Source organism: Gopherus evgoodei, chromosome 4, assembly GCF_007399415.2.
Source record: "Gopherus evgoodei ecotype Sinaloan lineage chromosome 4, rGopEvg1_v1.p, whole genome shotgun sequence".
Taxonomy (NCBI): Eukaryota; Metazoa; Chordata; order Testudines; family Testudinidae; genus Gopherus; species Gopherus evgoodei.
Window position 1 is genome coordinate 30,565,869 of NC_044325.1, and position 103,099 is coordinate 30,668,967.

At 43.0% G+C, this 103,099-nt stretch overlaps 5 protein-coding genes across 8 annotated transcripts; all 5 read left to right on the forward strand.

The window, feature by feature from the left end:
* Nucleotides 1-9,922: 9,922 nt before the first annotated feature.
* On the forward strand, nucleotides 9,923-15,441 carry LOC115650068 (alpha-1-antiproteinase-like). Its single transcript, XM_030559436.1, has 5 exons — nucleotides 9,923-9,945; nucleotides 10,686-11,341; nucleotides 12,788-13,058; nucleotides 13,803-13,950; nucleotides 15,247-15,441. The coding sequence occupies exons 1-5, from the start codon at nucleotides 9,923-9,925 to the stop codon at nucleotides 15,439-15,441; spliced, it is 1,293 nt and encodes a 430-aa protein (XP_030415296.1).
* Nucleotides 15,442-33,246: 17,805 nt separating this feature from the next.
* Nucleotides 33,247-48,087, forward strand: LOC115649812 (alpha-1-antitrypsin-like protein GS55-MS). 4 transcript variants are annotated; one of them, XM_030558842.1, is made up of 6 exons: nucleotides 33,287-33,507; nucleotides 34,783-35,472; nucleotides 35,987-36,257; nucleotides 38,434-38,581; nucleotides 41,528-41,607; nucleotides 47,923-48,087. In XM_030558842.1, the coding sequence occupies exons 2-6, from the start codon at nucleotides 34,800-34,802 to the stop codon at nucleotides 48,005-48,007; spliced, it is 1,257 nt and encodes a 418-aa protein (XP_030414702.1). In that variant the 5' UTR covers nucleotides 33,287-33,507; nucleotides 34,783-34,799; the 3' UTR covers nucleotides 48,008-48,087. The 4 variants fall into 4 exon arrangements, with proteins under 4 accessions (XP_030414701.1, XP_030414702.1, XP_030414700.1 ...); XM_030558841.1 differs by lacking the exon at nucleotides 47,923-48,087 and having other exon boundaries at nucleotides 33,247-33,333; nucleotides 41,528-43,253; XM_030558840.1 differs by lacking the exon at nucleotides 47,923-48,087 and having other exon boundaries at nucleotides 41,528-43,253.
* A 128-nt stretch (nucleotides 48,088-48,215) lies between these two features.
* On the forward strand, nucleotides 48,216-56,332 carry LOC115650080 (alpha-1-antiproteinase-like). The gene is made up of 5 exons (XM_030559470.1): nucleotides 48,216-48,603; nucleotides 51,392-51,642; nucleotides 53,326-53,428; nucleotides 54,002-54,111; nucleotides 56,321-56,332. The coding sequence occupies exons 1-5, from the start codon at nucleotides 48,216-48,218 to the stop codon at nucleotides 56,330-56,332; spliced, it is 864 nt and encodes a 287-aa protein (XP_030415330.1).
* LOC115649813 (alpha-1-antitrypsin-like) lies at nucleotides 54,008-85,303 on the forward strand. The gene is given in 8 exon segments (XM_030558844.1): nucleotides 54,008-54,111; nucleotides 68,196-68,907; nucleotides 75,271-75,287; nucleotides 79,531-79,554; nucleotides 80,478-80,542; nucleotides 80,545-80,647; nucleotides 80,649-80,706; nucleotides 84,988-85,303. Coding segments are annotated over 7 exon segments (1,164 nt in total). The 5' UTR covers nucleotides 54,008-54,111; nucleotides 68,196-68,214; the 3' UTR covers nucleotides 85,192-85,303.
* Nucleotides 85,304-93,525: 8,222 nt separating this feature from the next.
* On the forward strand, nucleotides 93,526-100,971 carry LOC115649814 (alpha-1-antitrypsin-like). The gene is made up of 4 exons (XM_030558845.1): nucleotides 93,526-94,201; nucleotides 96,021-96,291; nucleotides 97,747-97,894; nucleotides 100,677-100,971. Exons 1-4 carry the CDS (start codon nucleotides 93,529-93,531, stop codon nucleotides 100,878-100,880), a joined length of 1,296 nt encoding a protein of 431 aa, XP_030414705.1. The 5' UTR covers nucleotides 93,526-93,528; the 3' UTR covers nucleotides 100,881-100,971.
* Nucleotides 100,972-103,099: the final 2,128 nt, after the last annotated feature.

Genomic DNA, 103,099 nt, shown 5'->3' on the forward strand with positions numbered 1-103,099 from the left:
AAAAAATGAGACTGGGGTTGGGGGGTAGTAGGTATCTATATAAGAAAAAGTCCCAACAAATGGGACTGTCCCTTTAAAAACAGGACATCTGGTCCCCCTAGGCCTAATTTTATATGAAATTACATTCCAAATATTGTTTTGGAGCAATAGAGTGAAATTCACATACATCCCTGTTTGGAGTCAGCCAATCATCCCTAGGGGATTAGCTCAAATATGCTTTAAAAATGCAAACACATGAATTAACATGAGATAACTTATTTTTGATAAATAATTCCAGACTCAACTCAATTCAGACATGAATTAACAGTAACTCAGAGGGCCACTGGAAGCCATTCCTGCAGTGAATAGGACCAAATTCATTGGTGCAGTACAGGTGTAAATGAGAGCACAATTTGGTCCATTAAATCTACATACCTTGACAAAGATAATTCTCTGAATCACAACTCAGTGACTTGAATGGAAGTAATTAAAAGGGAAAACTTGGTTAACTGCTCTTCCAATTAGAGGCATTTTTTATAATAAGGAGTAACATATGTTTTTTTATAATTTTTGGAGGTCTCATTGTTTTTATTACTTATGTGATTGGAGATGATAATTATTAGGTTATAGAAATATTTTTTCCATATTTTTTGTAAGTACAGATAGTATAATTTTTGTAATATCAGACTATTATCCAATAGAATAGCATATAGCAAATGTAAACCAATCTATTTTTCAATAATATTTTTTGTTTCTTCCTATGGAAAGTTATTCCAATGGAGCTCACTGCCAGGAAGTTTTCCCTGATATTCATCCCAAATTTTTCCTATTTTTAATTTCATGTTATTACTCATCATTAAAACCCATTGTAGCAATCCTAAATAATTCTTCTCCTTCTTTGGTTTCATCTCTCAAATATTTATGAAATGTATGTCTTCTCCCTGTATTTAAAAAAGAATCCCAAGCAACCTGAACAGTGCATGTAATGGGTACATGTAACAACTACCATCTTGCTTATCATTCAGGACCTCCACATGAAGCCTAAATCTCGAACTAATAGAATTTAGTGCCTGATCCAAAGCCTTTTTGTAGGGGACTGTGAAAAACTGTGTCACGGCCTAGCTAGGGTATTTCCGCTTTCTCGGCGGCCTTGTGGAAAGCCTCTGCTTGCTAAGCAGCCAATCATTGTAAAACACGGCATGCCAGTTATAACTTGCTTTCAACTGGTTGAAACCAGTTTGCATGGCCTTAGGCCAAAGGGCGTACACCGCCCGTAAAAAGTCCCTGGCCTTTGGCCAAGGGGCAAACATAGCCTATAAAAAGTCCCTTTTTGCATATGTATAAGTTGCTTTTGTATTGTGTATATATAGCTATATGCTCCTGGTCCCGCTCTTAGACTCTGACCCAGGCCGAGCTAAGCTTCAGTGTGCTGGGTTCCCTGCCTCCGTGACAGCAACGCCCAAAGTCCTCGTTGCGGGTGTGTCACTTTGCCTTCATTAAAGCCAATAACTCACAGTGTGTGTGGGCCTCGTTCTTGCAAAGCACCCTGGGTAGGCCCGTAGTCTCCCACGAATGTTACACCTTTGTTAATGTGTCTTTTCATTGGCTTCAATAGGCTTTGGATTGGGCCCAAAGCCCCCTACTTGACAGCTGTAGCAGGGTTGCCAACCCTCGGATTGTCCTGGAGTCTCCAGAAATTAATGATTAATGTGTAATTAAAGACTCTGTGGTATGATGAAATCTCCAGGAATGTGGCCAACCAAAATTAACAATATTAAGCAGAATTATATCCTATGAGGATTATAATGGCCAAAATAATGGAAATTCTGTCCCCAGACAAAATCTGAGATTTGACATTTCATTTAATTCCAAATCAGGATGAAAAGTCAAAATCTCAAAATTTTTCATTTTGTTTTATCCCTATCTAAATGTTTATGCAAAACATTGAAATATAATGTTTTGACATATATTATACAAAAATCTAAACAATAAAGTTGAAATGGAATAGTTTGAAAATTTTCTCTTGAAAATTTTAACATTTAGATATTGTCAAATCAACCTTTTCCAACAGAAAATTGCTCCACTGGAAAATTTGATCAGCTTTTCTGAGGAGGAAGCCAGCACCGGCTGGGATCTGCAGGGTCCTCAACTGCCACAGGTGGCAGGTGGACCCTCCGCAGCTCCCAGCCACCACAGGCGTCAGAGAGGATCCCTGGAGATCCTGGCCACTGTGGGCATCAGGGGAGACTCCTGCCACTCCCGGCCACCCCAGGTGGCAGGGGAGACCCCTGCCGCTCCTGGCCACCATGGGCAGCAGGAGGAATTCCCAGAGCTCTGAGACACCAGCAGAAGAGGACCCTGGAGCTCTGAGCCCCTGGGGCAATGGGGGCTCTGGAGCTCCCAGTCCCCCCATAGCTGCCCAAGCTCCCTATTTTGTCATGGATATTTTTAGTAAAGCTCAGGGACAGGTCACAGGTTTCCGTGAACTTTTCATTATTGCCCATGACCTGTCCGTGACTTTTGCTAATAATAGCCGTGACAAAATCTTAGCCTTACTTATTAGTCAGTTAGCCAACAAATATGTATTTAACAATCGTAATCTTTCTTTGTAAGTCCCTCCAAACCCTACTTAATTTTCTTATCTGAACTTTCTCCAATTTATAAATATATTTCTAGTAGCAAACTGTATGCAGCATTCCAGATACAGTAATATCAAAGCCATGCCATCATTACCTTCCTATTTCATGATGTGCTAATGCCTGCAGATATGAAGCCAAAAATTCCACCAGCCATTGCATACCCATGAATAATTTGCTGCCTACCAGCCCCCTTACATTTGTCTATGTTTGTTACTTGCTGGGCTACATGTGGTTGGTCATCGTCATCCCCAGCCTGGTCCCCTCAAAGGCCATGATCATCGTGAAGATACCAGTCACACTGAAGGTGATGCCCAGATTGAAAGAGATAATGTGCATGGTGACATGGTCTTCTCAAAAGAGCTCCTGATAATGCTGACTTTGCATTTAGATTCTACAAGCAGGTTTCTGCAAATGCATCAGACAAAAATATTTTTTTCTTTCTTGTAATCATCTCTGCTGCCTTTGCAATGCTGATGATAAATCTGCCATTCTTGTGTACACTACCGCTTAAGTTGACGTAATTTACATCACTGAGGGGTGTGAAAAGGCCACCCCCGAGTGACGTGAGTTACATCAAGTTAAAGTGGTGTCTACACCGCACTATGTCAGTTGGAGACACTCTCCTGTTGACATAGCGCGTCTTCACCAGACGCACTACATCGGCGCAGCTGCAGCTGTTGCAGCTGTGCTGATATAGCATGGTAGTGAAGACAAGCCCCAAAGCAGATTCTGGAAGGACTCACCTCTAAGCTGACAGATATTCAAAGAAGGAGATGCTGAAGGTTTTCCTCTCTTACATATGCTAAAAGATCCCGACAGCGAGCTCCAGCTGATGATGGGAAATGCCCTTTTTGTAGTGCAGCAACTGCAGCCACTAAGGAGTTTATTAGATGATGACAAAAGCTTTTAGGAATAATAATGATGATAATATCTAGCTCTCATATAGCACTTTTCATCAATAGCTCTCAAAGCACTTGACAAATTCAGTATCATTTCCCCCATTTTACCGATGGAGAAACCAAGCCATGGAAAGGTGAAGCGACTTGCTCAAGGTCTCTCCGCAGATTTCTGGCCAAGAATAGAACCCATGTCTCCTTTATTCTAATGACATCAAGAATCCCCACAAGCTGAGCAATAGATCAGTAATCACCCAGAGAAAAAAAGCCATGGAAAAATAGTGAGTTAATTGAGGATCTTGAGCCACTCACTGTCATGGTGCTTGTTAACTATGCATGCATGTTATCCACACACACATTTTATAGCAATTACAAGTTTTGGATTCCTGACTGAGACCTAGGGGGAAGGACGCTGTCATTTGTCTCTTAATAAAAGAGTGTAATTAGAGTGCAGGATGGTCCTATAATTAAGGCACCGCATTGGGATACAGGAGACCTGGGTTTGGTTCCTAGCTGTGCCAGTCTCTCTGTATAAGTTGGGCAAGTCACTTAATCTCTCTGTGTGTCTCAGATCCATAGCTGTGCAATGAGGATAATAATCCTTCCTTTATCTGTTGTGCCTATTTAGGCTGTAAATTCCTCAGCATAGGAACTTTCTTTTATGATTTGTATGGATAGCATCTTGCATAATGGCGTCCCAGTCTTGCCTGAGACCTCTAAGGGTATATCTGCACAGCAACTAGACACACAGGGCTGGCCCAGGGCAGCCAACATAGGCTCATGGGGCTCAGGCTGCAGGGCTGTTTCATTGCTGTTTAGGTTTCCAGGCACAGGCTGGAGTCTTGGCTTTAGGACCCTGGAAGTAGGAGGGTCCCAGAGCTTGGGCTGGCACCCAAGCCCAGAAGTCTACACCGCAATGAAACAGCCCCACTCCAAGCCCCGGAGCCCCACTCGGTTGGCATGGGCTAGCCACAGATGTCTAGTTGCTGTGTTAGTGCTAGCATAATACAAACAATAAGAGGTTTGGCCTATGAGATCATCTAATTTGAGACTGATCCCATCTGGCAAGTCTTTCCGTAAGGATAGCGCATGTTTATTTTGACTCTTCCTCTATACAGCAAAAAAGAGATGAAAGATCAGATAACCAAGTGTGTATCTATTTCACCAACACTAAACTTCATGGCCAGACTGTCACATTGCCCTGCTAGTGTTCCATGTTGCAACCAACTTGGGATGGGAAATATGGTCTTGTGACTTGAAGCATGGGGTGGTCCAGTTGTATCACAGAGCTCCATTGTGACCTTGGGAATGTCCCCAAAGTTTGTCCTGTGCTTCTGTATTCTTATCTGTAAAATGGAGATAACAATATTTACCTTGTTCATTGAAACAAGGTAAAGCACAGAGGGGCTGTGCAAAGGATTTTTTAAAATGGGCTCCGTTTTCCTTCCTTAGTAAGTATAATGAAGGCATGAAGGTTTTTTTTGTTTAACAATTTGCCTTTTAAAGTTCTTTTTCTAGTATGCCTTTTACATTACAAATTCAGGCTTTTCCTGTTATGCAAGGCTACGGACAACTGAAGAACCACTAATTTTATGAGATCTGAAATACCGAAGAAGCGAGACTGACTGATCAAGGGCAGGTAGGTGAGGTCCTTACGAGTGGACCTTGCTGAACAGACATTGCAGCATTGCAAAGGATTCTGCAGCGTGCCTGCTACTCCCATGGCCCCTGGAGATCAGGGATCATTTCTGCCTCAGAGATGCACAATGTCTCTCCAAGAGTTCCTCTACACCAGTGCAGTTCGATACTACCCCACCCTAGGTCCGTGCCTATTAGCTCCTCATGATGGGAAGCAAGAAGAAAATGTTTGCTTTATTAACGACTATATGTTTGTAGTTACCATCATGAGATTCGTAGCAGATTTGGCATCTCCAATTTAATAGCAGTATAAATATTTAATAAAGGGCATTTGCTTCACTCAAAATAATAGTTTTAGAGAAAGCAGATGATATTTGTTCATTTGACGTTTCATTGTAACTCAGAAAGATTTATACAGAATCCCAGTGCATCAGAGATGTTGCTGCCAATAGGCTGGCTACTATGTTGCAGATAAAAAAATCCCCTTGTGAAAATTAGCTTTGAGTTCATTTAAACCTCCAACGATGGGCTTAGTTCGATTTATACTAATAACTCCCTTTCCCACGAGCATTCGATAGCCTTTTCTTCCTTTTTATCAGAAACCCACTGGGAAAAATCATTTCATACAAATTTGACAAAAGAAGAGGGTTTGTGGTGGTTGGTTGGTTGGTTAATGGGAATACATCTGTTAAAGTGAAATAGGGTGGTATGAAGATCACTATGATGAGAAATTGCCTTGCTGGTGGATACAAATACATTTAAAGGGAAATGCTGCTGCATTATTCTCTCTGCTTGAAGAAGGAAGAAGGAAGTCAGTGGAGGGTGCTCTGTTGAAGGAAACTGCTCAAATGGGAGAAGTCACTCAGAAGGAGGAATCTTTTGTCTGAAGTTGATAGTTGTATGTCTGTAGATTGAGGGAGAAGGCTTGATCAAGACAAACATTAAAATATGTTATTCCAATTTATAACATATTGTCCACATACATCATCCTGGGTGCTTATCCCACTGGTTGAAACACAGAAAATCCTACAAAAGGCTTTCTCATGACTATAACCCCCACCCCTCCCAAACCTTTGCTTCCTTCCTCCTGCGTACATTGAGAAGAATGGAAGTGTAACATGCATGCATCACATCTTTAATGAAGGAGATGATATGTTGAGCCCACACTTATATCAGAACATTGTACTTTGTCTGGCCACCGTAACACCAGAAAGATATTAATAAAGGTGGATAATTTTTTTTGGATGAATAGTTTATTTGCTGAAAAATGCAGTTGCAGCCTACCCAAAACTATTTATGAATTTTACACACCTTCACCTAATAGGTTTGAGGATTTTTTTTCCAGGCTGGATTCACAAGGGGACTTTGGTGTAAGGGAGTGGGATATAGGTAGTCTTGCCTAATGATCACTGCTGAGCTGGTGTCCACAAGTCAAGGACAGCCATGAGCCAATAGTCAGTGAGCAAGGATTGGTGTAATCACCAGGATCGATAAGCATGTGTCAGGGTCAGCACATAAGGCCAGGGTCAGAGACTGGAGATCAGAGCCACAATCAGACTGGAATCAGGGGCCAGAGTCAGGCTGGGGTCAGAAGACAGAGATTGGAAAGCAAGGTGCAGTCTGAAGTCACAGCAAGTCAAAAGTGCATATGCCTGCCCAGGCAGCTTTCTTGGGCACCCTTCAGGGTTAAATAGTGCACATGGGCCAATCAGAGGGTCACAGGGTGCTGTATCTCTGGACCCTTTGGGTGGTACTTCCTATGGCACCTAATCTCCACATTGCTCCATGGATGTTGCTTTGCATGGCCTCCTTCTGGTGTGGGAACAACTGTCCCCAGGCTCTTAAGATCCAGGTTCTAGTGCCTTACATTTGGTGTCATTCATGTTTCACAAAGCAGCCAGAAGAGAAATAGTCCTTCCCCTTATAACTTTTACCCCAGTGATTCGGGCACTCACCCAGGTTCAGTCCCCTTACAGGCCATTAGTATTTACCCTGTGCCCTCATTGATCATTTTTATTTAACTTGTTTAATGCGTAATAGTGGAAATACATCTGAGTACTGCTTAGCAATATAAATAGTGATGCAAGGAGCAATCCAGCTCAGATGAACACAGCAGGAGCCCTTTGACTATGTAAGTACAGTTCTGTATTCATTTTTCCTTAGAGACTTTGAATTGATGTTATTTATGTTTTTTGCCATTTTGGTGCTAGGATTATATCATTCACATATTTGTGACTTTGTTCCCTGTAGCCATTAGAACTGAGTCATTACTCTGAAATGGGACTGAAACAAACATCCAAGGTAACAGCAAACCTTGCTGTTGTAGAGGAAGTGTACTCAGACTAAAATTAGGGCCTGTCTTCACTATAGGCATAAGTCATCCTAAGTTACACTACCCCAGCTACGTGAATAACATAGCTGCAGTCGATGTAGCTTAGATCAACTTACCCCAGTGTCTTCACAGCGCTGAGTCCATGTGAGACACTTCAGCAAGTCTTCACTAGACCGACTAAATCGATCTCTGCTCCCCATGTCCTTTGAAGCCATGAGGAGCCTTTAAAGTGCCCAATCAACTAGGAAGCTGTTGAGGTGCCCCTTTGTGCTAGGTCACCCTTTCTGTGTCTTTCACAATGGCATAGTCTACCAAGACACATTCATTGGAGGGAGATGAATGCATGTTGGGAAATGGGAAAAAACATTTAAAATGCAGTACATTGCTATGTTTTCCTGGTGAGTAAACTCAAAATGGCCTAGAACAGATAACTTAATGTCTAGTTGCAGACCCTACTATTAGAATTTGGGAGTAGAGAGGAGGGAAGAAAAATGCCATTGTTTCTGGATTTAGTTTCTCTTTTTACTCCCATAGACAACCCAATATCAGGAAACAAAGTCTAGCACCAGTTTAATTTCTGGAGTCAGATCTTGGGCTTAAAGATGCCATCCCAGCTTTTCCAAGGGAAAAGGTCATTGCTGTGGCTATTGTATAAATGTTGCTAGGTAGTATAACACACCTTTTTGATCTCTTCAGTTTAGACATTTTGCCCACCCTGTTAAAAAAAAAGAAAGCCTAATAAAAAAGGTGCTGGCCAAAATGTTTCCAATGTCAAAATTTTGACAAAAATACAAATTAAAAATTTCTATGAGAAAAGTAAATGGAAATTGATGACATCTTTGCAGTACAACAGAAATAGAAACCGGGGTCTTCAGCCCTGCCTGGTATAAATTTGCTATCGGCATCATATATTCTGTAGTTAACAAGCTTTCTAAAACACTGGATTAAACTTTGCTCAGATATAGAAAGTAGATGGGGAGGTTGTTGACTCAGGCAGACAAAAGAAAAAATGCTTCTGGAACTACTGGAGCCAGTTTGCTACCTCTCAGATACACCTCTACCCTGATATAACATGAGCTGATATAACACGAATTTGGATATAATGTGGTAAAGCAGTGCTCTGGGGAGACAGGGCTGCACACTCCAGTGGATCAAAGCAAGTTCGATATAACACGGTTTCACCTATAACACAGTAAGATTTTTTGGTTCCCGAGGACAGTGTTATATCAAGGTTGAAGTGTAATTAGAAAAATGCAGGTTAAAATGCTGGCCATGACCTATCCCCTCCAAGTTAAATACAATAAGTGAGAGCTGTTCTTCTATGCTGCCAGGGTTGTAGTTATTAGAGTATGTAATTGCATCACTGATTGAGTTGATTAAAGATTATGCATTGGGTGATGGAAGGGAATATGAAACAACAAATATTTTAAAAAACTGAGATCAACCTCCCTTTACACTTGGAAGTTATTTGGTGTATCCCCAAACACACAGGGGTGTGATTACATAGGGAATCTGACTTTCTGCTGGGCTGAAAATGGGGTTCCATTTAAAATAAATAAACAAGGTGGGGTAAATCACCACTCAAGGCCATGCTCTGACTTTTGGCTTTAGAACATTTACAATTTAACCCTTGGTCACCTTTAATGGCAGTTACCTTCCCCTCCGGCAAGCAGCTCGCAGTCTGGTAAACTTAGGAACACAACCAAATTTTATGTAGGGTACACAAATAACCAAATGACAAGACCAACAAGGTATTAAAGTAATAGGGAATTGGGTTGGTGGTCAAGACTCTTAGAACTGTGGCTCCCAGCAGAAACTCCACCTGGGCTTCCCTTGCAAATCCAGGCCATCCCCCACCTCAGTCAAGGGGGGTGCAGGGGTTCCTCTCAGCTGGGGACTTGCTTTGGCCTCCAAGTTTCCCACCAGTTGTTGCTGCTGGTGTCATTGCACTGCTCAGCTCAGTCCTCACTCCTAGGTCCTATTAAAGCCCCAGTGGACTCAAAAGAAACCCCCTTTCTCTAAGGTAAGACTCTGTGTTCCTCTTGCCCATCTGGGCATGGTTACCCAATCTGGACCCATTGCCCAGCTAAGAGTGGCCTAGAGGATATCTCCACTTCCCCATGTTTTCACACTTACCTCCTTTTTCATATACACCTCTACCTCGATATACCACGACCCAATATAACACGAATTTGGATATAACGCAGTAAAGCGGCGCTCAGAGGGGCGGGTCTGTGCACTCCGGCAGATCAAAGCAAGTTCGATATAATGCAATTTCACCTATAATGTGGTAAGATTTTTTTGGCTCCAAGGACAGCGTTATATCAAGGTAGAGGTGTACCTGCAATTACCCAGCACATTTATCACAGACTATATGTGTGGCACCAGGGAAACCCCAGGTTGTGCAGCTTTTGGCACTTCATGGAACGCCTGACATGATGCAAATTATACCTGCTAACAGGTAGGGAGCCCGCTCAGTTTTCCTATAGGGTTGTGACCGCTCAGGATGTCATGAGGTTATTACTTAGGGGGTCGCGAGATGTCAGCCTCCACCCCAAACCCTGCTTCACCTCAAGTAATTATAGTAGTGTTAAATATTGTTAAAGTGTTTTTAATTTATAAGGTGGGGGGTCGCACTCAGAGGCTTGCTGTGTGAAAGGTGTCACCAGAACATAAGTTTGAGAACCACTACTATAGGGGGAGTCAGAGTGGTATATGCAAATTAGTCAGGCAGCAGAATCCCTCAATTCTCCCACTTCACCACTAGACGGAGCTAAAGAGCTGCTGCTCCAACTCCTCCTAGGCCTCAAACTTTCTAATTGTGTACAGTGAATAGTGAGACATAGTTTTGGTGGAAAAAATGACATCACTGTTGCTCCTGACAACTACACACACTAGCTCCAGAATTTTGCTGGAGAAGAACACATCACATATGCTAAACAGCCGAGGCATGTTGCAATCTTTATTATAACTGACATATTAGTAAACTAAACCAAATTATTCCTTAGTGGGATTTATAATCATGTATAGTCATGTTAGATATGCCATGTTCCTTTGTTTTTTGCATTACTTTATATACATTTTATTAATAATTGTTATGACAACCAATGCAAATGACTAGCCATTAATTGCTACCAAAGTCACTATTAATTTTGCCCCTCTAATGGTTTGATTCTATTTTGTGACAGAATAATTTGAAAGGAAAATGAATTCCGCCCTTTCTGTGTGTTTGTTACTTGCTGCTCTTTGTGCTCTTGCCCATTGCCATCACTTTCCTCATCACCCCACCTGTGAGGATGACCATAAAGATCCAAATCACATGGAAGAGTATGCGCTGCTGAACCAGGCCTGTGTCAAACAAGGTACCAGCTATGCGGACTTTACATTTAGATTCTATAAGCAGGCTGTATTAGCAGAAGCAGACAAGAATGTGTTCTTCTCTCCCATAAGCATTGCCACTGCCTTTGCCATGCTGGCAATGGGCGCTAAATCAGCCACTCGGACTCAGATTTTTGAAGGAATGGGCTTTAGCCTGACAGAGGTTCAGGAGGAGGACATACATGAAAGTTTCCATCATCACATCCACATGATGAATTGTCCTAACAATAAGATCCAGACAAGTATGGGAAATGCCCTTTTCATAGCAACCAAGTTTAAAGCACTAGAGAAGTTTTTACAAGACGTCAAAACCTTTTATGAAACAGAATATTTTCCTACCGATTTCCATAATTCAAAAGAGGCTGAGAAAAAGATCAACGGTTATGTAAAGAAGAAAACCCATGGGAAAATTCCAGAACTAGTCAGCTATCTTGATCCAAACACTGTAATGGTTCTTGTTAACTACATTTATTTCAAAGGTAAGGCATGGAGCCCAGATGGGTATTTATTTAAATTATAATCTTTAAATGGCTGATTTTGATCTAAAGCAAAGAAAATGTTTTTGCTGCTTTTTCTATAAATTAAGAGAAACTGTCATAATACAACAGAGCACAACTCTAGACCTGGACTAAATTGTGCAGGGCCCTGAAGATAAGGACAAAAAACATTTATTTGATATACCGTAAAAGAGGGATCCAATAGTTTAAAATTCCTTTAAGATTCTTAGTTGGGAGGGACTCTGGAAGGATAGAAAAGAAATAACAAAAACCAATGGGCAGAAATCAAAGCAAGACATATTCAAATTAGAAATAATTTTTAACAATGAGGGTGATTAACCAGTATCACAAACTACCAAGGGAAATGGTGGATTCTCCATCTCTTAGGTCTTCTAATCAAGAACGGATGCAATACGGGGTAACCAGATGATATTCCAAATTTGTACAGGAGGTCAGACTAGATGATCAAATGGTCCCTTCTGGCCTTCAACTCTGTCCGAGCAGTCATGTTCATTTATTGTGTTTTATGTACCTACTGGGTATAAAACATGTACAAGAAATCATTTTAATAGCTGGTTTATTTGAGGCACCTGCTAGGTAAATTCTTCCTTATAAAGAATTAAATCAAGAAGTGACTTGATTCTGATTTCCAGTCCACTGCTAAACCTTGATGTAAACATTGTTCTGCAAGGGGGTGGAATATTTTATTTGTCATTATTTTATTTGTTATTCTCAGGTCAGTTTCTACTGCATGTATGAAACAATATGTGCATTTCCCTCACTCCTAGCAATATGGGAAGCCCAAGGGCTGCTGCCTCTTTGCATCACTAGTGGAACACAAGCCAGCTGAGTGGAGCAGGCTATGGCTTTTCTCTGCTCCTCACCAGTCAGCTATGGGAGGGGCATTGCTGGTTGTGGAGAGGGGAGCCCATTTTCCATTCTCAGGAATGATGCCGAATACACTCGTGCTCTTGGTCCGTGGAGCTGCAAGTGGGATTGTGCCTTTGCCCAGTGTGGTTCTGTGCCTGTTGGCTCCTAGGGGTAAGAAGCATAAAGACAATATTTGGTTTGACATCTCTAGGTAGCAACAGTTTGATTTGGTATAGTCTGGGGGGGCCCCCGCATTACATCAGAATAAATATTTAAGGGACCTATTCTTCTCTCCACAATAATGCTTTAAAGAAAACCAACAACATTTGTTCACTTCACTTAGTGGTCTTCATCTTGACTAATAACCCATTTACCCCAAACTCCAGCACTCAATGATGCTGCTGCCGCTTGCCTGCAAAACAGACATCGCTTCTCAATAATAAACTTGGAGTTATCCCCACCTATGAGCTTCTTCCCTTTGAATTAGTCCAATTTCTGCCAACAAATTCCTCTCTCCCTCCACTATTAAATTGTATTCTCTTTGCTTTTGATAATAAGCCTCCTGGGAAAATCCTTTCGATCCTTTCCACACCCTCGAGGAGGATTTTTTGGTGGATGAGAAAACCTCTGTTAAAGTCAGTATGATGCGCCGGGATACCGACTATGAAAGCCACTATGATGACCAGCTGTCGTGCTGGCTGGTGCAGATACCATACAATGGAAATGCCAAAGCGCTATTTATTCTGCCTGACGAAGGGAAGATGAAGCAGTTGGAGGCTGCTCTCTTGAAAGAAACTGTGTGTAAATGGGAGAAATTACTTCAAAAAAGGTAACCCTTTGCCCACCATTGTGCGGATAGATGGTTGATGGTAATTTAGGAGAGAATTCCAGAGCAAGGCAAAATATTAACACAGGTATCACAGTTCAGTATTCTCTATGTTCAGTAAGTAGAGTTCTCAAATGAGCCCCCAGCTACCTTAGAGGAGAGTGTCACAGAATGTACAGCTCCACCTCTTCTGATAGCACAAGCTGCAGCATCCCAACCGCTGGTCCGTTAGGACTCTGGCCAGGCCACTGATCTGAACACATCTGGCAGGTCCTAGGACTACAGCAGGAACTGATCTTGTTGCCAGTTGAATGTTTGAAAGTCCCTACTTCTTTCACGTTGCTAATGAGATTTATTAACTGCCTGGTGCCACTGACTCCAACCTCCTTACCCTAATCTCTGTCCCACTCCACAATCTCCTTGTCCCTCCAACCACTCCTGTTCCCACAGAAGTCTGTTGGAAGGTACAGGGCTCTGAAATGAAGTTATGGACTCATGAGAAGTTCATTTGTTCAATGGTCCAACTACATCTGTTCAGGAGCATCCAGGCATGTACAAAAGGCTCACCTAGACCTTCCTAGGTGCTCATTCCTCATTCAGACACACAAATCACACAGAGAATGCAAACGCCACCAGCAGATACCTCAGGAATCAAAAAAGCACCGTGCAGTGTCACTAAATTGCAGGTACTCGATAGTGTTATCTGAGTGCAATGTTTCACCATCATGTTGTGTTCTTTGTTGACAGGACTCTTAATCTGTACATTCCAAAGTTTTCTATTTCGGGGTCCTATGATGTGAAACTCCTGTTTGAGAAAATGGGTATTACTGATGTGTTCTCTAGCCACGCTGATCTGTCTGGAATCGCTGGGACATCCGACCTGCATGTTTCACAGGTAAGTTAGTGAACAAATGGTTTTGTTAACAGGATTTGTCTGCACCTGTGATTATAAAGTTTACATCCGAGACTATTTACGGGCTCGTTTCTGTTCCCACTGAAGCCACTGGCACAACTCCCACTGACCTCAGTGGCTGCAGGCACTCAATCAGTTTTCTCTAGACTAGGGCACAAACAGGCTCATTACAGAGAGCTCAAGGCTTCCCCTGTAGTTTCTGAAGGTTGTTATAAAAGGAAATGGTCCTAGGGAGCAGCAAGTACATTAAGAATGGGCTCAAGTACAAAAAAATGGCTTTAACTATTCCTTGCCCCTGGCCTAGAATGGCTCAATAGCAGCCGTGACAATCACTTCCAAATCCAGGGCTAGGTTGTGATATCCTTATTCACCTCTTTTCCTCAAGCATTGCCTCAGATTCCAATGAGAAGATGGGTGAAATCCTGGCCCCACTGAAGTCAGTGAGAATGATGCTCTTGACTTCAGTGGAGCCAGGATTTAATTGTGGGCAATAGGTTACAACTCAAAAGAAGTAAGGTCATCAGAATCTGACCCTAGCTTAGCATTGAGATAATATTAACTAAGTCACATTAGGGACAATAAGGACATTCTGAGTGGGGTTCCACACCACCTCTGTAAAGAACCTAGTTAGGGTTTGGAGTAACTAAGGTTCTGCAGTATCAATGCACAGTATGATACAAAAGCTTCACTGAAAAAAAGAATTCTGGGGCTTGGGGCCATGGATTCTTGTCATTATTCACCTTGAGATTTCTGCTGGAACATGGCTTTGTACTATCTAAATGTACTGACTGTTTGTGATGCTAGGGAGGAATTGATGGTAGTAATCATTGATAGAAAAAAAACACCTCTCTTTTGCAGAGAAGGGCAGCTGACTTGATCCATGCAGGCCTGTCTTTCTTCTCAGTGGAACTGCAATTGAGAAATAACTGCAACAGCCTCTTAATATTGTTGGGTCTGATCCTGGAGTCCGGACTAGGGTGACCAGATGTCCCGATTTTATAGGGACAGTCCTGATTCTGGGTCTTTTTCTTATATAGGCTCCTATTACCCTTCACTCCTGTCCCAGTTTTTCACATTTGCTGTCTGGACACCCTAGTCTGGACATAGGGAAAACTCCTCTTGAAGTCCAGGGGAGATTTGCCACTCAGTGGAGTTGGGTTCATTGGGCTGTACCAGTCCTGTTTGTATTCTTCCCATTCCCTAACACAGCAAGTTCAATTTCAGCTGCTGTTCACGGTCCTGTACTCATGCTATAACATTTGCCTCATTTCCTTGCAGGCTATTCACAAGGCCGTGTTGAATGTTCATGAGAATGGCACCGAGGCAGCAGGAGCCACCGCAATAGTAGTTACCAAACTTCTTCGTCCTTCAACTACCATTAAATTCAACAGGCCCTTCGTGGTGATGATTGTTGATAAAGCCACCCTCAGCACAATGTTCATGGGGAAAATTGTCAACCCTACTATAAAATAACTAAGATGTGGCTGGAGACATCTGTGCTTACAGTGGGCCACCGCAGGCTCCCCCAAGTGTCAGTGACTATCCCTGAACTTTAATTGACCTACATTCACAAGCAAATCAAATATATATGGGAAGTTTTAGCCTATAAGCAATTGAGATTTCTTCTCAAACAAAATAGCTAATGATGTCTGCATAAGAAGGCCTATCATCTCTTTGCCCCAGTTTGGTAATTCAGATCATACTAATACATTATCTGAGTCCCTAGGAAAGCTGTCTTTATAAAAGGCTTCTACTAGATCCTCGTGTAAGATGTAAAGTTTTCCAGCTGAGCAAGGATGTCCTGAATGCCTTCAGTTCTAGGTTATTCACTGGCAGCTTTATCATCCTGGAATCCTGGTAATGATCACTGCTCTGCCAGTCTGTCTCTGGATAGCCATGGCCTTGGGGTCCAAGAAATTAGCAATCCCTTCCCTTATTGCTTCCCATGGCCTGGCTGTTAGTCAACATGCTGCCAAGCCAGTCTCATCACAGCTCTCTCTCTCCAATAGGTTCTCTCAGTTATTTCTCCTTCAGTCATCTTGCCTTCACCACATGTTCCAGCTTTTATCTGGGATGTCCCAAAAAGCCAGAGGCTGCTCCAAAACATTTAGAATTGCTCTTCTGTAGCACACACTAGGTGCCATGTTACTTCCACAGTGACTGGCAAACAACTTTTAAAGGCACAGTAATGAAACAGGCACAGAAATTTACATTGTCAATTACAAATTTTTGCAGTTAATGGCGAAAATTAATGTTAGTACCTAAAATTTTCACTCGTGCTGACTTTTAGAGACTCTTCACTCTCTTGCCGTTATGTTTTATACATCTTTTAAAGCCAGTTAAGCCTTTCAATGATGGTGACACCACATTAACATAGCAGCATCTCTGGAAAGGGTCTGGGTTTTTAAAAAAGAAATTGTGAGCGAGCAGAACTTTTCTCAGATGGAGAAGGAAGAACAAGTTTTTACTTGCTGAATTCTTTTCTTTCTCTCATTTCCCCTCCACCCACTCCCCCCATGAACTTGTATTTATTAAGTTTACATATGTTGTCAACAAATATTTAGAAAGCATCCAAAATATTGTGTTTGCAGATCATAAACTTTTACTGTAAAAGAACCTTAAGGCCCATGATAAAGTTATTCAGCAATTTTTGCATTAATAAAATGCCCTTGCAAATTTTTTATTGTGCACTTGGTATCTTATGGAGACAACATAAATATAATTTTTTTTTTGATTTTTTCACACCAGGATCAGAATCTGGTATGATTACTCATGGTGTGATAACTTAGACAAAGTTAATGAGCATTCAGGTCTGTTTTCATGTTTGTTGAGTTTTCCTATTAGGAAATCTAAAATCATTGTAGCCAATTATTTCATTTTATCATCCATTTATCATTCTATTACATGATGCTATGGTCTACTCTTATGCTATTTCATATATAATCACTGTATGCTAAATAGATTTAAATTGTAGGATTAGAAAAGTATAGGATTGACAAGCATTTAGGAGTGATGAGTGTGTGTTAGATAAAGCGTGGCTGAAACTCAAGGCCTACAGGATGAGACCTGTAAGGTTTTTAGCTTAGCCAAACTAGGCCATAGGCTTAAGAATGCTTAACATGAGTGAGTGACTTAGGAATAACCCTCTGCCTGTAAAGTCACAAGGTTATTGCATAAGATGTGCCACTAGGTGATGTTACGGAAAAATGAATTGCAATAGACTGCAATGTATTGTCCAAAACCGCAAGACACCTGATTGTAACATCTTTAAATGTCTGTCTGACCACAGGGTACATGTGCCTAAATGGTAATAAGAATAAGAGGAACTATGACCAACCTATAAAAAATGGGGCACTCCCATGGGGTGTGGAAGTATAGAGCATGGCCTGGGACCCCCATTGGTGCTTGGGAGGAGGGGAAGGTTGGCGAGATTGGAAGGCTCCCTACCTAGCTCCGTGCAGCTCCCCAGAAAAGGCCAGTATGTCCCTGCAGCTCCTAGGGGGAGGGAAGGCAAGAGGGGCTCCATCCACTGCTCCCGCCATTAGCACCGGCACCACAGCTCCCATTGGCTGGGAACCACAGCCAATGGGAGCTGCGGGGGCGGTGCCTGCAGGCAAGGGCAGCACAAAGAGCCTCCTTGCCCCTCCACCTAGGAGCATCAAGGACATGCCGGATGCTTCCAGTGAGTCCCCCTCGAGGTAAGCACTGCCCCATACCTCAACCCTCTTCCCCAGCCTTGAGCCCTCACCCACACCCAAATTGCTGCTGGCCCAGGGGCTGCCTGAGTGCTTAGGCAGCCCAAGAGCCAGCCGCACCAGCCGTTGCAGAAGTCATGGAGGTCACAGAAAGTCATGGATTCCGTGACATCTGTGACAGATATGCAGCCTTACCCATAACCCCTTGCATTAGCTGAAGTAAACTTTGGCTTAAGCAGACAGGAAAACTGTCAGGCTCAAGATACGAGTGTTCTGCCCTGCTACCTGCCTAGGAGGTGCCTTTGTGCCCTTGGTACCTGGAATACATGTTTTCAGAACAAAGAACTACGGAGTTCACCACTGGTACCAGAAAACAAGATAAAGAGTCCTTGCCTAGCCTCAGATGATGCATACAGTACCTTTTGACTTGTAAACAAGCTGGGTATAAAAAGGATAGTTTTGGAGGTGTGACTTGGGGAGCACAGCTTCTGGGTAAAGTGCCTTTAACAGCACAGCACAAGATGGCTTCCCAGAAATTGGTATCATATTGAACCTTTCCTTCCTGTACTATACATCATTGACGTTTAGCAATAAACCTGACTGATACTGGTTATTTCATGCTTGAGTATATTTCATTACTAACCAAAGTGTGGTCAAGCAATTGACTATGACAGGGGTAGGCAACCTATGGCACCAGTGCCGAAGGCGGCACGCGAGCTGATTTTCTATGTCACTTACACTGCCTGGGTCCTGGCCACTGGTCTGGGGGGATGGGAGGAAGACTCTGCATTTTAATTTAATTTTAAATGAAGCTTCTTAAACATTTTAAAAACCTTATTTACTTTACATACAACAATAGTTTAGTTATATATTATAGACTTACAAAGAGAGACCTTCTAAAAACATTAAAATGTATTACTGGCACACGAAACCTTAAATTAAAGTGAATAAATGAACACTTGGCACAGCACTTCTGAAAGGTTGCCGACCCCTGGACTATGAAATGTACTGACACACTGGTGAACATTTTAGCAGGAGATTAGTTAGCAATACAGCTTAAACTGGCCAGTTGTCTCAAAGAGCTGTATGAGTGACAGAATGGGATGAACAGAAGACACTTTCCTCCTCTAACAGTTCAGTCCCATCATAGAACACCTGTTCTCATTCTGGCTTGCTACAGACATTCCTCCTTTATTATGACGTCTACCCATTCCCTTTAGCCCTGTCGTTCACAGCGGGGGAACACATCAAGACAGTCCCCAGCTGCAAATCTTCCTCCAGTCATCTAGTGTCCAGCAGGTAGAGAATTTCATTCTATTTGTTTAGCTAAGACTTTTCTCTACCCGCACTGTTTCTCCTACTGCATGGGGAATGCATGCTGCACTCTTCCAAACAGGAGCAGAGCTACTGCTCAGGTATGAATGCTGCAGAGTCCCAGAGGGAATTCCACCACATGCTCCCATGGCCATGTCAGTCCCTCCTTGTCCAACACACCCCACCACGTGGCAAAATACTTGATCTGGCCCTAGAAAGACAATGAGTCTCATTTAATATGAAGAAAGGCACATGCAGGACATCCACAGACAGCAGTGATTCGATCCAGCACATCTTTTTCCAAGGCCCTCTCTCCCCCTGGAGCAGGGTGGATCCCATACCATGGTAGCAGTTCCTCTCCCACCATAGCTGCATGCTCTGGTTCACTCCACTGGGAGTTAATGCTGGATGGACATTTTTACCACTGGATTTTAGTCCCGGTCTCAGGGATGCTGCTGCTCCTGACGGTATGCTCCTTGTTCCACTGGGTCACTTATAACATGCTGTTTGCATAGAGTGGGTAATGCAGGCCTCAGGTCAACAAACAAGCAAGCCACCTTTGCCACCTACACAGCCCTCTGTTTCCCTGGGCAGAGGCTCCATTTTGCAATAAGGCAGTGTAGTGCGGGACTCTAACGCTATCTATCCAGTGTAACCTTACTGCCAGGCACTGTTGGCAATAACAAGGGAGGGTTCAATATCTAGTTCGACATTACAAAACACAACCAACTTGAGCCTCCATTCAGCAATTGGGCTCGCTGAATATATCCCCTGGGCACCCTTCATGGCAACACCACTCACGGCACTGAGTCCGTGTCTCAAACGAAGACAACGTCTAGTGAGGAGAGAGGGACCAGCGTTAGTTTGGGAAAACACAACAACAAGGAAGCGACAGTGTGTGAATAATAAGTTAAACGCCCACTCCCATGATTACTTTGCCGTAGTCTCCCCACTTGTGGGTGGGAATGTCTAGTGACTGAATTAAACACACCACATTCCCCGGCCGGCCACTACACTCTACTCCCAGTTTGTTGTTGTGGGTTGGTGACATTCCAGAACCCAAGGGTGTCACCCTTCGCCCTGTCTCTGCCTGTAGCTGCAATGCTGCCTTTGAACCATGTTACTGCTCTATCTGTCATGTCTGGTCTGATAACATGGTGCCATGACTACCTAGGAGCTCTTAGTGATTACAGCTCTGGGATTGTTGGGCTGAGGGCTGCAACATCATCTCTCACCATTCCGTCTGTCTTCATAGCCCAGCTCTTAGTGATGTCACTGGGTTGTGGGAAGAAGCTCACTGCTCCCACCACCGCTGCATTGTCATGGAATCATAGAATCATAGACTATTAGAATTGGAAGAGACCTCAGGAGGCCATCTAGTCCAACCCCTTGCTCAAAGCAGGGCCAGAACAGACTAAATCATCCCAGCCAGGGCTTTGTCAAGCTGGGCCTTAAAAACCTCTAAGGATGGAGATTCCACCAGCTCCCTAGGCAACCCATTCCAGTGCTTCACCACCTTCCTAGTTAAATAGTGTTTCCTAATATCTAACCTTGACCTCCCCCACTGCAAATTGAGACCATTGCTTCTTGTTCTGTCATCTGCCACCACTGAGAACAGCTGAGCTCCATCCTTTTTGGAACCCCCTTTCAGGTAGTTGACGGCTGATCTCAAATCCCCCCTCACTCTTCTCTTCTGCAGACTAAATAACCCCAGTTCCCTCATCCTCTCCTTGTAAGTCATGTGTCTAAGCCCCCTGATCATCTTCGCTGCCCTTCACTGGACTCTCTCCAATTTGTCCGCATCCCTTCTGTAGTGAGGGGACCAAAACGGGACACAATACTCCAGGTGTGGCCTAACCAGTGCCAAATAAAGGGGAATAATTGCTTCCCTTGATCTGCTGGAAATGGTCCTACTAATACAGCCCAATATGCCATTGGCCTTCTTGGCAACAAGGGCACACTGCTGACTCATATCCAGCGTATCATCCACTGTAATCCCCAGGTCCTTTTCTGCAGAACTGCTGCTTAGACAATCGGTCCCCAGCCTGTAATGGTGCATGAGACTCTTCCGTTCTAAGTGCAGGACTCTGCACTTGTCCTTGTTGAACCTCATCAGAATTCTTTTGGCCCAGTCCTCCAATTGGTCTAGGTCACTCTGGACCCTATCTCTACCCTTCAGCATATCTACCTCTCCCCCTAGTTTAGTGTCATCTGCAAACTTGCTGAGGGTGATATTAATCCCATCATCCAGATAATTAATAAAGATGTTGAACAAAACCAGCCCCAGGACCCACCCCTGGGGCACTCCGCTTGATACCGGCTGCCAACTAGACATCGAGCTGTTAAGCACTACCCATTGAGTCTGACAATCTAGCCAGATTTCTATCCACCTTATTGTCCATTCATCCAATCCATACTTCTGTTTTGTGCTCTGCATTCTCTTGGATGATTTCAAATTGTTCTATTTAATAGAGATAATTACACTTAATACTATTTAGTAACATTAAGGATACATCTACATGGGAGAGTGATTCCTAATTCACATGGAGCTACCCACACTAGCACTCTTTCAGCTAGTTCACTAAAAAGCACTCTAACTCTACCCATATGAACCCTAACCCTCACTCCAAGTCCTCTACCCCAACTATTGGCTGGGAAGCCCTACCCATAGGCACCCTAATGCTAGGGCAGGGATCCCAAACAATAGGCACCATTGCCCTAGCTCAAAAAACTCTACCCATGGGACCCCCCTTCCCATAACAACCCTAACCCTAGGGCTGGAATCCCTATCCCTTGGCCCCCTAACCCTAGCACCAAGTACACTACCCCAGGAACCCTAACTCTAGTGTGGAGAGTCATAGCGATAGGAATCCTAAACCTAGTGCAGGGAGGCCTACCCATGGGAACCCTAACCCTAGCACCAAGTATCCTACCCCTAGGATCCTTAACTATAGCTCATAGTATCCTACCCATAGGAACCCTAACCTTAGGGCAGGGAGCATTACCTATATGAACACTAGCCTGAGCTCTGAGTACTCTTCCCATAGGAAGCCTAGCCCTAGGTCCAAGAGCTGTATACATAGGACCCCTAACCCTAGGCTTGGGCGCCCAACACATATGATCCCTAATCTAGAGAGGTGACACCAATTCACAGGAACCCTAGCCCTAATTAAAATTACGCATAAGAACCCTAACCCTAAGGTGGGAAGCCATACTCATAGGAACCCTAACTCTAGTTCTAATTACCTAAACACAGGAATCCTAATCATAGGAATCCTAACACTAGCTTCAAGTACTCTTCTCCTTGGATCCCTAACACTTGCTCCAAGAACCCTAACACTAGAGTAGGGAGCTCTAGCCATAAGAATGCTAATCCTAATGCCACAGGCCCTAATCATAGGAACTTTAATCCTAGGGTGGGTCACCATATCCATAGGAACCTCGAACCTAAGGCGGGGAGCCCTAACCTTATAAATGCTCCAAATATCCTAACTATAGGAACGCTAACCCTAGTGTCAACTGCAGTAGGTATAAGACTCCTAACCCTAGGGCAGAGAGCCAGACCCATAGGAACCCTAATCCTAGATTGGGCAGCCCTACTTACAGGAACCTAACAAAAGCTGCAAATACCCTTACCACAGGCAACCTAACCCTAGCTCCTACTATGCTAGCCATAGCAACATTAACCTTGGCTCCAAGTACCCAAACAATAGAACCCTAATCCAAAGACAGGGAGACCTATCCATAGGAACCCTAACCTTGCAGCATAGTGCCTTACCCATATGAACCCTAAAGTTAAATCCACCTAACTTAACCATAGGAACCCTATGGCAAACAATCTTACCTGGAGAAACCTTAACCCTGGCTCCAATACTCTCACCATAGAAACTCTGACCCTAGTACGGAGATTTGTGCCCATAGGCATCACAAACCTACTGTGCAGAGCACTACCCATGGGAACTCTAACCATAGCCCCAAGTATCGTGCCCCTAGCATCCCTAACTATGGCACCAAGTACCCTAATTATAGGAGCCCTAACCTTAGGGCAGGGAGCCCTACCCATAGGAACTCTAAGGCGGAGAGCCCTGCTTGTAGCCATCCTAGCTCTAGTTTCAAGTACTCTAACCACAGGAGCCCTAACCCAAGTGCAGGGAACTCGCTCTATAGGAACTCTGACTGGGGTGGAGAGCCCTACCCATGTGAACCCTTACAAAGGCTTCAAATACTCTAACCAGAGGCATGCCAACCCTAGTTCCAACTACCCTACCTTACCCTATTCAGGGAACCCTACACATGGGAGCCCTAACACTAGGCACCTTACCCATAGGAACCCTAACCCTAGGGCAAGAATCCAAGTACCCTAACCCACGAGCCACTATCTTAACCATGGGAACACTAATCCTAGTGTGGTGATTCATACCCATAGGAATCCTAAACCCCAGTGTGGAGAAGCTTAACCCTACCCCAGGATCCCTAACTATAGCACCAAGTACCCAAATCATCTAACATTAATCTTAGGGGAGCCCTATTCACAGGAAAACCTATTCCTAGTGAGAGGTGCATGACCCATATGAGCCCTACCTGAGCTCCAAGTACCTGGCCCACAGGAACCCTAATCCTAGGGTGTGGAGCTCTAAATACAGGAAATCTCCTCCCCCTCCCGGCCCCAACCAGAGCTCCAAGTATCCTGCCCATAGGAGCCCTAAGGCAGGGAGCTGTACCAACAGGAACCCTAAACCTAGGGTGGGAAGCCCTACCCATAGGAACCCTAACAAAGGCTTCAAATATCCAAACTATAGGGACCCTAACTCTAACTCCAACTATGTCAGGTGTAGAAATCCTAACCCTAGGGCAGGGAGCCCCAGCCATAGGAACCCTAACTGTAATTCCCAGTACTCTAACCTCAGTAACCTTATGCCTAGGATGGCTGACCCTAGGTGGGGAGCCCTTCCTTTACGAACCCTAACAAAACCTCCAACTAATATTACCATAGGAACCCGCAGTCCAGCTCCAAGTACCCTAACCCTAGGGCAGGGAGCCTCACACATAGGAACCTACCCACTGGGTGCGGAACCATCTCCACAGTAATCCTGATCCTAGGGTGGGGAGCCCTAACCCTAACTAAAGCTGCAAATACTCTTATCACAGGAACCCTAGCCCCTGAATCAACTACCTTAGCCACAGGAACCCTAATCCTAGGGTCTTCTTCGTGTGCTTGCTCATGTCCATTCAGCTCAGGTTTGTGTGCTCCCACATGCACGGGTGCCAGAAGTTTTTTTCCCTCAACAGTATCCATAGGGCACTGGCTCCGGTGCCCCCTGGACTGGCATGCAGATACCGTGGTATATAGGGTGCCGACAGCCACGCCATCCCCCCCCAGTTTCTTCTTGCCCCCAGTGACGGTGCTGGAACTGTTGCTGCTTCAATTAGCACTGTTGCTTTCTCATTCATAGTTTTCTGTTAGTGTTAGTAAATCCCTTAGTTATAGTTAGTGACTTTGTAGGGCCCAAACAGGACTTTACCTTGGAACAGGGCACGCCCTGGTCCCCAGGCTTTAAGCCTTGTGATCGCTGCAAGAAGCATATGCTCATTAGTGATCCACACAGCAGCTGTCTGCTTTGCTTGCACAAAAAGCACATTAGTGAAAAGTGCAAAATTTGCAAGTCCTTCAAGCCAAGGACTAAGAAGGAGCGCGATAATCGTTTAAGAGCGCTCCTTATGGAGTCAGTCCTCCTCCCAGCACTGAGTACCATGACTTCGGTATGCAATGCCCTACTGGGACAATTCACTGGCTGGCACTGGTCCCCATCTGGCTCTGACCAAGAAGCCCAAGAAGACGGTGCGAGGTCGGTCTACATCCTTCTGCAAGGGAAAGGTTAAGACAGTCCACCTCAGAGGCCCTGCAGGTGACACAGGAGCTCATGTTCCTACCGTGCTACCCACACTGGCTCCTGTGGTTCCCCGGTCATGGGGTAAACCCACGTTCTGCCCTCCATGGTCCCCACCTCAGTGGCACCATGCCCTATCGCGGAGGATGTGCCATCAGCGCTCACCCTCCCATAGCTGCCATGCCTCTGACAGTGAAAGGCAGATGCAGCACAGACCCATTCGGTCCCTGGACCTTGGGCTTGGGAAGAGAGGCTCGAGGTGCAGCTTGATGGCAGCCGGGTGCAGATGACTGGAGGCACGCGCCCCCTGGCAGGAGTACCTGTTCCGGCACTCGGTATCTCCAAGACCACGGTACCACTCGAGGGATCAATGCTATCATTCCTTGGACCATCACTGATCCTCTAGGAGGACATCACCGCATGTGGGCGCTTCCCAGCTCCAGGCCCGTTCTAACTCCCAGTCCCACTCCTCATCCCGGTACTGTTTGTCAAGAGTGAGACGTAGTTCGCTGGCTCCAGGCTGTCATGGATCCATCGAGCTCCACCAGCGCCCAAGACCCCATTCCAGATCAGATTCCAGGTGGAGTGATTGGCAATGGGCGGGGAAGAGCCACCGTTTCACTCCAGCCTGGTTGACTGGGAGTGACCACTTGGAATCCAGCCCTGGTTCAGAGTGAGGTTCCCTGACAGTGAGACAAGCTCCAGTATCAGCAATGCCAGCTACATTGTCAGCACCAAAACCAGCCCCGGGGCCTCAGGCACAATGGCCAGGGCCATGGTACCCATGGAACCCATGGGGGTTCACCCAGCCCTCCAAGGCCCACCCACCCACTCAATGTCAAAAGCCGCAGAGAGACCGGCTGCCTCTCTCTCCCACCCTCTTCTGGTGCATAAAGCCTTGGGCACAAAGACCCCACAGGTCCAAGAGAGAGTAGGAGAGCAAGCCACTGGGCCACCAATGGTTGTGGAGGATGCTACAGCACAGGCATCCTCCTCGTCGTCACCAGATGAGGCTGTAACTGGGCACCTTCCCCTGGTTCCTCCAGATGAGGCTAAAGTGCACCAGGAACTACTGAAGAGGTTCACTGTCAACTTGGGTCTTCAGGCAGAGGAGTTAGAGGGGCCCTTGGACTCTCTCTTTGATGTACTCTGCTCCACAGCACCAGCCAGGGTGACTTTTCCTCTTCATGAAGGGAGTCTAAAAGGTTCTAATGCCTTGTGGCAAACTCCATCCTCCTTGCACCCCATCTCCAAGAGGGCTGAGCGCAAGTTCTTTGTGCCATCCAAAGGCCACGAGTACCTGTAGACCCATCCTGCTCCCAACTCCCTAGGTAGAGACAATTAATCAAAATGAGTGACCGGGTCAGCCTGGGGCTACCCCTAAGAATAAAGATTTCAAGAGACTAGACTTGTTTGAGCATAAGGCTTATTCCTTCTCTAGTCTCCAGTTGAGGGTGACCAACCATCAGGCCCTCCTGGGATGCTATGACTTTAATACGTGGAAAGCCATGGCCAAGTTTGAGGGCTCCCTTCCTGAGGCTTCTAGGAAGGCATTCCGGGAAATCATGGAGGAGGGCAACGCTATGTGCCGGACATCCTGGCTGCTTCTCTCTGGCTTGTCCATGGAGGCTCAGCAGTTGACGCAAGACCTTCCCTTCGATGGGCAAGCCCTATTTTCAGAACAGATGGACAATAAGTTCCATGGCCTAAAGGACTCATGCCCGACCCTTAAAACATTGGGCCTGTATGTTCCCAGCCCTGCCTGCAAGCGGTTCAGGCCACAGCAGCCTCAGGGCCAGGGGAGCCACCCTCGCCAGGAGCCTGCCCATAAGAAATCCAGAGGCTACAAGCAGCATCCCAACTACCAGCCTTCGCAGGCTTCTCAGCCAAGCACAGCCTGCAATAAGCAGGCAGGCAAGCGCTCATTTTGACAGTATGCCTGAGGGCAACCTACCAGACTGTTCCTTGATCCTTCCTCTCCTATTTTTGCCAACCACCATTCTCCTTTTCCCTGTGTGGGCATCTATAACATTGGACCGATGGGTCCTGAGTACGGTGGTGTGAGGTTACATCCTTCAGTTGCTTTCCACCCCCTCCTTCCCACCCCTCTCTTCAGGGACCCTTCTAACGAGAGTCTCCTTGAACAGGAAGTAGAGGGGTTACTGCAGCTAGGTGCACTGGGGGGTGTTCCTTCAGAGTACAGGGACAAGGGCTTCTATTCCCATTACTTTTTAGTTCCAAAAGCCAAGGGCAGTCTGCAACTAGTCCTGGACCTGTGAGAGTTGAACTGCTTCTTAGTGAAGTTAATGTTGTTCTGAGTAGAGTGCTTGGATCTAGAGTTAGGGTTCCTATGGGTAGAGATACATACAAGACTGTTACCTTTTTCCATAACTGATGTTCTTTGAGATGTGTTGTGCATGTCCATTCCATAACCCACCCTCCTTCCCCATGGTCGAAGTTTCCAGCAAGAAGGAACAGAGGGTGGGGGGAGCTGGCAGCGCCCTATATACTGCGCCATATGCACACCACTCTAGGGGGTGCCAGAGCCAGTCCCCTACAGCTACTGCTGAGGGAAAAAACTTCCGGCACTGGTGCATGTGGCAAGCACACACATTTAAGTTGCATGGACGTGAGCAACACATCTCACAGAACATCCGTTATGGAAAAAGGTAACTGCTCTGTGTGCATCCTAACCCTAGGGCAGAGAGCTGTATCCATAGGAACCCTAACCCTCCAAGTCCCCTACCCCTAAGAACCCTAACTCTGGCTCCAATACCCTAACCACAGGAGTCCTAGCCCTGGTGCAGAGATTTGTACCCACAGGAATCATAATCCTATTGCGGGGAGACCAACTTATAAGAACCTAAGCCTAGCTACAAGCATCCTACCCCTACACTCCCTAACTATAGCTCCAAATACCCTAACTATAGGAACTGTTACCCCAGGATGGGGAGGCCTATCCAGAGGAATCCTAACTCCAAGTACCCTAATGATAGGAACTCTAACCTTAGCATAAAGATCCCTGCCCATAGGAACCCTAACCCTTGCTCCAAGGACTCATAGGACTCCCCAACCTTAGGATGGGGAGCCCTATGCATATGAACCCTAAAGCTAACTGCATCTTCCTTGACCTGTATTTATTCTGTTCAGATTGCTGAAATGATTGCTCTTCCTGGCAGGATTGGTGCATGTCTGCCTGCATACATAGACTATAATGAACTAGCTATAGGAGTTAATTATACTCTAATACTTTTCTTGTTTCATTCACTTTTTTATGAATTGGGGAGGGGCTGATAATTTTCTAAAATAATTTTTTCAGAAGAGTACACAAAACTTAATTTCAATTTTATGGAGAAAAATCTCACTTTCTCTCACTTTTCTGCTCCCCTCACCCCTACACACAGGAAAAAAAACATTGGCAAAAAGTTTACCAAAAAAAAATGAAATGGGAGTAAAAAAAATATTGGAAAAAATTCAAAACTTTTAATTGAAACATATACAACTTCTACCAAACTGACATGTCTCCATGAAACATTTCCATTTCTTTGAAGTGTCATTCTTTTGAATATTTTTATTTTTATTACTTATTGGCTTATGGCCTGATCTAGCAAAGACTGAAAAACAGGTTTATCTTTAAGCACATAAATACTCAGTATTACTCACATGCTTAAAATTCAGTAGATGTGTAACTCCTTGCAGGACTGGAGCTTACATTTTTATCTGTGGTGGTTCCTGACTACTTGGAGTGGTGCTGCAGGCTGTAGTATTTTATATAATCAGAAGGCCCAGTGTTAGAGTTTTGGTGTAAAGGGAAGTGTTAAAATCCCAGTTCAAATCACATTAAGAGGTTGACTGTCATGTCTAAAATGGACAAGATGCAGGATATGCATAAACAGGAATTTAGGATCTCGATCCCACTTTCCTATGTAAAAACACGTGGAAGGGGCAAATAGCTCTTGTGGAACAAGGTTCAGTGTGGTGCATCTCCATCGACTCCTCATTGGGTGGATATTGATATCTAGAGATGAGAGAATGGGGATGAGGATTGCAGTGCGAGATGGCCGCCGAGCCCCAGTAATGTGGCTCTCCAATCAGATGTCTTTATCGATTCCAGGGAACAGTTTCCTCTCATCAGCATGGCACACTCCCATGCTATTGGCTCCCTCTCTCCCAACACAGAACCTACCAATCCTATCTTCTGGAAGATAACGCTCATCTGAGCAATAGTAACCTGTGTGGCTTTTTGGAAATGAAGCTTAGTGCCTGTCCAAGGGAACCATAGTGTTCGGGGAGCTGCTTGTGGGCATGGGTTCCTCATTTCAGTGAAGCTCTAATTACTCATATACAAACCGAAAAGCTGGGGAACAGCAAGCAGCTTAGTCACTGCTTCCGTCTATATGATGGCCAGATCCCTTCCTTCCCTTAGCAGTGGCTCCATTCTGTACTGGACAGTGGGCATCTCGTTTTAGGTGTTCAGAAAAATGAACTGCCTTATTGTTTACCCTATATTCTTTCTGCTATTTTTTACTTGATCAGAATTGTATTCACTATAAGACACTATGTTTAATGCTGTTTAGTAGTAAATAATACAGCAAAGAGAAGTGCAGATCAGCTGGGCATGGCAGGATCCTTTTGAATTACTGTAAGTACTGCATTAATTTTTCCTGACATTTTGAATTCATGTTATATGCAGTTTAGTTTATGGGTGAATTTGTAGCAAACAGAGAAAACAGTCATGGCTACTCTAAACGCTTATGGCTGCACAACCTTTTTTTTTTTTTTTGAACAGCGAAATAATCAGTATAGGACAAAATGTTCCATTTCTGGTACCTATGATAAAAAAGAAATATCTGAGGAAATGGGCGTGACAGAGGTTCATTGACCACATTAGTCTGTCTGGAATCATTCCAGAGCCAGACAGCTGAAGGTTTCAAAAGTAAGTTGGTAATTTCTGTTTGAAAGAAGTGGATTTTTCTGTAGCTGTGATTATATTTTGTCGTATGAAAGGGTCTGCTCCTACTGCCATTGCAAATATTGGAATTGCTCCTTCTGCATTTCAGGGAGCTCCAAGAGACATTGTGCCTCCATATATAGGTACAATACCTCCTAGCAGGTCTGTTGGAGTTGTACAAATTCACACCACGCCCTACTCAGGACACGTTATATTTGTCTGCTATGTTTCTTATCCTGCGCTGTTCCCTGTAGTATGAGTATAGTATCTTTTTCCTAAGTGCAATTGCAATTGTAAAAGTAACTGACATTGTCATGCCTGATTCTGCAGTCCTGGTGTAGAGTGTGTGTGCATGTATGGAGTGGGGGAAAGAGACTGTTTTGGGGGACAGAGAGTGTGTCAGCATGCTGTCTTTTAAGTTCAGACAGCGGCAGGAAGCAACCAGTCCTGAGGCAGAGGGAGGGGGAAACCCTGACATCAACTCCTGACTCCCTCCCTGGGCTCTCTACACAGCAATCTCTCTCTCTCTCACACATAGGCACACACACACACCCTCTGCCTCTGTGTTTAACAGCATGAGCATTCCGCATTAATGGTTTGCTTTGTGTCCCGGAGCAGATCAGTACAGCAAGCAATGGCTGTTAAAAATGGTGCTTTGAAAGGGGAGGCTTAATTTCTCCTCAGTTTTATATTTTGGAAAATTTTGGAGTCAACAAATATGTTACCCAAACTTCACTGGAAACTGATTCCTGATAAGGTTTCTGGAGGGTAGTGGTTTAAATTGCAAAGTTTCTCCGTTTACTTGTGCTGTCCTCAACTACTAAATTTGGGGTTATTTTGTATTTACTTTATCAGCCCATTCAACATACCAATGACTGTTGCCAGGTAGGTCCTGCCAATCTGCCTCTTGATATTCCCAAGTACTGTCCACTCCCCATACTTCTGGCTAGGCACCTGCTGCTGGTCTGGCATTGCAGACTGAGCTAGGCTATCAAGCTAGTTTCTTTCAAGTTCTATCTCTCCAGCAGGTTCTTTCAAACATTTGCTATTTTTTTCTACTAATAGTTCGCCTCCATTTTCTGCATGCTCCAGCTTTCTGCTGGTCCCTCCCATAAAACAAAAGAAGTTTCAAAAAAACACAAAGGAAGTTCCAGAAAAGCTCTCCCCCAGCACAAGTGGACTGGGGGAATGGTAAACAACAGCTGAGGTCACAAACTTCTAAAATATACCTACTGGGAATTGCTTCATCAGGATGTTAGCTGTGAGTGACAGCTACTGTTATTGAATAAAGAAACATTGCAACCATTCACCAGCTAATATGTTCTGTTCCCATTTTAAATACATGGTGCCAAAGAACATAGGTATGGAATATATATAGCAGCAGTCAGAGAATAGCTGGCCCTACCTGAAATCCTGAAAATGTTATCAAAGCTTCGATATATCATAAATGTATTTATCTGTCACCTGAAGCCTGGCCTAAGATAAGAAGAGGGATCAATTACTTTATAAGTCATTGACCTTCTGCTCTGTGTTTTGATCTGGATCCCACACCATGTCCTTAGTAACCACTGAATTGCCACTGCTTTACACAAGCAGAATCCCCTGGAATTGGGACACATGCACAATGCCAGAACTAAGGTTGCCCATGTAACCTTAATTCAGCCCCACTGTGAGTATGCATTATGCCACAGATTTTAATTATGTGATTGCTAACTGTTTTCATACTCATTCCTCATCCTCATTCAGTCTCAGTTATTGTCCCTTCTCTGGTCCCTTGCTCTAGTCTTCTTGTCCAGCCAGTCCAAGTTCTCCCCAACCCCAGATCCTGGTCCTCTTCCCACTGCCAGTGGTTCTTAGCCCCAAACTCCTCCTCCCCACCAGGTCCTCATCAAATCTCATTGCCCCTCTCCTAGCCAACTGGCTTCCAGTCCCCCCATTTTCCTCACAGATTCCTAATCTTGGTGTAGGGGGAGGGATAGCTCAGTGGTTTGAGCACTAGCCTGCTAAAACCAGGGTTATGAGTTCAATCCCTAAGGGGGCTGCTTAGGGCTGTGGGGCAAAATCAGTACTTGGTCCTGCTTAGGGATGTGGGGCAAAATCAGTACTTGGTCCTGCTAGTGAAAGCAGGGGGCTGGACACAATGACCTTTTGGGGTCCCCTTCCAGTTCTATGAGATCAGTCTCTCTCCATATATTAGTTCCAGGCTCCTTGTCTTTCCTGCATTTAATGAGCCTTCTCAAACTTCATTGCACTGCAACCTCCTTTACAACAAAACCCCTGTAGGTGGGACTGAAGCCCTGCTTCCTAGGACAGGGCCCAAGGGCTTCGGCCCCAGGCAGAGGCCTGTAACATGAGCCCTGGTACCCAGAGCTACAGCCCTCAGTCTTCAGCTTTGGCCCTGGGCAGTGGGGCTTGGGCTGAAGCTTTGACCCCGGGTCCCAGCAAGCCCAATGCCAGCCCTGACACCCCTATTAAAAGAGAGTCGTGACCCACTTTGGGGGCCCAACCTACAGTTTGAGAACTGCCAAGCCAGACAAAACTTTCTATTCTTTATCCTCATTTGTCCACACATCTGGGCAGAGTTTCATTCACAGGCATTTTCTGACTCCTTAACTCCTTCATAGAGCAATGGACATTGTCTGCAGTTCTCTGGTTGGTGTTTCATATCGGCACTGTTTCATTATACATTTAGCCCAACTCTCCAGCCTTCCACCTTTGCTTGCTGTCTTCCACTTCCCTTGTTGCCCCTAACCTCCATTTGAGGAAGGGAACATTGTTATTCCCCTGCAGCAATTTGGCTGTGTGAGGTGCCACTGAGCACTTCTGATAATCTCACCCTGGTGAGCAGTTAGGACCTGGCACATGCTTGCCCACTAGCACACAATCCTCTTAGAAAATGAGTCTCCAGAGAGTTATTTTAAAATAAATATGTGGGCAATGCAAACTCCCAAACTGGCCATAGAAAACCATTGGAAAATTCTGACACTGGTGTAATCCTACCAGTAATCCTAGTTCTAATCACACTGGCCATAGCTTTGCGCTCATGTCTAATGTGAACAGGGTTCCATGCAGAAAATGCATGAACAGCAAAATCTGTGGAAGGGAGAAAAGAAATCACTTGTGAAAAGGAATAAAAAAGGGCCAGACTGGGAGTTAGGCACCTAAATATCTTTGAGGATCTTCGCCAAAATGACCTATCTTACATTTATTGTTTCCCCTACTGTGTGAGAATGGGGGATACATTAAAAGAGGTGAAGGATGCAGCTTGTGGTGCCACTGGGAAATTTGTCCCCAATCCCTAAGTGGCTCCCATGACCTGCTGTCACTGAATTCCTCAGGATATTGTGAAGAGTGGCCACTCCTGGGCAAAAACACTTCAGTTCCAGTGGAGATCCAATCACATACTGCTTGCATAGGGAGGCTTCTGCAGGCAAGCGGGGGGCAGCAAGAAACACTGCCCCTTCTGCGCTCCGCCATCTCTGACTGGTAGCTCGAATCTGTACTGCATGGGCAAAAGGTGGGCAAAATGTCCCAGAAAAACAAGCTTCATCATTGTTTGCTATGCATCCTCTCTCGTAATTTTTATCTGATCTGATTAATGATTAATGGAGGACACTGCTGTTCAGCAGTAATTAATAGAGCAAGGAGCAGTCCAGATCAGATGAACATAGAGGATCCTTTGTAATGTACTGTGAGTACTGTCTTAATTTTTCCATGGATTCTTTGATTTCTAATTAGCTGTATTATATGTACTTTATGGAATTATTTAGTTTACATGTGGGTGACTTTGTAACAGGTAGAGAGAACACCCTATTCTGATTTAAAAAAACAAAAATGCACAAAACACTCAAGGGGCCATTATAAACTAGTGTTCTGGTGAAGGAGGGAGCTAGGACAAAGTAACTGCAACTGATATTTTAAATGATGGGATACTGTCAATATTTTGACTAAAATGGCAGAAAAACATGCTAGGAAGCCATATAGATCTTTTTCATGTGTCTCTGCAGAGAGATTATTGCCAGAGAGCCATTAATGACCCTTCCATTTTATTTGCCTTTTAGGAAACTTGTACCAAAAATAATCATTGGTAGTAGAAACCCAAAGCATGAATTCTGTGCGGAACACTGTACTTTGTGTTTTATAGAACATTTTTATTTAATTAGCAGATTTTAATGACCTGGTAAACTGTGGAAGGTAAACATAGCACAAACAGCAATCCCAAAGTGTAGATTATAAAAGTAAATGTTTGCAATCCTATTTTTACTGGGAAAAGGTGTTCTGAAAGTTTTCAGTCTTTTGCAAGTTTATATGAACCTTAATAAGATCTACACTATCTCATTTGAGAGAGTATGTGATCACAACAAAGAGTTTATCAGGAGGCATATATTTCTTCTGAGAACAGGGGCAGCTCTGGGCCCCAGCACGCCAAACGCATGTTTGGGGTGGCAAGCCGCGGGGGCGCTCTGCCAGTTGCCGCGAGGGCGGCAGGCATGCTGCCTTCGACGGCTTGCCTGAGGGAGGTCTGCCAAAGCCGTGGGACCAGCGGACCCTCCGCAAGCAAGCCACCGAAGGCAGCCTGCCTGCCGTGCTTGGGGCGGCAAAATCCCTAGAGCCGTCCCTATCTGAGAGTTATTGGCATCTGAAATGTGAAATCTTGAAATTGAGCTTTTTACATTTTTGAGGAAGGAATTTCACTTTGTTTCAAGCTCCATGCCATGCTGTCATTAGTTCTGGCTCGTTGTGACTGATTAAAAAGGCCACATGCAAACTTTTGTGTCTTGGAAAGATGAGTTCTATAACAGTAGCCTGGAATGTGATATCAATGGGACAAATTCATCCATAGTGTAGCTCCAATGGATTCCACAACAGGTGTTAATCGCTGAACAGTAAGCAACAGTTCTCATAGTACACAGGAAAAAAGGAATAATTTTCTTAACTAACTTCTGTAAATCTAAATATTCTACAGAATAAAGCCAAAGGAAAATGAAGCCCACCCTCTCTGTGTGTTTGTTACTGACTGGACTTCAAGCAATCAGTCATTGTCATCGTCAGCCTGATCATCGCAATGACTGGGGTGGTCATAAAAATGCATCCACCAGGGAACAAAATTGCCCCATTGAAGGAGTTTATCCATGTGAAAGCAAGGTCTACTTCAAACTGGTGCCCAGCAATATTGACTTCGCATTTAGATTTTACAAGCAAGTAATATCAGAGGCAGCTGACAAAAATATTTTCTTCTCTCCCATAAGCATCTCTACTGCCTTTTCAATGCTGGCACTTGGGGCTAAATCAGCTACTCTGAATCAGATTCACAAAGGACTCACCTTTGACCTGAACAGGACTCAGGAAAAGGAAATACATGAAGGCTTTTGCTATCTCATCTGTGCGCTAAACCGTCCAGACAGGAAGATCCAGCTGAATATGGGCAATGCCCTTTTCCTAGAAGAGACACTGAAACCACAGAAAAAGTTTTTAGAAGATGTTAAAAACTTTTATAAATCAGAAGTTTTTTCTAGTGACTTTAACAATTCTACCAATGCTGTGAAACAGATCAACAATTACGTTGAGAAGAAAACCCATGGGGAAATTGTTGATTTAGTCCAGGATCTTGATCCACTCACTGTAATGATTCTTATTAACTATGTTTTCTTTAAAGGTAAGAATTGTTATAATGTGGGCGTTTATTGCAAGCATGAGCTTTTGAAGGTTGACTAAAATCTAGGACAATGAAACTTAAATTTATATTTTAAATGAAGGGACCCTGTCATCACTGCTGGGCCTGTGAGATGCTCTATCTGGGAAATAGTCCAATCTGGAAAGTCATTCTGTAAGACTGCAAATGTGTTTTTTCCCCACTTAAGAGTGGAAGGAACTGATTTTGAAGCAAATACCAAGTTTCTATGCAATATGTATTAATCTGATGTATATATACAGGCTCAGTTTAGATATGATGTTCACAACTCTATCAGTTAATAGTGGCCTTTAAATATCTAAGAGAATAGCACTAAAGCCAAGCTTCATAAAATCGAAAACTTATAAAACACATTTGCTATAAATGAAGTTGCAGGATCAGATCCTGTTGGCTTAGTGCACTTGAATTAGTTTTATTCATACTAATATTTCCTCTTTGCAGTATATTCAATTGCATTCTCCTTCTTTTTTGTCATAAGCCCATTGGGAAAACCCCTTTAATTCTTTTTACACAAAAGAAGAGGATTTTTTTGTGGATGGAAAAACCTCTATTAAAGTTGATATGATGTACCGCAAAGGCAGTTACAAACATCACTATGATAAGGAACTGTCTTGCTGGCTGGTGCAAATACCTTACAGTGGAAATGCTGTAGCATTGTTTATTCTGCCTGATGAAGAAAAAATGAAGGAAGTGGAAAAAGCTCTCTTGAAAAAAACTTTGTCTAAATGGAAAAAGGCCTTCAAAGAAAGGTAATCTTTTAGCTACAGCTGCATTGAGAAATGTTGTACCTCAAATTAGGACAGAATCTCACATGAAAACAAACTATTAAGGACTGATAGTTCAACTGAAATCTGCACACAGAGGGCCCCTTAAAGAACAGGCCTCCCTTTCCTTTCACGAGAAGGGGCAGATGGGAAGGGTGATTTAGTGAACAGGACCTTGAACTAGGACTCAGGAGACCTGCATTCAGTTCCTGGCTCAGCCACAGATTTCCTTGGGCAAGTCACTTTGTCTGATGTTTGCCCAGGTTCCTCATCTGTAACATGAAGATAATACTTCCTTACCTCACAGGGGAACGGTGAAAATAACATTTATTCATTAATTGTGAGGCACTCACTTAGCATAGTGATGAAGGCCAGGCACAGTCTGTTGCTTCTGTGGCAGAATTAGGGTCTGCATAGGGACTAGGTGAGTTCTCAACAGGTGAGAAGCAGAATACAATGCTCTCCCAATGATCCTGTGAGGATTATATTGCAAATGAACTAGAACATGGGCATTCTGTGATGGGCAGGGTATGGAACCCTAGTCCATACTTACCCTCTAGGGATATGTCTACAGTGCAGTAAAAACCCATGTCAGTGACTTAGGCTCGTGGGGCTAAGGCAGAGCTGGAGTGTGGACTGTGGCTGGAGTCCAGACTCTGAGACCCAACACCTTGCAGAGTCTCAGAGCTAACATACTTGCCTGAGTGTTTACTTGGGCCAGCTGCAGCCATACTGTGGGTCTTTTATTGCAGCGTAGACATACTCTTAGGTTACTTCTATGTGTTTTACTGGAGGGAAAGGTGACCCAGGTCTAAGTTACACACACCAAGTTGCCATTCTGTGTACTGACTGCAGAGGCAGTGTGGTCCAGTGGAAAGGCACTGAGTGGGGAGTCAGGTGACTGGGGTTCTTTGCTTTGCTTTGCTATGCATCTGCTGTGTGACCATCTCTCTGTGCCTCAGGCTAGGTCTACACTTAAAACTTACTGTAGGTCTCCATAGCTATGGTGCTGACAGGTATGAAAATTCCACAAGGTGCTGTAGCTATGCCAACCTAACCCTCTTTGTAGACACAGCTAGGTCAAGGGAAAAATCCTCCATCAACCTAGCTACCATCACTTTGTGCAGTGGAGTTCCTACAATGGTTTACAAAGTCCTTCTGGCTCTGTAGTCTAACTACTGGGTTATAGAGCCATCGATATAGTGCCATAGCTACTCTGCTGTAGCACCCATAGTGTAGACATGGCCTCAGTTTCTTCATCTGTAAAATGGGGCTAATGCTACTGCTACTGAGAGACTTACCAATGAATTCCCTGGTAGTGGGGAGTAGCCATATGGCACTGGCACCTTTGCCACCACACCTTGCCACATATTTCCTTATGCCCCTGGCACAAGGGATATGTTGAGACTGGTATCTGACATGACCCGAACACTACTCCACTCTGGCAATCGCCAGGTGGCAGCAGGGCCGCCCAGAGGGGAGGGCAAGTGGGGCAATTTGCCCCAGGCCCTGGGCTCCACAGGGGCCTCCACGAGAGTTTTTCAGTGCCCCTGGAGTGGGGTTCTTCACTCGCCCTGGGGGCCCCGGAAAACTCTTGTGGGGCTGGGGCCCCCGGAGCTTCTTCCTCTCCGGGTCTTCGGCGGTAATTCAGCAGCAGGGGCAGGGGGGCCTGCCATGGGTCTTTGGGGCACTTCAGCGGTGGGTCCCAGAGCGGAAGGACCCACCGCAGCCGAATTACCGCCAAAGCGGGGGCCCCCCGCCACCGAAGACCCCAGGGCCCCTGAATCCTCTGGGCAGCCGTGGGTGGCAGATGGCCTATTAGAGCACCTTAGCCTACAGTACTAAATTAGAATACTACCAAAGCTGCTTTTATCTACACTAGGCCCAGGGCCATCATAAAATAGCCACAGAATCAGTGAACTACAACGGACTCTTGCATAAAGGGTTATAGTTGAGAATATAGGCTTTTGATAAGGAACTGTCTTCCATAGATACTCAGTCCTTACTCAAACACACTGTTCAAACCTGCCGGTCAAATACAGCGCACAGACTCTTTAACAGTTCGATAGGTAAATAAAAGTGTCACCAACTTGACCCTATTCTGCAGTGGGCTCTGAATTAGATGATTTGCCAGAAATTTTCTGTATCTCTTTTTTAACAGAACAATATATCTGCACATTCCAAAATTTTCTGTTTCTGATACCTATGACATAAAAGAAGTATTCCAGAAAATGGGTGTGACTGATGTGTTCACTGACCAAGCTGATCTGTCTGGAATCACTGAAAAGTCTCAGCTAAGGGTTTCAAAAGTAAGTTTGTAAACAAAGATGGTAAGAAATAGATTTGTCTGTTCCTACAAATGTTACATTCATATTTTATAACATTGAAGGGTTTGATCCTGCTCTCACTGAACTCATTGGCAAAACTCCCTCTGAGACCAGTAGATACAGTTTGGGTACAAAGAAAAGGAGGCAAAGAGAGTCTGTCTTTGCTAAAATTGAGAATTAACATGCTTAGAAGGGATTACGCATTATATGTACAGAGGCTGGAGGCCATCGGGAAAAGACACAAATATAAAATAAAGTAATATTTTGGCCATTATATGTAATTATTAAAAGAACAAATTGGACTTGGCAAAATAGTCTCTAAATCTCATTAAAGATAGTTAGGCTTGGAAGTAGAGTCCTGCACGGATACAAATTTATATCTGTGGATGCAGATATCCACGGACAGAAAGCCCTATCCGTGGAACCACAGGGCTCTCCTGGGAACTGCAGCAGCGAAAAGGAGCAGAATGTGGGGACGCTGTTTCCAGGAGCCCGTTCCCTGCATCAGCAGTTCCTCCAGCACAGTTGTACAGCCTGCAACCCCGCTCCCATCTCTTCCACACAGCTGTCTGCATATCCTATCTGGGGGCATGCGTGTCACTTGAATACAAGAGCACGACCAGGGACAGCTGCCGGTCAGTCTGGTGCCCACCCCAGTGAGCGGGACTGGGGATAGTACGGCCACACCGGAGGAGCTGTTGGTCAAGGTACTGGCTCCTGGGAGCGGCAGCCCCATGTTCTACTCCTTTCACCGCTGCAGTTCCTGGGAGAGCCCTGCAGTTTTGCAGATATCAATTTATAGCCGCGGATATGCACATCCATGGATATAAATTTGTATCCGTGCATAGCTCTACTTGGAAGGACTACATTTTTATCGATAAATGTTGATTTAACCATAGCCACACAAACCAATGAAAAAAATATTTCCATCAATGCTAATCTAAATTTATGGAGAGGCAAAGTGAAAAAAATGTTCCTTGAGACTGTATTAGAGGATGATTTAAGGATATTTACTTTGTATGTTTGGACATGTGATGTTGACAATTTGTGTTTCAATGGTTATAAAGGGATAACTTTTTGAGTCTCAACATCTACTGTCACTAAATAATTATTATCGGCCCCTATCCCATAAATTCCTGCAACTGTGAAAATGTAAATCACTAAAAAGAAAAAAGTGTAGAAACCAATAATTTTGCACAACTATGAACATTTCAATAAAGAAATATAGACAAATGCTTAATCAATATTATCCAGCAAAATTATTTTTTTTAAATCTTGAATTCTGCCAACTATCAACATAGTGCCTCATCAACCTATGAGACTTCTTTGGTGGGGGGCTCAACACACACGTACGCAAAGGTCATCCAGTGGGTATAGTGTACTTTGACTTTCAGAAAACCTTTGACAAGGTCCATCACAAAAGGCTCTTTAACAATGGGATAAAAGGGAAGATACTTTCATGGCTCAGTAACTGGTTAAAAGGAAAAAAAAGAGTAGGACTAAATCATCAGTTTTCAGAATGGAGAGAGGTCCCAAGAATCTGCACTGGAATCAGTGCTGTTCAATATATTCATAAATGATCTGGAAAAAGGGGTAAACAGAAGGAGTTTTTCTGCCAGCACACTAACACTGCCTCAATGTTAGCTAAGCCAACAGAAGCACTTTTTTATCAGCTTAGCTACCTCTACACTGGGGGTTTTTGCTAGCATTGCTATATCGGCTAGGAGGTGTGAGTTTTTCACATGTGCGGCCAACCTAGCTATTCTGACAACACTTTGCAGTGTAGACTTGGCCATACCCTACTTGCTTCTTAATAGCTGTGTCATAAACAGATAAGTAAGAGTTAATAGAACAGAAGTACTTCATATCTCTTTTGCCTGGAAAGGGTTAACAAGATCAGTGAGCCTGGCTGTCACCTGACCAGAGGACCAATCAGGGGACAGGATACTTTCAAATCTTGAGGGAGGGAAGTTTTTGTGTGTGCTGTTAGAATTTGGTGGTTGTTCTCTCTGGGTTCTCAGCTGGACCAGACGTGCAACCAGGTTTCTCTCCAATCTCTCTGATACAGGCTCTTATGTGCTCAGAATTGTAAGTACTAGGTAGATAAAGCGAGTTAGACTTATGTTTGTATTCTTTATTTGCAAATGTGTAGTTGGCTGGAAGGAGTTCAAATGTGTATTTGGCTGGGAGGATTTTACTTTGCACTTGTATACTTAGGCTGGGAGGGTATTCCCAGTGTCTATAGCTGAAAGACCCTGTAACATATTCCATCTTAAATTTACAAAGATAATTTTTACTGTTTTTTTCTTTCCTTAATTAAAAGCTTTTCTTGTTTAAGAACCTGATTGTTTTTTTATTCTGGTGAGACCCCAGGGGACTGGGTCTGGATCCACCAGGGAATTGGTGGGGAGAAAGGAGGGAAGGAGGAGAGAAAGGTTAATTTTCTCTCTGTGTTAGGATTATTTTCTCTCTCAGGGAGAGTCTGGGAGGGGGAGAGAGAAGGAGGGCGGAAGGTGAATTTTCTTCTCTGTTTTAAGATTTAAGGAGTTTGAATCACAGTGATCTTCCAGGGTAACCCAGGGAGGAGAAGTCTGGGAGAGGCAATGGGGGAAAGGGTTTACTTTCCTTGTGTTAAGATCCAGAGGGTCTGGGTCTTGGAGGTCCCCAGGCAAGGTTTTGGGGGGACCAGAGTGTACCAGGCACTGGAATTCCTGGTTGGTGGCAGCGCTACAAGTACTAAGCTGGTAATTGAGCTTAGAGGAATTCATGCTGGTACCCCATCTTTTGGACGCTAAGATTCAAAGTGGGGAATTATACCATGACAAGCTGATTTTCTAAAAAATGGTGTTTTAAAAATAAACAAGTTTAGCTCTTGCTATTGTTCAGGGCTCAATAGCCAATATAATGCTTTGCTTGATTTCCTTGCAGGTCATTCACAAGGCTGTATTGAACATTCATGAGAATGGCACTGAGGCTGCAGGAGTCTCTGTCGTGGAGATTACATGGAGGTCTGGTCAAATTTTTGCCCCTCCTCGAATTAAATTCAACAGGCCCTTCTTGGTTATGATTTTTGATAGGCATACCCGCAGCATCCTCTTCCTGGGGAAAATCATAAATCCTAGCAGAAAATAATTGCTCAGCTGCTGGACATGTTTGTAATGCTTCCACGTAGTGCTGGCAAAATGCAGGTGATTCAGCAAAGGACATGCACAGTGCTAGGGACTATATTTAGACCATTAACATACATTCCTAAACTCATAAAACATTAATGTAACATTTCCTTGCCTATAAACAGCTGGTATTTCTTCCTTGCTGTGTACAGCTTACATCATAACAAATCACCAATAATCTAAATATGTCTGATTTCACCTTTCCCCTGTTTTGTAAGTAGTCCTTACTGAAAGGCTCCTGTGGGGGCTTTGTTTAAGATACAAAAAGCTTGACTGCATAAATAATTAGACCATGGCAAGCTGGGGTGTGAATCTACCCTGCACTAGCCTGCTGTGGACTTACTGTCAGTGTGCCGCCTGCTGCCATGCATTAACAGTTGGTTAATGTGCTTTGAGCTTGTTCCAAAGGGAGCTAGATCAGAATGCTCTAATGCAGTGTTGACACGTGTGCAGGGTGTACATGGATAGTTAGACCACATCAAGGTAGGGCAGGATAGATTAGCACCCTACTTTGCCATGGGCTAATTGTTTGTGTAGACAAGACTAAAGTCTCTCAAATGAGTTGATCTTTCCTGTACTCCTTAATTTTTGTGGAGACTGGTACATTTTATCAACGTGATTAACTGACTGGTGATGATTGTTCCCAGCCTCCTGTTCTTTGCAAGGAATTCCTGGTCTAGTCTCTTCTCTTTTACTGTGGGTCCAGGTGCTGATCTGAAATTGCAGATACTGGGTTAATTTTCTTTTGGGGCTTGTCTACACAGGGAAAAAGTCCACAGTAGCTGATGTACACAAGGTAATGCACGCTGCACTAATTCCCCGTGTATAGACTCTTCTTGTGGACCAAGATCAGGTCTACACTACAGACTTATGTCATTTGTAACTACGTGGCCCAGGGATATGAAAAATCCGTGCCCCTGAGCGACATAGTTATACTGACCTAACTCCCTATGTAGATGGCACTATGTTGATGAAACAGCTTCTCCTGTAGACACAGCAACCACCTCTCAGGGATGTGGATTAGCTATACCAACAGGAGAGCTCTGTCCTGTCAGTGTAGGAGCTTTTTCACTTAAGCACTACAGCAGCACAGCTGTGTCGATGCAGCATTTTAAGTGTAGACCTGCACAAGAAAGGGTTTGTCGGTATAGTAGCTATTACTGGCATTTCCACATATGCAAACCTTCACCCTCACTGGAGACAGAGTATGCAGACAAAAGAGGTTGTTGGGTTTTTTTTGCCAGAATAGCTTATGCTCGTTCCCCAAATGAAATAAGCTGTGTCCACACGAGGGCTTTTTGCTGGTATGTTATAAAATCTTATAAAAATTCACACCTTTAAAGGATATTATTATACCGCCAAAAATTTCTACTGTTGACCTGCCTTATTCTCTCCAACAGTTCTTGTTTTGCCTACCAACAGTTCATCTCTGTTGTCACATATTCTAGCTCTTTCCTACAAGGGTGAAAGTAACTGAGGACACTTACCGGTACAGGGGGTGGGGGAGGGAAGGGGCAGGACCTTGGGTGGAAGGGACAGGGCTGGGGGGGTAAACATCCCCCTTCCAGGCTGCCTGGCCCACTCCACCCAGGGCTCTCGTGTTGATTTAAAGGGCCTGGAGCTCTGCTGCAGTGGGCTGGGTATGGACCAGTGTGGGTTCTTACTGGTAAGCAGTACCAGCCTGTACTGGCTCACATTCACCCCGATTTCCTCTAAAACAGAGGAGGGTGGAGACAAATTATAACTCCACAACACCTGTTCTTGTGCAGCACACTGAGGCCATGGAACTTTCTTAGGGACTTCTAAACTACTTTTAAACTCACAGAATTAACACAGACACACATACAAAATGCAGATACTGTCTGAGGAGCTGCCTTTCCAAATATTAACTGCATTATTGTTACTGTTACTGAATAAAGGAACATTGGGACCTGAAATTTTGAGTCTGGAACCTGCCTGAGTCTAATATTTTTTTCTTTTCTGTTGTATTGTTTTTCAGTAACTTTCAACCAATTAATGCCATTTTAAGATATTAGCAACATTAAAATTTTCAGTGTCAAAGCCTCTTTGAGGTTCTCATTATTCTAAAGCAATAAATTAATACTGCTATTAATGAACTATAGAGTCTGCTGATAAGGTGAGTCCAGAAATTTTGTACAGCAAACAAGGACTAAACATCCTCAGTGATAATTTTCTTTAAACTTTGAACAGAATCAATATGGACATAGATGAACACAATTTGTTGAGGAAGAGTCAGCATGGCTTTTGTAAAGGGAATCCATGTCTTACTAATCTATTAAAATTCTTTGAGGAGATCAACAAACGTGGACATGGGTGATCCAGTAGGTATGGTGTACTTGGACTTTCAGAAAGCTTTTGACAAGGCCCCTCTCCAAAGGCTCTTAAGCAAAGTAAGTGGTCATGGAAGAAGAGGGAAGGCCCTCTGATGGATCAATAACTGGTTAAAAGACAGGAAACAAAGGGTTGGAATAAATGGATAGTTTTCACACTGGAGAGAGGTAAATAGTGGTGCCCTCCAGGCAGGGCCGTCGCTTGCCATTTTGGTACCCTACGCAGCCCCCTTGCCAGAGGGGCAGCATCAGGCCTCTGCCAGGGGGGCAGGAGCAGGGCTGGAGGGGCAGGGGGAACTGCTCTCCAGCACTCACCAGCGGAGAGGAGTGGGTTGGGGCTGGGTCGCTCCATTTCCTGATGCGTGGTGAGTCCTGGGCAGACCCGACCCCGCAATCATGAGGCTGTGGAAAGTGGAGTGACCAAAACCCAGCCTGCTCTGATCTACTCCCCTGGCTCCCAGCCCTGGAACTTGGGGGGCATGGGGAACTTGGGGGGCAGCTTTACCATGTGATTATTAACAATATTGTTTTTCCACAAGGGGTATTTTTATCATCTATGTAAATGAGAAAAGGGTGGAGTTAGCATTAAGGAGGTGGGGTTATTAGGTTTATGTACTTTTTTTGGCAAGCATTCAGCAAATAATCTTGTGTATTCAGTATACAGGGCAGCATCTCGCTCATACGCTTTATCATACTCAAAGTTGGAGCTGGTTAAAAATGCCATTTCCTTAAAAGCCAAAATGGTTTGCAAAAATATATGGAGTTAGGCTTTTCCTTCAAGATGTCTCAGTTTCGGGATGAATTTCTAGTCACAGTATGATGACAGCAGCACATCCCAACCTAGACCAGTGATTAGGGTACTTGCCTGGAATATGGGAGAGCCAAGTTTAAGTTCCTGTTCCAATCCATTTGTGGTAACTACCCTGGGCTGGTGGCTATTATAGAGTGTTTGCTTTTTGTGAATTTTTTTTAAAATATCTAATTTTTGTTCTGCATGAACAAAACCAAATGTAAAAATCTCTCTCTCTTTTTTTTTTTTACAACACAGAATATTGTTTTCTAGCCAGCCCTACTCAGGGTACATTTTCTTATGCATTCTTGTATAGCTAAAACACTCTTGCAAGTTTTGTATTGTCCATAAGGTAACCTGTGAGGATATTTAACTAACACATCTGAGAAGCACATGCAAAGAAATCAGTCCATGTGAAACCTCACCAGGTTGAGGGTGGTGTTTCTTCTCTGCATCCTCCTTTCAGCTGCCGACTTAGGTGGAGAGAAGTGCAGGGAGTGGTATGTGGTCCCAGTGTAAGACTGGGGATGCACAGGAAAGTCTGGCTTCAGCCATGTAGGTCTCCAATCAGCCATACAGAAAAGTCCCTTGGTCCAGATTCCAGAATCCCTGAAAGAGTGGCTGACGACTGTGCTGTCATTGGCTTCCCCAACACAGTTGTACACTCTGACCCCTGCTGGTTTAAACACAGTAATGAGCTTTATGGCTTTTGTGCTTTGGAAGTACATCCTGGGGTACTTGCCTCCAACTTGTGTTTGCACAGGGGGGCTTACAGGCACGTAGAAACAGCATAACTACAACTACCCTCTAGCTGGACTGCATGACCCTTGGCTGTAGTCTGTTCTACGTGCATAGGTGGTGGGTCCATGATGTCCAGAGAAACTAGCTTCATCAGCATTTTGTCTGACCTCATTGATAATTTTACTTTGATCTATGTAATATTTAACAAGAGGGCAAGGTGCTTAATGCTGTTCAGCAGTATAAATAATGGAGCAAGGAGCAGTGCAGATCAGATAGACACAGCTGGGGCCTTCTGAATATACTGTGAGTACTGTGTTCATTTTTCCTTAAAGACAATGAGTTCATGTTATAAGGAGTTTAGTTTATAGGATCATTTCATTCTCCTGTGGGTGATTCCATAATGGCCATAGAGAACAATCTGCTCTGAAGCTTGGCCTGTCTTATGCAGTCTCTCAGAGGAACAATAGAAATTGATACCCTTGTGAGGTTGTGCTTTGACTTAAAGTCAAACACTATTTAATGGCAAATGTTGAAGAATAGTTCAATGCAGTCCCAAAAGTGTGGCTGTACTCTGAATAGTAACTGTAAAAAGACATTATAGGGCTGCACGTTTAGCCAGGCACTAGCTCCAGATCAAATGTGCTCAGTTTACAAGGAATGTTTTTTTCCTTGTAAACTGCTAGCCCTGTAAAATCATACAGGATGGAGAGCCAGGCTGAAACTGGTCCCTGCTAGGGCTCTCTGTCATGCAAGCCACCCCAGACTGGGGAGGGAGGTTTGGGAAGGATCTTGCTGCACAGATAAAGCACGTTCTGAACCCCAAGAAGGGGCACAGCTGTGAGTTACTCTCCATGTACATCTTGGAGTTCATCTTGGATAACTGATCAGGGTACTGAGGTTCAGGGGTGGGACGGGGTAACTGCTTCAACCTCTGAGCTGTGAGAGTGGCCAGGGAGTGACTTTGCCCCCTGTGGGGAGGATTCCTCCACCATTATTTCCACAGAGCTCCCCAGTACTAGTTACCAGTTTGTGTGCTTGCATGGTAGATGTGGCCCTATAGACTAAGTCAGGTGGAGAGGCCTTTGCAACTACTGCTTGTGAATTTTAGAACTGGGGCCTTTTTTCCCCCTTGAAAGAAACCTAGGAAGTTATGGGCCTGTTTTCAAAAACATTTCACAGAATCTGTGTGAGACTGCTACGTATGCTCACAGTTACTGTGCTTTGGTTTGCAGATCAGGTGCTTGAGAAAAACATTGAGCATTCATATTAGTTTAGCCTCCCTGTTTCCATCAGGAAAAAAAAAGAGAATGAGAAAAAAAATCAAAACATTTTATTTCAATGTTTTCTAAGCAAAACATTTAGATTTTTCAGTTTATAACAGTTTTGTTTCAAAATTTATTTTAATTTTATTATTCAAATATTTAAAATGCTCAAAATCAAACCAGAACATCTTGACCGGGAGCCATTTTTTACAATTTTCACTTGCTGAAAATTAAAAAAATATATATTTTGGGTTTGAATTACCAGTGAAGCAAAAAAAAAAATCTGTTTATGCAGATGCAGTTGTGGGGGTCACTCTCCACTATTCCAGTGTGACACTGGTATGAGATAGAGTAGCAGCTGGGCTACTCTAACCCATATCTGGGCCAAGGAGCTGTAACCGTTTGCTTCATATGTCACAAGTGGGGCTCAGGAGTAGGGGAGAATTGAGCCCAGTATGTTTTTGATTGTTACAGAATCATTTGAAAAGGTTTTGATATAGCTGTGCTGTTATAGAAAGGCAAGCATCATTTGATATGCATCTTTTTACAAACCTATTAATACTAATAAACATGATGGTTCTTAAAGACAGGGGTGGGTGAACTGTTTCAGAGGAAATAAACTGTTCCAAACATGGTCCCTCTCTGTCCACTCTATTCAGATTCAGATAAAATATCCTGTCTACCCCGCACTTGTTCCCTTTCTCTGACTCCGAAGTTGGACGTAGCTGACTCACATCTGATTGTCTAATAAGTCCAATCCCCTTTCCTTTCCATAAGTCTTCAGTATCTCGAAGGCTTACTGTCTGGAAGGGAGATGGGGAGAAATATCTGAGAATTGCAAGGAAACCAAGGTGAAGGAGTATCTCCAAATGCATCAGTAATAGCAGAGTGGGACAACAGGAAACTCTAATATCTGGAAAATAATCACTAGGTCTAGTTTTACATGGAAAAAGAACAATTTTCATTACACTGTTCCATAGATATAATGACTTTCATTCTTTCTTCATAGAGTTTTTCCAAAGGAAAATGAAGCCAACCCTCTATCTGTGTTTGTTACTTGTTGGACTTCTTGCTGTTGTCCATTGTCATCATGACTCTGACCACCACGATGACCATGATGATACAAAGCCCCAGGAACATTATCCCAGTGTTAAAGGAAATCCTAAAAGCAAAACACCGGCTTATTCCAAAATAGCTCCCAGCAATGCTGACTTTGCATTTGCATTCTACAAGCAGGTTACATCAGATGCAGTTGAGAAAAATATTTTCTTCTCTCCTTTGAGCATCTCCACTGCTTTATCCATGGTGGCTCTAGGTGCTAAATCAACCACTCTGACTCAGATTCTGGAAGGACTCACCTTTAACCTGACAGAGATTGAGGAGAAGGAGATACATGAAGGTTTTCGTGATCTCATTCACTGGCTAAACAATCCTGACAGTGAGGTCCAGCTGAATCTGGGAAATGCCCTTTTTGTTGATGAGAAGCTGATATTGCTGCAGAAGTTTTTGGAAGACATCAAAAGCTTGTATGAAGCAGAAGCTTTTCATAGTAACTTCCAGAATTCTCCAGAGACTGAGAAACAGATCAATGATTATATAAAGAAGAAAACCCATGGGAAAATTGCCAACTTGGTCCAGGGTCTTGATCCATTCGCTCTAATGGTTCTTGTCAACTATGTTTACTTTAAAGGTGAGACGTAATACCAATGGCTACTTATTGCCAATATAAACTTTCAGTATCTGATTTGTAATCTAAAACAAAACACAAAAATCCCCAATCATTTTTAAATTGATTTAACAGGTAGTTAGGCCTATGAGATCAACTACATTGAAAATAATTATGTCTGGAAAACTTTTCCAGGAAGATTATATGAAAAAAATGTCAAGATTTGGTGTCTGAAATTAGGCCTCTTACATCATAATTAGGCACCTAAATGTAAGTGGTGACATTATTAGACCTACCAGAATCTCGTTGAAGTCACTGGGGGCTACAGTGCTCAGGATATCGAAGACCAGCTCAGTTGTGACTGGCTTTATGTATTCATGTTTGAAAAATGTGTTCTTCCCTTCATTTCATGATACAATATGAAATATGCAGCAAAATTAATGGCTAAGTCTCCGTGAATTATCACATGCATATAGTCTCATTCTGGTAGGAGATGGTGGCTGTATATCTATTGGATTACGGTGACTTCTTGTGCTGTTATATAAGGAGAGAAAACAGCACCTATCCATTCTTTGCAAAGAGTAGGGACATTTTCTTGAAAATTGTGCAGTATCTGGAATCCAAATTGATTTTGTATTTGATAAACAACTTTACACAGTGATTTGTCAGATATGTTGAGCAAATGGTATACAGAGAACATGAAAAGGTGATTTTTAAGGCCTGGAAACCAACCTGTTGAAATGGAATGGTATTCAGCTGAACAGTAACTACCTCCTAAACCTTGTTAAAGTTGTGTAAAAAAACTGGTATGTTAGTTAATCCTATCAAAGGTGGAGTGATTCTGTTCTCAGGGCTGGTCTACACTACGGGGGGAAATCGATCTTAGATACACAACTTCAGCTACGTGAATAACGTAGCTGAAGTCGAATATCTAAGATCGGATTACTCACCCGTCCTCACCGCACGGGATCGATGTCTGCGGCTCCCCCTGTCGATTCCGCAACTCCGTTGGGGTTGGTGGAGTTCCGGAATTGATATAAGCGCGCTCGGGGATCGATATATCGCGTCTAGAAATGACGCGATATATCAATCCCCGAGCAATCGATTTTAACCCGTCCGATACGGCGGGTAGTCTAGACGTAGCCTGAGTGTAGCAATGATTGAGTCATGATAATGATTTAAAAGGAAATTAGAAAACAGTGTAACCATTATCATTTATGCAAGACCAGACTTCACTAGATGTCTGCACTGCCCTGACCATAGAATATTAGTGTTAGAAGGGACTTCAGCAGGTCATCTAGTCCAACCCCCTGCTCAAACCAGGACTAATCCCCAGACAGATTTTTGCCCCAGATCCCTCAATGGCCCCCTTAGGAAGTGAATTCACAACTCTGGGTTTAGCAGGCCAATGCACAAACCATTGAGCTATCCCTCCCGCAATAATGTATAGCAGAGGGAAAGAATGGTGCTATGGCTAAAACATGCATTCTGATTCCACCTCTGTCACAGACTCGCTATGCAACCTTAGGCATGTCACATAAGCTCACTGTACCTTGGTTTCTCCATCTGTACTGTGGCGATAGTAATGCCTCCTTCACAGGGGTACTCTGAAGCTTAGCTCCTTAATATTTGTATAGCTCTTTCAGAGCCTTTGAGCTACAGAAATGCAAAAAATTGTCTATTTAATTTGTGAGATTTAGTGCAAAACTACTTGTTCTAGAAATCACTAGAGAGAAATCATGTTAACAGCAGCTCTATTTATGGAGACACTTGTGCGACCAAAGGAAAAATATTTTCCCTTTTTCTCTTCAAGAACCTAAATAATGATGCACTGCAGCACCTAAATTCCCCTTGTGAATCTAGCTCTAAAAGTTTAAAACTCATGGAAAAAAACTTAATTCATTAATTCCCTGTAAACTGTCAGAAAGCAGCCTCATGTGGAACTGCCTCAAAAATATAGCTTAAAAGAAAAAAAAATGGGATTACTTAATTTCAGTTCATGGTTTTCATCAGGACTTTTAACAGCTCATACAAAGCCTCAACACATTAGAGATTCCCAGGGCCGAACGGGGGAAGGGGGACTGGGAAGCCAGTACAAATTACCGGGGCCTGACGGTCCGGAAGAGGGCCCAGGGTCCAGCTTCCCCAGCTTTGTCGGCCCTGTTTAGCCAGTCCACCCTTGCTGGGGGGCCCAACATTTTTTTTTTTCACCAGGGCCCAAACCCACTCTCGGCGGCCTTGGAGATGCCCATTATACTATTGAAAGAGTGTTACCGAAATGTCAGGTCCACCTAGCTGAGAGCCAGTGACAGCCAGACAGGGATAAGGAAAGGTTGCTTTATTCTGCAGAAGAAAGGAGAGTTCTGCACCTTAGTACAAAAAACTCTACTCCATACAAAAACCAAGAATCTTTTATACACACTCACACACAGGTTTCGGTCGTGTTAGCATTTGATTGGTGGTTAGCAAACCCTGCATTTCTGCAATCTGCTCAGCAAAAACCAGCTTAGGACCAGCTCCAAGTGCCTCAAGACTGATAAGGAAAGAGAGTTCAAAAGTTCAGGCTACTGTGTCCATGAGATATCCAATTTCTCCTAATGGTTGCCAGCTATTATAAGGCTACTAACTGTTAGGGGGTCACTGCTAATTGTCACAAGAGTCTTACTAACATGTTGGGAAACAAAAAATCCCCTTAGGAAAATTGGCTTTGAGCTCCCTTGAATCTATAAATATAGGTTTATTATACTTGATTTAGTGTGGTTTATACTAATAAATCCTCTTTCACACTATAGTCAATTGCATTCTTTCACAGCCTACTGGGAAAATCCTTTCAGTGATTTGCTCACCCATGAAGCAGACTTTTTTGTGGATGGGAAAACATCAGTTAAAGTAAATATGATGACCCGAGATGGATTTTATAACACTCACTATGATAAGGAGTTGTCTTGTCAGCTGGTGGAAATACCTTACAATGGAAATGCTACAGCATTATTTATCCTGCCCGATGAAGGAAAAATGAAGCAAGTGGAGGATGCTCTATTGAAAGAAACTGTGTCTAAATGGGTAAAATCACTTAAACAAAGGTAACGCTTATTTTCTGCTTTGGTGTTTTACTGTAAATATAGAATAGAATCCAAATTGTAGACAAAATTAAACTAGGTGCCATAGTTCCTTGGGTACCACTATATTGACTCATTGGAGGTTTCAGTGATGCAATGGCCATTAAGAACTAAACCAAAATAAAGCTGTGATGCTTTTAACTTTCAACAAGTAGGAACTGCAGTAGGAATCAGGAGGGTTTTGTGGTTAAGGGACAGGACTGAGAGTCAAGAGATCTAGTAGCTATTCCCATTTCTGCCAGAGATTTTCTACTTATTCTTGAGCCCTTATCTTTACACTGCCACAATTACGCCATCCTTAAAAAGGTGAATGATGACATTTACCTGCCATTGTAAGACTTAATTCACTGATGTTTGTAAAACACTTTGACACCTTGGATGGGACTCAAGCTTTTGTATCAAATGACAAGATAAAAACCAGGGTACGCCTAATTCTGATCTCACACCAATTTTACACTGGTGTCACTCCACTGACTTCAGTGAGTTATTCCTGATTCTCACTGATGTAAGTGAGAGCAGAATCAGGCCCAGGGACTGTTAATATACTATCTGCCTAGAGTTCAGCAGACTATTCCACACAAAAACTTGATCTGGAAAAATGTAAACTAATGCAGCAGGAAAAAATAATCCAAGATACAGATGTTCAAAGGGAGGGAGGTAGCTGGAAATCAGTATTGCTGAAACAATGTAGGTGAGAGCAGAAAGAAATGAGAAATGAATTTGCAATGTGAAGTGACAGCAAAAGTAAATCGATGTAATATTGGGATGCATACACAGAGATTCCAGGTGCTATAGAGTACTGCTGAGATTGCACGTACGGCGAAACATAATTCAGTCCTCGGCATCTTAATACCAGAAATATGTCAATGAGTCTTGGGAAATCAGAGAAGTCAGAAAAAATAAACAGGGATTGAACAGATGAATTTTAAGAGGAAATGTATAAATGTGCACAATGTAGCCAACTGATGACTAAGGCTGATAGAACTTGTGAATTTATTGGACCAGATACAAATTCTACTTGTTCACCATTTATCATGATGCTGATGGTGACATTTTACTTGCACACCCCAAATTTCATTGCTCTAGGCAAGCAGAGAAATAGCATTTTGTAAACCTGGCATGCAATTATTTGGAGAGTGTAAACATCAAGCAGAGACAGGAATTGCTTAGTGATACAGGATCTGGTCCTGCATTATTAAAATCAATGGGATTCCTGCCATTTATTCAGTACCTGGAGCAGCAAGTAGGCCATAATTAGGAGTGGTAAGCAAAGGAAAATAGTTAGGAGTGAAATCAAGCAAAAGGAAAATATAATCCAAATATCATAAAACATAACTTAATGTGGACGGGTCTCCGTAAAGACATGACAGAATTAAAAAAAAAAAAAAGAACTGGACGGGAAAAGAACTCAAATGCATATTGTTAGGCAGAAACCTGCATTGTCAGGAAGCAGGGCAGGGAGAATAGACAAGATGGCCAAAATGGGTGTTTTTCATCTCCAACTTCTTTGATTCATTGCCATGAATGGTAATAGTCTGTTGAATAAAGATATTGACACAGCTTTATGGAACCAAAAGGATGTTTTGGAAAGTATGGAGAAGTTTCTCATGTGTTCCTCACTGTCCAGAAGAATGAACAGAGGGATTATGAGAAGGCTTATCTTTTCAAGAGATACATGATCCTCATGTACTATTCCAAAGACAGAAAACCAGAGACTAGTATCAGTCTGTGTAACATGTCTAGAGGCTGACCAGATAGGAAGGGGACAGGTGATTAGAACATTCCTCCTTTCCCGCATTGGGTTGTAGAATAGCTGCAGAGCTGCTCCATAAAAACATCTTTCAGATGCAAGCTTAGTAAGCTCTTGGGTGCCCCTCCCCCCCAAGGGTAAGAAATAGGAGAATCCATGCTGTGGCAAATCCCTCCATCCCAGATGCTGCACCTCAGGAGGAACACAATCCTCTGTGTACTGCTGTCAATGGAATTTGCACTGAACAGGGTTACTTACTATATAGAGGCATCACATCCCTACATGGCCCTCCCAATTCAGCCTCACATGTCACAGAAAAACGGTGCCAGTTGTGTTGACAAGGGTTTCTCTACAGCCAGAGAGCTAGGGACTGGATTTTCTCCCAAAAGAATGCAAAAAATCCAAGTGGACTTCTTGGTATCCCAAGAACTATTTCAGGCATCACTATCTATCAGCTACACCACAGTGTTATCTGAATGCAATATTTTATCATCATCTTGTATTGCCTTCAACAGAAGAATAGAACTGTACATTCCAAAATTTTCTATTTCAGGCTCCTATGATGTCAAAGAGATATTCAAGAGATTGGGTGTGATCGATGTATTCGAGAACCATGCCGATCTATCTGGAATCACTGAGAATTCCAAGCTGAAGGTTTCAAAAGTAAGTTTGAAAACAGAGGTAGTACTAAATGGATTTGTCTGTACCTAATCACCCTCACCCTGGGCAGCGCCTAAGCTATGTTCAGTACAGCTTGGCATACGGTCATCATCATGCTATCTTTAAACACCCATAACTATGGGGTTGGTAGATAGGTCATAAATATGGATACAATTTTGTCACAGTAAAATTATGCATAATTCACAGCACAATCATAATAATAAAAAAAAAGATAATTTTGCCCTATGGTCACAGCAACAGAGTGGACCCTGCTGATGCACAATAATAGTTTGTTAGTTCATTTTGATCTAATCCACTTTGAAATGGGACTAGGTCAAAGCAAACTAACAAACCCTTAACCCAAAGCAGTTGATCAAAGTGAATTAACCAACTGTTTGTGTGGACCTTGCTGCTGGACATTGACAATTGGCTAAATTTATTTTGATCAGCAACTGTAACATCAACAGTTCATTAGGTCACATTTATCTATCCCTATTTCAAAGAGGACTAGATCCAGGGCTGGCACTTCCCTTTAGGTGACCTAGACGGTCGCCTAGGGTGCCAGAATTTGGGGGGAGGGCGGCATTTTGCCACCCTTGGCGGAAATCCAGAGGCAGAGGGGTCCTTCTGCGCTCCAGGTCTTCGGCGGCAATTCTGCTGCTGGTCCTTCACTCACTCTGGGACCCACTGCCGAAGTGCCCCGAAGACCTAGAGCGCGGAAGGACCCCTCGCTGCAGAATTGCCGCCAACGACCGGGAGTGTGGAAGGACCCCCGCCTAGGGCACCAAAAACTCTGGCGCCGCTCCTGACTAGATCAAACTGAACTAATAAACTGTACTGCTTGGCAGCAGGGTCCATATAAATGTTAATATTCAAGGGACCATGAAAGGTGATCACTGTCCTGGAAAAGTTGAAATAAATGGCAGAACTCAGAGGTTCCTTGACAGTGGTGACATAATCATGTCCTTAGTCATAAACTAGAGCAGCCTGATAGTTGTTTAAATTAAGGCTGTCTATTGAGAGGCCCTCAAAGGCCCTTCCAATGTCAATGATCACTGGGCATAGAGGAACCTTAGCCATGCCTCCTATCCCCCAGACTTGCACCTTATAACACAGGCTGGGAAGACCATCCTGAGATTCCTCTGTGCAAGTGGAATCATCCATCATCTGGTTATGACTGTTTCGCACCACCAGAGTTGCATAGGATTTGGCTCATTGTTTTAAAATGTATATAGTTTATAAATGACCTGATCTTGCTCCCACAGAGGTCACTGGCAAGACCCCCAGTGCCATCAATGTAGGCAGAATTGGACTGGAGAAAAGCTGTCTTTCCTAGAAAGAAGCAATAACTTGCTCATCACAGATAATGTTCGCTCGTTACATCTAACACCGTGGTAAATTTTGATATTTCCAGACACTACAAAGACACGTGAGTTCACACAGAAAAAGAGTATAACCCATAATAATCTTCAATTTAAACTAACATTGGCAAAGAATATACTTTAGGTCACATTAGACACAATACAGAGAGTTCCAAATACAGAACTTTTTACAAAGAAATCAGTCAATATTTGGACTTAGAAATGTGAATTGATACCTGGAGCTTAGCTAGCTGGTTCCTTTCCCTCTGATGTCATCATTCCTCTTGAATCTGGTCCAGTTTTCTGTTGCAAACTAATTCTTCACTAGACATTTATTTCAAATTCTGAGACTATTCTTCTGTGGTGAGGAGTAGTGAATAGGAGAGTCCTTTTGTGGTGATTTGATTCTTCCAGCTCAGTCTTTTAATATTAATGTGCCTAACCCAGCAATACTTACTTACACAGACAAAGCTCCTAATAAACGCATTGGGAATGCTGTCTGTATTATTAATTAATGGAGATATCCTATCTCCTAGAACTGGAAGGGGCCTTGAGAAGTTATTGAGTCCAGCCCCCTGCCATCACCAGCAGGACTAAGTACTGATTTTGCCCCAGATTCCTAAGTGGGCCCCTCAAGGATTGAACTCACAACCTGATGTTTAGCAGGCTGATGCTCAAACCACTGAGCTATCCCTCCCTTCCATTATGCTCCGTCAATCCTGTTCTTATTGGGCCCATGTCTTACCAGCTGATTTTTCAAAGAACTCTGGTTTCAAAGTGAGCATGTTCACTTTCAGCCACTGCCCACCATTCTGTATTTAGACTGTAATGTTTACTTCATTTCCTTGCAGGCTGTTCACTAGGCCCTGCTGAATGTTCATGAGAACAGTGTTATACCAATTATATTAGACCAGTAAAAACCAGCAGGATCTTATTAAAAGGGACAAGGCAAAGATGCCACATTTATTATGATAACAATTTATGACTAATAACTAATATCTTAATTCTTATACACACACATTATACCTATTACCTATACACACACACACACACACACATTCACATTATACCTAATACCTATACACACACACACACATTCACACACACACATCCACATTCATCAGGTCTTCTGCAGCTGCTGCATAGTTACCAGTCCTGAAGATAGCTTAAGTTCATGGCTTGATTTTGTAGCTTGAGTTCGTAGCTTGTGGCAGCTAACTGGCCAGGAAAGCCGGGCACAAGGACAAGCTGGATCTCTGTTGGGCAGGCACTGATGTCCTTCCATGTTGGCAGCAGAATGTTACCCAGAGTCTCTCATCTCACCCTTCTTTTTTATAGGCTTTTAGTTTGGATTCAAAGTCTATAGGTCTTGCTGTGTTACGCTGCCTCTGGGTTTAGACTGATCACCCATCAATTGCAGGCGTGACTTTCAGCCTTGGACCTGGCTTTGATCTTCCTTCTGTTGTTCTGTTGTCCTTTTCTTTTTAGGGTGGATGCTTCTTACTTTGTTTAGGGCTGTTGTCTAGGTCTTCAACCGTTGGTATTTGAACTTTATCTCATCAAGACAGGCTGGGGCTGGAGGTTGATTCCATCATTCATACATACCTATTCACACATCTAAACTAAACTATTAAGATGACAGCAGGGTTTGCAAAAATGAAGGTTGGAGGAAGCTTTTACAAAATGGAGTGAGTGTTTTAAAATGGGGTTTGAATTACAATATGGAACAGAAGTTACAGTATAGGCAAGTGTAGTGAATGGTGAACAGAAGTTACATTAATAAAGTGAACAATTAAAAACAATTTCATTTATCAGTTCTACAACGGCACTGAAGCAGCAGCAGTCACTGTCGTTGAAATGGTTCTTACATCTCTTCCTCCAGTCATTGCAATCAACAAGCCCTTTCTGATAATGATTTTTGATCGAAGCGCCAACAGCTTGCTCTTCCTAGGGAAAATTGTAAACCCTACTGAAAAATAATTCGTCACTGCTGTACATGTCATACCCCTTGTACTTAGTGCTGGTAAATTCTGATGTGCTTATGTACACCACCTGGTACTCATAACTTTATAAAAATTGTGATTAACATATATTCCCAAACAAATAAAGCAGGAGTGTGATAACTCCTTGCCTACAAAAAAGTCTGGTATATCGTCATCCACTAGGAAGTGATCTGTGCAAAAAGTTACACTGTTGCCAACCCCAAAGTCTTCATTGGTTTAGAATTAAGTCTTTTTTTTAAACTGCTAAGCCCACCTGCATCCTGGAAAAACAAGGTAAACATCCAATTGAGGGAACCATATTTTAATACTTTACACAAATTAATTCCATAGTCCACCTGTGGTTTGACTCTAAGCAGGAGAGCTAAGAACATAATTCATTCTGACCAGGTGTACTCTGGCAAGCAATGACTCCGAAAAGGACTTTGGGGGTCATGGATAACCAAGTGAATATGAGCTCCCACTGTGACTAAAATGGCTAATGTGATCTCTGGGTGTGTCAGGAGGGGAGCAGGAGCAGGGAGGTAATATGATCTCTGAATATGTCATTGATGAGACCACTTCTGGAACTGTGTCCTGTTTTGGTGTCCACACTTTAGAAAATATACTGAAAAACTGGAAAGGGCTCAGAAAAAGAGATTCAGGAATGATTTGAGGTCTGGAAAACATGTTTTATGATATGAAACTTCAGTCTCCAATGTCCATCCACGATCCCTGTTATATTTAGAGAGGTCAAAAGAAGGGGGAGACTGATAGCTTGAAGCAGGGGCAGAAGTCCAGCCACCAACTCAGCTCCTCTAGCAGCTGCCTCAACCTTTAAATCTTTTGAGGCTGATGAATCATAGCTTGTTCTTCAGACTGGGACTTGCAGGCTGATGGCCAGAAGCTCAGCATGTGAGCTGGAGCCAGTAGGGTTACGAGAAGCTGGAGGTACATTTCTGGGGAATAGCAATAACAGGGCTATGAATGTTTGGGACAGAGATGGCCATGGCACTTGCTCCCCACATAGGTGTTCATCCCCCAGATATCCTCCCCTCTGGCTTTCTTACTCTCAGTGACTTCTTCCTTCCCTTCTTAGAAGTGCCCCATCAAAACACTCATATTTAGCGCACCACAATACTATCACCTGCTCTGAGCTGAGACAGGAGCCCCAAACTGGCTACCCTCTATTCCATCCCACACCCACTTCTCTGCAGCCCAACTCCACCTCTCTCACTGGTTCCCTACACCTTCTCTGTTAGTCAGTACAGCTCCCTGGCTTTGACAGCTCTGTGCTGACATAGTGAAACTGTGTATAGCTCCGGAGGATGGAAGTAGCCTCAGTAAATTATATTTCCACTGACTTTCCATTCCTGAAAAGTAAACTGCTGTTCAGACTCAGTTGCACTTAATTATCAGTTACAATATGTCTATGGAGATCACAAATGCTTGGCAAAGACACAGCTAATCATTATACGTGTTCATATGTAGCTCAACATAGATCTGTGACTATATGTGATATATCAGTGGTTCTCAAACTTTTGTATTGGTGATCCCTTTCACATAGCAAGCTTCTGAATGCAACCCCCCTTATAAATTAAAAACACTTGTTTATACTTTAACACTATTATAAATGCTGGAGGAGAGTGGGGTTGGGGGTGGAGGCTGACAGCTCGCAACCCTCCCAGGTAATAACCTCATGACCCATTGAGGGGTCCTGACCCCCAGTTTGATAACCCCTGTGATATACGGATCACACCGTTTTAGCATATCAGAACTCTGGCACCAGAATAAAGACCTTTTCTTGCATTGCTAAAAAATGCTGGCAAGATTTCTGTAGTCCATTAGGTACTTTATGTAAAGTAACATAAACTCAAGTTTAACCATAAGTTAAAAAAAAAAGCATAAGTACTTTACTGCATGTCCCAGACAGACTCTTGCATATTTTGTTGCAGCAGCAGTTGGAATACAGTGGCTATATCCCGTCCTCTTGATTGCAAGATTTTGCAGTTTAAAAATAATAGTAACTTCCAAACTGGTGTGCAGTGCAAATTATCCCACCTATCTTCCCAGCCATACTTGACTAGTGCAGGCATGCACACACTTACAGAGCAGACACTAGGAGCTTACCCTTAGGCTGTACATTTGTTGTGTCCTAATAAGCACACTTTTGAAATCTCTATGAAAATATACACAGAGCTCACTCCTATAGAAGGGGGTCAATAGCTTATTGTGGGAAAAGAAAGAAGTAAAATACAGAAAACAAAATAGAAAAGTTTAGCTCTTCAAACAATAAGAAGTTGAGGGCTGGAAAGCTTGCCTTACCGCAAGAGACTAAAGAAGCACAATCTTTTTAGCTTAGCAAAGAGAAAGTTATGTGATGACTTGATCATAAGTACTTACATGGAAAGATGATTTCCTATAGTAGCGGGCTATTTAATCTAGTGCACAAGGTATAATTAGTTCTAATGACTTGAAACTGAAGCTAGGCAACTTCAGACTAAAACTAAGTGTGACAGAGCTTCCTCTCCGCCTCGGTGGGTCCCACGCTTCCCTTTAGAGGTGGACTGGGCTACTTCTCTTTTCCCTTAGGATTTTCCCCACAACCCTGGGTGGAAGAGGGAGGGGCAGGGAAGCCTCTCAGTCTCTGGTAGCCCCTCTGGACCTGGTGGCAACAGACCAGACACCCAGTTCAGTCTCTCCCCTCTGGCACGGTCTCTTCCCTCACACCTCCGGGGCCTGGAAGGGCCGTACGTACTTTTGGACAGGGATTCTCCCACCCTTTGCCTCTGTACCTGTGTAGCTTCTCTCCAAATGCTTGTCAGTATCTGCACTGCCCAGATCTCCAGGAGCTCAACTTCCTCCCTAAGCTCCTATTGCTGGGGCTTCTCTGGCTGGAGGGGAGGCTTTTAACAGGATCTGGAAGACCATTGATCGGCCCCAGGTGTCCTAATTAACCTAGAGTAACCCCTGTTCAGCTACCAAGGGAAAAGGGACCTGCTTATCCTGGGGCTAATATATCTGCCTTCAGTACTTTCCTGTAGCTGTCTGGCCTGACCCCATCACATATCTCTCCCCTCACTCAACACTATGAGGTTGGGCAACTTGGGTCATCAGACAGTGTACCCATGACAAGCCATTTGCATTGCTGTGGCGGCTTCCAGCCCTGTGTGGAATGCTGAAGTGGAACAGTTGGAGAAACAAGAACCACTTGGTGACCATTGCATTCTTTTCTTTGCTCCATTGCATCCATTGGAGGGGGGCATGGTTGGTCACGAGGACAAATCACCAGCCTAGCAGGTAATATCATAGAGTTTCCAAGGCCCACTTGATGGCGAAGCACTCCTTCTCTACTACTGCATATTTTTGTTCTTTCGGAAGGAGTTTTCTGCTAAGATGAAGGATTGGATATTTGTCCTCTCCGACCATCTGTGACAGGACAGCCCCCAACACCACTTTGGATGCATCCGTCTGTAAAATGAATTCTTTATTAAAGTCCGGGGCTATGAGCACAGGGTTACTGCAGAGGGCTGTCCGCAGGTCTGTGAACGCCCCCTCCACTGCGTTGGTCCATCTCACCGTGTCAGGGCCCCAGGCCTTTACCAGGTCTTTCAGGGGACTTGCCCTGGTGGCGAAGTGGGGGATAAATCACCAGTAGTACCCTGCTACACCTAGGAACACTCAGACTTGTTTTTTCCAGTTTGGCCAAGGCCAATTGTGGATAGCCTCCAGCTTATTTAGTTGGGGCTTTACTATGCCTCTTCCTGTGATGTATCCAAAGTAGTTGGCTTCCGCTAGCCCTATGCCACACTTGGCCAGATTGGCTGTGAGGCTGGCCTGCCTTAGGGTGTTCAGCACCGCGTCCACCTTTCCCAGGTGAGTCTCCCAGTCTGGGGTATAGATGATCACATTGTCCAGGTATGTGGTGGTGTAACTGGCATGGGGGCACAACAGCTTGTTCGTGAGGCCCTGGAAGGTGGCTGGGGAGCCATGCAGCCCAAAGGGGAGAACAGTGTACAGAAATGGCCCTCTTGGTGTGGAGAAAGCAGTCTTTTCTTTTGATTCTTTGGCTAGAGGGATCTGCCAATACCCCTTTGTCAAATCCAGAGTGGTCAGGAATCAGGCACTGCCCAGTAGGTCAACTAACTCATCTATGCAGGGTATAGGATATGCATCAAAGTGGGATACCTTGTTCAGTCGGTGAAAGTCATTGGAGAACATTGTGTTGCCATCGGGTTTGGGCACCAGCATGATCGGGCTGAACTACTGACTCTGTGATCCCTCAATGACCCCTAATTCTAACAGTCTCTTCACTTTGGCTTTGATTTCCTCCCTTTTGGCGGCTGGGACCCAGTAGGGCCTTATCAGCACTGTGGCCCCGGGGCTCTGGGATCTAGTGCAGAACTTTGAGGCACCCACTGTTAATCTTTAGCAGTGATTGAAGTTAACCATTCATCCCACTCTTTGATTTCTGTCACCTAGGCAGTTTTTGATCAATGACAATGTTTTGCCTCTCACCCCAGGATTACTTAGCTTCTTTCAAAACCTCACATGCAGGAGTTCAAAGCCTTGTTGAAGGCCTTTGGGAATCTAAACACTTTTTGTCAGCCTCTTTTATTCCACTATTTTATTGACATGTTCAAAGAAGTTTTAAGAGACGAGACAAGATTTCCTTTGCAGAAACGAAGCCACTTATATCTTATCATATCTTGATCTTCCAGAAAGTTTATTATGCTATTTTTAGTTATCGTTTCAACCAATTTGCCATGCTTCCCTACTGGGGAAAAGACAAAGCTCTTGCTTTGCCAGAATTCTGTGGACACAGGAACAGCAAACAACCTTCCACGTGGACCCACCCAGGACTATTTCCCTACCTTGGCTCCAGTGGCCACTGCCCGGATGGGCAGCAGGTATAGATGTTGTGTCCTTAGATGTTCACACAAATAGCTTTCTCAGTGTTTGCATTGCAGTCTCGCAAGTGATTCTTATTTGATTTGTTTAATCTTTAATAGTGGACATTGAACTTGATACTGTTCAGTATTAAGGGCAAGCAGCAGTGCTGATAAGATGGACATAGCGGGACTCACATGAATGTATAGTAAGTGCTATAGTAAGTTGTCATAGGAGACTTTGAACTCATATTATCTATGTTATGCTCACTTTATTGTATGGGATTATTTCAGTCATGTCAAAGTTACCTTTTAGCACTACAGGTGACAGCCTTTTCTGTATACTGATTTTGGAAGCTTGTTTTAAATGCCAAAAACAAAATTAAGGCAATGATTAAGCTCCCATATCTGACAATGATATGACTGAGAGATATACAGGTAGTTAAGCATTCAGAAGTCACCAAAAGTGGAATGTACATCCCCATCTGCACTGCCTGCATGAAAAAGTCATGTTATTTCAGAATCTGAATAAACATAACTGTAGTAATAATTGTATCATAATGTATTCTGAGAGAAAATATATTAAGATCTGTCATAGGGTTCACTCACCACTGATGGCGCCTCCTGCTGGCCATCCTGGATTAAATCAGCCATTTTGTAATCCCTCTTCAGCAGTGTCTTCTCCTGCCTCGTCTTGCTCTGAAGCCCTGCTCTCTCCAGGATCTGCAGTGTCCTCTTCATGGCTTGGCCCTCTGGCCACGTCACTAAAGTCCTCCCCTTCCAGGGAATTCACAGTCTTTCCAGAGCAGCTGTCTGGCTGACCTCTCCAATGCTCTGTGCCACTCCGCAGGGAATCCAGGCCTGTCCTTTACACCCAGTTCCAGCCCAGAGACCCTGTAATAAGTAGTCACAGTCCTTGTACAGTCCTACCTCTCTGCTGCTGTTTCCCTGGGTTTCTTCTTAGATATATGGCTTCCTCCCTCTCTGGGTTCCACTTCAACTCCTTCCACTCAGAGACTGACCGCAGCCTTTCTCCCAGCAGTTTTCCCCAGCAACAGCAACAGCAACCTCCCTACACTGCAGCCACCATGGGGACACTTAAGTTGTGCAACGAAAATACTGGCTTTATTAATTAAGTGTAAATTGTCAAGAAACAACCATCTGCTCTGGAACTTTAACAGATACATGGGTTTTAGTTAAACAGCACAAACAACTTGAAGAGCTTGGTAACGTTACTTTGTTTAAAGATACAGATTTAAAGAAAACCTCAATATCCATTTATTTATTTGCTGTCAGGGTCTGTTACCTGCACAAATTCTTTATTACTCAGACACTCAAGGGCACCCACCCTTTCCCAGTTCCTAGGGCGAAAAGCACCTAACTTTACCAGCCCCCGTAGGCTCCAGCAAACACCCTTTCCCTGTGGACTCAGGGATTAATCTTTTGCGGGTCTATGGGGTCTTTTACCAGTGAAAGAGCCTTACACAGTAATATACTACATAACCTTTGTTTACTAACAATTACCAAAAACTGAGAGCACCTGCTACACATATAGTGCTCACCACTCCCAATAAAACAGATGAACTTTTCTTGATTGCCACTCAGGATCAGGTCCATTAGGGGGTGTTGCATGCCTGGATGCTCTGCAAGGACGAGGCCCACACACACAGGTGAATTAATTGGCTTTAATGAAGGTTAAGTGACACACCCGCAACGGGAACTCCACGCGTTGCTGCCACTGGCTTGGGGAGTCCAACATCTGAACAGCTCGGTCAGGTGCGAAGTTCGATGCGCAAGCTCTAGCCCTTAGCAATTATAGCATCATGCTAATAGCATGCAAACTAGCCTTTACATATGCAATAAGGGACTTTCCATCAGCAATGACCGCCTCCCCTGGCCTCGAGCCAGGGACTTTCTGCAGACTTTCTGCAGTTCCCCAAAACACCGAGGCTTCCCACACAGGGCAGTTTTAACGGGTTAGAAGCAGCAGCTGCTAGCAACTTCTGTCCGCTAATAACCTTTCCTTGAGAAAGCGTAGGCCCTAGCTTAAACAGTAACAATGTCTTCCGGGGTCCCCTACAGGGGGACTCCAGTTTCTGCCCGGTGTCATTGGCAGAGTGTTGAGGTCTGGCAGTTCTGATCTTTGGGGCTGTGTCCTGGAGTTGGTTCGCAAATAACTTCCTTTTGGACCCCAGTTTATATAGTGAAATTTGAGTCTTGTTTAGCTATACTTTAACCAATTATCGTACTAAAATTTTACTAACCAATCCTAACATAGTGTAACAAAAATCTTTAACCAATTATATCCCACTACCCTAATTAACTTACACCTAGCAACATTAATTATACAGCAGACAGAAACAATTAAAGAACCAAACAGAGACTACACAGGCAAACAATAGGGAATTAGGGGCCATAATGACAAAACAATAAATCGATGAGGGTTTCACAACCACAATTATTGATAAATGTCAGAGGGATAGCCGTGTTAGTCTGGATCTGTAAAAGCAGCAGAGAGTCCTGTGGCACTTTATAGACTAACAGAGGTATTGGAGCATGAGCTTTCATGGGTGAATACCCACTTCGTCAGATGCATTAACACTATTACCTTTATCAACCAAACTTGTAATCTCATCAACAAAAGATATCAAGTTAGTTTGACATGATCTATTGTCCATAAAGCCATGCTAATTAGCATTAATTGTATTACCTTCCTTTAATCTTTATTAGTCAAACCATGTATTAGCCTGTCCGTTATCATGCCTGGGATTAATGTCAGATTGAAAGGCTATTATTAACCAGGTCATCCCATTTATGACTTTTAAATACTGGCACATTAGCTTTCTACTGGTCTTCTGGAACTTCCCCACTGGTTTAAGACTCATTGATATTCAACATTAATGGTCCAGGAAGCTCCTCAGATAGCTCTTTTAAAATTCTTAGATACACGGTACTGGACCTACAGATTTAAAATTTTATAATTTTAGTAGCTGCTGTCTAACATCCTCCTGAAAAACTAATGGAGTGGAAAGAGTGTTATCATCATCATATGACATAACTACATCATTTGCTTCCCCATGACCCACATACAGAACAGAAGTATTTATTGAAGACATCTGCCTTTTCTGCATTTTACTGGTAAATTCTACCGTTTCCATCTACAAATGGACAAATACCATTCTCAGGTTTCTTTCTGTTCCAAATATACTTAAATTCTTTCTGATCCTCCTTAACTATGCTGGCCACAGATTTCTCCTTGTGTCCTTTGGCTTCCTTTCTAAACTTATTTTTTACAATTCCAAGCCTCTGATTTGTATTCATTACTATTAATTTCCCCTGGTCCATGGTTGATTTGATTTTCCTTCCTTCATTCCATGGCCCATTTTTTGCCTCTAGAATCATAGACATTTCCAGTGCTGCACTGTCATTGGCTTCCCACCATGACTGTACTTTCTGATCCTCTCTGCTGGGAGTTAATGCTGATCCAAACAGCAGTGTAACTGTGGGGTTTTGCTAGCGTTAGTCTCTCTCCAAGAGACACATTGTGTACATCAGCTCTTCCTAGGCACACATGTCCTCTTTCTATTTGCTCTAATCATGTAGTCTTTCTATATAGAGATTTCCACAGGTTTGGAGGGGTGAGGCAAACAAACAGCACAGTAACCAGTACCCTCCATGTGGCCCCCTGCTACCTCCTGCCATAGGTTTTGGCTCTATTCTCCACCATGTGGGTGGACAGTGGGCATTTGACCCTCCATGCCAGAAAAGCAGTTTAATCACTGTTTGCTCTGCATCCTTGCTAATAAATTCTGTTTGCTCTGTTTAATGTTTAATAGTGGACACTCAGCCTAATAATGTTAAGTCAATATAAACAAAAGGCAAGGAGCTGTGCAGATTAGATGCATCCAGCAGGATCCTTCTGATTGTACTCTAAGTACTGCCATAATTTTTCAAAAGAGGCTTTGAACTCATATTCACTGTGTGAAATGCAGTTGATTGTATAGAATTTCATTCAAGTATGGGTGACTTTGTTCACTATACCTATTACATTTATCCTGTGAGTGGAGCCTTTCTTAAGACCCCAGTGAGCCAGCAGAAATTGGTGCGCTAGTGGAAACAGTCTTTGAATGAAGGCATTTAAAAAAAATTGTTGGGAACATTTGGGACTAGATTAATCTAGTGTGTTAAGATATGGCCTGAGTACACCAAAAATGTGTGGGATTTCCTAAAATGCATTAGCCGACACTAGAGCTGTGGAAACTAGGATTTTCCCTTCTGCAGAAAATTCTGACATTAAAAAAAAAATGGTTCTGAATCGGAACAAAAAGTCAAAAGTTTAAATTTTCCAATGAAACAAAGTTTTGCTCCCCACAAAAAAATTATTTTTGGTCATCTGAAATGTTTCATTTTGATAAAATTAAAAGATTTTGTTTCCATTTTGACTTTTTGGAATTAGTTTCTTTTACATTGTTTTTATTTTAACTTATATTGTTTTATAAAAGAATATGAACATAAAATAAAATACAAAACAATCTTACAAGCATAAAAGAAATGAAAACAATGCAAAATATAAATATAGAATAGAAATTTTAAAAACACTTTTGATTTGTTTTCTCAGTGAAACTTCTTTTCTAAATGAAATATAATCCTTTGGAACATTTCTATTTTGATGAATCAGCATTTTCTAGTGGAAAAATGTTCCACCCGAAAACTTTCAACCAGCTCTAGCAAACACATTTTAACATGGTTTAAAACTCTAGCATTAGCGAAGCAAGTTGGTCTTTAGCATATGCTAGCTGGTTGAGTTGAAGCCTAACAGGAAACCTGTTACCTAGGGACAGTTAGAAACAGAAAAAAGAAGGGACAGCATAAAAAACAAAAAAGGGCACATCCCTAAGGCCTCGTCCAGACTAGGGGAGGAAAATCGATCTTAGATACGCAACTTCAGCTACGTGAATAACGTAGCTGAAGTCGAATATCTAAGATCGAATTACTCACCCGTCCAGATGGCACGGGATCGATGTCCGCGGCTCTCCGTGTTGATTCCAGAACTCCGTTCGGGTTGATGGAGTTCCGGAATCGATGTAAGCGCGCTCGGGGATCGATATATCGCGTCTAGACTAGACGCAATATATCGATCCCCGAGCAATCGATTTTAACCCACCGATACGGCGGGGTAGTCTGGACGTGGGCTTAGTTTTGATGTGTCAGACAGGGCCCTTCCCTATAAACTTTTTCCAGCTTTAGATAGCGGGCCATATTGCCATTTGGATCCAGATTCTACTGCAACACGTTGAAGTGTGTGCATGTGTCGTGGAGTTGGGGGGACTATCAAGGAACTGGTTCCAGTTCCTGATTGTTGCTGTCAAGCCCCAGCAGAAGTTATACCTGCAAAAAGTGCAGCTCCAATTTGTTCCATGGACATAAGGTCCTTCATTCATCTTACAGCAGCAGAGGAACATCATAGTGGATCTTGATTCTGCTAACATCTCTCCCAGCCTGCTCTCATCCCACCATCTTTTATAACTTCCTCCCTCAACAAAACACTTCTACTCTAAGGTGGGGGATCTCTGAGTGGCATAAAGAGGATAGTGCTAACTGGAGAATCCAGCCCAGAGTCTTCTTCTACCAGCTCTTCCTTTTTCCTTCCTCTGATTCCCAACATGGCCTGGTCTCCCAACCCCTGTGACTCTCTGGTCAGCCCCACTCCCTTTCCCCCCATAATGTCCCAGTTGGCTGGAGGGAGGTGGACTTGCCTTGAGGAGAGAGAGAAAAATAACCATTGGATCACAAATAGCACAGGGAAGTTGGGAACATTTCCATGACTAATGACTATTCCATTCTTTTGTTTTTTCAAGGGAAAAGTTCCAAAGGAAAATGGAGTCTATCCTCTGTCTGTGTGTGTTACTTGTTGGGCTTTATGCTGTTGTCCAGCCTCATCACATACCTGACCACCACAATGACCAGGATGGTCAGACAGATATTAATCCCCCACAGCAGCTTACCTCAGTTGGAGGCAATGTCGTAACTGAAAACACGACCTTTCTCAAACTAGCTCCTAGCAATGCTGACTTTGCATTTAGATTCTACAAGCAGATTAAATCAGAAGCAGCTGACAAGGATATTTTCTTCTCTCCTCTAAGCATCTCCACTGCCTTTGCAATGCTGACATTAGGTGCCAAGTCAACCACTCTAAGTCAAATTCACAAAGGACTCTTCTTTAACCCGACAGAGATTGAGGAGAGGGATACACATGAAGGTTTTCATCATCTCATCCACATGTTAAACCGTCCTGACAGTGAGATCCAGCTGAATATGGGAAATGCCCTTTTTGTAGATGATCGACTGACACTACTAGAGAAGTTTTTGGCTGAAGTCAAAAGTCTGTATGAGTCTGAAACTTTTCCTAGTAACTTCCAGAATTTTGCAGTAGCTGAGAAACAGATCAATGATTACATAGAGAAGAAAACCCATTGGAAAATTGACAACTTGGTCAAGTATCTTGATTCGCCCACTGTAATGGTTCTTGTCAACTATATTTTCTTTAAAGGCAAGATGTTCTACAAATGGGTACATGACACACATACAGGCTATGAAATGCTGATTGGGATCAAAGACAAAAAACTCTGCTTTTTTTAAATTAAAGGACACTGTCAAGGTGGTTAGGTCTATGAGATCACCCAGGTTGATACTAGTCCCTTGTTAACGATGATAAAACTTTCCATGAAAGTTATAGCCAAAATGTCCAATTTGTGTAGTTGAAGTTGGGCACCATATTTAGTCAGTTGAATAAAAGTGGCCTCATTAGCAGGCCATTTTCTGAGCACTTGCTTATTTCTACACAGTCAATAGGAGCTATAAGTGTTCACCACCTCTCTAACACAGGTCACTTTAATTTTACCATCTAAATAAGGAGTTAAAGAAGGACAGCATATTGCACAATTCTGTGCATGGTCTTAGGAGTACAAATTTTTTTTCTTTGACATTTTACAGTACCCGAGACACTCAGTTAATGGATAACAGCTGATCTGCTTTACATATTTAGTTGCCTGATACTCATTCAAGTCTTCCAATTGAATGCTCTATAAATGATATCTGGGAACTCTGAAAGGGTCTGTTTCAGACCTGGAAATTATCTTGATGAATGGAAAGTTGATGAACTGAGCAGGAAGTTGTCATGTGGGACACTGATGAGGTAGCTTACACAAAAGGAAATAGGCCTTATTCCAGCACCAGAGAAGTTAATGGAAGATTTAGAATTTCTTTCAATGGGAACTGGATCAAGCCTATAATGCAGAGGCTGATGGACAAATATGGTGAGCCTTACACTGCAGATATTGAGCAGGAGAAACTTAAGTTGTGTGAGGAAAATACTGGATTTAATTAAGCATAAATTGTCAAGGAGTGGTAGATAGGCTGGAGGGTAGGGATAGGATACAGAGGGACCTAGATAAATTGGAGGACTGTGCCAAAAGAAATCTGATGAGGTTCAACAAGGACAAGTGCAGAGTCCTGCACTTACAACAGAAGAATCCCATGCACTGCTACAGATGAGGGACCGAGCAGCTAGGCAGCAATTCTGCAGAAAAGGACCCAGTGGTTACAGTGAATGAGAAGCTGGACATGAGTCAACAGTGTGCCCTTGTTGCGAAGAAGGGTAATGGCATTTCAGGCTGTATAGGTAGGAGCATTGCCAGCAGATCAAGGAACATGATCATTCCCCTCTATTCAGCATTGGTGAGTACTGTGTCCAATTTTGGGCCTCACGCTACAAGAAAGATGTGGAAAACTTGGAAAAAGTCCAGTGGAGGGCAACAAAAATGATTAAGGGGCTGGAGTACATGATTTATGAGGAGAGGCTGAGGGAATTGGGATTATTTAGTCACCGGAAGAGAAGAAGGGGTGAGGAGGGATTTGAGGGGTGAGGATGGATCTAGACTGTTCTCAGTGGTACCAGATGACAGAACAAGGAGTAATGGTCTCAAGTTGCAGTGGGGGAGGTTTAGGTTGGATATTAGGAAAAACTTTTTCACTAGGAGGATGCTATAGCACTGGAATGGGTTACCTAGGGAGGTGGAGGAATCTCCTTTTTTAGAGGTTTTTAAAGTCAGGCTTGACAAAGCCCTGGCTGGGATGATTTAGTTGGGGATTGATCCTGCTTTGAGCAGGGGGTTGGACTAGATGATCTCCTGAGGTCCCTTCCAACCTTGATATTCTATGATTCTAAGAAGCAACAATCTGCTCTGGAACTTTAACAGATACAACAGTTTTTAAGAAAAAGTTGGGACACCTGCAGGAGAGCTTAAATACAGAACTGTCCCTTTAAAAACAGGATGTCTTGTCACTTTAGAGTACTTCTAATGGTCCGCACAAGGTACGCAAACCCTTGCTTTTCCTGGATTCCCCCAAGCAGCCATGTTAGAGGTAGGGACAATCCAACCTAAATAAAATAACATGGTTTACTTTTCTCTATACTAGAGTAAATAATCCATCCTATTGTTTTCTAAAACTCGCAGACAGTCCATATGTAGCTAAACAAAAATAAAACTCTGGAATTGTAAATTCTTGGTGCCTCTGATATTCCACCTGTAAAATGGGTCAATAATATTTACCTAGCAGATGGTGGCATTGTGAAGCAAATTCACTGATATTTGAGATGCTCAAATAGAATATGTTATAAAACTGCAAATCTTTAAGTGTCCAGAAATTTGACAGCATTTTAACAGAGTTTTGTGCTTCTTTTTGAGCAGAGAAATCAACCTGTACTTTTCAGCATTCTCTGTATCTGGTACCTCTGATGTGAAAGATCTGTTTGAGAAAATGAGTGTGATCGATGTATTCACTGACGAAGCTGATTTGTCTGGAATCACAGAGAAAGCTAAACTGAAGGTGTCGAAAGTAAGTTTGTAAAATAGAGATGGTGCTAAACCAGTTTGTCTACTCTTATGACTTATATTTTAATCTTTGTAAATGACCCAGTCCTGCTTCCAAAGATGTAATTGCAAAGAGACTCACTGCCAGCAACATAGAGAGGACAAGCCACGAATTAGTGTATATTCTAGAATTAAGCATTAATTTGCCTATTACAGTTATAGAGAGGTACTCTGAGCACACTTCATCTTCTAGGACATTGATGTAGAAGTAAATACCATCCAGGAGGTGTACAGAGAAAAGCATAGGAGTTCTTGTGGCACCTTAAAAACTAACACATTTATTTGAGCATAAGCTTTCGTGGGCTACAGCCCACTTCATCGGATGCATAGAATGGAACATGTAGTAAGGAGATATATATATACACATACAGAGAACATAAAAAGGTGAGAGTTGTTCTCCCAACTCTAAAAGGCTAATTAATTAAGAGAAAAAACTTTTGTAGTGATAATCAAGATAGCCCATTACAGACAGTTTGACAAGAGGTGTGAGAATACTTAACATGGGGAAATAGATTCAGTGTGTGTAATGGTTCAGCCGTTCCCAGTCTCTATTCAAGCCTAAGTTGATGGTGTCTAATCTGCATATTAATTCAGGTTCAGCAGTTTCGCATTGGAGTCTGTTTTTGAAGCTTTTCTGTTGCAAAATTGCCACCTTTAAGTCTGTTACTGAGTGGTTAGAGAGGTTGAAGTGTTCTACTGTTTTTTGAATGTTATGATTCCTGATGTCAGATTTGTGTCCATTTATTTTTTTGTGTAGAGACTGTCCGGTTTGGCCAATGTACATGGCAGAGGGGGACTGCTGGCACATGATGGCATATATCACATTGGTAGATGTGCGGGTGAACGATTCCCTGATGGCATGGCTGATGTGATTAGGTCCTATGAGGATGTCACTTGAATAGATATGTGGACAGAGTTGGCATCGGGCTTTGTTGCAAGGATAGGTTCCTGGGTTAGTGTTTTTGTTCTGTGGTCTGTGGTTGGTGGTGAGTATTTGCTTCAGGTTGGGTGGCTGTCTGTAAGCGAGGACAGGTCTGTCTCCCAAGATCTGTGAGAGTGAGGGATCATCTTTCAGGATAGGTTGTAAAACTTTGATGATACACTGGAGAAGTTTTAGTTGGGAGCTGAAGGTGACGGCTAGAGGTGTTCTATTATTTTCTTTGTTGGGTCTGTCCTGTAGTAGGTGACTTCTGGGTACTCTTCTGGCTCTGTCAATCTGTTTTTTCATTTCAGCAAGTGGGTATTGTAGTTTTAAGAATGCTTGATAGAGATCCTGTAGGTGCTTGTCTCTGTCTGAGGGATTGGAGCAAATGCGGTTGTATCTTTGAGCTTGGCTGTAGACAATGGATCATGTGGTGTGTCCTGGATGGAAGCTGGAGGCATGTAGGTCAGTAAAGTGGTCAGCACGTTTCTGGTATAGGGTGATGTTTATGTGACCATCACGTATTAACACAGTGGTGTCCAGGAAATGGATCGCTTGCGTGGATTGGTCTAGGCTGAGGTTTATGGTGGGATGGAAATTGTTGAAATTATGGTGGAATTCTTCAACGGCTTCCTCTCCATGGGTCCAGATGACGATGTCATCAATGTAGCACAAGTAGAGTAAAGGCATTAGGGATCGAAAGCTAAGAAAGTGTTGTTCTAAGTTGGCCTTAAAAATGTTGGCATACTGAGGGGCCATGCAGGTGTCCATAGCAGTCCCACTGACTTGAAGGTATATATTGTCCCCAAATGTGGAATAGTTGTGGGTGAGGACAAAGTCACAAAGTTCAGCCACCAGGTTAGCTGTGGCATTATCCGGGATACTGTTTCTGATGGCTTGTAGTCCATCCTGGTGTGGGATGTTGGCAGGAGCGGCGCCAGGGTCTCTGACGCCCTAGGCGGACGGCCATTTCACTACCCCCCCGCAGCCCCGATGGACCTACCGCAGTCATGCTGGTGGACAGTTCGCTGCTGGAAAGGCTCCGGTGGAGCTGCTGCAGTGATGCCGGCAGGTGGTCCGCTGGTCTAAAGGCTCCAATGGACCTGCCGCCGGCATGACCTCAGTAGGTCCACCGGACCCGCGTGCCGCCCCCCCAGCAAAATAGCACCCCCCTAAAATTCTGGCGCCCTAGGCCATTGCCTAGGTTGCCTAAATGGTAGCGCAGGCCCTGGATGTTGGTGTAGAGGGCTTCTACATCCGTAGTGGCCAGGATGGTGTTTTCTGGAAGATCACCGATGGATTGTAGCTTCCTCAGGAAGTCAGTGGTGTCTCGAAGATAGCTGGGAGTGCTGGTAGCGTAGGGCCTAAGGAGAGAATCCACATAGCCAGACAATCCTGCTGTTAGGGTGCCAATGCCTGAGATGATGGAGCATCCAGGATTTCCAGGTTTATGGATCTTGGTTAGCAAATACCCCTGGTCAGGGTTCTAGGTATGTGTCTGTACAGATCTGTTCCTGTGCTTTTTCAGGGTTTTTTTTGAACAGATGGTGTAGTTTCTCTTGGTAATCCTCAGTGGGATCGGAGGATAATGGCCTGTAGAATGTGATGTTAGAGAGCTGTCTAGCAGCCTCTTGTTCATATTCCAACTTATTCATGATGACAGCACTTCCTTTGTCAGCCTGCCACACACACAAGTGAAATGTCAACTATTGCTAACATAAAATAATTCATGAGTAAAGACATATGATGGTAGTTTGCAAACAGGGACCACAAACAGGACTGCATTAAGGTGAACTGGGAACCTTTTAGCTCCTGTCTGTAGCCTCCACATGGGGGAGTTACACCACAGCACTTTGGTGCACACTCTATTCACACCACAGTAGTTTGACCTGCGAGACAGTATAGAGAAGCCCCAAGTGAATCGCCCAAGGTCACAGAAAAGATTTGTGGCACTATCCTTCCTCAACACCGTTCCTGATACCTTTCCTCCCATTAAGTAATACTTTATTCCATGAGTAGCCACAGGGACCCTGGATTGTGGTGCCACTCAAAGTAAGAGTAGCAAAATCTCACGCTGAGATAGTAAAAGGAAAAAATCCTTTGTGTTTCACTGGGGACAAGGAAGAAAGAGTTCTTAGTGTATTTCAAAAGTCTGAAGTGAAAGGAACAAATTAACATTTGGACTATGAAATACCCATTCATACTACCCAATATAAAAAATATATTAGGCAAAACCACACAAGAGGTTCAATTACCTGGCTCCTTTCTCTCCTATATCATTTGTCACCAGTCATCTTGAACTGTCTTCAGGTTTCTTCTGAAAACTAATTTTTTGCTGCATAATACTATTGATTATTTGGGAGCAGGGATAGATAAACATTTTCAACAGAAACTTTTGGCAAAAATATAGATTTGGAAACACTGAAACATTTTGCAAATTTGTGTTAATTTTGCCAAACTATTCATTTTGGGGGAGGGAATTCTTATAAAAATCAAAACATTTTGTTAACTTTTTTTCTAAACCAAACCCTTTGGTTTGGGTTTTTGTTTGTTTGTAACAAGTTTTTGTTTCAAAATTTCCTTTACTTTTAGCTTACAAAATATTCAGAATAATTTTTTTAAATGGTCAAAATCAGAAAAGAAATTTTGATTTTCCTAAACAAAATGTTTTGTTCAACAAAAAATAATTATTTTCAACATTTTGATTTTGCCAAAAAAATTGAATATTTCTATTTAGTCCAGTCCAAAATTAAACACTTTCAACATTTTGATTTTGCCAAAAAAACAAAACATAAGAACATAATCACAGCCATACTAGATCAGACCAATGGTCTTCCAACAGTGGTCAGTGCCAGGTATTTTAGAAGGAAAGAACAGAAAGGCAATCATCAAGTAATCCATCCCCTGTCATCCACTCCAAGCTTCTGGCAGTCAGAGGCTAGGGATGTCCAGAGCATAGGATTGCATCACTGACCATTTTGTCTAGCAGTCACTGATGAACCTATCCTCCATGAACTTGTCTATTCTTCACCCAGCTCTGTTTGTGATTATGAGAAAACTCTTTTCTTGTGTTCTAAGGGAGCCCCCTTCAAGAGGTCAGAGAACAAGAGGTGAGATTCGTTCAGTTCCATCTGTAAAAATTAGTTGGACCTAACCCTTCCAAATATACATAGAAAAAACACCCATTGAACTCAGTCTTGTAGTTATTCTGGTTTTGTTTCAATAGTTTATTTTCTTGAGATTTGGTTTAAAAGTTCATCCCCATATGTTGCTCCATGTTCTATACTCACATTGTGATCTTTGCTTCATTTTCTTGTAGGTTGTTCACAAGACCCTGATGGATGTTCATGAGAATGGTACTGAGGCTGCAGCAATCACTGTGATGGAGATTATACAACTGTCTGATACATTTCCTCCTCCTCCTCCCATTAAATTCAACAGGCCCTTCCTGATGATGATTCTTGAAAAACCCACCCAAAGCATCCTCTTTATGGGGAGAATCATAAACCCTACTGAAAAATAACTGTCCAGCCACTCTACATGCCCCAGTGATTTGAATGAGTGGTGTGCAAATTCTTATGAGCATGTGCATGTACAACAGACAAATTGGTGCTAGTGACCGTAACTGAATTGTAATTGATATAAATTCCATACAAACAAAACATGACTGTGCTGTCTTGATGTCTACAGACAGCCCAGTACTGTGTAGTGGACATGTATTATAAGTTGGGGGAGATGGGATAGTGAGGTAAGAGCAGGGGAGATCACAGGAAAGTTGTTTGAAAGCGGTAAGAAAGGTTGGTGGAGACATAAGAGGAAAAAGTGCTGCTTGGTCCCCTCTTCCACCCCATCCCCCTTTACAGAATAAAGAACTGGGGCACTTCGCAGGATGGGAGAAGATTTAATTATCCTTCTGTGGCCCCTACATGGTTCTCTCCTAGTCCCAAACTCTCCACCTCCAATCCAGATTTCCTCCCATCATCTCCACTACATCATGCCATCTCCCCCCAAAATAATTCATTCCATTCTCCCTTAGACTCAACCTTGCCAGCCTAGGCCATCCCACTCCTGGGCTCTCTGCAACTCCCTCTAGCTCAGCCCTCGGCTTTGGAACACCCATTTTCAGGCTGAGAACACCTCTTCCCCCTGTTGAACCCCTCCCATGATCACAGCAATGCCTCTCAGCTCTGAAACCCTCTCCCACCACAAGCTCCAGGGCTGAGAACACAAATATACGCAAGCCCCAGAGTAACTTTTCCTGGGGGTCATAACTCTTCCCCTTCCAACCTGACAGCCACCACCAGGCTTAAAATCTCCTTTCCCTCAAAGCTCAGATATCCCCACATCAACTTCCCCTTTTTGGTGGACTTAGGGAAGCAGGACCAGAGACCTCAAGGTGTCCTATACTCTGAAGAAGCCTCCCAGAAGCCTAGAATCCCTGATCTGTTCTCCTTCCTCACTACAATCAGCTCATGTGCTGTAGGAAATCCACAGGCTGGAGATTGTGGGGAGAACAGCAGAGCCCCATAGACACTAATGTAAAATAGACCTAAAACAGACTGCATATGCTTGACCCTTGCCACCTCTATTTCCACTTGCTGACAGGACCAGGAGACTCTAGGAGTCAGGGCAGCTAAGTGAACCTGAAGCCTCACAGATTTGAGGCAGTTTCAATGCCACCAAGAGTCCCTGTGACTGCAAGTGATACTGCTTCCTGCAATATGTCAGCCACTCCATCCACTGGGCCTCCACCATCAAGTGGACCAAGTCTGACACACTGTGAAGACACCATCTAATGAGGTAACCTTTTACCTAGTAATACAAAAGCCAAGTGATCCCAGTGTCACAGGCAGGTGATGAGATGCAGTCAGACTATTTCCAGTGCAGTTCCCCCTTAGTCTGTAATGAAAACAGCTGGAATGGTTTAAACAGGATATTGTGTCTTGTCAGTTACGAAAACATGATAATTAACTCAAAGTAGACATTTGAATGCTGTGTATTATTTGCACTGCAGCTTCTCTTTTGAAACCCAGCATTGGCATCTTCTTCATACTTCTTTATTGTCTGCTTTCCTGGAAACTGTCTTCCTTGGTAAATTGTTTCAACAGATAATTACTACTCTCATCATTACAAAATTATGTTCCAGTCTGAACTTGCCTAGCTTCAACTTCCAACCATTGGACTGTGTCATACTTTTCTTACTAGACCATTATCAAATATTGTTCCCCTTGTGGCTATTTATAAATTGCGATCAAATCACTCCTTAACCTTCTCTTTGTTAAGCAAAATAGATTGCGCTCTTTGAGTCCATCACTATAAGGCATATGTTCTAATTTTGTCTAATCCTCTAATTCAATATCCTTCTTGAATTATGGACACCAGAACCAGATACAGCATTCCAGTTGCAGTCGCACCAGTACCTAATAAAAAAATTAATTGACCGCTCTAGTTCTACTTGAGATTCTTTATATGAATTCATCTTTTTACATATATATGTAGCCCTTTTGTTCACAGCATCCCAATGGGAGTTCAGGTTCAGCTGATTGTCCACCATGACCCTCAGATCTTTTTCAGAGTCACTGTCTCCCAGGACAGAGTCCTCCATCCTCTCGATATGGCCTACACTCCTTGTTCCTACATATTTACATTTACATTTATCTGTATTAAAATGAATATCGTTGGCTTCAGCCCAGTTTACCTAGTGATCAAGATTACTCTCTATTTCTGAACTCTCCTCTTTATTATTCACCATTCCCCCAATTTTTGTGTCATCTCCAAACTTTATTAGTGATGATTTTATGTTTTCTTCCAGGTCATTGATAAAAATGTTATCTATCTTAGGGCCAAGAACCAATTCCCCTAGGAACACACTTGCTCTGTGATGATTCCCCATTTCCAAATTACATTTTGAGACCTGTTAGTTAGCCAGTTTATAATCCAGCCCCTAAAGCCTCTGCATTAATCCAGCCCTGATCACCAGGCTCACAATCCTCTTTTCTCCACAACTCTAACTCCTATCCCCATTCCCAGATCCTCCACAGTCAACTTACACTTGTTGCTGGATACAGAAAAGCAGGAGCAGAGGCAGCAGGGAGGGACTGTGGCTGTAGGGATCCCTATACACCCGTAAAACATCAGAGAAGCTGGAAATCCTCCTCTGTTTTTCTCCCTTTATTGCTTGCAGTCCGGGTGCTGCAGGAATGCTAGGAGCTGGAGACTGCTAGAAGCATTGCAGAGACCACTTAGATAAATGGCAGCCTAGACACTAGTGGCAGCTATGTGAGTCCAGCCTCACAGATTTTGAGCAGTTTCAGCTGCACCAGGAATCCCTGTGACTGCAAGTGATACTGCTTCCTGCAGTGCATCAGCCACACAACACAATGTAGCTCATAGCTGTGCCATTACTGATGGAGTCTGGCTCCTTTAGCCGCTCATGTCCACTTTCATTTTTTCTCAATGTTCTAATTAAGTCAACTCATAAATCACCCAAACTCCCCTGGAACAGAACATTCCAAAAGGCTTCTATGAGATTTTTGCTTAAGATGCAAAGTGTCTCATTGGAGTTGTTCTGACCTAGACTCTTTACATAGGTTGTGACTAGGGGGCAGGGAGGGAGGCATAGGTGGTATATCTCCTGGAGCTTATGTTCCAGGCAGCCACACAAACTCATTGTCTTTGTGCACTCCTGCAGCTTCCCTTTTCAGACCCGGCTTTCTCACTGGCCAGCTGTGGTTTCTTCTTGATTCTCCTTCATTGTCTGCCTTTCCTGAGAATTTTCTTGCTTGCTCCTATCCAAAGCCACTGTCTTCAGATCCCTCAAAGGCTTCACAAACATAGGTTTAGTTTATTGTCTCTGCCAGCAACCATACTAGGAGATAATTGTCTTCCTGGATCTCCAAATTACCTACCTCCAAATGAGCACTGAACATTGGGCTTACAATTCTCCACTCCACTTATATCTCTGATTGATGGGGAAGGTAACAGATCTCTTCCTCCAATACTGGCTAATGGAATATCTCATTTTACTGCCCAAACTGGTCTCCTAAGCCAGTGGTTTTAATCTGGGGTACAGTCAACAAAGGTCTTCCAGGGAGTACAACTCATCTAGATATTTGTCTAGTTTTACAAAAGGCTTCATAAAAAGCACTAGCAAAGTCACTGCAAACTAAAATTGCATACAATGACTTGTTTATACTGCTCTATATACTCTACAGTGAAATGCAAGTACAATATTTATATTCGAATTGATAAAAGTGGTGTTATAGAGATAGCTGGGAGTGCTGGTGGCGTAGGATCTGAGTGGGGAGTCCACATATCCAGATAGTCCTTCAGGGAGAGTGCCCATTCCAGAGATGATGGAGCGTCCAGGATTTCCAGGTTTGTGGATCTTGGGTAGTAGATAGAATAACCCTGGTCAGGGCTCAAGGGTATGTTGATTTGTTTCCGGATGCTAGTGTAGGGAGGTCCGAGTAGAGGATGAAGTTTCTTAATAGTCTTCCTCAGTGGGATCTGAAGGAAAGTGGTCTGTAGAATTTGGTATTGGAATAGTTGTGTCCTGACAGTCTCCTTTGGTAGTCACACCCTGTTCATTGATGACACAGCACCTCCTTATGCAGCCTCTTTGATTATAATGTTAGGTTGTTTCTGAGGCTCTGGATGGCATTGCATTCTGTACGACTTAGGTTTTGTGGCAAGCGATGTTGTTTTTCCACAATTTCTGCCTGTACATGTCAGCAGAAGCATTCTATGTATAGGTCCAGACTGTCATTTCGACCCTCAGGAGGAGTCCATGTGGAGTTCTTCTTCTTGTGTTGTTGGTGGGAGGGTATCTGTGTATCAGTGCACTGTTCAGTGTTATCTTGAAAGTATTCTTTGAATCGGAGAAGGCAAAAGTAGATTTTCAGATCACCGCACAACTGTATCTTCAGGACCAGACTTCAAAGAGAAACTGCTGCACTTCAGTTCATTTGCAAATTTGACACCATCAGCTCAGGATTAAACAAAGACTGTGAATGGCTAGCCAACTACAAAAGCAGTTTCTCCTTCTTTGGTGTTCACATCTCAACTGATAGAAGTTGAAATTGATTGGCTAACCAGCCTCAAGGCAAATGTCCTATTTTTCAAACGAGCTTGCAGGTGACTTAACTTCAAATATAAACTTGTTACATTTAAATTAGTCTGATCTATGTTAGAAATGTCTCTTTCCCAGTATATTCAATGGCATTCTTTCTTTTTGTCATCAGCTTATTGGGAAAATCCTTCAGTAGTTGTTGACCAAGGAAGAGCGACTTTTTTGTGGATGCAAAAACATCTGTCAAAGTTAATATGATGAACAGTGACAAAACATATAACACCATACCAGTGACGAGGAGCTGTCTTGCTGGGTGGTTGAAATCCCATACAAAGGAAATGCTGCTGCGCTATTTATTCTGCCTGATGAAGGAAAATGGAGCAGGTGGAGGAGCTCTGTTGAAGGAAACTATGTGTAAATGGACCAAAATCACTTCAACAAAGGTAACCATTTTACTGCTACTATGCCTATGTATGTTTAATTCAGGGCTAGGCTGTGCCTGTAAGTACAGCCTTGAGTTACTGGGAAGTGCATGCATGCTGCTCTAAGGGAGAGCACTGGGACAATTAGTGCCTCAGACACACACCTCTCAAACATAATGCCATCCCCAGAATACCCATCTGCTTCAGCTCTTTGGCTAGAGATTTGGCTGGAACATAGGGGTGCAAAGCCATTCCTGTGCCCTTTCAGCACCCCTCTGTGATGAATGCACCCATTCACATCCCATACACTATTGTAATAATCTTTGTACAAAACATGCCTTGAAGTATCATTTGAAAACTAATGGCTTTCTGTAAGTTATATCACCGTTAAATCTAGGTAGCAAGATTCTATGTAAAATTATTAATTCCCCCAAATGACATTGGTAGCACATTTTGAAACCCACATAGCCCCTATCAGGTGGGAGTGGTTAAGCAGGTCTATCTTGAATAAAGGAATGTGGGTTTATCTCAATTTACATATAACTAGTACATAAGATCCTTGAGACAGCAAGAGAGAGACAAGGCAAACCTGCATTTCAGCATACACATGGGAGAAGGAAGAGCATGGGGCCACCTTCAGCCCCCCAGACTCCCATGGCTTTCTTTACTGCTTAAATAAACTTTGCGGTGAGCGGTAAGCCTCAGAAGAATCCACTTCAAAGACAGACTGCACTATAAAAGTGAAGGGCAAAAACCAGGGATTCTTTCTCTTTCCCTTTTCACCTGTCACTCTTTCACATAAGGAGACAAAAGAAACCAGCCCTTTGGACTTTGGGGGCAGATCCTGACTTAAGTGTTCAGTTAGCGATGTTGCTGGGAAAATGTGGCAAGAATTTTACCTTGAACCAAGTCTAGTTTGTTAAGTTTAGTTACTAGAAAGCAAAAAGAACAGGAGTACTTGTGGCACCTTAGAGACTAACAAATTTATTTGAACATAAGCTTCCATGGGCTACAGCCCACTTCATCAGATGCATAGAATGGAACATATAGTAAGAAGATATTTATACACACAGAGAACATGAAAAGGTGGGAGTGGCCATACCAACTGTAAGAGGCTAATTAATTAAGTGTTTTCTCTTTATTTCTCTTGTAATCATTTCTGACTTTAATGCCTTATTCGTGTACTCACTTCAAATCTCCCTTTGTAGTTAAAAATAAAGTGGTTTCATTCTTTAATCAAAACTAACCCAGTGTTGCATTCAAACTGAATTCTTTGGGTAACTCCATTTAGAGAGCAAACTGTTGGAGATTGTTCCCTTATAGCAGCAACAGACCTAATACATCTGAACTGTCCAGGAGGGGGGTGCACAGTGCAGAACACACATTTTTGGTGGAAAATGTAGGACTACTAGCGTGTGTCACTCTGCAAGTAGTAACCTAGGCTGATGGAAGCCAGAGCGTCTCTGGTGTGCTGCTGACAGGCTGCTGGACCAGGCTGTGGCTCTACACAGACACTCCGAGTGTGACCTACACACTGGTATAATGACTGTGAGAGACCCCAGTTGGAAGCTACAAAAGCAAACCATTGTGAATCTCCCAAGGTGGCAGGGCAGGGGTAACAGAACCCCTCACTGGTCTGACTTGCACCCCAGAATATGCTGCTCTCCTAGTCCAATTGCTTCAGGGAGCCAGGGGGAAGAATCTCCAACGTAGCCCATGCAATCCCCTGGGAACTCTGATGGGAGCACCCCTGCTATGCCACACAAGGTGGGGATATCCCTACTTCTCCTGCATTCACCCATGTTAGAGGAAAGGACAATCCAGCCCTAAATAAGATAATGCACTTTATTAGTCTCTATATTGGATCAAATAATCCAAACAATAGTTTTCTAAAACTAGCACAGTGGCCACATGTAAGTAAACAAAAATAAAACTAAGGGGATAGTAATTTTGCACAATCCTCTTTCCCCACCTTGACTCAGTTAAGGGCTACTGCTAGTCACCATCTAGCTCCCGCTCACTGGGGCAGTCTGGAGTGTTTGTAAAAGCCACTCATCATAGGCGGGGGGGGGGGGGGGGTTTGGACCTGCTGCCTCTGCCTACCCGTGGGCTGCCCCCTGCAACCTCAGTACCTAATTGGCCTTCCAGTAGGCCGCAGCTGGGGCGGGGAGCGTGTTTCCAGGCCGGAGCTCTCCAGCTACCTTGGCCTTCCCCCAGCCCTGCTCCACTCCAGGCAGGGGCGGCTCCAGGCACCAGCATGCCAAGTGCGTGCTTGGGGCAACAAGCCACTGGGGGCACTCTGTCGGTCGCCGCGAGGGCAGTAGGCAGGCTGCCTTCGGTGGCATGCCTGTGGAGGATCCACTGGCCCTGTGGCTTCGGCGGACCCTCCGCAGGCATGCCACCAAAGGCAGCATGCCTGCCGTGCTTGGGACAGCAAAATGCCTAGAGCCGCCCCTGACTCCAGGTACCTTCTCTCAACTCCCTGCAGCCAGGTCCCTTGTTCTCAAAGCTAGAGAGAGTCTCTCCCAGCTCCTGGCTCAATGACCTTTTATAGGGCCAGCAGTGCCCTGATTGGGGCATGGCCCAGCTGAGGCTGCTTCCCCAATCAGCCTATTAGCTGGTTTCTCCCAGCCACAGCCCTCCCCAGGGCTACTTTTAACCCCTGTTCCTCAACCAGGTGTGTTAGAATTTGTTGTAATGAGCCAGGTATACCACATGTTGTGATAGATGTGTGTAGGACCCATGGACCTTGAAATGATAAAAGACCAAAACAACTTATCACTGGTGTGCAAACACTTTTCACAAAGTGATCTCTCCATAACTGTCCCACCTTGTATTTAGCTGTGACACTCTGGTTACCTTCTCCAGACCTGACAATGAGCTGTGTGAAGCTTTACAGCTGGCCCCTTCCATGAGCAGAAGTTGGTTCAATAAATGCTATTGCCTCACTTGCCTGATCTTTCTCATATCCTGGGACGAACACAGTTACAACAAAACAGCAATGTAAGGAAATAGTCATTTGAGTTGCATTAAGGACAACAAAGTAAGAGTTAGTCCTTACCGTAGCACCAAGGAATAAAAGAAATAGGTTCGCATTTGCACTATGAAATACCAATTCACTCACTGTACCCAAGATAGAAATTTATTAGCCAAAGGCACTCCAGAGGGGTCAGCTACCTAGTTTCTTTCCCTCCTATGTTGCTTGTCACCATTCATCTTGAATTGTCTTCTATTTCTGCAGCAAACTAACTCTGATGCATAAATATGGTGGAGATTTTTTATTTGTGATGACGAGACAATTCTTCTGTATTGTTAAATAATGAATTAAGGGAGTCCTCCTCTTTGTGGTGAACAAGGGATTTGATACATGCAATTTAATCTATTAATAAAGTCAGGGCCAATGCAACCATTTAGGCAAACTAGGCGGCCGCCTAGGGCGCCTAGTGGTTGGGGGAGCCTAAAAGTCCCCTCAGGCGAGGAGGTGGAGTGGAGGTGAGCTGGGTGGGGCGGTGCGCGGGGAGGGCTGCCCGCAGTATCGGGGGAGGGGAGGCTCACAGGGGAACAGCTCCTCGCCCCAGCTTACCTCCACTCTGCCTCCTCCGCTGAGCACACAGCCCTCTAAATCTCCTCCAATCAGTGCCACAAGCCTGGGCAAGGAGGAGAATTAGAGCAGCGCCGGCGTGCTCAGTGGAGGAGGCGGACCGAGGTGAGCAGGGGCGGGCTACCCAGGCAGGGTTAGCTGCCATGGCAGGGCAGGAAAAGGGGGGAAGTCTCCTCAGGCAAGGTTAACTGTCGTGGTGGCGGGGAGGGGGGAAGTCTTCCCAGGCAGGGTTAGCTGCCGTGGCGGACGGGGGGAAGTCTCCCTGGGCGGGGTTAGTTGCCGTGGGGGGACGGGGGGGAGGGGTTAGCTGTTGTGGTGGGAGGGGGTAGCTGCTGCGGGGGGGTCCCCGAGTCGGGGGCTGAGTTAGCTGCCGTGGGGGAGGGCGGGGTTAGCTGGGTGGGGGGTGCAAGGTGGAAATTTCGCCTAGGGCACGAAACTTCCTTGCACCAGCACTGAATAGAGTTGTACCTGAAGCTTCCAGATATTCATAGGCAAAACTCCTATCAAAATCAGAGATAGCTTTGCCTGGGTTGGGAATGTAGGGCTGGGTTATGTTTTGTCTTGTCCATCCTGTATTTATTCTGTTCTTTCTTTGAAAGTTTATTTTCTTAATAGCTGTGGTTAAATATGAGCAAGTTCATCTCCAGTGCTTGCTCCCTGTTTTATGCTCACACTGTGATCTTTACTTTGTTTCATTGTAGGCTCTTCACAAGGCCGTGGTGGATGTTCATGAGAATGGTATTGAGGCTGCAGCAGTCACTATCATGGAAATCAAATTCATGTCTGCTCCCTTCCCTGATCCTCCTACCATTAAGTTTAACCGGCCTTTCCTGATGCTGATTATTGATAAAAACACCCACAGTATCCTCTTCATGGGGAAAATCGTAAATCCTATAGAAAAATAAGTGTACAGTTACTGTACATGTCCCAGTGCTTCAAAGGAGTTGTTTTTAAATGCCCAGGAGTATGTGCATGTACCACAGAGCACTTGGTGCCAGTGACTGTAACTAAATTGCAATTGACATAAATTCTAAACAAATAAAACATGAGTGTGGTAACTCCTTGCCCACAAACAAATAGCCTGGTATTTCTGTGAATTGGGCATGCATTAGTAAACATCTCAGGTAAATGTGAAAGAAAGTTCTTGTAACTAGGTGACCAGATAGCAAGTATGGAAAATTGGAATGGGGATGCTGGTAATAGGTTCCTATATAAGAACAAGCCCCCAAAATTGGGAAGGTCCCTATAAAATCAAAACATCTGGTCACCCTACTTGTAGATGATGCTGATAATAATTAATGGGGGCTTCAGAGCACAGGGTAGCCTCCCCCCAGCCTCCTACATTCCATCTTTCTCTGTGCATTAATCATATTTTCTAACTGACAAAAGGGACACTGAGGTGGGTACAGGGGAGGTCACAGGGAGCTGGTTTGGAAGCATAAGAGAGGTTGGTGGAGATGTCAGAAGTAAAACAAGCTCTTGATCACCTTTGCTGTCCTCCTCTCCCTTTCAGAATGAAAAACTGAGGCATTTCACAGCTAAAGGGTGGGATGGAAAAAGATTGAATTTCTCTGTGTATGATCTGAACCATATCCCCAAAGCTGCAGATTTAACTGAAAACGGCTTAGCAAGTGCTCCTGTCTCTAGCACCCAGACACCCAGCTCCCAATGAGATCCACACCCCCAAATAAATCTGTTTTACTCTGTATAAAGCTTATACAGGGTAAACTTACAAATTGTCTGCCCTCTATAACACTGATAGAGAGATGTGCATAGCCATTTGCGTCCCCAGGTATTAATTTTACTTACTCTTGGTTAATTAATAAAAAAAGTGATTTTAAGTATAAAAATTAGGATTTAAGTGGTTTTAAGTAATAACAGACAGAACAAAGTAAATTACCAAACAAAATAAAACAAAACACACAAGTCTAAGCCTAATACAGCAAGAAACAGAATACAGTAAATCTTACCCTCAGAAATGTCCCAATAAGCTTCTTTCACAGACTAGACTCCTTCCTAGTCTGGGCCCAATCCTCTTCAGACCAACGTTGTGGTGTATGGCCTGGGTCCAGCAATCACTCGCACCCCCGTAGTTACAGTCCTTTGTTCTAGTTTCTTTCAGCCATCTCTTTGGAGTGGAGAGGCCATCTCTTGAGCCAGTTGAAAACAAAATAGAGAGGCTTCCAGGGCCTTTTATACTTTCTCTCCTGTGGGTGGAAACCCCTTTGTTATCCTGTGCAAAGTCACAGCAACAGGAAGGAGTTTGTAGCCACCCGGGCAGGTCATGTGTCCAGGAATGATTCAGCTTTTTGCATGCCGATGCCATTGTTTACAGGTTAGATAGAATGTTCCCAGGAAAGCTCAGATGGGGACGGGTGTCTCCTAAAGTCCATTGTCTGTTAAGTGTTTCTTGATTAGACACTTAATGAAAATAATCCTTTTTCAAGAAGCTGACCAAATGCTTCAGGCTACTTAGAATCAAACACATTGAGATATGGTATTCACCCACGAAAGCTCATGCTCCAAAACGTCTGTTAGTCTATAAGGTGCCACAAGACTCTTTGCTGCTTTTAGTAAATAGCCAATATTCATAACTTCAAATACAAAAACGATACACACATACAGACAGCATAATCATAACCAGCAACTTACAACCTTTCTATAGACACCTTACTTGACTTCCTTTGTACAAGATTTGGTGCACCTATAGGACCTTGGTTGCAACAATGATCTATATGGTCACAGTATGTTAATAATGTCACACCCTTCATGGTTCTCTCCTAGTCCCAAATTCTACCTCCAATCCAGCCTTCCTTCCATCACCTCCTACTACATCGTGCCCACCTCCCCCAGCAATTCACCAACTGATTCCATTCCCCCTTACACTCAACCTTGCTAGCCTGGGCCAACTCACTCATTTTACCGCCCAAACTCATCTCCTAACCCAGTGGTTCTCAACTAGGGAGTACATCAACTCATCTAGATATTTGCCTAGTTTTACAAAAGGCTACATAAAAAGCACTAGCGAAGTCAGTACAAACTAAAACTTCATACAATGACTTGTTTATACTGCTCTATACGCTCTACACTGAAATGCAAGTACAATATTTATATGACAATCGATTTATAGTTATATGGTAAAAATGAGACAGTAAGCAGTTTTTCAGTAACGGTGAGCTGTGACATTTTTATATTTTTTACGTCTGATTTTGTAAGCAAGTAGTTTTTAAGTGAGGTGAAAGTTGGGGTACTCAAGACAAATTAAACTCCTGAAGGTAGTACCGTAGTCTGGAAAGGTTGAGAACTACTGTCCTAAGCCATGCCTGCAAATTCAGAAGCTCTGCCCTTGCAGTAGAAACACAAATAATTGAAGATTTGCAAGTCCACTACATACTAATAATGCTTCACTTTATAAAATAGGCCAGAGACCTCTCCCAAAATGATTCCTAGAGCAGATCTTTCAGAAAAGCATCTAGTCTTGATTGTAAAATTGCCAATGATGGAGAATCCACTACAACTTCTTGGTAAACTGTTCCAATGGTTAATTACTCTCACTGTTAATAATGTATGCCTTATTTCCAGTCTGAATTTATCTAGCTTCAAGTTCCAGCCATTGTATTCTGTCATACTTTTCTTTGCTAGACTAAAGAGCCCCTTATCAAATATTTGTTCCCCTTGTTGGTACTTATAAATTATGATCAAATCACTCCTTAACCTTCTCTTTGTTAAGCTAAATACATTGAGGTTTTTGTGTCTGTCACTATAAAGTATGTTTTCTAATCCTTTCTAATCCTCTAATTCAATATCCTTCTTGAATTATGGACACCACAGTTGGATAAAGAATTCCAGCAGCGCTCACATCAGTGCCAAATACAAAGATAAAATTACCTCTCTAATCCTACTTGAGATTCCCTTTTTTATGTATCCCAGGATGACATTAAGCCATTCAGTCACAGTGTCATGCTGGGAGCTCATGTTCAGCTGATTATCCACCTGGACCCCCAGATCCTTTTCAGAGTCACTGCTTCCCAGGAATGAGTCCTCTATCCTCTAAGTATGGCCTACACCTTTTGTTCCTATATGTATATATTTACATTTAGCAGTACTAAAATGCATATTGTTTGCTTGCAACCATCTTACCTAATGGTCAAGATTACTCTTTATCTTTTCAATATTCACCATTCCTCTAATTTTGCATCATCTGAAAACTTTATCAGTGATGATTTTATGTTTTCTTAAATAAAAATGTTAAATAGCATAGGGACAAGAACCTATTGCTGCGGCACCCCACTTGGAACACACCTGCTCTGATGAATCCCCATTACATTTTGAGACCTATCAGTTAGCCAGTTTATAATTCACATAATGTGCACAATGTTAATTTTAAATTGTTCTAGCTTTTTAATCAAAGTGTCGTGTAGTACTAAGTGAAACTCCTTATAGGAGTCTAAATATATTACATCTACACTATTACCTTTATCAACCAAACTTGTAATCTCATCCAAAAAAAGTTAAATTAGTTTAACAGGATCTATGTTAATTGGTATTAATTATATTACCTTCCTTTAATTCTTTATTAATCAAGCCTTGTATCAGACTTTCCATTGCCTGGGAATTATGTCAAATTTAAAGGCCTATTAATAACCATGTCATCCCATTTGAGCTTTTTAAATATTGGCACAACATTAGTTTTGTACTAGTCTTCTGGAGCTTCCTCAGTGTTCCAGGACTTATTGAAAATCAGCATTTATGGTCCAGTAATCTCCTCAGCCAGCCCTTTTAAAATTCTTGGATGCCAGGTATTGGACCTACTGATTAAAAATTTTCTAATTTTAGTTGCTGTTTAACATCCTCCTAAAATACTAGTGAAGTGGACAGAGTGTTATCATCATAATTTGATGTGACTACATTATCTGCTTTCCCCCAAATAATAGAACAGAAATATTTATTCAGCACTGCTGCCTTTTCTGCATTACGATTGATAAATTCTACAGTTTTCATCTACAAATGGACCAATTTCTTTTTGTTCCTAATATACTTAATAAACACTTTCTGATTGTCTTTAACTCTGCTGGCCATACATTTCTCCTTCTGAACTTATGCTTCTCTTATACATTTTTTACCATTCTTAGGTTCTGATTTACACTCATTATTATCAGTTTCCCCTTATCCATGGTTAATTTGTTTTCCCTTCCTTCATCAGAAACCAGACTACAGAACAGGGGTCTGCAACCTTTGGCACGCAGTCCATCAGGGTAATCTACTGGCAGGCTGAGAGATATTTTATTTACATTGATCGTCCACAGACACATCCCCCTGCAGCTCCCATTGGCCAGAAAGGGCGAACGTAGGCACTGGGAGCTGCGGGCAGAGGGTGGGGGCTGTGCTTGTGGATGGTCAATGTAAACAAAATGTCTTGTGGCCCACCAGCAGATTACCCTGATAGGCTGCGTGCCGAAAGTTGCCAACTCTTGCCACAGAATATGGGAATCAAAAGTTTCATTAAAAAAGAAGCCACATGAACTCAAAAATCTCAACAAGATTTAATGTAAATCTTCATTATATTTCAAATTGTAAACATACACCTGGTGTCCCAGGTTTTGTGCCCTCATGTCCAGTTCTCTCCTCGAGGGAAAGTTGGAAGACACAGTCACCTTAACAATCACAGTCAACATTTCCAACCCTGCAAATTCATATTAATAACGAAAAAAGGTTTTACATTTATTTAGTTAGTTTTTATTCCTGTTGGTTCTACATGGTAGTTCCTTTGTTAATATTATAGAAGATTTTGGTAAGTGGGCACCACGTAATTGTTTTGATACAAGTTTCAGAGGTCCAGTGTTATAGGTTGAGAGTAGTGGAAAACAATAAATAATGTTTTAAGCACACCAACAAAACATTGACTCCTGTGTCTAACATGAACAAGGGCACATGCAGGACATGCACAAACCACAAAATCACAGACAGAAATCTGGCGCCCACCAGCCATAAAGGCATCTCTTTCTCTGGATTCCATGGCCTATTTTTTTCTCTCCATAATCATAGACATCTCCAATGCTGTGCTGCCATTGGTGCTCCACGATGACTATACATTCTGATCCCCTCTATTGGGCGTTAATGCTGGACCATCTAGCAATAAATTGTGGGGGTTTCTTACTGTGTGTCAGTCTCACTCCAAGGGATGAATTATAGCCAATTAGCTCATCCATTGTGCTATGTGATGATATGGTCAATTTATATGCTATTTCATATACAATCAATGTGTGCTAAACAGATGTAAATTGTAGGATTATAGAAGTATAGGACCGATAAGTATTTAGGAGTGATGAGTGTGTGTTAGGTATATAAGTAAAGCCTAGCAGAAATGCAAGGCCTACAGGCTGAGACCTGTAAGACTATAGCTTAGCCAGACTAGGCCATAGACTTAAGAATGCTTGACATAAGTGGGTGACCTAAGAATAATCCTATGTCCCAAAGCTCACAAGATTACTGTGAAGATGTGCCAATAGGTGATTGCAATAGACTGCAATGTATTGTCTGAGATCATGATATACTTTATTGTAACATCTTTAAATAACTCTCCTGACCACAGGGTACATGTTGTGCATAAATGCTAATAAGATTAAAAGGAACTATGAACAACCTATGAAAAATGGGGCACCCTAACAGTCATGGAGGTAGAAATACAGATAAGGGAAAGTGGGTTGACTTTATGCATATACATAATGTGTTAGATGTAGTTAGAACTACAATATATAGAAGGTTTCCTGCTTGGGTAAAGGTGGGAATAATCTCGGGAAAAAGCCTAGCAGGAACTATCCCTCTACTGATGATCACTTGGTGAGAGGTCCATTGGACCCTACAAGATCTTTCAGGATGTGAGTCTGACTACAGTTATAATCTTTACATAGGTTTTGTAGGATTTACATATCATAGATAATTGTAACTTTACTTATTGCATTAATAAAATTTGTTGTACAGATAAGACTTTGTACTGGTGATTGTGTCTGTTGTCATTATCCTTGACCTTTGTGTGTTCCTAGAACAGGGGTTCTCAAATTGGGGATTGGGACCCCACTGGCGGTCATGAGTTTATTATATGGAGTCGCAAGCTGTCAGCCTCCATCCCGAATCCTGCTTTGCTTCCAACATTTATAATAGTGTTAAATATATAAAATAGTGTTTTTAATTTCTATGGGGGATGTCTTGCTATTTGAAAGGGATCACCAGTAGAAAAGTTTGAGAACCACTGTCCGAGAGTCTCTATATCAGAGGGGAGCACCAGAGGCAATTTCACTCTGTTGAGCTTGAAACTGTAGCAACCAAAGCCAAACACATGGTGGCGTAATACAACATCTCTAAATTCTCTTTAAATATATTCTCTGTCTCTCTTCTTACTATATGTTCCATTCTATGCATCTGATGAAGTGGCCCACGAAAGCTTATGCTCAAATAAATTTGTTAGTCTCAAAGGTGCCACAAGTACTCCTGTATCAGAGGTGTAGCCATGTTAGTCTGGATCTGGAAAAGCAGCAAAGAGTCCTGTGGCACCTTATAGACTAAGAGACATTTTGGAGCATGAACTTTCATGGGTGAATACCCAGTACTCCTGTTCTTTTTAAATATAATGAAATGCTAGATTATTCTGTAGAGCAGCTCTCCCTTGGCACAGATGTCCCTCTTTTCTATTGGTGCACTAATCATGAAGTCTTTCCATACAGAGGTTTCCACAAGTTTGGAGATGGGAGGGGCAAGCAAACAGCACAGCTACCAGAACCCTCCATATGGCCCCCTGCTATCTTCTTCCATAGGTTTTGGTTCTATTCTTCACCTGGGGGGGGACAGTGGGCATTTGACCTTACACGTCCAGAAAAGCAGTTTCATCACTGTTTGCTCTGCATCCTAGCAAATAACTTCTGTTTGATCTGTTTAATGTTTAATAGTGGAAACTCTGCTTAACAATGTTAATGCAATATAAATAAGAGGTGAGGAGCTCTGTAGATTAGATGCTTCCAGCAGGATCCTGGTGATTGTACTGTAAGTACTGCCATATTTTATCCAAAGAGGCTTTGAAGTCACATTAGCCATCTGATACGCAATTTCTTTTATGGGATTTCAATCGAGTATGGGTGGTTGTGTTCACAATATCTGTTACAATTTATTCTGTCAGTGGAGCCTTTCTGAAGACCCCAATGATCCAGCAGACATTGACACTCTAGTGAACATGTTCTTTGAATGAAGGCATTTTTTACAAAAATTATTGGGAAACGTAGGGGCTAGAGTAATCTAGTGCTTTAAGAAATGGCCTGGATACAACAAAATGTGTGAGATTTTCTAGGAAGTGCTAGCTAAAGTTGGATCTGGTTGAAAGAAGGACTTTCCATTCTGGAGAATATTCTGACATTCAAAAAAAAATCAATCATTCTGAATCAGAACAAGAAATTGTTTGAATTTTCCTTTGAAACAAAATTTTCCTCCTCTCCCAAAAATTCTTTTCAGTAAACTGAAATGTTAAATATTGATAACATATTTCAGTTTTGCCTTTTTGGTATTAGTTTCTTTTATATTGTTTTCATATTACATTATTTTATTTTATAACATGAACATATAATAATACAAAAAAACTTTAAGAGCATAAGAGAAAAGAAATATAAAATCATTTGATTTATTTTCTAAATTAAACTTCATCAGAGTTGACATAATCCCTTGGAATCTTTCTATTCTGCTGAATCTGCATTCTGCGGCAGAAAAATGATCCATCCCAAAATTTTCGACCAACTTTAGCAAACACTGGCATAAAGTCCCTAATTTACCCTAGGGACGCAGTGGACGATCATCACAGCAGAGCTCCATTCTGCTAAAATCTCTCCCAGCCTACTCTCGCCTGACTCCCTTTCATACACTCTCATTCTACAAAACACCACTACTCTAGGATGGCTGAGTGGCACAAAGTGGATGGTGCTAACTGAAGAATCCAGCCCAGAGTCTCCTCCTACCATCTCTTCCTTTTTCCTTCCTCTGATTCCCAACGTGGCCTGCACTCCCAACCTCAGAGACTCTACCATTAACCCCACTCTCTTTCCCTCCATAATCCCCCAGTCGCCTAGAGGAAGGAGGACTTGCCATGAGGGGAGAGAGAAAAATAACCATTGGATCACAAATAGCACAGGGAAGGTGGAAACATTTCCATGATTAATGACTATTCCATTCTCTTTTTTTTAAAGGAATAGTTCCAAAGGAGAATGAAGTCTATTCTCTGTCTGTGTGTGTTACTTGCTGGGCTTCATGCTGTTGTCCTGTCTCATAACGTACCTGACTACCACAGTGACCAGGATGGTCAGACCGATATTAATCTCCCACAGCAGCTTACCTCAGTTGGAGGCAATGTCGTAACTGAAAACACGACCTTTCTCAAACTAGCTCCTAGCAATGCTGACTTTGCATTTAGATTCTACAAGCAGATTAAATCAGAAGCAGCTGACAAGAACATTTTCTTCTCTCCTCTGAGCATCTCCACTGCCTTTGCGATGCTGTCGTTAGGTGCCAAGTCAACCACGCTAAGTCAAATTCACAAAGGACTCTCCTTTAACCTGACGGAGATTGAGGAGAGGGAGATACATGAAGATTTTCATCATCTCATCCACATGTTAAACCGTCCCGATAGTGAGATCCAGTTGAATATGGGAAATGCTCTTTTTATACATCATCAACTGAAAGTACTAGATAAGTTTTTGGAAGATGTCAAAACTCTGTATGAATCTGAAGCTCTTCTAAGCAACTTTCAGAATTCTACAGTGGCTGAGAAACAGATCAATGATTACATAGAGAATAAAACCCATGGGAAAATTGCCAACTTGGTCAAGGACCTTGATCCACTCACTGTAATGGTTCTTGTCAACTATATTTTCTTTAAAGGTAAGATGCTCTACAGACAGGTACATGTAGCACATACAAGCTATGGAATTCTGATAGTGGTCTAAGACAAATAAACTGTTTTTTTGTCAATGGATTGTCAGGTCTATGAGATTACCCAACTTCAGACTGATGCCTTATTAACTTTTTTAGGCATTTCCATGAAACTTATAGTCATCCTAATAGGAAATTTTGGTTATAATAAAGCACCTAAATCAAGGGCACTGGAAACTTGTAGAAGGGATGGGGGGAAAAGCCAAAGTGAATTCCTGTGGTCCTTCTCCCCTAATCCCACACTCCCTCCTGGCCCTAGTCCCCTCATCACATAAGAGCCCCCAGACCTACAGCACTTGGTGCTGCCGGTCTCCTACCTCCAGTGGCTGCATGTGGGTCAATGGGAACCAGTCGCATAGCCCATCCTCCTTCTACCCTTCCCACCAGCTGCTGTCCGGCACCTATAGCACCGTGATCAGCTCCCCTGCTGCAAAACGCAACCCCTACCAGTGCTGCTTCCCCCCAAACTATGTCCATGTTAAAAAGTGGGGGGCAGGGCTCTCCCACTTTCAAAAGTGAGGTGGCCAGGCTCCCTGCTCCCTCCAGTTCTGGTGACCTAAATCCATATTTAGTCACCAGAACAAGATAATAATTATGTTATTAGGCATGCCAAGCACCTATTGCTTGGAAGTGAACAGGAGTTATAGGTGCTCACCACCCCTGCAATGCAGGTCAGTTTAATCGTACTTCCTAAACATGGAGATAAAAAAGGGGAAAAAAATCCAGAATTCTACAGATTACATTAGGAGTAGAAACATCTTTTTCTTTGATGTTTTGCTGTCCCTGGGATGTTCCCAGAATGGAAAATGGTTGATTTCTGCCCATTTATTTCCCTGATACTCTTGAAGTATTATAACTGAAGGCAATATATTCTACCAGTGGTATCCAGGAGCCACAAAAGGGTGTCTTTCAGACCTGGAAAATTTCTTGCCAAAACAGACAGCTATTTAACTGAAGAGAAAGTGGTCATGTGGCACTCTGGTGAGGCAGCATCTAAGAAAGGCAATAGGCACTGATCCTGTGCCATAGAAATCAAAGGGTGCCATACCACTGACTAGAGCAATGCAGGATCGAACTGATAATGCCTAGGAGAAGGCTGGAACTAGCAGAGTTGTGGGGTAGGTCCTACCATAACATTTTGAACTTTGGTTAATTTCAGCCAACTTTTGATAAAAACAGATCCTTTTCAGAAGCTTGGAAAGCACGTGCTTTCCCATCCGTGCATTCATTGCTAGTGAGCTGCATCACTTGTGCTAACATTTTACAAGCAACAGAGAAGGAAAGGAAATAAAACAAACAAACTTTCAATTCCACTCCCTCTGACAGTCCCATGTCTCGAGACTTAGACTGCAAGGAATGAGTAGAAGAAATTTAGGTAACATGAAAAAGAAGTTGGATTTATTAATTAATCTGGAGCTCTATCAGATTGAGGGGCCTCAATATAACAGCACAGAAAGTTGTAATACTTGGTCACTATTCTTTTCTCAAAGCAACAGATTTAAAGAAAACCACAGTATCAGTTCATTTCACTTGTCTGGCTTTCATCAGGACTACAGTAAATCAGTTTAATATCTCATCCAACAGAGATGCTGTATGCTATTGAAATTGACTGGCTAACCAGCCTCAAGGCAAATGTCCTATTTTTCAAATGAGCTTGCAGTTGACTTAAACTTCAAATATAAACTTGTTACATTTAAATTAGTCTGATCTATGTTAGAAATGTCTCTTTCCCAGTATGTTCAATGGCATTCTTTCTTTTTGTCATCAGCTTATTGGGAAAATCCTTTCAGTAGTTTGTTGACCAAGGAAGACGACTTTTTTGTGGATGCAAAAACATCTGTCAAAGTTAATATGATGAACAGTGACAAAACATATAACACATACCATGACGAGGAGCTGTCTTGCTGGGTGGTTGAAATCCCATACAAAGGAAATGCTGCTGCGCTATTTATTCTGCCTGATGAAGGGAAAATGGAGCAGGTGGAGGATGCTCTGTTGAAGGAAACTATGTGTAAATGGACAAAATCACTTCAACAAAGGTAACCATTTTACTGCTACTATGTCTATGTATGTTTACTTTCAGGGCTAGGCAGTGCCTGTAGATACAGCCCTGGGCAGAACATTGCATGTTGCTCTAAGGGAAAGCAGTGGAAGAATTAGTGCCTCGGACACACACTTCTCAAACATAATGCCTCCCAGAATGCCCATCGTGCTTCAGCTCTTTTGGCTAGAGATTTGGCTGGAACATAGAGGTGCAAAGCCATTCCTCTGCCCTTTCAGAACCCCTCTGTGATGAATGCACCCATTCACATCCTATACACTATTGTAATAATCTTTGTACAAAACATGCCTTGAAGTATCATTTGAAAACTAATGACTTTCTGTAAGTTATATCACTGTTAAATCTAGGTAGCAAGAGTCTATGTAAATGCATGTCTATGAAAAATGTTGGTAGGACATGTTCAAACCCATATAACCCCTATTAGGTGGGAGTGATTAAGCAGGTCTATCTTGAATAAAGGAATGTGGGTTTACCTCAATTTACATATAACTAGTACGTAAGATCCTTGAGACAGCAAGAGAGAGACAAGGCAAATCTGCATTTCAGCATACACATGGGAGAAGGAAGAGCATGGGGCAGACTCTCATGGCCCTCCAGACCCTCATGGCTTTCTTTACTGCTTAAATAAACTTTGCGGTGAGGGGTAAGCCTCAAAAGAATCCACTTCAAAGATATACTGCACTATAGAAGTGAGCGGCAAAAACCAGGGATTCTTTCTCTCTCCCTTTTCATCTCTCACTCTTTAACCTAAGAAGACAAAAGAAACCAGGACTTTGAATTTTGGGGCCAAATTCTGACTTAAGTGTTTGGTCAGCGATGTTGCTGGAAAATGTGGCAAGAATTTTACCTTGAATCAAGTCTAGTTTGTTAAGTTTATTTACTAGAAAGTATTTTCTCTTTATTTCACTTTTAACCATTTCTGACTTTAATGTCTTATTCTTGTACTCACTTCAAATCTCTCTTTGTAGTTAAATAAAGTGGTTTCATTCTTTAATCAAAACTAACGCAGTGTTGCATTCAAACTGAATTCTTTCGGTAAATCCATGTAGAGAAAAGAACAGGAGTACTTGTGTCACCTTAGAGACTAACAAATTTATTTCAGCATGAGCTTTCATGAGCTACAGCTCACTTCTTCGGATGCATAGAATGAAACACACAGACAGGAGATATTTATACATACAGAGAACATGAAAAGGTGGAAGTAGCACAGTGACCACATGTAGCTAAACAAAAATAAAACTCAGGGGATTGCCCATTTCATTCCCCACCTGTAAAATGGGACAATAATATTTACTTCCCAGACTGGGGCATTGTGAGGCAAATTCATTGGTAGCTGAGATCCTTGAGTGGTATACATTATCCAGCTGCAAATATTTAAGTATCCACCCACTTGACAATAGTTTACCAGAGTTTTGTGTTTCTTTTTTAACAGAAAAATCTACCTGTACCTTCCTGTATTCTCTGTATCTGGTACCTATGATGTCAAACAGCTGTTTGAGAAAATGGGTGTGGTTGATGTGTTCACTAACAAAGCTGATCTCTCTGGAATCACTGGGCACCCTAACCTGAAGGTGTCAAAAGTAAGTTTGTAGAACACAGATGTTGCTAAATGGATTTGTCTGTTATTTTCTTTTGAAATGACCCATTCCAGCTTCTGGTCAGGTGACTGGTAAGATGCTCAGCTGGCATGGACAGGTGAGGCAGAGTTGCAGCATAAGGAGGACAGACCCACAGATTAGTGCATAGTCTTTCCTCAAATTAAGCATTAATTTGCTTACTATACTTAATACAGAGGCTCTCCAAGCTTACTTGACCTTCTGGAATGTCCTTTAGAAATCAGTACCATCAGATAGGGAAAAGGACAAAAGAACAGGGAAAATGCAATTGCAACTATTGTTACCATAAAATAATTAATATGTAAAATGGTATGGCAAGAGTTTGCAAATAGGGAGTCTTATTCTACAATAGGTATTTATATGGCCACTTGTTGCTTAGTAGCTAAGTGTCTCATAATTTTAATGTATTTATCTCCACAATACCCCTGTGAAGTAGGGATTTACACCTATTTCACAGATGAGAAGTGAAGCATAGAGAGTCTGAGTGACTTGCTCCAGAGCACACAGGAGGTCTGTGGCAACATACTTCCCAATACACTTACACTTACTGAGTAGTGCCTTATAAAATGAGTCGGCAGATTGACTATGGTGTCACAGAGTAAGTATCAGAATTTCATCATGATACAGTAGAAGGAAATAAGAGAAACAAGGTTGATGAGGTAATATCTTTCATTGAACCAACTTCCGCTGGTGAAGGAGGAAAGTTTTCAAGTTTGATGCAGCTCTGCCTCAGGTCTGAATAAAGTCTGGATAAGGTCCAGACAAGGTTGGACAAATTCAAGGTGGGACAAATTAAGCATAAGGGTACACACATGCTGTAGGAGACCACTTAAAATGAAGTGAGTAATTAAGAGCTAGCAAGCAGCAGGGTGTGATAGACACTGTTGTAATGAGGCAAGTAAAGTATATATTGTGATAGACATGCTTAGGACCCATGGATCTTAAAATTATAAAAAAAGACAAGAACACCTTTTTCCGCATGGGCAAACACAAAGGGATCACTCCATATCTGACCTCTCAGCCCTCATGCTCAAAGGAAACCTGCCCAGCACCTTCAAAAGACAAGCCTGGGAAATTAAATTCATAAGTTTGCTGGATACTAAGGACTATGGACTTACAGATGAATTGAGCAATAAAATCAATGTAACACTTTGAACACGCCCTGCTGCTTGCTTCTCCTTAATTGCCCACTTCATTTTAAGTGGTCTGCTATAGCATATGTATGTATTTATGCTTAACAATCTCTTCCACCTTGTATTTAGCTGTGATACTCTGGTTATCTTCTCCAGACCTGACAAAGAGTTTGGTGGAGTACAAAAGCTTGTCCTTTCTACCAGCAGAAGTTGGTTCAATAAATGCTATTTACCTCACCTGCCTTAACAACGAGGAGTCCTAGTGGCACCTTAGAGACTAACAAATGTATTTGGGCATAAGCTTTTGTGGGCTTCATCAGATGCATGGAGTGAAAAATACAATAAGCAGTATATATATTATAGCACATGAAAAGATGGGAGTTACCTTATTAAGTGGGGGCTCAGTGCTAACGAGGTCAGTTCAATCAAGGTGGAAGTGGTCTATTCTCAACAGCTGACAAGAAGGGATGAATATCAACAGAGGGAAAATTACTTTTTGTAGTGACCCAGCCACTCCCAGTCTTTATTCAGGCCTAATTTGATGGTGTCCAGTTTGCAAATTAATTCCAGCTCTGCAGTTTCTCGTTGAAGTCTAGTTTTGAAGATTTTTGTTGAAGAATTGCCACTTTTAAGTCTATTATTGAGTGTCCAGAGAGACGGAAGTGCTCTCCTACTGGTTTTTGAATGTTACAATACTTGATGTCTGATTTATGTCCATTTATTCTTTTGCATAGAGACTGTCTGTAAAGACTCCCATCTTTTCTTGTGCTGTAATATTTATACTGTTTATTGTATTTTTCACTCCATGCATCTGATGAAGTGGGTTTTAGCCCACGAAAGCTTATGCCCAAATCAATGTGTTAGTCTCTAAGGTGCCACAAGGACTTCTCATTGTTTTGATGATATAGACTAACACGGCTACCACTCTGAAACCTCTCACCTGCCTTGTCTCTCTCATATCCTGGGATGAGCAAAGCTACAAATACAAATTGAAAACAACATAAGGAAAAACTAATTTGAGTTGCATTAAGGAGAACAAAGTGAGTGTTAGTTCTTAGTGTAGCTCCAAAGAGTAAAAGAAATTGGTTTACATTTGCACTGTGAAATACCATTTCACTGTACCCAAGAGAGAAATATATTAGGCGAAGCTACACCAGGGAGGTCACTTATCTAGCTTCTTTCCCTCTTATGTTGTTTGTTACCATTTATCTTGAATTATCTTCTGTTTTCTGCTGCAAAGTAACTCTCTGATGCATAAAGGTACTAGAGTTGTTTGTGATGATGAAACAATTCTTCTATAATGTTAAACAATTTATTAAGGGAGTCCCCCTCTTTGTGGATGAGCGAACAAGGGATTTGATACATGCAATTTAATCTATTCATATTGTTGTGCCTAACTCTTCCAAAGATTTATAGGCAAAACGCCTACTGAAATCAAAGATAGTTTTGCCTGGGTTGGGAATGTAGGGATGGGTTATGTTTTGTGTTGGCAATCCTGTACTCATTCTGTTCTTCTTTCTTAATAGCTGTGGTTTAAATATGAGCAAGTTCATCTGCAGATGTTGCTCCCTGTTTTATGCTCACACTGTGATCTCTACTTCATTTCCTCATAGGCTGTTCACAAGGCTGTGGTGGATGTTAATGAGAATGGTACCGAGGCTGCGGCAGTCACTATTGTGGAAATTACATTTACATCTCTTCCCATCCCTCCTCCTCCTACCATTAAGTTTAACCGACCTTTCCTGATACTGATTATTGATAGAAATATCAACAGCATCCTCTTCATGGGGAAAATAGTAAATCCTATAGAAAAATAATTGTACGGTCACTGTACATGTCCCAGTGCTTCAAAGGAGTTGTTTTTAAATGCCCAGGAGTATGTGGACATACCACAGACCACTTGGTGCCAGTGACTGTAACTAAATTGCAATTGACATAAATTCTAAACAAATAAAACATGAGTATGGCAACTCTTTGCCTACAAACAAACAAAAAACCTGGTTTTTCTGTGAATTGAGTATGTATTAGTAAATGTCTCAGGTAAATGTGAAAGAAAGTCCTTGTAACTAGGTGACCAGACAGCAAGTGTAAAAATCAGAATGGGAGGGGTGCTGGTAATAGGTGCCTATATAAGAAAAAGCCCCCAAAATTGGGAGGGTCCCTATAAAATCAGAACATCTGGTCACCCTACATATAGATGATACTGATAATAATTAGTGGGGGCTGCAGAGTACAAGATACCCTCCCCCCAGCCTCCTACATTGCATCCCTCTCTGTATGTTAATCATATTTTCTAACTGACAAAAGAGACACTGAGGTGGGGATGGGGGAGGTCACAGGGAGCTGGTTTGGAAGCATAAGAGAGGTTGGTGGAGATGTCAGAAGTAAAACAAGCTGCTTGATCCTCTCTGCTGTCCCACCCTGTACCCTCTTCAGAGTGAAAAGCTGGGGCATTTCACAGCTAAACGGTGGGATGGAAGACGACTGAATTTCTCTCTTTGATCCTGTCATGGTTCTCTCCTAGTTCCAAACCCACTACCTCCAATTCAGTCTTCCCCCACTACCTCGTGCCCACCTCTCCCACCGATTCACCAACTGATTCCATTGCCCCTTTGTCATGGTATAAACCCCCACTCTGAACCTTAGCGTCCAAAAGACGGGGTACCAGCATGAATGCCTCTAAGCTCAATTACCAGCTTAGTACTTGTAGTGCTGCCATCAACCAGGAATTCCAATGCCTGGTACACTCTGGTCCCCCCAGAACCTTGCCTGGGGACCCCCAAGACCCAGTCCCTCTGGATCTTAACACAAGGAAAGTAAACCCTTTCCCTCACCGTTGCCTCTCCCAGGCTTCCCCTCCCTGGGTTACCGTGGAAGATCACTGTGATTCAAACTCCTTGAATCTTAAAACAGAGAGGAAAATTCACCTCCCCTCTCCTTCTCTCTCCCCCTCTCAGACTCTCCCTGAGAGAGAAAGTAATCCTAACACAGAGAGAAAATTAACCTTTCTCTCTCCCTTCCCTCCTTTCTCCCCACCAATTCCCAGGTGGCTCCAGACCCAGTCCCCTGGGGTCTCACCAGAATAAAAAAACAATCAGGTTCTTAAACAAGAAAAAGCTTTTAATAACAGAAAGAAAAAACAGAAAAAATTATCTTTGTAAATATAAAATGGAATAGGTACAGGGTCTTTCAGCTATAGACACTGGGAATACCCTCCCAGCCTAAATATACAAGTACAAATTAAAATCCTTCCAGCAAAATACAAATTTGAACTCCTTCCAGCCAAATACACATTTGAACTCCTCCCAGCCAAATACACATTTGCAAATAAAGAAAACAAACATAAGCCTAGCTCACCTTATCACCTAGTACTTAGTATTTTGAATCTATAAGAACCTGTATCAGGGAGATTGGAAAGAAACCTGGTTGCACATCTGGTCACTCTCAGAACCCAGAGAGAACAACCACCAAAATCTAACAGCACACACAAAAACTTCCCTCCCTCAATATTTGAAAGTATCCTGTCCCCTGATTGGTCCTCTGGTCAGGTGACAGCCAGGCTCACTGATCTTGTTAACCCTTTCCAGGCAAAAGAGATATGAAGTACTTCTGTTCTATTAACTCTTACTTATCTGTTTATGACACCCTTACACTCAGCCTTGCCAGCCTGGGCCATCCCACGCCTGGGATCTGCTCAGCTCCCTCTAACCAGCCCCAGCTCAGGATATCCCACCGTTCCCACCCATGCCTTTCAGACCAAGAACACCTCTTCTTCCTACCAAACCCTCCCAAGCTCACAGCAACCCCTTTCTGCCCTGAAACCCTCTCCCAACTAACACCACCTGGATCAGAACAAAAATATACAAAACCCATGGAGACCTTTCCCAGAGGTCAGAGTCCTTCCTCCAACCTGACAGCCACCACCAGGTTCCCAATCCCCTTTTCTCCAGAACTCCAACTCTCACCCCTATGCCCAGAACCTCCACCCTCAACTCACAGTTGTTGCTGGATACAGAAAAACAGGAGCAGAGTCATC

Bases quoted from the DNA above. Each gene is read 5' to 3' on its own strand.
- LOC115650068 (XM_030559436.1), top strand. From the start codon at position 9,923: ATGCAAATTATACCTGCTAACAG. The intron at 11,342-12,787 runs GTAAGGCATGGA...TTTGATAATAAG, and splicing joins TAACTACATTTATTTCAAAG to CCTCCTGGGAAAATCCTTTC. The intron at 13,951-15,246 runs GTAAGTTAGTGA...ATTTCCTTGCAG, and splicing joins CCGACCTGCATGTTTCACAG to GCTATTCACAAGGCCGTGTT.
- LOC115649812 (XM_030558841.1), top strand. From the start codon at position 34,800: ATGAAGCCCACCCTCTCTGTGTGTTTGTTACTGACTGGACTTCAAGCA. The intron at 36,258-38,433 runs GTAATCTTTTAG...CTTTTTTAACAG, and splicing joins AAAAAGGCCTTCAAAGAAAG to AACAATATATCTGCACATTC. The intron at 38,582-41,527 runs GTAAGTTTGTAA...ATTTCCTTGCAG, and splicing joins CTCAGCTAAGGGTTTCAAAA to GTCATTCACAAGGCTGTATT.
- LOC115650080 (XM_030559470.1), top strand. From the start codon at position 48,216: ATGGTGGCTCTAGGTGCTAAATCAACCACTCTGACTCAGATTCTGGAA. The intron at 48,604-51,391 runs GTGAGACGTAAT...ATTCTTTCACAG, and splicing joins CAACTATGTTTACTTTAAAG to CCTACTGGGAAAATCCTTTC. The intron at 51,643-53,325 runs GTAAAATCACTT...CTCACTGTCCAG, and splicing joins AAGAAACTGTGTCTAAATGG to AAGAATGAACAGAGGGATTA.
- LOC115649814 (XM_030558845.1), top strand. From the start codon at position 93,529: ATGAAGTCTATTCTCTGTCTGTGTGTGTTACTTGCTGGGCTTCATGCT. The intron at 94,202-96,020 runs GTAAGATGCTCT...TTTTGTCATCAG, and splicing joins CAACTATATTTTCTTTAAAG to CTTATTGGGAAAATCCTTTC. The intron at 96,292-97,746 runs GTAACCATTTTA...CTTTTTTAACAG, and splicing joins ACAAAATCACTTCAACAAAG to AAAAATCTACCTGTACCTTC.